The sequence below is a fragment of the Manacus candei genome, unplaced genomic scaffold (genome assembly GCF_025592945.1).
Source record: "Manacus candei isolate 608988 ecotype Guabito, Panama unplaced genomic scaffold, ASM2559294v1 h1tg000060l, whole genome shotgun sequence".
NCBI classification, from domain to species: domain Eukaryota; kingdom Metazoa; phylum Chordata; class Aves; order Passeriformes; family Pipridae; genus Manacus; species Manacus candei.
The window spans coordinates 1,026,128-1,135,618 of NW_026138108.1; the positions used below are offsets into that span (position 1 = coordinate 1,026,128).

General features: G+C 43.6%; 1 protein-coding gene and 1 long non-coding RNA gene across 4 annotated transcripts; both read right to left on the reverse strand.

The window, feature by feature from the left end:
• Nucleotides 1-10,320: 10,320 nt before the first annotated feature.
• Nucleotides 10,321-77,678, reverse strand: LOC127478459 (uncharacterized). 3 transcript variants are annotated; one of them, XR_007907228.1, is made up of 4 exons: nucleotides 77,355-77,678; nucleotides 72,510-72,632; nucleotides 19,865-19,967; nucleotides 10,321-10,984 (listed from the first exon to the last, which is right to left on the reverse strand). It is a non-coding gene; the product is annotated as an uncharacterized LOC127478459 (long non-coding RNA). The 3 variants fall into 3 exon arrangements; XR_007907230.1 differs by lacking the exon at nucleotides 77,355-77,678 and adding an exon at nucleotides 76,841-76,921; XR_007907229.1 differs by having other exon boundaries at nucleotides 10,322-10,984; nucleotides 77,429-77,678.
• Nucleotides 77,679-90,815: 13,137 nt separating this feature from the next.
• FJX1 (four-jointed box kinase 1) lies at nucleotides 90,816-94,994 on the reverse strand. Its single transcript, XM_051804138.1, has one exon. The coding sequence runs from the start codon at nucleotides 94,745-94,747 to the stop codon at nucleotides 93,452-93,454; it is 1,296 nt and encodes a 431-aa protein (XP_051660098.1). The 5' UTR covers nucleotides 94,748-94,994; the 3' UTR covers nucleotides 90,816-93,451.
• Between the last annotated feature and the right edge of the window lie 14,497 nt (nucleotides 94,995-109,491).

The window sequence follows — 109,491 nt, forward strand, 5'->3', positions numbered from 1 at the left end:
TTAGCCTATCTGTAGAGGAGGCAAAATTGCACTCAACATCTCTCCTTCATCCCAGAAAAAGCCTGGAGTAATATCCTGTGCCATCTGACTTGCCTTCATTAAGTTTTCTCTCCTGCTTCGCACTGCATAGTTTCTAAGGTAGGTTGACTGCGCAAGACTGAAACTAGTAATAAATATATCAGGTTGAGCAAATAGGACATATAAATTGGAAGGAGTAAGAAACCTCTGTGGCACTAGGACTGCCGAGGGACCTTTGCAAGGCTGTTCTTCACTGTGACAGCAAGAGCCTACAAACTACACAGGTAGTACAACGGTGGATATATAGCATCTAAAATGCTCTTGTTCTGAATTTCCTGAGAAATCTTAAATCCTTGAGCTCTCTCTCTCTCTCTCACACACACACATGGGGCAGTGCTGATTATCTGAATGAGAAAAGAAACATTATGCATAGAAAGCTAATATAATTTTCAGTGGGAAAAGTAGATATTATAGCAAGCTGCTGTTAGGCCAATAAGAATTTGAGTTTAACTGAGGATATATCGTATGAATGTTGTTGCTATTCTTAACTTTTTTTACTTTTTTTACAGCTTGACTTCTGCTGCTTCTCCTTTACCACCTAAGACAGCCCCCATAGTCCTGGCTGCAGCAGAGCAGCTAAGGGGTTGCAGCTAGGCCAAGGCAAAAGTCATGTCTGGTTATGGTCAGGACTTTCTCTAAGCTCTCGAGAAACGGAGACAGAGTTTCCCTTGTTTTCCTCTCCTGCTTCTCCAAACAACTCTGATCCTCCATCTCATGAAATAGGCTTATCTAATAAAGCTATCATATTGTATATAATAACAAGAATCAACTCCAACCATTCTTATTTTGCAACCTCTTCATATTTCCTCTGCTGGTTTTATGCCAAGTATATCTACCATCAACAGGTGATGTTTACTGGCTCAGAATGAACAAAGTTACCTTTCCTTCTCCAGTTACTTCCTAGAAAAAAACCAAAACAAGGATTTTAAAGAAGAGAAAGAGAAATAAAATATGTGTGGGCAAGTGACAAATGTAACTGAAGTAAGGAGGAGGAGTGCTCATTGTTTCATAAAACTCACCATATGTTGTGTGGCTTCATTACTCAAATCTTGTATGTGCTTGCTTGTTTGATGATTTGATCAGCTGTTGACTTCATTTCATATTGCTGCCAATTCATGACTTGGTTGATTTGATTTGAGTTGTATCCCTAATCGAGGATTGTATTTTGCTCATTTTCAGTTACTTTAGTTACTAAGAAAAAAAAAAAGGAGTTTGCTTTAGAGGTATTTCTTATGATTTGTGTATATGTGGTTATTTAGTTTGCAGTAAAGGCTAACAGGAAAACACATCCCAGAGCCTTATTGCCATGTCCCCAGAAGAGCAATCCACCCACTGGGTACAGGCATGGGCAACTATAACATTCTGCTTCTCCATCTTTCACAAGTTGCTGGGACATTTAATGGCTACAAGGCAAGTATTTTGAAGATTACTAGAAATATAAGGAAAGGACTTAATGGGCCGCCAAGGCCAGTTTCCTGCAAGTCTAGGTAAGCATATTTTGTAATCCTCCCTCATACACTTCCCATGTAAACTTACTAACATGTAGCTTTCAAAAGTGACAGCATTCTCTCGTGGGAGTTATGTGCTGTTACCTATAAGTGATGGGTAAGATGATTTCTTCCCTGTAAGTGTTTTAGAAAATTTACATGAATAGATGACAGCTCAAGCTGTTGTTCAAATCTAGGCATCTTTTTCTACAAGAGCCTTAATGTCAGACAAAAACTAACAGAGCTATGTAGCATCAGTTCCACTTCTGCCCTTGCTACCCATGACAGCCCATGCCTGGTGGACAGAGACATCCGTGGTCTGAGCAAAGCTCACCATGTGAGCTGGGGCAGGGCTACACTTGACAAAAGGAGTGAAAGAGGAGTGTTATTGTACAGACTGTGACACACGAGTCCATATGGTTTAGTGCAATATGTGGACATGATCCTGGAAGGTGGTGAAAATGATAATGCATCCTCTGTGAATCTGGGCCATTCCATATTTGTGTGGTTCAAAGCTGGACTCTGAAGAAGAAGTCTTGATGGCTTTTTTCTGTTTCCCAGAGAGTGAAGCAGGCTACAAAGGATATGAGTAAACTCCCTTTTTTCTTCTCCATATCAAAGTCATCGGCCACACTGCAGATGTTACCAATGTCAAAAAATATTAGTCTTTAATGAATAATAGTAGCTCCATCCCTAATGCAGTGCCCTTTTGCAAGGGCACAGAGCAGAGCAGTAGTGATATAAGATGGCAGCACAAAGTGACAGGGAAAACCTGGTGAAGAATAGCTGTGTCTGGACAAGCTGCAATATATACCAAGGGAGCATTTACTCTTGAGATTTTTGTTTTCTGTATTTCAGACCAAGATGCAGAAAATGCATTAAACACGACTGCCTTTCATGTGAATGTGTGTGTCTGTGAACACACAGTATGCCTGGAAGTAGAGAACATGCAAATAAGAAATCCTCCCATGATACACAGAAAAGCAGGCAAGAAACTGAGATACAGCCACAGCGCCCAGTGTGTGCTGCTGTGCTCTTTGCTCACCAGCTGCTTTTGAGCAAATGCAGGAGACTATAAGGGCTACATACCAAACAGACCACACACGGCTCAGGGAACAGCGCTCGAGGCATAGCCTTGGTTACTCATGGTTACTTAGCAGTGGAGAGAAAGAAGTCGGGAAGGTCCTCTGTCTGGGAGGTGTTGACAGGCAAAGGAAAGGTTGAAGAAGCCAAGCAATTTAGAAAGAGCTGTTGATTCCACACACACATATATGGAAAGAAAAAGATGAAAAAGAGAGAGAAAAAACAAAGATATGAATATGGATGTGAAATGTTGGGAAAATTTGCATGCAGGTTCACAAACTGAAAATAAATCTCATTTCAGTTGCCCTCTCCCCTCTCCTCATTTATTCACAGGACCGTGCTTTAGCAGCAGTAGTGACGTCGATCTAACACAATCACACAGCCAGCTTGCCTGAAATACCGCTTGCCACCATAGGGGAGCTGCAGCAGTGCAGAGCTTAATGAGGCCCACAACTCCTGCAAAATGAATTCCAAAAATGGATTATTTTTTTCCCTTAAGGCAGCAGGGATACAGTCTGCTCTAGATTTCTGATCATACCACACACCTGAAGGACAAAACAATCTGAGCAACAGAGCCTTAAACTGTATTAATGACAATTAATTTCCAGACCCCAGAAACAATACAAGGCAACTTTTTAATTAAAAAGTTTGAAGATGACACTGGTAGAGGGAGAGAGATTTATGACCTGGTTTCTGTCTTCCAGAGGAACCAAGCATCTGCAGTAGCTACTGAGATTCATGGGTGCCCAGCACCTGTGAAAACTAGGCCATATTTGTCTTGTCTGGTCCGCAGATGGGGAAGAAGCCACAGAAATACACATTTTATTTAAAAATCTATTTATTGGAGTTTTTTGTAGGACCTGTCAGCTGACTGATGTATTTTCTCCCTCTGCTGGTATTCCCACAAGATCCAGAACAGAGATGCATGGGAAGGGTTTACTCCACACTCTTTAGAGTTGCAAATTACCTTTCCTACCCTCTTTCTTATAAGCTGACAGCTGTCCATATAATGAGTGGTACCACACAGCCCTTCCTCCTCCAGGAGGCAGGGTTTAGCTTGGTAGGACCCTTCTTTCACCCCTGCTTCACAGGGGTGAAATATGACCCAGGAGGGACGTATTTTTTGCCCTAGTAGCTCCTTAGTATCCTTATAATTCCCCATTGCTCACCTTGATCTTGCAGAAACGCATAATCTCCTTAAGCTGTGAGCAGCTCCACGGCTTTTCCACCACGGCAGCAGACGTGCACAGACAGAACTTCCTCAGAAAGGCTGCAAAAACCATCGGAGCAGTACAAAGGCTAGATAGGAGCTGGGAGCAGGCTGGTGTCTCAGTGGATTAAACATGTTTGTGGAGAGGTTCACATGCAGATGTGGGTCTAACCCAAGGTGACACTTGTGGCAACAACAAAGTCATTGCCTGAGTCCACTTTGGAGATTCAGAAAGACTCACTGTCTCTTTGTCAGGACACAGCATAAAGCGACTGTAAGGCATTGGCCCCCACTCCCCAGGGCCTGAGTCGCATTAAAAAACACTGCCCAAGGAAACAACTGTCTGAATCCTCTCCTCAGACTTGTTCATTGCCTCCTGCAAATGCTACCTCAGGGTATGCATCTGAAGTCCTGTCAGGGGCATCACTCTACTCCAGCTCTGGGTACAGCCACGTAAAACCACTGCATTGCCAAAGCTTGTTACCAGTTTGATAAGCTTTGGTTTTTACAGGTCAAAGGCTGACAGAGTTTAGCTTCCAAAGGTCCTGGATACACCCTGCTCCCTAGACCCAAGGTTGTCCCCTCTGAAACTGCAGTGGTTGTAAAGAAGGGCTTACAATAACACAGCCCAGGAAAACCCCAGAATGTGTTTTTACACTGCAGGGGACAGCAGGTTTTCAGGTTGGCCCCACAGTGCCCTGGCCTGCACAGGAGATCAGAATGGGGACTTCCAGGTTGAACAGGGTCCTCTGGGTTTCTGCTGCTGCTCCAGCAGTGCCCTAGGTTCAACATCCAGAGTCCTCCAAATCTCAAGGAGGATGGTAAGTTCCTGCTGTCTGTCTGCAAACGCTGTTTATTTATGAAAAAAGCTTTTCCATGGAGCTCAAGTGCTTTGCTAGTGGCCATGACCTGTCTGTAGGCCTACAAAGACCCAGCTAGCAGTGAAGACACATGCTGAAAACCTGCTGGCATGGTGTCTCCCTAAATGAATATATTTTCTTGAACCCAACAGATACTGGGCAGGAGCTGCCTGCCAGCTTCCCTCTTGCCTGCGCACTCTGCTGCCCGCCAGCGGGATTTGTGGCTTTGGAATTTCATCCCCCTGACCCCATGACATACCTACAACAGAGTGGCATTGCAATTCCCATGGAAGAAGCATCTATGACATCTTTTCTCCTGCCTTGCCTCTTCTTAAAGTGGGAGAGAAATTAACAGGAGCACAGGAACACAAGAAATGGGCAGGCATGTGACCCTGATGCCTCTGATTGTCTCACTGTCCCCCCACATCGTGGCTCCTTATGTTTCAGAGTACTTGCAGGTTTAATGAATGCTGGTTGATGGCTTGCTACTCCTCATCCCTTCCCTTCTATTTGGGTTCACACTTCATTAACTGACAAATGCTTTTCCTTGGGGGATCATACTACTTCATTTCATCCCAGCTCTCGACTGATTTCCAGTCTACTTCATGCCTGGCCTGGGAAAAAACAAAGTTATTATAGCCTGGATAAGCAGCCAGGGCAGGAAATCGCTATCAGAGATGAGATACCATCAGGTTTGGTAACTAATGACTGCTACTTCAGAAATTAAAGAAGTCCTACAGTACCAGAGGGAGCAGCACCCATGTGAGCGTCAGTACAGCCACCCTCTCCTGACCCTGCCAGTTCTCATTCCCTGCTCTCCCAGTGTTTTTAGCAACTCTGCATGGCTGTACCTCAGTAGGAACAGCAATATCCATCACTTTGCTTCCCTGTTTTCAGCCAACTCTCCTTGCTACTTTTCCTGCCTCCCACTAAAGATCCATCAGGATGCCTTAGCACACCTCATGCATCAGTTGTTCCTTCAGCTCTGGAGGTGTCCATAGGACTGTTTGAGTCTTTTATTGGAGAGGGCAAGTGCTCAGCTACCTTTTCTGCCTTGTGCTTTTCTCAGGGTCTTGCCAGCAAGACTGATGAGGAGCCAACAAGATGGTGGGGAGCAATGTGGGGAAGAATGTCCACCGTGGCTCACACGTGGTGAGCTCTCAAAGCTCCAGTATCAGGTCTTCCTCATCTCCCTTGTCACCTCCCTGCACGCAGTGGGAATCCAGCCTTTCCACAGTCACCAGCAAAGAGGTTGCAGTGAACTCGAGGAGACCACCGAGGCTGGATGAAAGGGTCGAGGCCAGTGATATGAGGTTCAACAAGGCCTAGTGCCAGGTCCTGCACTTGGGTCAGAACAACCCCATGCAGCCCTACAGGCTTGGGGCAGAGTAGCTGGAAAGCCACCCAGTGGAAAAGGAACTAGGGGTGCTGGTAAACAGCCAGGGTGAATATCAGCTGGCAGTGTGTGCCCAGGTGGCCATGAAGGCCAGTGGCATCCTGGCTTGTATCAGCAATAGTGTGGCCAGCAGGACCAGGGCAGTGATTGTCCCCCTGTACTCAGCACTGGTGAGCCCATCTCAAATCCTCTGTTCTGTTTCGGGCCCCTCACTCCAAAAAAGTCATTGTGGTGCTGGAGCGTGTCCAGAGAAGGGCAATGGAGCTGGTGAAGGGTCTGGAGCACAAGTCTTATAAGGAGCGGCTGAGGGAGCTGGGGTTGTTTAACCTGGAGAAAAGGAGGTTCAGGGAAGACTTCATTGTTCTCTACAACTACCTGAAAGGAGGTTGTGGTAAGGTGGGAGTCAGTCTCTTCTCCCAGGTAACAAGTGATAGCACAAGAGGAAATGGCCTCAATTTGCACCAGGGGAGGTTTAGATCAGATATTAGGAAAAGTTTTTTCACTGAAAGGGTGATCAGGCATTGGAACAGGCTGCCCAGGGAAGCAGCTGAGTCACCATCCCTGAAAATGTTCAAAAGTGTGTGGATGTGGCACCCTGGGGACTTGTCTTGCTGGCAAACGTGGCAGTGATGAGTTAATGGCTGGACTTGATCTTAGAGGTCTTTTGCAACCTTAACTATTCTATGATTCTAAGACTCAAGTACAGGGTGATGCTGCTGCTTCCCCATAGCCTGCTTCTGCCCATGAATGCACTGTCTCCTTGCCAGCAGAAGCAGAGGATTTATTTCTCACATTTTTGCAGTGGCTGTTGCTTCATGCCTCAGTTTCCCCACTTAGAGATAAAGAGGATTTTTATGCCTCCTCTGGGATGTTTTGCCTCTTTGCTGCAGGGCTCTTGGGGACAGGAATCATCTGCTGGCATGTCTCTCCAGGGCCACACACAGTGGTGCCCCACAGGACCTGGCTGCTAATAGTAAACAGGGCTTTGGAGCCAGTTCAGACTATAAATTCACATTAGCACCAGGGCAAGACTGCACACAGCAGACAGAGCTGCGGTGGCCCCGGGTGTTCACCGTTACCCTCCTGGCCATGGCACTCCTTGGGTATGTGAGTGTGCAGCTCTGGCAGCTCCCCAGCCCTGCCTGAACCACATCAGCATCCCCTGCTTCACCCTCTGCCACAGAGAAGGATGGGCTGCTTACCCCTAATTAGGCTGCTTTGCTTAAACCCCCTTGCTTTTTGCTGAAACCCCTCTGCCACAAGGAATCGGACCTGCTCTTTAAGACTGTCTTTTCTAAAGCTGGAAGACAAAGCCCTTTTTTGGAATATACCTCAACAGGGAGGAATTAATAATTTTCAGTTTCTTTGGAGTTGCACATCAGGGAGCTTGTTTCTTTTTTTCCCCTCAAACACAACGTGGGTGGTTTTTCTGCAACGAGCTGGGGATGGGAGGAAGGCCCTTATTTATTTACTTCCCTATGGAAAGATCTCAGCTGGTATTAGTTAACAATCCAATTTTGTGGCAGGGAGATAATATTCTGAGGGAAGGCGCTCTCTCAATAGCCTGAGCTGGGGCATCTGCACACTGAGGGCATTTACCCTCCCCAGTGCTGCTGAACAGAGAAGCAGCAAGGAGATACCATGATTCCTTATGGTCTCATCATGTAATGCACAGAGATAAATATTTTTGCCTGTAGCTGTGCCATTTGGCTGTACAGAAAGGACAAAGCCACCCAGTGCATACAAGTCTGCTTAGTACTGCTGCTCTTTTAAGCCTGGGTTGTTTTTTTTTAAGTTCACTCAGACCACTGGAGCACCATAAGGGGCTTGAAGAACAACATTCGAATTTGGACTTTTCAAAAATATAAGGGAATTTAAAGCTTTAAAGTGGTAACATTTGCATTTAAACTCTGAAAAGGCTGGGATCTCTTTTGCTATGTTCTCTATAGCCTTCCAACACACTGCCAGGAGGTCCCCCAGTGCTGCAAAAGGAAAAGGTGACCATAGCCAGTGTTTTTCACCACTCATTGCAACGTGGTAATGATCAAATAACAGGGTGGGATACATCCTTATAAATCCATGCAGTCTAATCTCACATCCAGCCAGCCACATTCTTGTCTTTCTTTGAACTTGATTTTGTTTCTGTTGTGCCCTGACAGGAGTATTTCCCATTCAGAGGAGGTCAAACACAATCTTTTCAAGTCTCAGCCCACAGAGGATTAAATATTTGGCAACTCTAGGAACAGTAGGAGCTGGGCATGCATGTTCCCAGGCAGGATCCCAATCCTGTTCCCTCCCAGCTTTAGTGGGTGTTTCAGCCTGGTTTAGGCACTCAGTCCTCTGCTAAGACCCTGAATTCCTGTCCAGGAGCCAAAACACATGGCGTCATCTACTTGGGCTGCCTATCTGGAACCAGGGTTTCTTTCTCAGTGGGTCCATGGGAGATACCTATCCATGGGTAGGCAGCTTCGTAAGGAGAAAACAAAGAAAACCAACGCCAAAACTAGTTTTTAGACTACAACCACAAAGAATAAGGGTGGCAGCTCTGTACATAACATCTCGGTACCTCCAGAAATGCATGGTCTGATCCAAAACAGAGAGCACAAAGCTTCAGCAACTGCACTTAAATGCCCCATGGTGTGCTGCTTGCAGAATTTGTCTTACGGGCAGGCAGGCCAGACCCTCTGAAGCAGTGGAGGAAGCTCATCTCAATTCAGTCCTGCCCCAGGAAGGAGACAAACAGAAGAATTAGACAGAAAAGATAAGCAGCAGCACCAGCACATGCTCCTCTGTTTTGCAGTCAGCCCCATAGATATGATTGCACTGCAGGTCCTGCAGACCCACCCATGCACAACGGGGCTCACATAAGAGCTCAGTTCATGACAGCTCAGGACTTTACTAGTTTGGGTGTATCCATCTGCAAATACCTAGCTGCTTATAAAGCCTCCCAGCTGAAATGTAAAAGCCTGTGTTAGGCAGTCCAGGAGCATGGCAGCTGCTAAAGACCAAAGGTTTTCCTTCAGACAACTTGGCATCACCATGTCTTTTTGTTGCAGGCCCAAACCTCATTTCAATTTTCCAAGAGTAGGACCTTCTATTTAATATTGCCTCAACCTGCTCCCCTCTCAGGCCCTCCTCCTTCTTAGCTTTTAAGAAGTAATTATTAAACTTTTGTTTAGTCTTGGGAAAAGCTGAAACAGTGTGAATTTATTCACCAAGGAGACGTGCACACTGTGTACCCTGGCTTTTCCTCAATTGCAGTTGTGACACAGGCTACCATCTGCCTTTGGAAAACTTCCAGGGATGCCTGGCATCCTTTGGGTGCAATGAGAGTGTGCCCTAGAAAGTAGATACCAAACAAAAGCAGGAACCCGGTCAGGCTCCACCTCTTCTCTCCACCATTGATTGTAGCAAAGTATATTACAATTTAACCCCTTAACTATTAAAGTTACATTTAATAAAGAATTTGAGAGCAAAGCTCATTTAATTGTGGTCAGAAGCTGCTCTAACACAGGCACAATGCTACAGATACATGGGAATGTTATATTCAGAAATATAACATTCAAAAACACCTGCAGCACAAAAATGCTTATGATTTAGGTGACTGGGCACTGAAAGGACAGGTGAAGAGTTGCATCTCCTTCCCTTTGCTACAGATTCAGGCCAAAGAGCACAAGCTTGTGGCTTCAGGACTAATTAAGGTACTTGTGAACCAGCAATTAAAGGCAGATATTTATACTAGTTTTTTTGGTGTTGGCTTTTAGAAATATGTCTGCTAGGAGAAAGTGGTCAGCCTTTCCTATTACTATTTACTTCTTTCCCTGTTGGGGCAGTTGAGGGTACAGACAGCAAAAATTTCTTCTGAGAAGGGGTATTTGTTTATACTACTCTATACTTATCCTTCAGAGCAATGGATAATCCCCACTTTTATCTTTTTAAGTTTTGCAAGTTATAGAAATACACGATACACCAGTCCCTGGAAAACCCTGTCCAGGGCTTGGTTTACAGATGTCTCCAAGAGAAACAATCACATAATTGTAATGGGTATAGGCTGGGAAAACATGTTCTTGTTTCCTTCATCAGTTATTGCTCTGGCCTGCTTCTTGCTAATATCAGGATGAAGGCTTATTTTAAACTTAGAAGGCTCTAAGCAGAAATAAAAACTCTAGAATTTTTCTTTTAATTTTACTTTTAATACAACTTTGAAGAGAAATAAAGGACCTGAAAAATCCCAGCTTAAGAAAACCTTTACCTGGCTGGGTTCTCACTCTCTAAGAAAGCTTTGTTTAATGGCACTAGCATAGGGTGCATAAAGGTTGCTTTCAGGCCTTCCTCCCTGCCTGATGGAGAACACTGTATGAGGTGGGAGCGGTGTGAGAAGGGGCATGTCTATGAGATGTTTCGTGGGGGTTTTTGCCTTTGAAAACATAATTCTCTTGGCTCTGATCTTGTGTCAGCTTGCATTTAATTCCTCTCATGTGAAAGCAAACCACAGAACAACTGATGCAAAGTTGCCACACAGGGTTATCTTCATGTGCTTGTGTCCCAGCCCACCAGAGGCAGCGTGCAGTATTCACAGATGTTGTACTGGGATGGTTTTGTGGTCCTCTGTGGTTTCTTTTTCCTCCGGCTGCCTGAGGGGAAAGAGCATGTTTCTCATCCTCCTTGGCTGTAACAGAAGTGGAGGCAAGAGTGACTCCTGTGCCTGGTGTTGTTCTCCCCCTGTGATCGGCTCTCTGCCTGCCTCACAAACAGCAGATGTAAGGAGAGCTACTGCCAGGCTGCACGAGATGCACTGGAGGCACTAGAGACACAAGCAGAGTATCGATTGCTGTAGCAGATGATGTCTGTGACCTGGGAGAGCCACCACCTATGAGGGAGATAAAGCATGTAGGCAAGTTTTAAACAACAATCTGGCTTTGAGGTGATTCAGAACAGTATCTGCAGCTCTGTCAAGTTAAAACTACAAAGTTCATCAGCTCTCGGACTTCAGGACTTCAAGTCATCCACAAGCTGGAGGCAGGGAAAATGTCCCTTTGAGGAAGCTGCATCTTCCTTCAAAGCGGCCTGAGCTATGGGTCCTGCTGGCAGGATGGTACCCCACCTGACCCATTGGTCTGCTTGGAACAGAAGCTGGACTTTGCCGAGCTGTGAAGCAAAACCATCCTTTCCTCCTGATACACAGCATAGGCTGATGTCAGGGGAAGCTCCTGGCAAGTCTGTGATTTCCCAATACCACTCGGTGGCAGGCTGTGCGAAGATGTCTGGTAAGCCAGTGCCTGAGCCTCATCTCCTGTCTCCCTCTCCCACTCTGTCATGCCAAGTACAATCAGGGCTCAGTCATGCTGCTGCTTTTGGATTAAGACTTGTCTTGTTCGGTTTTGGCATCTTTTCACACCACTACATGTCTTTATCAGCCCATGTTCACCCCTCTCAGTGCAAAGTACTTCACAGCCTTAGAAACCCAGCTATCTTCATGTTCACTGCACATGGATACCGCAAAATAGCCTTTATCTGTGGCAGCTCCTGCCAGCTCGCTGTGCAGGAACCAGTGTGTGAAGCACCACCACACAGCAGGGCTTGCTGACTAGCAGTGGCAAATAGCACTCTGCATGTACATGCCTCTGCTCCAATTGCTTCCCTGCTGTTAGTCTTCTTATATCTATAAAGGGTAGAGAGGTATCAAATGATAAGTACAACCTTATATTTGTATACTTAAATCAACCAAATGCTTTCTAAGGAAAGAGGAAATAAGGAACGCTTTCCATCCTTAAATCTCTTTGTATTGCCGGAAGATTTCATTATTTAAGGCTTAATGAAAGAAGGGGGTGAAGGTTGTCAGCCAGCAGAGCCCTCTTGGCTAGCATTCAGCCTCCAGTGCCCTTAAAGAGATTTGATGTGGCCATTGGCAGAGTGTCAGTTCCTATTGTAGTTATACCCAAAGCCTGGCAAGGAGGGATAGAGAGCAGGGGAGTGCCTGGGAGCTCAAGGAGTGCATACAGGCTTAAGTGAGTCCTGCAGCACTGTAAGTTCAGGATCCAGAGCTTCACCCAAGGGCACTGAACTCACACTGAACTCCTCAAATGCTATCAACACCACTGGGGTTGCTCTTGTTGCACTGGGCTGCAAGCACGATCGCCTCTTCCATTGCTGTAGGAAAGACAATACAGAGTCAATGTACAATATGGTCTTTTTTTGCATTCCAATAAAATGGATGATTAAGAACCATAAGGTTGAGGTAAACCCCTTACTCAGGCCCACTCAGACTGCAAGAGCAAAAGCCAAGTGATACCATGACGGGGGCAGAAATGTTTAAACCACATTGCAAGCTTGTTACTGGGTCTATTTTAGCAGTATTTCTCCCTGTCTCAACTTCTGTCATCAAGGATATGTGCTGGCATACTTTATTCATTGTCTCCCTGAACAGATGAGTCTTCAACTTTGCACCAGTGTCAGAGAGAGTGTCTAGTGAGTTCAGAGAGCATAATAAGCTGAAAGCCAGCACCTCTGGACAACCAGCCTGTAGACACTAGAAGCACATGGGTTCTCAGTGCAGAGCCAGAAAACGCACCAAAAAAAAAAAAAGAGAGAGAGAGAAAGCCCCAAGATTTACAGGTTTTTTGAAGTAATTTCTATGAAAAAGCTTGTTTTACCCTCAAGAGTAAGTCCACTCAAAATAATCATGATGTTCCTAATACTTCAGTCTGATGGGCCCTTAACATCCTTCTGAAAACAGTCCAACTGAAGTGGCGCAGTATCGTTCATGCAAATCATCTTATGCTTTGTAAAATCTATATTATGAAGTAAAAGCTCGATGCAAACAAACAAAGTCAAAATAGTAGCTATCATCGGGGTTGAGGTGGTGGTGGTAGTGGTGTTCATTTGTTTTCAAAGAGAAAAAAGGTTATCTTTACCTTCCAAGCCAGAGGAATGGCAAGTGTCAAAAATGCATAGTTCTTCAGGATACCAAAAGCACCTAAATGCACACACAGGAATATCTGTACAGGCAGGCAGAATTACCTTACTGATATTGGTATTTAGTAACTCAGCCACAGACTAAAAAATAAAGAAATAGAAATAAAAAAGGAAAGAAGAATTACAGCCCCCTTTCAGAAAAGAAATTATATATCCTGGTCTCCATCTGCTGAAGATTGTTGGGAATCTTTCTAGTCTTTCTTTGGGAAATGCCGTATGATAACTTTAACTGAAAAAGGACTGAATAAAATGAGGCTGGACATCAGAATCTGGCCTTTCATCCTGCAATTTGATCTACTGTCTCTTGTCCCATGTGTCCCATCTTGGCACCAAGAGAGGTCTGCTTAAGGGCAGCCGTCTGTCTGCTCCAGCTAACTATAGCACAGGAACTGCAATTATCAACATTTGCATTCCCCAAATTCCTTTGCTGATCTCCACCGGGATAGTATTATAGTTATTCTTTGTTTGCAAATATACATACTTTATCAGACTAATTAGCTGGTAACTACATTTAAACTGAAGCCACATGACAAAATCTTGAGGTTTTTTTAAGCAGTCACATTATGATAAAATGACCTTTGCTCTGTAAGCCTTGGGCACAAATGACTTGTTCTCAACAGATGGACAGAGGGATAAAGGCTAAATGTGAAATCAACACAAAAGCTTACAGAGTAACGTGGGTTACTGTAAAACCACTTTTCTAAAAAGCTGCTTATGCTCTTCGTTCCATTGTACAAAGAGAGACACAGAGATCAATGCTGGAATTAACTCTAAGGCCAGTGTCATTCTAAAAAGTGGCAAAAATATTTTTAAACCTTCTACAAATAACATACTGTGTTCTTCATGTGTTAATTTTTTAGCAGCCCAGATGCTGCTTTGATGTGACTGCTTTTCTGTGCAACTTGTGTGATTAAGAACTGAGCAAGGATGAGTTTTATTGGGGTAACTTTTAAATTAAGCCCTTAAGTATGTGACTAATTTTGAATTCAGTGTGACTTAATCTCATGCTTTACCCTAAGTACCTGCTTAAGCATATGGCTGAAGTAGGGCTTAGCCAAGATTGGTTGATCTTTGCCATACCCAGAAAGGTAAAAACTGCACTGGGCATTCCCCTCTGGTCATGGCGAAATTAGAAATGTGCAGCAAAACACTGAAAGAAAAGCCTATTGCTAATAATTGACATTTGCCCAAAAGAGTATTTTCATCCCACACAAAGTTTGCCACATTGCATTGCTGTTTCTGAGACTGATAGGCTGCCTGTTGAAGAGGTGCTCATTCACTCAGGAACAATTAATTGGTGACACTGGCAATTATGTCTGTATTGATCACCTCAGCTTTCAGGTTCATTCAGGGGTAAGCAATACCATGCTCTCTAGTTATGACAGGACTTGATTTGTGGTCTTTACCAAAATGAATTTGAGTTCAAATCAACAGTCTGAGAAGCTAAATGAGCAGAGAGGCTCATAGGATCTGCAGAGAGGTGGTGAAAATCTTCATTGCAGTGCTCACATTCTGTGCATGTGTTGCGGTTTAACCTCAAATGGCAGATAAGACTCACACAGCTGCTCACTCACTCCCCCAGGTGGGATGGGGGATAGAATTGGAAGGGTAAAAGTGGAAAATTCATTCAGCACTTCCCATGGGCAAATGTTCATCCATCTCCAGGAAAGCAGGGCTCTGTCATGTGTAATGGTTACTTGGGAAGACAAACGACATCAAACATCACCTCCTTCCTTCTTCTTCTATGGTATGGAACATCCTTTTGGCTAGTTTGGATCCTCTGTCTTTGCTATGCTCCCTCACAGTTCTTGTGTACCTACTTATTGGCAGAGCGTGGGAAACTGAAAAGGCCTTGGCTCTGTGTAAGCACTGCTCAGCAATAAAGAAAACATCCCTGTGTTATCAACACTGTTTCCAGCACAAATCCAAACATAGCCCCAATGCTAGCTACTATGAAGAAAATTAACTCTATCCCAGCCAAAACCAGCACAGTGTGTTTGCAAGTTTAAGGTGTTTTTTTTTAGTGGCAATATTTAGAAGTGCTCTTTTTTAGCAGAGAGACAAAAATATATGTACCTACATGAAAGGCTGCAATGGTATAATGGAATGGTTAAGATCTGTGTGCCTAAACGAAGTTGTATGGTACCATCTGTGGGCCAGAACCACTGCACACTAACAGTGGCCAAGCTTACTATGGCCAAGTGTGAATTACAGGGTACAGATAGATTCATTTAAAAAGTGGCATCACTGTTTTTCTTTCAGATTCTCCTCCTTGGTATTGTCTACACTGTGAGCCTAACACAGCAGCAAAGAAATGTGGAGAGGAGCTTGGTGGCTGTTCTGCTGAGAGAACACTATTGCACTAAGCCCAGGCTGAGGACTACTGTGGGCAGTGGTCAGCTCTGTCCCGTGCTTGCACAGCTCCAGCACACTGCAGATGGGGTTAACAAACAGGTTTCCGTGGTCCTATGATAACAGCAGTAACCTGAATGATAAAACCTGATCATTGATCCTGAAAACAGGAGAGCAGCCACTTGAGGCTGTAACCTGCCTCCCTGGCTTATTCAGTATTTCAGCAAGCAGTGCAATGCAGGCCAGGTCAAATCAAATCATAATTCAGTCCAAATCTGAATAATGCACAAGCAGCACAGCCTAGGAACAAAATGGAAACAGTGTGATTTTCATGCTCAAGGTCTAAGACAGCACTGTGTAGCCTATGGGTACCTGCTGTGGCAATCAGGAAATATTATGGGATTGAAACCAATACAACGAGTAAACCAGAAACCCTGGCCTTGGTCTGTATAAGTCATTGCACTGTATTTAATGTACTCACTGTTTTCAGTTTATAATGTGATCTAGACAGTATTAAACAGTAAAAAAAATTAGGAACTTGCCCTGAGAATACTGCTGTACCTCTTTACTGATAACTGATTTTTACAGAGTGTTTCCAGATCATAGTCTTTAGTTTCCAGATCTTAAGCAAATTTTGATGTAGAAGAAGCTGAGTTGTTTGATCCTGGATTGAAAAACATTATTTTCAAAATCTACCACAATATCATAAAGCTAAACCTACTGAGGAAAAAAAAAAATCACAATCAGGCAGATGACAAAAAACAACCAAACCCACAAAATGCTACAGTATACCCAACAGGCTGTGATGCAATCTGACATTGCAAGGAGAGAGGGGAAGATTCCCCCCAGAAGATTCCCATATAACTTCAGGTTATCCTAGAAACTGAAATGAGAAACAGCAGTATAAAAAGTTGTTAAACTGTACATTATATGCAAACCAACTGACCATTCCTGTAGGATCACTCCTTGACTTCAAAAGATGCACACAGAGCTTGGCTCTGCCCATCAGCTGCTTTAAACAGTAAGTGAAGGGTATAAACAAGGTATATACTGACCCTTGCAAAGCAAATGGGAGAAAGCCTGAATAATCTCCATGTGTATAATCATCACTGCAAAGTTGGGGCAGTACTTATTACACAACATATGCATTCCAGCTGTAATATATGTCTGCAATGTAACTCACCCACCTAACACACAGACAGGAAATAAAGTCTTTTCAGTGTCTGAGTGTCTGAGTGCAACAAGATAAAGCTGCTCAGTTTAACCTTATCAACACCAGAGCAAAAAGAAGCCCAGACAACTGTTCACATGCTTAAGGCATCTTGCTCCATCAGGATTTGAACTGAACCTAGCTGACGGACGTTTTTATGTTTTGGCAAGGGAGCCAGCTTCTGATGGTGAGATATTCTGTAGTCAAACAGAATAAACCTGTCTACTAGCCACAGCTCAGCACTGCTTGGCCTCACACCTTAAACAGAGAGCATGATGATTTATCAGGTTTAGTCTTTTCATAAACTAGAGAAAAATTCTCATCAAACATATCCAGGATGCTTAAAGGGACACCCAAGAAACTGTCCTGACGAGTGGTTATGCTGGCTACATAGAACTAATCCTTTCAAATAGTTTCACTGAGCCAAGGAACATAAGCAAATGAAACTCACAGCTTCCACACTGGCAGTGTTCCTGTGCCAGTGGGACATGATAAGAACTAAGGGGTCCAATCAGAAGATGCTCTCTGGCACAGCACTTGAAAAGACAACAAGGCAATGATCCCCATGGGACTACATGCAGAAAGTCAGTTTACAAGGTTTGCAAGTAAGATTTGCAGGGCTGGACTCCAACGATACAAGCATCCCTTTAATTTCAAAGCTCATCTGATGCCCTAAAAGAGGGGAAGTTAGCCTGGAACCTCTTGAGACTCTCAGGAGATGGAGCAAGGAAAGTAAAAGTGATCATGACCACTGCACCTACCCAGAACTTTGCACCTAGGGAGTGCTCCCTCTATCAATCCTTGCTGTGGGAGACAGCAGGTGGGACCGCTCCCTGGCCTGTCACATTTCACCTATATATGGATGATTTCCTCCCCCACTCTCTGTACCAGCTTACCCTTGAGAAAGAGGATTGCCTTCTGGCCTGCCCTGGAGGGCTTGTGTCATTACCAGGAACTTTATCATGAGAGCTTGTGATGGGGCTTGTCTTTGGTCCTCCATCCAGCCTCCCCTCTGCTGCCACCAGTGTGGAAACAGATAGTGACACAAAGTGACTCCCTGCAGATATGGCTGGGAGACCAGGGCTTTTTGGCTTCTTCTCAGATGGGTCACTTCACTTTGCATAATCCTTTTACAAAACAGACTTGGAAATTGTAGGAGTATGCTGAGTTATTATACAGTAATTCCAGCAGCATCTTTCAGGATATACTAAAATAAATTGTTAACTATACCCCTGGTCTTGAAAGACCATTTCTACCTCATAACATTTATTAATCTCAGCTGCACTGAATTATTAAACTGAAATCCTCACTTACCTCCATCACTAAAAATACCAGCATGGCTTTTAGATCTATATTTCTACCTTTTACTGTAATGCATTCTTCATTTTAATTACTAGCACCATATTGGCAAAGGCCAGTGCCTTATCTTTGCAGGGTATTTGTCAATGTAAAAAAAAGGTTGACAAGTGCATAAATCATCAGGTGTGACAAGCAGTGAATTCCGAAGGAGAATTATGTGGAAAAAAGACTGTGTTATCTGGTGAACCAAAGACCTGTCAAAGTGAAGCAACAGGGGAAACATCATCTGCTTTTCCTGCCACAAGTGTGCATTGTGCAAGACACTATTCTGGTGTTCATTCTTTTCCATGAAAGAGATCTTTTGCAAGAGTGGGTTTGTGGACTAAAAGGATAACAAGAGCTCCCAGATAAAATTTGTAAATGAAGAAATCAAGATTGCATCAAATCAAAACCACAGAAGATATCCAAACAACAATCCCAACCCAAAGTAAGACTCAGCTGTCTAATGACCCCTAACAATGAACTACTGCAGTCCTCCTATTGCCATTACCTTTTCTGATTCAAAGAACAGATGCTTTGCCATGAAAATCTCATCTTCAGGGTCTGTCAGTAGTCTAGCTGGTGGAGGCCCACCATACAAACTCCTCTGCACCAGTACACAGAAGCTATACCTCACTCAGGAATGTTACAAGTGTCATCAGTGTGGCCCAATCCACTTCAGAGCTTCCCACTGACCTGCCAGCTGGTCAGGGCAACTAGAAATGTCTCCTTAAGAAAGAAAAGGGTTGGTTGTGACAAGGGGTTGCCAGCTCTGTTTGCTTTTCTCTAACCAGAAGAGACACTTTAAAAAAAGACAGCACACACTGTCAGGCGAAACACTGGTGTTTGTAAACTGATGTCCTAACCTTGGCTGTTAGCCCATACTGAAACCTCTCATGCTACATTTTCATTTTTGCTACCCTGGTCAGCTGCCTGTGCCAAAGTCATTCCTCTGCCTGGATGTGTGGACACACCTGCACACCAGCCGTGACACCTCACAGATTTAAGGTATGGGCACTGCCTTGCAGGAAAGCTGGCCTTAGGTTCCCATGTAATTCCTGTCAGCTGATGATCAAGAATAATTATTCCCAGCATTCAGGTTGGAGCACATGTGAGGAGACAGTAAAATGCCCAGCACTACATCCTCAGTATCCTAAAGTTAAACACAATAATGGGCTTTCTTCTTCAGGGAAGAGCAATGTATCCAGTCATCATCTTTTTAAATTCACCTCCACCTAGTAAAAAAGAGTAATTCTTTTTCTGTCTAGTTTCTTTCTTACATGTGTGCTTTCAGCTTCATTACTTGTAAAAAACCTGAGACCAACAATAACTGCAGCAAATAAAGTAGAAAATGCAGGGACATCTTTGGAAACCACACTGGATTTTTTCCTTACAAGACAAATAATGTATTACATCATATCTCTCATTCCTCTTCTAACCCTCTTAATAAGAAAAGACAAACACAAGCCAACATCTGATTGGGTCAAAACCTTTTAACTGACAGCATATGTGGTTGTGATATAAAGGTGATATGGAAAGTAGTTTTCTGGGACCTCTAACACCAGAAGGATGCTCTGGAGATGATTTATATAATGGTCCTGTTAGTTTTTCAAGCTAATCTAGTGCCAGCTGGATATATAGGAGTAATCACCCCTGAGGCTGAATCATTATTGCAATCTGCAGAGCAAGAATAGGACAGGATGGGAAAAACAACTTTCTCTTGTGCCACTCCCAACCAGCTTCAGTTTTGACCTAGGAGCTACATCCTTCAGGTATGAGAAGGAATCAAACATTCACCTCTCTGGAGTTACTGGATTTCCTCCATCATCTGTGCCCTTCAAGGGTAGATCTGGAAGATTCACTAACTCAGCTTACCTGTTGCCTTGTTATTTAGCATCAGATGGAGAGACTAAATTTTGATAAACAGATATAATCACATTTCCTCAAATTCTTAAACTCCATCTCTGGCTCTTCTCTTCTACAGGAAAAAAAAAACACAGGAGAAAAGAAATAGACCTTGTCCCACATACACAGACAGTCCTCTCCACCCACCAATACAATGAGCACTACACAGAAAGGGTGTCCTCCAGTGAACTGCTTTTAATTCACTGCATGAGGGTTAACATCAGAGTCACACTGAGGAACCAACTACCAGAGCTGCTCTGAACACTATCAGAAACGCCTTCTTCTGCTGGGTAGATGTGCCTCTTATATGCCTGGTACCCATGGTATGCTCATGAAAGCCCTGTGCTTTCTTGTCCAGTGTCTGCATTTCTATATTGTTCTGATGAAAGCTTCAGTTTGCTTCTCATTTTTAAAAGGCACAGGGAAAATCAAAACACAGTATGCATGAAGAACAATATCTGCAGACACAAAGTAGGGGTGAATTTTCAAGGACATTCAGTTGATGATTCAATACAGAAAGATCCCTCTTTGCAGTTTATAATGCTACTGAAGAAGGTGAATTTCATTTTTATTAATGAAAATGGCTCTTAGTGTTTATATATGCATTAACTATCTCACTCATTTTCAATAGTCACCATTGCACTACAGGAGCAGAGGGACTACCTCATCTTCCAGACCTTGCTTCTGGTACAACAAAACTAGCTGGGACCTTAACATAATGTAGTTGGTCAACTCCTTTCAGTTTATATCCCATCACCTCCTAAAGCCCTATCTTTCATTTTGTGCTGCTGGTGTTAGAGCCCACTGCAGTCCTCAGAAGTGGTTCTCGGCTATTCAGTGCAGTTGGCTTTTGAATGAAACATGAGGGTTTTTAGCACCTCAGGAGGCTGAGCATGCTTTAGCAGCCCAGCTCCAGCCTTACACACAAGGACTGCCCTTTAATTCCACTTAAATAAATTCAGTGTTGTTGGTTTTGCCCCTGCTCAAAAGGAGCTTAGTGGGAAAGTCAAAACAGATCTCAGCCAAAGGGAAAAAATAATAAAGCAAGCCCATAAATTAAGTCAAGCAAGTGTATCCTAGGAACAAGAGAGAGCTCATGCAGATGAGGCAAACCATGCCATGCATAGAAAGCAAATCCCCACTGCTGGTCCTCCCTCATGCCATTCCAAAGAAGCAAATCTCTGTGCGAAGTGTTTGAGAGCATTCTGGAAACAGAGGGGCCCTGGAAAAATAGTTAAGAAATAAATTCCACTGTTCGATGGCATTTGTTCCAAAGGAGACAAAGTGTCTTTTGTGAAGCATGCCCACCAGAAGCCTTGCAGAGTTTGAACTGCATCCACAGCCCGCACTGGTATTAGACCTAAAGCGAGATCTTATTGTTCAACCAAAACAGATTAAAAAATCTGACTAATCAACTAGGACTGAGCTGCATTTTTCCCAGGATATGAATCAAAATAATTATACATTTTAAAAATCTATTAGCATTATTATCACAAGAAGAGTATGACAGAAAGCAAGAAGGGGTAAGGTGCTTAAACACAGTGAGGAGATTATCCCTACACTCCAACAATAAGCCCCTGCTCATTCGTCATACGAAGTTTTATCAAGTCTGTAGTATTGTCTGCTAACTAGAATGTATTAGGTAAGGATGAGATTTTTAGGGGGAAGTAAGCCCCTTCCAAAAATCCCTTTCAGTTCTGAAGGGTTTGGAAACCTAGCTAATGTAACATCTTACAAAACCCTCAGCGAAACACCTTCACGTTTACTTTCTTTGCTCTGAAACTCTGAGAAGTCAACACAGACTGCAGATCACACTGCCTTATGTGTCATGTGAGATGTTGTGGGATTGCAGTGTAAAAGCCAAGTCCAGGCTGATTTACAGATATTGCCAGGGCAGGAAGAGCTTCATCAGCAGTGGTCCCAGAAAAAAGGCAGATCCCTGGAAGCATCTGATTCTCCTTTGGTAAGTGAAGCGCAAGATGCCTATAAAGTCTCCCTTGCAGCCAAAATCACTGTCTCAGCAGGGTCCATTAGCAGAGGGTGCATCGTCATCACTGTCTTGCCTTTCTCCTGGGAAAGAGAAATGGAAGGGAAAGGATGAGCTCTGTAAGCAAAACAAAGTAGAGAATGGGAAAGAGCTGAGAGACCAATTAAGCCCTGCACACATGTAGGCTCCCTGCATGGCAGCTGACCTACAAAGGATATTCAGTGTTGACAAAGGGCTGCACATTGAAATGATGAAGTAACCGGATGCAAAAGCAATGCAGCATTAAGATGTGTTGAGGGGGGTAGATTACCCTCACATTAACTCTGTTATAAAGAGATGACCAATACCACATAAATCAAAGCAGATATATTGGCATAAACACCCAGATTCAGCTCTGTTGCCTTGAGTATGCTTGGTAATAGTTTCCAACACTTTAAATGCAAAATAAGAAGGCAGTTTCCAGAAAATTTCTTTTATTGTATTTGCAATTATGCAGCTGGGTGAAGATGGAAGAAAACTTTCCCTGGAAAATCCAGTTCACCCACCACCCCATGGAAGGCAGAGCTTAAGTAGGCCATCACCACCTTGCAAGTGCTGGGGAATGAGTCTGTTTTGTTCCTTCTTCTCCTACAAACATTCTTGCTTTTCCCTGCTGGGAAGAAGGCAGTGAGTGACAGCTGGGAATGGAGTAAAAGAGGCAAATGTGGGCTTGAAAACTCACAGTTCTGTGTTTGGCTTGTTTGCAAGTGAGCACTGAAGCGTGTCCCTAGACAGACACATCATGGTGAGTGAAAGGAGCTCTTTTAAGCATAATAATCTTTTATAGTCTATCATATGAGAAGTAATCTGAGTTCAGATGAATGATTTTTCAACCTATTACACTGGCAGTAGCATACTTCCCAATCTTCCCCTTATTAAGAAACACTTCCACTCCTGCTTCCTCCTCTCAAGCCAGGGATATTGGAAGGATGAACCCTCCGAGACTGTTTACTTCCATGGAGATCTTTAATAAAAATGCAATGACTGGAAATTGTAAAGATAGAGCAGTCTGAGGAACAGGAAATTTAAAGAGACTAATATGCAAAACTCCTCGAGATGCTGCCAAGGCAACAATTTCAGAAGGAAAACAATGCTGAGTAACACAGTTTCCCCTAATAGCTGCAAGTCATTCAGCAACCCTGAATTAAGCTCACACCTCTGCTGCCTCTGCATGGCTTCACAAGAGAGGAATGAAATCCTTTATCAGCAGGACCACAAAATCCTCAAAAAGGGTAAATATTAGAAGGCCACAAAATCAGGGAGCTTGCAGCTGCCCTGCAATGATTAATAGGCTCACACATCTCCCTATACCCTGGCTCAGCCATGCTGAGCTAATGTTTGAGAATTTCATAATCTGAGCATCCCCTTTGCTTTCAAAGACATAGCCTCGGCTGTCCAGTGATTTGTCCAAGAGACAGTTAAAATGAGTTTGGTTTCTTCTTTCCTTCCTCTCTTTCTTGAAAACATCCTTAAGGCAGGGTTATTGCACAGGGCACTACCTAATCGCTGTATTCAGTAACACATTGTACCCTGAAATATAGAACAATTGGATCTTCACACTAAGGAGAAGATTAGATGGAGAAATCTGTTACAAACAAGCAGGACTAGCAACACAAGTGGGTGATGGGCTGATAATAAAGAATACTGCATTACTGCTAGGAACGACTCAGCAGCAAAAAACAAAACAAAACAAAAAACCCAACCAACCAACCAAACAAAAACCACCGGGGAGAAAAGTAGCACACACAGACACTGGACATCAGTAGGAGCCTCCCAGAGTGGCATCCTGGCTTCAGCAGCCTGCATGAACTCATGGACCAGCCTGGCTTCTGCTCAGCTGCAAACACACGTGCACAACTACATGTATCTACATGCTTAACTAAGACATGCAGGGGAAAGAAAATGGAAACTAACAGGAGTAAGAAAGGTGCCTGTAAGGACAGTGTCCCAGTTAACATCTGAAAAGTGGGCTGACCAATACCTTTTGTGCTACAAGTGTAGTTGCAATTTGTACCCTTGAAATCAATTTCTAATTTGTAATGACAAATTCATTTGTTTTTTTTGATGCCTGAATTTGGAGTCATTGAAACATGCAGTTGATGCAGCCCAGGAAGCTGGTGCCTCATTAAGCCTTAAAACAGGCACCATCTCTTCCCCCACAAGAAAGGGGAGTTGGGTCAGGTATCCAGGACCTTTCAGTTCTTAGTCTTTCCTGGGGCAGCTACCAAGAACTGATAAATGTCACACAGAGTGCTGGTACAATGGCTATGTGCCTAATAATCCACCAGGGACTTTGATGGTAAAAATCAAAAGTTCTGCAAAACAGATATTGTCCATCTTTCAGTCCCTTCCATTCATGCAAGCTATGGGTAAAACAAGCTGTCTCTGTGTGACAACAAAACCCTTCAAAGCAGTTTCCCTTAGAACACTGGTCTTACTGAGAAAGTCCTTTCAAATCACTACAAAAAACATAAGGTGAGATACTGAAGCATCCTACTATCCTGCCCTCCAAGTTTCCATAACCTGTCCTGTCCACTCTGTCCTCAGGGCATCTGGGGACATAAGGCATGGAAACCAGACAGCTCTGCCTTTGCAGTTTTGCTGGGCTATTTTGGCAGAAGATTTAGGAGCACATTAGCAAAGTCCCAACACAGCACTAGAGACAGGGCAAGCACCCTCATTTCCAGTTTGCAGCGAAAGGGACCAAAGTGACAGATCAAATGACCTTCTAAGGCCACAAACCATGTCAGCAGCACAGCTCAGGCTTTGCTGTCCTGGCAAGCAGCTCACTCCTCTTCAGTAAGCTGCAGAGCTCAGGAGAGATCAAGACCCAAGAGGTGTCTTAGTCCACTGTGGGTGATCGTGTGGGGCTACACCACAATACATTCTGGGTAAAGGACAGTCTTATGGTGCACAGAAAATATTGATTGCACACCTGTATATATGTTCAGATCAATACCTCTGTGCAGCATGCTTCTGCTGCAAAAAAATCCTCCTCAGTGTATTCAAAACTGTTCATATCTAGTAACTGTGTGCACAGAAAGGGTGCTAATTGCTGTTCCACTCACCAGTTACAGTCACTACTGCTGTAGAAAGTACATTCAACATGAAGTGAATTCATGTTTAGAGCACAGAGCTGCTTCCAGAAACCTGATGCATTTTAATTACCATCTGGATATATGTGGGATCCTCTGTTTTACAACAATGCTACCATTTCAGTTGCCTTTTCCACTCCTTTAATATGGAGATTTCTATTGTCAGCTATATCTTTTAAGGATGGTGGCAGCACTGCGAACAGGTGCTTTGCACACACAGTGGCTGCACTGCAGGCACGACTGCAACAATAATGAGTGCTGAGTCTAAAGAAGGGTCATGAGCAGTCGTGAGGGAAAGCTCAAGGCCTGTCCTCAGCAGTTGTGGTGAGTGGCAGCAGAGTGACTTACTGCTCCACCAGGGAATCTCAGCAAATCATGTCCCCTTTACAGCATGTGCCGAAATTTCCCTGGCATAATTATCTTCCTCAGTGTCTGTCTTGCAGCCCATCCATCATCTGAGAGGCAAGGGGGAGTGGAGAGCAGAAAAACAAACACAAACACTCAACTCACATTTTATGAGTTGGGACAAGGGCAGGGGGTGCAGTGACAGTACTGTGGGGAGCTTCTCCAGCAGACAGGGGTAGAAAGAAAATGGAAAAGGTAATAGGGCAGTGCTGAGTGAAGGAATGCAGTTGGGGAGACAGAAGGCCAGCTTGGTCATTTGTGAATGAAGCCTTTGTCCTATGAGCTTGGGAAGAGCATCTCAGGGGCCATCACCTCCAAGGCAGCTGGAGTGGAAATTCCCCCATTCGTTTAGTGGCAAGCCTTATTTCAATCAGCTTGTGTGCACTCTCAATTGACGGGCAACCCTGAAGTAGAAGGAATGGACACAGAACCAAAATCTCCCATGCCAGTCACACACTTCAGCGCTCATATGACAGTTCCACTTTGGAGACTATGCCTAATAAATCTACCAAACTGCTTTTTGCTAAATCTCAGCCAAGACTAATCTCTTCACTTCTGTCAGACAAGCTGACCTTTCTTACATGGATGTGTGTGTGGCAGCAAGGAAGAAGCTTGAGCAATTTCTTCCAACAATACAAACTTTTGCTTTCCACCTGGCAATTCAAGAAGAGATCAGCTCTGGTCTCCCTCTCATCTATTCAGATAAAAACTCTGACCACAGACATTAGGGTTAACAGAAATCCACCCGTGTGCTGGTTCAGCTATATACTTATGTAGCACTCCTGAACACACTTGATTTCCTAGCTTTGGCTTTGTTCAAATACCGCAATGTTTGGTATAGTATGACTACAGACCAAAAAAATCAACAAAAAGAAGAGGTGAAAAATTCAAAGAGGAGAATGTATTATTTATCTTTCAGAGAAGCCAAGCAGCACCAATGGCCCTGCAGGAAAGAGAGGAGCCTGAGGTTCAGCACCATTTCTACTACATAATATGGGACATTTTCAGTGTGATCCTGTTGGAGGCAGCAAAAACACAGATGTCTGAAAGCAATGAGCTGTTCAAGCAGCGTGTTAACACTTCAAGGAGCTCTCAAAGCTGTACTACACCTTGCACACAAATAGGAGAGTGGCTGGAATGATAACATGTGTGCCACTTGTCAGGTTGTCGCTGGGAGAGGTATCTTCAAGGACAAGTCAATAATGAAATCACTTCTTACACCCCCTGAATCGCTACTATTATCTGCCTTCTCATTTGTCAAGGGTTTCACATTTGCTTCGGAAAATTCAGATGCTGTCACCTTCCCTGATCACAGTATCAGGCATGATTTACCAAGGAAGCCAGATGAATTTCTTCTGAATTCCTTCTTATTTTAGTGTCTAATCAGTGTCAGGAAAAAAACCTCAAACCACACAAATAGCTGTGTTTATTCTTACCCTGTAGATGAAATGCAATCTTGGTTTCATGAATCACTTACACATATGAATCTTTGTGTAAATACATATGATGCACATATGAGATCGTTCCCTGGAAACAAACAGTCACTTTACATAGAAGTACAGAAAAGCTATTTTTCCACCCAGGAGCCTGCTGCAAGTATTTTTAAATAGGATAACTTGTTCATCAGTTGTGCTGAAGGGCCCTTATGGAGATCAGAGGTATTAAAACACCATACACAACAGTCCCTCTCCCAGAGACCTGACTCCTAGCAAACAGCCTCGAGAAGAAGCCTGAAAGGGGAATAAACAAAAAGGCCACTTCCGTTTCACAGCATTTGTAGCCAAAGGTAGAGCTGCCTTTGGATAAAATTTCTAATTTCAGCTGTCTGTATCTCACTGTCCAAGACTTTGACGCCAGTGGAGCAGGGATGGCTGAGGGGGATGTACACTCCTTGGCTGCTGCAGCTTATTTTCAGTTTGTGCAGTTTCCTTTTTATCTGTGTTGAAACAAAGGGCTGTGGACTAGAAATGTACCCCATTTAGTAGTTGTTTTAGCATGAAACTCTGGCAGGAGAAGGGCTAAGGCAGCAGCTTTTCAGTCTCCACAGTTAAAACACACTGCAATTGTTAACTGGGGTCTGGAGATGGGACTCTATGTCCAAAGCCCCCATCACTGAACATCCCTCCTTAGCTTTTTCTGTTGTTGATGGCTATTCAGCAGTGCAAATGATCATAGGCAACCTGACTTCCAGAGCTGCTTTTCATTTAGAGGGACAACCTCAAGTGGTAGACCGCCCTAACCGTGTTTTATTAACATTCACTTGCCTTCAGAGGTAAGAGCCTGTCTAGCACAAGCAGCAGAGATGGTGAATGCCCACCAAACATATCTGTATTAGTTTAAACTAGCAACTTATTAATTGCATTTTCCCTATTTTAATTCAGAAAGGAACTACAAAAAATATGCTTCAACATAAAAACAACAGCATACTGCAGCAAAAGAATAAGATAAAATAGGAAAAATATATTAAAGTCACTTGGAATAGCAGCTACAACATGACAGCCTCTTTTTACGGAAAGAGAAGTGACATGATACACACATTCTTTACATCACTGTGTGTGCTCAAGTAAGACCTTGAATTGCCTGATGAATGTATGCTGAGTCTTTGGTTTATAAATGTATCTCATTTCTTTTCTTCCCTGCTCTTCCACTCCAGGCCTATAAAAACTACGGGACCAAACACAATTTCCTCTCCCGGTTTTTATTCATTCTTGAGAATGCAGATTAGAAGCAGAAAGCCAAGGAGACCTTGGGATGATTTTAATTGCCTGCAGTTCCTTTTGGAAAAGAGGAGAATAGACATGCAAATCCTCGATGAAAGACAGATGGATGACTAAGGTCTACCTCATTATAAGCTGCCACAGCAGAAACATGACATGTGGCAGCACTCATTTAAGCACACACACAATCTTACCATCTCCTCATAAATACAGCCAGTGTTAGAGGTTCTCCATAGCTGGACAGCAAGTTCTTTGTATGAGACTATGATGTGCATGCAGATAGCAGGAAATTAATTAGAACTGGACAATGAGAAAAGAGGGGACGAAAAGGGCAAAGCTCCCAAATGATTAATTTCACAGGTTCAGCAACCATGCCTGCACTCCTGCAATAATGCACCTCCAGCTTGGCCAGGAGGAATTTTTCCTGTGACACAGAGCATCTTCACTTTTCCTCATGCTGTGTCTGCTACAACTACTTTCTTATTATTATCTAGATTTGCAGCTCACTGACAACCAGAAGGATGTTGCAGACTCCTTTCATAAAAAATCACAGGAAGAAGTCAGAGCTAACAGGCTGTCTCCCAGAGGCAACCATCATCTCTCATTTTAAGCTGACATTGTTTTATGCAACCACCCTCTTGTTCCTTGTCCTAAAGTTTACAAATATCTATAAAGCCCTATTTCTCTAGGGTCTGGGTAACCCCTTGCATTTTTTGCATTAGATTGGTTGTTTACTTGTATCTGCCTTTGTGGGTCTGTTCCTTCTGTCGTGTTCTGCTGAGGAGGAGGAACTGCTCGGTGCAGAAGGACAAAGAGGAAGCCAGAGTGGTTGAGACCTCAGTTTGACAGGTTGGCACACACACCAACCAAGAGTGGGAACTATTCTCTACCAAAACTGTCACTGCTGCTAATGCACAAAACATTTCCTTTGAGGGAAGTTTTAGGTAAAAAAGCAAAGTATAGAGACCAATATCTTTGTGATACCACGACTTCTGAAATTCAATTAGACCCTTGACTGAAGGGCTGGCAGTTCAGTAGACATGTGAGCAGCATGTATGCTTAGTGGTGCTTGTCTAAACCAAGGGCACTGCTTCTCCTTTGGATGCTGCTTCACCAAGTACATGAGGTCAATTGACTGAATCTTCTTTTGGATTGTCAAGGAAAAGTAATTACTCATTGTTTGATTTATAATTAAAAGCATTTTATAAATTCATGAAAGGGCAAATGGTTTAACTGTTGTAAGAATAAGCAGTCATACAGTGTCATGTTTAAGTTTTTAAAGAAAGAAGGATACCAAAGAAGACATTTGACAGCTCTAAAAAAGGAACAGAGAAAAAAAGTTATATATGGACACTAATGGATTTACAGGAGACATTTCAGCCTCACAAAGTCTCTGCAAGTTTTTAATGAGATTTCTGTTCTACTCCCAGTGGAATAAGCATTGAGAACATACCCAAGTGGTGCTTCATCATGGCAAGCAGCAGAAATAGGAGGCATATGGCAATAGAGAAAATGAGAGACAATATAATTTTTCTCAACAAAAAGAATAAAAATGCTACTAAGAAACTATATTCAAACTACTTAAAGGGGAAAAAAAGCAAAACCACAGACATCCACAGGAAGAAATTTGTATCCTATTTGACTGCTGTTAATGCAACTCAAACATAACAGCCAGTGTACTGAATCTACACTTTCCAAAACAGGACTTGGGCAGGAAAGCTGGGCCCTATAATTTGATTAATACACACGCAGAAAGCAGCAAATGGATGTTTGTTGTTATTAATCCCTAAAGTCAGCTCAAACTTCTGTAGTTTCAGTACACTCCTAGCACTGCTGCATCATTCAGTCACAACGAGCAATTTTTAAGATCCAGGCTTATGAACTCAGACCCTGGTCCACAGCAAAAGACCATGAATGTGTCACTGCCTAAGAGCTGGCTACAGGGACACTGAAAGAACTAGACCCTACCCCAGCACGTGAAGTGGCCAGCACAACTTTGCACTGTCCTGTGCACTGTGATCCAAGCTATGCAAACCAGTTCAATAGACAGTGCATCAATAGCATGGATCATTAATAACAGTTCACAATATGAAGAAGACACTGTCTCCTAAGCATTACAAACCCCTAAACTGAGGCTGGACCAGGAGAAGAGAAAGCAGTTGAGAGAAAGCAATTCATTTCCCCAGGGAACGCAGGACCAGGCTTATGAAAAACCTCTGGACATCACAGGGCCGGGAATCTTGACTTCCCAAGAGTGTCTACAGAGCATCATTATATGATCAAGTGTCCAAATACTGACAGTATGGATATGATGCCAGCTGCTCTGTGCACAGAAAGAAGCCTCAGGTGGGCTTGCTGAGAAGCTGATAGAAGTTTTTGGAAGATACATTAGAGAGTAACATGAAAGCATGCTGGAACTGGACTTGCACTGCTGGTGTTCATTGTTCAAGGGGACCAGAGGAGACAAAAGTAACCAAAAGCCCACATTTCTGTTTTTAATACTACTATTTTGATTATTTATTATTGTTTCGGAATGTTAAATAGATGTTCCAGGTAAAGCTTTGCAGACAATATGGATGTTAGATCCTTTTGTGTTGAGATTGGCTACCATCTTTTCAAAGCATTTAGAAAATACTACTGAACAGTCAGACCTCTTGACTCTTTCCTATTTGTGTTCTGTGAACCACCACATGGATTCCAAGGCAAACCGTACACTATACCTATACTACTCGATTCTTTTCATATTGTCACAGCATCTCACAACATGACTTCAGAGCCAGTGAAAGCCATCATTCCCCCCTGTGCAACCTGTGCAGGAGTGTTTTTAGTCATTTGCATTGAAGTTGCAATAGCACAAGGACCACTGCCACATTTAATGATCTGAAACATCTTTTGTGCCACTCATAAAAGCGGAATCTTCTTGTAAGGGCAGATTCCTTTAAAACAAGCCAGCATCCGGCACAAGCATGAAAGCCTTCAGTTTGTATCACAGATATATGTAAAAATCCAAAAGTAAAGAGGAGAGACTGGAACAGTCCACAAGGCCCTCAGCTGCCCCACTGCCCCATGTGTTCCTCCAGTGGCTCTTTCTGCTTCGCAGCACCATGTAACATTTCACCACATTGTCCATGTCAAGCTCGTTTGAATTCGTTCTTGCTGCCTGACAGATGTGACCTGCGAGAAGCAGCTGACAAGCAGTCGTTTCATTGCCTCATGAAAGACCTATTTTGTCCCATTCTAGCTTAATTTTTCATAAGAACAAGAATACGCTGTTCCAAACGTTGCACTCAGCATCTTGGAATTACGCCTTTTACCAGGGGCATCAGGGCCAGCAGAAAAATGAATTATTACACAAAGACAGTGACTTTGTCCATTTCTACGGTTTAAGGGAAAAACGCAAGCACTCAACTAACTGACTGATTGATACTGTTGTTCTTGTAATATCCAGGACCCTGCTATGTTTCTAGAACAGACACATGACCAAACTGTTCTTCTGAATCAAATGTCAGCCTACTTGATTTCTAAAAATGGTGGAAGTGACAGTGTATAAGATGATGCTGTGCTTGTAGTGCGTTAGAAGTCACTTTTTGGTAAACAAAGACATACTAAAGCAAGCTTGTGCTTTAAAATGGCAACAGAAGCATGACTTGAAAACGTTATTTCTTTGGGTTGTTAATTTTTATCTCAAAATTGTTTTTATTTTAAAGTGCTTTGCCTGGAAAAGAGGTTGTTCTTTGCTAAGACCTAAATATTTGCGTTTCTTCACAGGAACAATCCCCTGACTTCCTTAAAGCAAACAGTGAACACATTTATAAGTTCATTTTTCTGCAATCCTGATTCCAAATACACAGCAGCTGTAGTGGCCCTCTCTATCAGCTGGACAGATAGGATTGCATTTGCCCTTTCCCCAGCTGCATCACATTGGCATCTTACGCTATAAAATACAGTATAGCTTTTCAAAAAACATATTGCACAAATTAACTCAATCTTTTTCTGCAATAAAATAATTGAATTTTCAGACAAAACAAATGCTGCAAGTCTTATCTGGACCAAACCACAAGCATTAGTGCCTCACTCCTCTCTAAGTTATGAGCCCATTATCCAGCAAAGTGGATTATGTTTAATCCGTACGTGAATAACCTTGTACTTGGTACCATGCCATTTCACAACATTTCTACTGCATAATCATCAAGGTCATCCAATTCTTCTTGCCCAGTATCTTGATCTTTTATTGATGTGTCTCACAACTTTGTGTTGTGAGTAACAGAAAGCTATTTCATTAACTCTCTCTTTTCTGAGCTGAAGTCACTAATAAAAATATTAAGCAAGATTGGTCCCCAAATCATGATAAAATCTCAACCTTTCTCCAACCTTCCTTCCCTTTACATTATCACTTCCTGCCATATCCTTGTTACCCAGGTGCTTCTTCTACTTTCCAATTCCCCTCTTCTCCAGTTTATCTAACTCCCTGTGAATTGTGCCATTAAATAATTTCTGGTTATTGCACTTCTTTGCCCAGATGATCATTTCTTTCATTACTTAAAGGTACCATATAAATTTGGCACAATCCCTGAAAACCCTGTGTAGTGTTTTGGTCACTCACCAAGATGAACAGCTCTGGCATAGGGTGCATGTCCCGCAGCAGCACCCCCACTATTGAACAAGGGTGGGAAGGTATTGGCTTGATCAGGTCCAGCCCAATCACCTTTCCTGAACAGAACGGCAAAGTAGTTTCTTAGTTTTGGAGCTTCACTGACATTACATTTAATTGTAACCCATCCTTACTGCATAGTGCATCTCCCCCATCCCCTCATTCTTTCCTCGCTTTGTAATTATTTGATTGCTAGATCTTTTTTCTATTTGCTTTATTTCCCATTGCTTTGAGTCCAGCTCAAGCCAGTTTTTGACAGTTCTTACTTTCTCTCTAGGGAGCCATGTGAAATTTTCTTCTTAGTTCTAAAGTTTTGTGCTTATTTAAGCTACTTCATTAATTTAGACCTGGGGCCTAAAAATTCTATTTCTGCTTTTCAAAACTTTTTAATGTCAAAAGTGGGAATCACCCTCTGGGATAAGAGTAATGTTAAAGCTGAGACTGTCCAACAGCCATGTTCACTATAGTTTAAACATCCACCCTGAATAAGAATTTTCTAACTTAAATGCCCCAAAGACTGAGAAGAATAGGCAAAACTCCCAGAACAAATCCCGTTCATGTTGCTTCCTCATTAAGTATCACATTCTGATATTGTTTCAGTCTTTGAGGTTGAACATAATTTGTTCAAACAGTCTTTGATTGTCTCCATAATTAATTCTTCCACTTTCTCTCAGTGAGCAATGAGGAGCTCCATGATTATCTGATAAATAAGTAGTACGTTGTCTCACATTAAAGACAGGAATGCTTCCGAGGGATCCCACATAATGAACAACAATAACAAAAGATGACAAGCACCAGGAATACTTTTTACTACTAAATACACATTGGAATAGGAAAAGCAGAAGCCAGAAGGTTACAGTTATTGCTTGCTCTTTAGCTCTGCTCAAATGTTTGGGAGCTCACTCCCATTACCATGACTCATTCACCATTTCTCTTCCAGATACACTGGACAAAATGGACAAAGAGGTATTTATGTCAAAGTGAATTCCCTGTCCTCAGAGGGCTTCTGACACTGCATTGCACTGGAGTAATGAGGCCTCCATTTAGCCAGGGAGCTTGGGACAGACCCTATGGCTGCTTTCTGTGGGTTGCTTCCATGGCAGCTCTCCATCACTTCTAATGGGCAACAGCACCAAGGTCAGAGTTAAACTGTCTCATGCCTTGTGATGCCCCAGGCTCTCAGCCTGCTCTTCTTCAGGCTCCTCTGGAGCAGTGAATTCAGCGGACATTATTACGACTCTTCTAAAAACTCACATTCCAGAGTAAGCAGGGCAGAAAAACTGAGCAGTACTTTTTTCTGCTATTAAGTATCCAGTATTTAAGAAATTAAGAAGGTGGGTAGCATTTATATGTAAGTGAAGGATAGACTACCTTATTTCATAGGCTCTCAGAAGAGTAGGAAGAAAGTGCCACAGAGACATCTGGATGGTTTTCAGGACTTGAGTGCTTTCCACCTGGGACCATAAATAAAAAAAGTAGCACTGCAAAAATTTTCCATTTCTAGACCAGACAATAAAATCACCTACTCCCAGAACTATTAGATGCCAGAATGGAAAAAGGTACAACTTCATTTTTAATAATTATTGATCAAAACTGAGCTGCAGTTACATGTGATAGTAGCTAGGACAGAATTGGTAGTGCGTGCCTGCAGATCAGCCAAGTAGAACAACGCTCTACTACAACTACAAATGGCACATCCAACACAAAGTCCTGACACGTTTGCAGGCACAAAGCTGAGGTGCAGCAAGATAACCCAGGCCTCATCCTGTTGCCCATATATCCACCGAAGTCCTGCCCCTGCGTGTCCCACAAGACAGCTGGTTAACATGCCCACTTGCAGGAACCAGCTATGCTTCTCAAAACACATATGCACTCCCACATAGCTGGAAAAAGCAGATGACACTGAAACTCTGGCAAGAGCCTACTGTTACACTGGCAAAATCCTAACATTTGCTCAAAAAACCAAAGCAAACCACAATTCCCACTGTGGTCAAGTGGACTCTTGTATAAACACAGCTAACCAAGGTCTTTCAAACAGTGACTATTTTCCTCCTAGACCTCTGACTCATTTCTGGAAGCACTTCTATAATTAATACTAATAGATTAGAATTAATACTAGTACTAAGACTGATATTTTGGAAGCTGCCTGGGCAATACAGGTGCCCATACACTTCTGTTTTTAATGAGAACTCAACATCCAGGTGTCTTACAACCCTTCTCTGTTCCCACACAGCCCATAAACCCAATTCCTTGATAATATACCATAACTGCTTGGAACAGTCCTGGCATGGAGACCAGGATGGTGACCTTACTCTGTAGCAAAAAGGTTTCTCCAGGCCTGCTCCAGGCAGACAGGACTGGAGCAGGAGCTGCCACTCCCAAGAAGCTGGAGCAGAGCAGGATTCTTCAGCGCTGACTGGCACATGCTCTTGCCTCCCTAACACACACACTCACTCAAGCTGGAGAATATGCTCAACGAGCCACTGTGCCAGCTAATGCAAAGGTTTTATACCAGATAAAACAACAGGTAAACACAGCTTTAAAATGGAAAATATTTTCTCCTATACAAACATGTATGATTTCACTATAGAGGGTTATTTACATTTATTGCTTGCGGAGTAAGTACTACACATTTCTTGCAACATACACATTTCTTAAAAGGAGAGGATCATTTAGAAATTGTTTAGAAAAACACCTCCCTTGAAACTATGCAGGGTATTTCAGGGTAATCTCAGATTCATCATTTGTTTCTTCAGGGGAGACTGGCCACTCAAGGATTCCCACAGCCCATACTCAAATCATCCCCAGATCCAGTGATGGAAGTGTCAAGTCTCCAGGCCTCTTGTATTGCAGTTTCCTTACTTTAGTTGGACTTATCTGAATACAGTCAGAGCAAGAATTAAAATAAAAAACTTGCAAAATAACTAGAGCAGGTCTATGATCCAACGTAAGATTTCAGTTCTTGTTTTTCATTCCCTACACAATTTACTTTTGATTGGACAAAAAACATACTACAGTCCACCACCTCAGTGGGCTGGGGACAGAGTGGATTCATTACCATAAATGTTCTTATAAGCAGATTCTCAGTCTGGTGCCAGTAGGTCACTGAGGTAGTTTGCAAAACTTGAGCACCATTAAGTTCTGACTCTAGGGCAACATGTGGTTCCTGGCAGAAGCAGCACCAGTAGTTATGCTGCTGTCACTGCACTTAGGAAATTGTCCTTCACCCATGTAGCACTGGCCTTGTGTTAAGAGAGGATGCAATTTCCCATCTGTAATCTCCATAAGCATTTTCCAAGTGGCACTTTGATGCCATGTGTCTGAGTTCTGATGCCAAATAACAACTTAAATTAAGAGATAACAGGGCAAACACTGGCCTGTATATTGGATTTCTTTTTTTTGCCTTGCAAAGTAGCACTGCATGCAAAAGGAGTTCTGTACCACAAGTAAATCATCAGCAAAGAGCAGTGCAGTCACAGTCTTACAGTAATCTCTCAAGGTTCAGTGTGCCACTGCTGCCTGGAAGGTGGAAAATTCAAGTCTCCTTCCACAACAAATTGCTTCCCCATCTAACTTCACATATGTTTGCACAGTCTGCCACTGTTCCTAAATTTAATTTGGAGTTGATTCTTGGACTCTTCCAAAAAAAACCCCAACAAACAATAAAAACTATTAATGAAAAAATATCACCAAAGCTTATACAATTACTGAAGTAATTACTGAAACATTAGATAGGAAAGATGCTAGACCTTCAGTGCTAGAAATATCTGTCATTTTCCAGGAATGGTTAAATAATGAGCCAAGAACAAAAGCTATAGCAGCTTGTATGATCAATCTCCACAGCTCTGCCACTTTACCCAACAGTACTATAAGTTGGAGGGGGGGGGGGATCATGAAAAGATAACCAGAATAAATCTGTTTCCTTCACTTCTACTAAACCAAAGAGAAAAGGGTTCCAAAATTATAACCTTCAGATTCTGCTATGAAATAAGACGTATGGAAGTCTTGGCACCAGGGATTGATTTGACTTAATATGCTAAGACTAAACAAAGAAGTGGCCACTGGAGACGGGCAGCTTATTGCCCCCCCCTTCTCTTCCAGCATAGACATGAAGCAGTAGATGTTAAATTTCCACCTAACACAAGCAATAAAGGGCAGTAGCACCTATAAGAGCTTATCCATAAAGGAATATTTCAAAATCAACTACGAATCTATTTCTGAAGTACAACAATTATTTTGCTTTCACTCCCATCTGCACACTCCCCTTTCACATTAAGAACTGCTCTTTGCAGTTAAGCATCTGAAGCAATTATGCCTAAACCACAAGGCAGCCTTCTTGGTGCGGAAGAAGAGTGTTGATCGCGGCAGGGGCAGAATAGTGGTTTCAAAATCATGATTCCCAGCTAACTATCTGAACCAATAAACCTGAGCAGAAGCCCTTCTCCTGCATCAAAAATGTAAGCAGCAATGAACCTACTGGGTGTCCCCTAGAAACTGCTGTCACGTACATGCATATAAATACAGGGGTCAAATTATTTCTTTCAAGGTGATGCAGAGATTTCATTACTTTGAAAATGACAGAAACCAGTGGAGGTGAATCTTTATTAGATGGAGTGGTCAAGTGAGACACTGTTTTATTTGTGATGAGATCGTGACTGCATTATCAAAAATGCTTACGGGTTTCAACTCAGCATTTTGCCTAACTTTGCTGCTCTGGTTTAAACTCGGTCTCCCGTTCTTTTGTTTTCCATCCTTTCCCTCTTTCAGCTTCTGAAAATGAAGCTGGCCAGTTGGAGACCTGAATGCTCAATTTAATGACTCAGTGCTCAGGACATTGACCCGAACCATGGTGTGAAGTTCCATTTATTCTGGGGCCCGTCAGATCTGATATAGTAAAATGGCAGCAGACTTGGTTACCGAGACATCATGAAAGAACAGAGAAGACTGAAAATCTAGGACAGAAATCTGGGAATTGAGGCTTCCACATTCTGGTCCTTCCTGCAGCTTACTCCATTAATGACCCTCAGCTTCAATGCCGCTGTTTTCTCAGCTGACTCACAAGACTGTTAGGAAACTTGAGTAACTTATGTGCTCAGTGATTCACGAAATAGCTTTGGCGGATTTCCAGAGCCACCTGGAGCACTCAGGTCTTCAAAAGTCTTGGAAAGCATCAAGAAATGATGTGAGTGTGTGGTATGTAAAAACTTGCATGTTTTTCTTTTGCAGTGTGATGGCCCAGTAGAACTTGTGTTAAAGTAGGAGACTTGCAGAGTCATTTTAATGCCTCCCTTTGGCACTCTTCACTCTGCACAAGCCCTCTGGTCCCCCTGTGCTTCTCCCCTTCTGTACCCTTCACACACACACTGCAATTCACATCAGCACTTGGAAGTTCAGTGCTGTTTGAACTCCAGACATCTGCCTCCAAATTATTTCTCTCTCCTAGTTCACTGAGCAGACATTCTGTATCACTGAACTACAGAGTTTATCCACTGACAACAGGCTGATCATGGCAGGCGCCAACCTTTCATAGCTAAAATGCACTTATGTGAGAGGAAGAACCCTGAGCACTCTGCAAAAAAAGAAAGAGGATGGTTCTTCTGATAAATAGAGAGTTCCTTCCCTTCCACATCTCAAAAAGACCCTCAAAGCAGGTATCTGATACAGTAAGTAGTCCACTAAATTGAGCCAGCCACTAAATGACAGTGAAACGCCATTGGCACAAACAGATGTGCCTGTTGTGTATGAAACAAATTGATTAAGGTCCATGCTGTCACAAGGAACAGTCAATCCATCCAAAAGGGCTGCTTGCTAATTTCCAGCCAGGAGGAAGCTTCCCCACTGCGCAGGGGATTATGCAAACCTGAATATACAGGCATGCTTTTCCCCTGCTCCCTTAGCAGAGCCACGGGTGTACGGATACTGCTTCTAGGTGTCCCTTTACTGATTTAAATTAGGGAAAAAAATAATCTAAAGTGTTCATAACATCTACATGAATACAAAATGAATTCATCATGATTGGCACTATTACAATGAACAGCAAATCCCTTCATAATGGCAGGACATTTAAGAAGTAATGTGCTGCTGCCTCCCTTGTCTATAAAAGCGACGATAAGGAAATGGTTACGTCACATACTTAAGAGGAATTCAGCTACTGGCAAGCTGCTGCTTCAAAGGCTCAAAAGAGAAATACAAATGCTTGTGGGTTTTAGCACCTCAGCTGTGAAATTATTGTTGCTCTGTACTTAATGGATCTTTTTCTGTTTCTGAATCTAAGCCATGTGGACCACTTTCCAGTGCTGAAATGTTCCCTATCGGATACTTCTTACTGCCTTATCCAATCTCATTTTCAGACATCTGAAAAGAGAGGCTTTCAACCATTCCCTTGGAAAATTTTACACAGTCCCAGAAGGGCTGAGTTGAAACAGGCACCTGTAACTGAACCCAAATCTCTTTTATTAATTTGTTCATCTACAATCAGGCTTAGATCTGAAAGCCATCTAAGGCACGCAAGTTTCATTTCCACTGTTACATCAAACCATCCAGCAAAGAGCAAATTGATCTCACTGAAGGCAAAGCACTGGTTACTATCAAGCTCATATAAGTACAAAAAAAATGTGAAGGGAATGTACAAGCATGTACGTATAGACTAGTAAGGCCAGAAACATTTCCTGGGACAAATATCCAGATCCCTCCTGAAACTATGAGAGTCTTAGCTTCACACTCTGAAACCCTTGAACTCTGCTATTGAAAGCCCACCTTTACAGGTATCTCTCCAGGAAAGGTACACCAGCAGGGCAGGGAGCGTGTAGTGCTTGCACTGTCACATTTCAGCAGCACACAACTGCCTGTAGAACAAAAGGCAGGGAAGATGAACAATTTCTGCATCTTTCTGTCTCTTTCTCCTCTTCAGATGTGGCAGGAGAGCACGGCTCTTGTGGGCACTCAGAAAAACCCAGACACAGACTTTCTAGGATTTCTACCAAGGAACAAAAGAAAGCCTGGGAAGAACTGCCTTGTGCCTGCATTGCTTTTAGATGTGTGCCAGCAGTCTGGGGCTTATGCTGAGAGCAGTGAAGGGTGTGACAGCATTCAGGCATGAACGGAGCTGAGGTCAAGTACTCAGTGGCAAAGCTTTCAGCAACAGCTGTAACCAAATCACTCCACCAGCAGAAGTTGTGTCAGCCCTTGGCAATTCCCTTTTTCCATATTCCTATGATCGCAGATTAAAAGCATCTCAGGTAGCTAGCTATTCATCAGAACAACTCAGGGCAAAAAAACCCAACAGGAAGCAGAGCACATGGAAATTGTTGAAGTAAATGAATGCAGTGCTGCTGAAAAACAGGTGACTGTTTAGGTCAGTACCACCGGTGCTGATTTTGGCTCAGTGCCTCCAGCACATTATGGAAATCAGCAGCCCTGTGGCCTTCCCTATAGAGGACATGAAGTCAGCTCTCCTGTGAGACTCTTGGGTTTATTAAACACCCATGATCCACAATAAAACATCTCTTTTTCCTACTCCTCTTATGTTGTCCCTTACCTCCTCCCTATGACGTAAAACTCTTTTTTTAACACTGACAGGCCACAGCAGGGAGATGGAGTTCATTGTAAGATTGTCCTATAAACTGAAAAAGAGCTAGAAACTCTACTTTTTTTGTCCTTGAAAGGAGAAGAACCATTTGCTGATGCTGTCTTAAGATGATGCTCCTGAGAATGCTTTGACAGCAAAAGCATTTATAACCTTGGCAATTTTATAAAAAAAATTAAAAGCTCAGATGCTAGGAACAAATAGGTTTGAGATCTCATATAGAAAAGCAATTTCTGTTACAAGTGTCATTAAGCTTCTGTGAAAGCTAGTGGTGTTCATGCACAAGATGCTTTTGGAAAGAGGTAACTAGGGAGAAGTTGTTCCTATACATTTTTAAAATGTGACACAATTTACAACCAATTTCACAAGAATTCAGTACACTAGCTTGAAAACATTTCATATTTATTACAGAGTGCTAATACAAAAAAAGATTCATTCAGCGGTTCTGCTTTTGTGCTTTCACTTTGTTTCAAAATTAATTTTTTTGTAGAAAATTGTCCCACTCCACCCAAGCTGTGCACCAGGCCCAAAGAGACACTGTTGTATGTTTCTGAAAAGGGAACCAGAAAGCAGCCAAGAAATTCACTTGCAGGTTGTGGAATGGTTGCTATTGCTCAATAATATACAAAATTACTGCTAGAGTGAATTTGTGAGAAAGTATCCTGCTTCCACTGCAAGCCCTCCTCTGTTCACCTGAGAGCTCTTCTGCCCTATCATTGTGTTTATCTGTTTAGACTGTAAGATATTTAACTTAAATAAGACACCTTTCAAAAAGTATTTCTTTGGCATAGGGACGATCTTATGCTCTAAACTTTCATCAAGTCCACCAAGCAATGTTCTCAGGCATACCACCCTTCCCCTGGCTCAAACCATAAATTAGTAACATTTAACACACAATATCTTGCACAAATACCTTAGGACATGACCAGGAAGCAAAAGTAAAAGCATCACAACTCCGCAATTTATTGCAACACTTCTACCTATGGTTGCACAAGAATAATACACATAACATTACAACTTGGCACTATCTAGCTCATAAGCAAACTGCATCAAAATGTATTCCCTAACTGCAAGCTCGTTACCACTGTGCCAAGAAAACTTTCAAGCTACATAAATTTGAAGTAGCCTTTCCCTACTCCTATTTCTGCATATTATCTGACAGGTAAATGAGAGATCATGAGAAACCAAGAAGATAAGCAATGCTTTGTTTATTTTAATGCTAAAGCAGTTAAACACACAACTTTTAAGCAAGAGATGTTCTGGATTCCCTTGGTAAACTATCAATTGCAATATATCAGTGCCTTTAAGATAAAAATCAATAGTGACACTGAAGACTCTACCTTCTGGCATATCTCCCTCTTTGGGGTAGAGTTAACTTGTGGTTTTAGCTTCAAAAAATATTTGTAGATGGTGGTAGAGCTTGCTATGAAAGGTTAGCACAGGACAGTATGGACTGGACTCTGTTGTTGTTGCACATTTAGCCCAATGGCAGGGATCCCTGACCCATAACTGAGATGCCTCCACACACCAGCAGTGTGGATAATAAATACCAGCTGGTTTTCCTCTATGGCACTGTCAGCATATCCCACATTTTATGCAGCAGTAGGAGGCTGCACCTTACACCCTATGATAGAAGGGGGGAGCTCCCAAGTCTTCCATGCCCTGAAGAGTTCAAGAGGTTGTTTACAAGAAACATAACAGAGGCAAAATCAAAACAGATGGTAGACAGATGTGAGCAGACTCAGGAAGGGGAAAGCTGCCTGTAAATGTTTTTAGCAGTGTCACTTTCTGGCTTAGCCAAAAGCATCCCACAGGCACCAGCAGAGAGCAGAAGTCTTGCATAACCAGAAAAAGCATCTGCATCACCTACATGGTGTCCCAGAAAGGCCTGAATTTTCACACATTCATCAAACTACAACCAAACCGACAGCACCTCTTTCCATTCCTCTGTATTACCACTTCTCCCCCCCTTCAAAATACAACAGGCAGTACCTGTACTTTGTGACAAGGGGCACAGACCTTGCTCCATAGGAGCTGGAGCACCACACAAACAGCCATTAATCTTATTAATGGACACTTATTATTCATGTACGATAGATGGAGAAAGAGAAGCAGACAGCAGAGGGTCATGCTCACACTCATACAGGAGATAAGTGTCACTGATCTAAAGAGTGGTGCCAGGGGAGCTACCTGCCTGCCCATCCTCACCTACTCTGACCACTACTCCAGATTCCCCCCCGAATCTTGGGACTTTGCTGCTGATGTACAGCATCTGGACAAAGGAAGTTGGGCACAGGCTATCCACTAGCTATAGGAAAATAAGTATATGCCTTTTAAATGAAAACAAGTCCTATATGCCCTCACCAGACAGAAGATAATTTATTTCTTTAGGACAAAATCTTGAATATATCACCCTAGCAACCTCCTGCACTACGACCCCCATGCTAATCTTATTAAGAGAGAGGTTACTGGGCTCTTTGTTGGTGAACAGCACATTAATAAGATCTCCTTGAAATAATCCCATCTCTAATATGCAAGGAAAATTACATTTTCCAGCGTAATTACTATGTCAGTCAATAACCTCAACTCCATCATTAATTGCTTTTCTTCAGATTCCAACAATTTCTTCTTAAGCAGTAAAACTCCAGGAAGAGGAAGGGGCAAGAAACCCAGGCAGTTCATCTTATGAAGTAAAACCAACAGCAACTCTGGGAGGCTTTGTCTGGTTGGAGTCTGTTGCTTAAACAGTGGGAGCCACAGATATCCCTGCAGGTTGGTCAGAAGTAGGTCATTTTGTTAAGGCACATCCATCTGCCACATGTCCTCCCCATAACCTTTCCTGCCCAAACCATCTCGGAGGCAGTCCTAGGGGCACCACAGAGGCACAAAACAGAGCTCAGACCCAGCAGTGGCCCATGAAGCCAAACTATGCTCCCTGTGACCCCTCAAGTCTCACAGAGGTGACAGGATCCAGCCCAATTGCACCTCAAGAGCGATGGATGAGGAGAAACCGTCGCAACAAAGGGGAGCATGGTATGTGACACCCACGTCCCTCTGCTCAGCCCTAAGCCAAGGACCAGGGCAACAGCAGAGAGTTATAACCTGTTATCTTTTAGATAAGACACAGAGATCTGACCAAAAGAAGCTGCTTCCTAGAGAGTGTCTAACATCCCCTCAGGACAGGGGATAGGGAGGGTGAAGAGGGATGCTGCTGAGCAGAGTGGTGCATAGGCACCCTAAAACACCATCTTGTACCCACAAACCTTTGCAGCATAGCCAAAGAGAGGCCTCCAAATAACCACCCTACCTCATACTTACCTGTTCCATCACATCCCAGCAACCCACCCCTGAGTAAGGCTCACTGCCTGACTGGTGCCTTCCATGACAGGGAACAACCCCAAGAGCTGAACCCCTACATTAGCTTTCTTCTGCTCTCCCGAGGTCTGTGTGCACCTATCTCTAGGTGTTCTCCTGGGCCAGAGAAACCAGTAGTTCCCTATATAGGGCTATTCTACCTGAACACCACTGTGGAGCACAGTTGGCTCTTTCCAAAGATTTCAGGACCAGATTTCCATGTCTCGCAGGACTCCTCCATTACCTCACGCTGTGTGACTAAGGGCTGAGATACCCTGAAGTCTCAGATGTTGTTCTATAAAGATCATAGAACTAATGCTATGGCTGCCTCGAAAAAAAACACATTTTGTCTGTCCCCACTTGCATAAACTGTGGGCAAAGGAGAGGTCATTGTTATGCTGCTCAGAGAAAAGCACTTGCCTCAACAAACTGACATAGAGGGACTGGAGGAAGAGAAGTTTATCTTGTTCAGCCTGGCTTACTCTGAAAGGTGACACTGAAGCAGGTAATGTTGTCACTGGTAATATCGATAAGAGTACCTAGTGCTGCATGGAAATCCCTCAAGCAACAGCAGCACTCCTCTGTCAATGGCTTTTGGCTCTCTATGTTGCTCAGTTTTCCTTAAGGATACCCCCACCCCACCTCTTCATATGCCTGTAAGCCCAACATTGTGTCCATTCCTGGGGGGTGGACACTCTGGGACAAACCAGCCTCTCCTCAGTGCTGTTTTGGATATGTTCATGAGTCTGTTTTTTGCCATTAAGGGCTACATGGGAGCTCAGCACGAGGCTGGTCAGTACCCCAGGCAAAACAGTCAGTATTTGCTTGGCAATACCAAGGTGAAGATCAGAGTAGGAACAGCACAAAGCTCCACTCAGGTTTTAGCTATGGACCTGTTTAAAGGCCTACGTATACTGTGGGACTTCACCACTGACACCATTGCACAGGTTTTCCGTGAAGGTGAAACATGCACCATAACCAAACAGCCAAGCAGCTAAAGCTCCTCTGGTACACAGGACAGTGGCTGAAATACCAAGACAGGGAAGCCTGGCAGGTTGATTACATCATATCACACTACCTCAAACCCACCATGGCTCCCCAGAATGGAGCAAGGAGTTGGACTCAATGATCTGTATGGGTCTTTTCCAAGTTGAGATATTCTATGTTTCTACGGGCAGACACAGAAGGCCCGGTGCAGTTGCACCAGCAGTGTGTAGAGTAAGTCTACATACCATGCACGTTCTTGGTGAGGGGCATCCAGACCACATCAGAGGAATTGAGTACTCCTGAGGTCTGCTCATGGCATATTAACTAGGGTGCTCTCAGGATGTTAAAGAAGATGCTTCAAAGCCCAAATGATGTAGGCATGGCCTGAACATAGCAGACTGGAAGTTGCTATTGGTTTCCCAAACCTGAGTTGCTTTTAATAAACAATTAACATCAAAAAGGAAGATAGCCCACTCATGACAGAGGGACTTGAATTGAGGCATTTACTGAAACCCTCTGACGCAGCTGCACTTCTTGTGTGCTCTGCTGTTCTTCAAAAAGCACAGTAATGCACTGCCCCGGCTGCCTGTTGCTCTGAACAACCCTTCCAGCTCCTCACCACGAGAACACCAACAGAAACAGAATCGAGCCCTTCACTACGGAAAGAGACAACTGATCAGCTGTAGCTTCTGTAAACACCCTTCAATTACCTTTGTCCTCAGTGGACCAAAGTTTGAACTGGAGCTACTGTAAAATCTCTCCCCTTCAAAGGAGAACAACAACATAACCGAGAACATATTTGCTTGAGAAATTGGACAAGAAACTCTCAAATCTTACTTCGGCTTCTGCCACATGTACCTGTAGAAATTTAGCAAACCTTCCCAGTCTCAATTTCTACATATGTCAAGTGGATGAGATCTGTCTTCTGAAAAGTGCCTCAAATGTGTCAGTCCTACAGGAATGCCTCAACATCTCTCTGAATGATGAATGCTATATGCCCATATCCCATGCTTCCCTAGCTTTATGCCACATACCTGTGTTTCTTCACAAGTGCACTGAAATTAAGATAATGCAACAAATTAGCAATGGAATAGTACCTGAAAAATAGAAAGAAATGGCTGAAGTAACACTCTTGCTCTTTGGGCCACAAAGTGTTTGGAGAAGCACTTTGTGTGTCAATGCACAGCAGAGGGCAAAGAATTAATGAAACAAATGCTTCAAAGCAGAAGATGTTGCTTAGGTCACCAGCGTAGATGCTTTACTCAGTGCCAACTATCTCTAATAAAAATGCTAATGTTAAAGTGAAAATAGAAGCCTGAATTGCCTGTTATGTATCCCTAGGGAAACTGGGAACTATTTTGATTAATTTTTGAATTTCACTGGTTTTACCTCAGCATGAGAGGAACCAGGCCTCTGTTCCCAGTATGAGAAAACTGATCAGCTCTGCAACAGCAGAGTGGTGTTTCTAAAGCTAGGCTATCCCTCCATGAGGAGTCCTGGCATAGGAAACACTGAAGGTCTGTTTTATAGCAACTGCAAAGTGCAAAGATGTTATCACTCAAGTTTCCAATTATTTCATGCCCTTTTTTTGTACACAACCTACTAATAAAGCAAAGTATGGCTTATCCTAGGAACAGGAAAAGGGAGATGAGCATTATATGGAGCCTGCAATATTGCTTTTTGACATATAACATAGGGTAAATACTTTCCCATCAAATCAAACAAATCACTTGCTTTTTCATCACCAGGAAGATTTTTGTGCACCAGCTGGTAGAATTTTCCACAACATTTGCCACAATTTACCACTTTCCCTTCAGATTAAGCAGAAGGGTAAAGCCAAGCTGAACAGAAAGAAAAATCAGGAAGAGCAGAAATAGAAAAAAGTTTCTTCAAAACAGGAAGCTTCCTGTTTAAACAGCCACTCTTCAAAACTGTTCTTTACAAAAACTATTTTAAACTGACTAAGAATTAGTTAAATATCCAGTTCCAGCCACATCCGAAGCCATTTCTAATCAAGCTGAGACAGAAGACAGGCAGATGGGAAGACAACGGACAACTACTCCCCAGTGGAAAAGCTAAGCTATTAGCTCAGTATTGGTTTGTGTAAGGTGAGCAGATTATTCTGGTTCATAATTTATTCTTCTGCTGGGATCCTGTTAACATCTCATTACTGTGATGAAGACAGCTTTAGCTTGGCCTGGACTCCCGAAAGGCAGGGGTGCTAAAAGTCACTTTTGGGAGTTATTTTAAAAACAGAGATCATCCTTGATATATAAAATTGAAGTCTTTGTAAGTGGGGCTGCAAAAGCAACCCAAGGCCATAAAAAACAGAATTAGAAATCAGTATCAGCAAAATTTAGAGAACTCCATGTACACTGCGTGCTGCAGCCAGGTGTTCAAGGCTCATTTTGTCCTTGTCAGTTTTAGTCTGGTCTTTTCAGCTTTCTCAGGGGTGTAAGTGATGCTCAGAATAATTACTAACTGGACTCAGGAAAGTGAGAATGTGGTAAGAAAGCATAGTGTCTAGCATACCACAGTACATGAGCACTGACAACACAGAGATGGCTGAAGGAAAACCATGCTATAAGATGAGCTATTTGTTATGTTGCAGAGAGGATTGAAGATAAATGCCAAAAGCAAAGTCATTTCTGACTTAGCCATTAAGGCAGAAAAATTGCCTTTTGCATTTCCAGAGGAGCTTTTGTCATGCTAGAGAACAGCAATAAAACATAAAGCCACACAGAAGCCAACAACGTAAGATGCAGAGAAGATGACCATGAATATCAAGGAAAAGCCGATCTCATGAAGGACACACACTAACAGCCATACAATCTTCTGACTCCAAAAGCTTAAACTGTAAGATATGGACTTTCACACAGAATAGATCATGTAAACCAGAAGGATGGTACCTTCTAGTTGGTGCCTCCTCCTTCCAGAAGGAACCAAACACCCTAGTTCTCAGCCAGCACCAGACAGGCTTCAGCCAGCATAGACTGTGACTATGCTGAGGGTGAAGGAGGAGTTATGGTGGCAGGGGACGACTTTTCAGAATTTCCAGAGTTCTTTGGTAGGTTGGAAATAGCACAGGTCTCCCTGTCCAATGCTGTTTCAGTGTACCTATAGAGTCAGAGAGCTTTTTGCAATTACTCCTTTCTCTGCTGCAGCAGGGAGCCTCACTGACAAGCTGCCACAGCCCAAGTAAAAAGGGTCTCATATATTCAGTTGCAAATTATTTCTAAAACCTGTTGCAAGGTCCCCAGGTGTTGTTGCCTCTGATCCAAACTTTGCAGTAGTTTCAGCTATATTCTATTTGCAAGGCTTATATTTAACTTATAGAGTAGCTCCTGATTTTTTATTTTTTAAAGCAAGCTATAGAGAGAGAGACAGAGACTATATCTGTATATAGCATGCTTATATATAAATATATACACAGTATATATATATGATTTCTAAGCTTCTCATTCTAGCAATTGTATCTATTGTATCTTTTCACGTTACTACATAGAATAAAGAGGCAGAGATAGAAGGAATATACACTGACTATAATTGTCTGCAGTATCACATGGTCTGGGGCTGAAACAATTCAAACTGGTAGACAAACTACAGCTGCAATTCTTGCTGTTATTTTTAACTCATTCTCCCACTCAGGCTGTCTTGTCACCTCTCTCCATCTCTGAGAAACACACTTAGAGTGAAAACTGCAGTCTGATAGTGTTATCAGCACCTCTGTCAACAAAATAAATTCATCTCCCTGGGATGGTGAAATGTGTGTCACAAATGAATGAGATTTCTGGAGTTCAGCACCAATCTACAGGGAAGTGTTAATTAGAACAGATTGTGTCATAAGGAAGCTCAACAGACACAAACTAATTAGTACCAACAAGTGTAGCAGGGCTGCTCTGCGGAGGCAGCAATCCATCACCAGCTTCTAAGAAGTTAGCACTCTTTCCTATTCCCTGGCTTTAGTCTCAAAATGGCATCAAAACATATGGCATCAGAGCAAGAGTTCCACAAGGATATAGCGGGAAGATCTGCTTTTGCTCCGTCACCGTTACCTTCATCAACTCTTTCTCACCACAGCATTCAACTCAGTCTATCCACAAAGTCAAAGATCTCCAAGATTTCATCCAAGTAGGAGAGGGTGGGTCCTCAGAAAGGTATGCTTCCCTCATGAGTCTCAGCTGGACTGGCAGTCTATAAATGCTACCAGTTTCCTTGGGGAAACTAAGAACATTGGGTGTCAGTGCAGAATTAAAGCAGACTGGTTCAGTGCAGAACAGCAAGGGGTTCTAAAAGTCCAGCAGGAAACTGGGAAAAAAAGAACTAGAAAGAGCCATTCAGCAGTTCAGCTTATGAGCTTACAGCTTAAATATTGCTGAGTAGCTGACATCAGTCAAGAAAAAAAATGCTTCCTAAATAACACATCAGATGTTCTTCAGATGAGTCCCCACTTTTTCCCAGACCCAACCTAGCAGATGGACTTATGCACAAGTAATTCTGTAAACTGATAAATGAGGCTGGAGATGCTAAAAAAAAAGATAAAAAATAGGAAGTAGTATGAAGCGTCATATCCAATGCTTGTTTCTCACATTCCTGTGCTCAATAATTTCCTCATTTTTAAGGGAAAATATTTCAGACAGAATATAGGTTATATATAATTCTAGTAACCAATGGGTCAGAATCCAGCAGGGTTTCCCCAGGTTTGTAGTTATAAAAATGAAAGTAATACTGCAAGCAAAAGAGCCCATACCCACAAACACACAGCTTGTAGCCAGAGGTGTCAGGTGTGCAGTCCATCAGAAATGACATAGAGGGTGTAGAATACATGGTTTTGGTTATACCCACATAGTGATAAACTGCTCCCGGCCCCTGTAACTAGGACACTTTATTTGCTAAATCTTTTCTTTGTAACACTACATGTCTACCAGTTCATATTTCCCTCTGCCAGCTCCTTCTTGATTCAAGCACACAATTCCTTTAATAAACACAACATTAGAACTCTTTGGTATCTTGTTCTCTCACCTCTTTTGCTCAAGAACTTACGTCACCTGACTGTGAGAAACTTTTTTCTCCACTCCAGCCTAAGCATGCTTGACAGGCATAAAAGAATACAGTGTAAAAATTGGTTCCCAAATAATCAAAAGTCAAAGCACAGGGCCAGATAAAGCTAATGGGACCTGTCGATGTGTAACACATGCTAAGAACAAACCATTTCAGCATGCTTTTAGATGTGTTTGAGCATTTTAACAACAAACACCTTTTGGTACAAATTGGCTTAGAAGGTTTTACAACATTAATGCTGTGACCAGTCCCTACTGGCCCATACAAATTTCTAAAAGCATCTGCTCTCAAAACTGAATTTCGGATATCAAAGAAAGCAGGATTAGAACAGCGGGGGAAAAAAGTATTCTTACCAGCACTCCTCATTTTGGCTCTGCAGGCAGAAAAAAAAAAAAAAAGAAAGAAAAGAGTCAAGGATGTTAGATTGAGAGCTTTAGAAAACCATTCTGCCTGAACCAAACACTTAGCAACAGGATAGTCTATCTCTTGCTGTCATTAGGGGAGACAAGACCTTACGGTCTGATGGCTGAGGGCATCATCCTTACATATGACTGGGTGAAGAAGGAGCTAACAGGCAGGCCAAATGCTTTCATTACAGCATTTAGGCAGCACAGTAGTATATGATCACAGTAATTTATGAAGAATCAATATATATGTACACTCTCTTTAAGATCTGCTTCCTTTCCTTTTACACTAGTAGAGAACTGGGACCAATATTATCCATTCACAGGAACGCTATATTATTACCTGCTGCTACAGGAAGGAGCTGATCAGCTATCCATTGTGTACTGAAGCAGACGGTGTGTAAACACCAGAACCCTTATGATACTCAGTATTTCAGAGATCCCATTTCTTTTTCAGAGTAGAGTTTAAGTTAAACTGCAAATGCTGCAAAACACATAGGGACAGATTCTTTCTTCTTACAACCCATTGCAATAAGAACGAACTTCAGTAAAGTGAACAAAAACAGAGGTCTAAAGCAAGTATCAGAAGGGAATCAAAGTTCTTCAAAGCCATACATGTTACAGAAAGAATCAAGATTACTTATATAAGGAGATCGTAACTGCATTAATTACATGTGATTTGTTCAGACTGGAGGTTTTGCAATGGGCACACATAAAAAACACCATTTCCCTGCTCGCCACTATTTTCACTCAAGGAAAAGCACAGGGACAGAACTGTACTAAGCAGGCATTGATTGTTAAGTACTTGGAGAATCTGGGAGAATTATGTTACATAAACCAAAGCAGTCATGCAATTTAACATGCTTTGCATAACTAAGCAACTAAACATCTACAGCACACCTCAGCACAGCTCAAATCACTTCAAGCACTTGCTGTTGAGGCCAGCTGAAGCTTTGTGGACAGCAGTTTGAAAGACATTGCATTAAGACACCTCTGCTCACAGATAACTTTCTTATTGTTATTTAGGCATTTATATGAGCTATGACAATGTATATTACTTTCTCCTCTTTTTGCTAATTCATCACCATCCATCAGGGCAAGGACCAAAATCTGGTTGTATATGTTCACATACCCTACTATTTTTCACCCTTGTACTAGGGACAGGCTTGAAAGAGACCCGAGACAGAGAGTAAAACGCAAAGCCTTGTGGACAAGCAAAGAACCAGTTGGGCTCTTAAAAATGAAACCCCTTCTCTGAGACTATTCACCAGTCTGCTGCCTATGAGAGAAAGAATTCTAAAACCATGGCTTTCTTTTCATTATTATGCTGCGTCTTTCCTATTTCACTTTCTCACGCGAGAAATGGGTAAGGGAAACACTGTTACTTTTGTTTGTAGTTCATTTTAATTCTGAACTCAGAGGAGAGCACAAGTGAGATCCAGGCTTGAGATCCATTTCGTTGCTCTGCCTGTACTACGACAGAGACACAAGCTTCAGTTGCAAGCATCATTGAAAGACTCACATCAATGGACTTATTTGAATGAACAGGAAAAATATATAAAATATTTGTTTCTTCTACCCCTCCTCTAAGCACACAATCCATTCTAAAAATCATTTTCCTTTCCCCTTGAGCACTAAGAAGAGTAATCCTATGCATCATCAATTGCACACCCATGAGGGAATGCACCTGGTGCAAATTTGCTAATACCTGACAAAAGGCTGTGTGTAGCATCAGGGAATCCAAATTCCTCACACATCTGGGGCCAGTTAATGTGACACTGGTATAACTGCTCTGAAGTGTCTAGGTTTAAAGCATGCACTGATTTGCTCCTTTGGTTTTGGAAAGAGCAGGCCAGCTCTGCTATAATCCTACCAACTTGCTTTGTCAGAAAGCAGGTCATAGAAGGTCTGTCTGACTTGACCCAACATGCTCTCAGTTGCTGATTATGAAATGAAATATGATGATGAAGTACACTAATTATCAAACTCCTGGGTAAAAATGGTGGCTTTTTAGTAAAAAATTGCTTAAAGTATCTTTTGAACTTACTGTGTAACACTGCTGCTATGGTTCCCTGCAGCAAAATGGATAATTGGGAGATCTCTGATTTGCTCTTCTCATCACACACACTGGGAAGAAGAGCAGAATAAAGGACCAACTTCTTCTTATTGTTTCAGACAAACCAGGAAAGTCCCCTCAGAATATTTTATTTTAGTAATTTGTTTATGGTGTGGCAACTTAAAAGAGCCTCAGTGCAATGTATGTGATTATATTGGAAGAACTGAGCTCATGCCTCTGTACAAAAAATCAGATGCCCCACATGGTAAAGCCATTCATGACCCAAAAGCTATGACCCTATGGTTTCTATATAGTAAAGGCAGCAAACACCAGTTCTGTTTTTCTCAGTACTCCAGGCTGTGCACCATTCCAAAGTGTATAAAGTACTTCAGGATCCATGAAGTACTTACATTCCTTGTATTCTTTTCCATAATATATATATAAAATTATATATATATAACATAATATATTATATAGAGATATATAGTACCCTTCCATGATACCCCCTGACAGATGAGCAGGACAGTGCATGCAACTTCATCTGGTACTATTCACAAATTACAGCCTGCACATAAGAGAAAATCCATCTCAGCTCATATAGCTGAAATGCAAAGCTGCAACAAAATACTTATCAAGTTATTAATTATAATATGTAATTACTTATAATACAGAAGTATCCAAGGCCCTGAAGTCCCAGACAAGGCATATTTTCATATAAGTCCTATAAAGCCTGATTCAAAATCATAGGGACCTTCACACACAAAACCCAGTATATGCTTCCCTAACACCTGGAGACAATCACCTGCTGCTACAAATTCTACTGTAGAACTTGCACTTTAAATGCAAAGCCCTCTGGTGCTAGCAGTAATGATTTGGATTAGCACTGCAATTCTCCCACTGCTAGGGAAATAAAAATCTCTTACTACCACTATCAGAGATTTCTGTGGCAACTCAGTGAATAATGGTAAAAGCAGCTGCAAAATAGCAAGTGAACAAAGACTACAGAGATATAATGGTGACTCAACAACCTTCCAATTCAGCTATTAAAGTGTCTGCAGTTCCTTTTATGCTGCAGGTGAATAAAAAGTGATTGAGCAGAATTAACCTCTCCCTAGAGCATTAAGAAAAGTTAAAGTTTCAGTGCTGACTTGCTGGGCTCTTTCAAATCCGAGTTTCTTACAACTTTTACTGAATCAGTGAACTGAATGTCCAATGAACTGAATTTCAGCAGAGCTGAGTTTTGGAGGACTGAGTTAAAACCATTATGTGAATTAGAAGTGTGTATATATTGAGATTATAAGCTTCCAGTTGAAATATATAAGCCTTCAGGAAATATTGATACTGAACTGCAAACTCTGCTGGTCTCTCCCAAGAACCTATACAGTGCTAAGCACGAGAGGTACTGACCCTGCCTATGGAGCTTTGATTGACTGCATGAAAATTTGTTTAAAATCCACATGGAGACCACAGATATTCAAGCATGTGCACAGGCATTCTATGGGTTTAGAACTAATTTAAACATCAATTTAGGAACCCATGTTAAGAACAGGCTCCATAGCTCCGGCTTGGAAACCTGAAGCCCTGACTGACACATGTGTATACAGCACTTGGGTTGCTTTATGATCTAAACAGAGAAATTTTCTTCACCTTAAGACAAATACTGAAACTATTCATAGCAAGGGTTTCAAGAAGCTTTTGCTGAATGAAGGACAAAGGAAAACAAACTGATGAGTAAAATGATTAATGTGGAAAAGTCAAAGCTGTCTCGGGAAAAAACAGAAACCACATCACGGGTTTTTAAAGTTTACAAGGAAAATACCAACTGTACATTTCCAAAATATTTGGATAGGTTTCTCTTCTCCTTCTCACAACCACAGATTCTCCTTAACATCTTTGTGGCTTTGTTTCAGACCAGAACACCAGAGGTGTCATATGAGACTTATTTCAGGTGCATGAGCTCTGAAATTTGATTGTAAGTGAATTCTGGATGGCAGTTTATTGAACCCAAATCTTATCTACCCAACACTTACCAACAAACCAAGCAGGCAATAAAAAAAAGTATGAAAGCATAACATCTCCCCTTCAGGAAACAGAAAGAAAAACAAACACGTTCTAGAACACATGCAGAAACCTTACCATAACTGAGGATAACACTGGGACATGTGAGATTTTCATTTGTATATACTGCTAGCTCCAAGGACAAGTTTACTAATGGAAAGTGATTAGCAGATATGTCTATTTGTGGTATAACAGGAAACCCAGTTAGTTCAAGCCATTAATGTTGCTGCTCTCTGCAAAATTCTTTCACTCTGGGCAATCACCAACTCTATGAAGTTTAACATAGGCAAGTGATGAATTCTGCATCTGGGATGGAGCAACCCTGGATGTATGGACAGACTACAGAACAAGACAGTGGAGAGCAGCACTGAAAGGGACCTGGGAGTCCTGGTTGATGGCAAGTTGAATATGAGTCAGCAGTGCCCTGGCAGCCAGGAGGGCCAACCATGTCCTGGGAGGCATCAGACACAGCATCACCAGCCAGTCAAGGGAGGGGATTGTCCTGCTCTGCTCTGCACTGGTGCAGCCTCACCTCAAGTCCTGTGTGTAGTTTTGGGTGCCACAATATAAAAAAGATACAAAGCTATTAGAGACTGTCCAAAGGAAGGCACGAGGATGGTGAAGAGTCTGGAGGGGAAGCCATACGAGAAGCAGCTGAGGTCACTTGGTCTGTTCAGCCTGGAGGAGAGGAGACTGAGGGGAGACCTCACTGTGGTCTTCAACATTCTCATGAGGGGATGCGGTGGGACAGGCACTGATCTCTTCTTTGTGGTGACCAGTGATAGGACCCAAGGCAATGGCCTGAAGATGTGTCAGGGGAGGTTTAGGTTGGATGTCAGGGAAAGGTTCTTCACCAGAGGCTAGCTGGGCACTGGAACATGCTCCCCAGGGAAGTGGTTACAGGACCAAACCTGCCGGAGTTCAACGAGCATTTGGACAGTACTCTCAGGCACATGATGTGATTCTTGGAGTGGTCCTGTGCATAACCAGGAGTTGGACTTTGATGATCCTTGTGGCTCCCTTCCAACTCAGGATATTCTATGATTTGAGTGAAAATTCAATACATCTCTGCCAGTCCTCATATGTGATACAGAGTTAAAGAGAAAATTCAACTGTTCTTCATCCACCTCACTCTAGGATATCCCAGTATCAGTCAGTGCAGAAAATCTGGGAAGGCAGAGCTTTAAAATACAGACTTAGAGCTCCCAAAAGTCAAGAGCAGCTCCTTTCTCCATGCAATCAGAATTATCAGTCTTACTATGCCTTCTCATCTGCTGTTTTCTACAGGACCTATTTTATTTTTTGTCTTCCTTAGGTTTGTTGGAATTTCTCCATATGTGCATCTGTGCCAGAAGCCAAATTTCTAGACATGCAATTTCTCAAAATGAGTTCAAGCCTCCATGTGAAGAGCTATGATATGAAGGGAGTTCAAGATAAGGTTGCTTTGTCCACGTAAGAGTGTGGAATGCTCAAACCTTCATTGCTCTCTTTCACTTTTCTGCCAAAGCAGAATTTTGAATATAAAGATTTCAAATCATAACTGAGTGAATCCATATCCAAAGTCTGGCTTGTATCAGGCAAGAAGGAAAATCCTTCACAGATCTACCCCCATGCACAGCCATCCAGCATCCAGGCAACAAGGAGAAAGCTTCGAGACGCACAGGCTATTGGGGATCTAGATGAATTAAGAACAGTGTCTGTGACAGTCTATTTTCTAGAGACACACCTGTAATATTAAATCTACAACAATTTTTATTTTCAAAAAGCATTATTGCAGAGAAGTGATTGAACTATAAGGGAGTTCTGAATAACTGTATGTCCCTATCTCTCATCTGAGTTATAAAAATTATAAAGCACTCTTTCACTTTTTATGAAGCAACAGCAACACTCAAGAATTTTATGAACAATACACCAGAAATCATGTATTAAGTGGTTGAAGACATTTGGCTTTTTGCCCTTCATAACCACTGACAATATGTGGGCATCTAAATGTGATTGCACAACTTGTCCTGCATTATTACACATGTCATGGCTTATCAACCAGGATACTTAGTGGCATTTATGAACATATTTAATGTTGATACAAGCAAAACAAGGGTAAGCCATCTGTTCTCAGGTTTTACTTTAGGTTTGAGCCAGGCCAGTTCATTGAAGGCAGGTGTTGCATTGCCTTTAGGTTTCTGCTGATCAGATTTGCCACATGGACATGGAGTTCAGTCAGCACCGCCGTCAGAAAAGCAGCAGCCACTGCTTCCTGCAGGTTCTTGAGGTGGAGGGCATTCTGGTCCTCCTGCCAGACACTTTATCAAACTGCTGCTGAATATATATTTTTGCCTCTCCAGGTTACCTGAAGGTCTTAGGAGAGAAAAATCCCTTTTTATAAAGCCTACACTGTTCATCATCAAAGAACTGCCTGGCTGCAGATAAAGTGTAACTGAAACACATAACTGGACTTTGGCTCCTGGATGTGGCCTCAGAACTGAGTCCATACCAGACCATGTCTTGAAGGGGAGAGTTTCACCCTGGAACTCATTCTCCCCTTCCTTGAGTGATTCATCCTCTTGAATGAGGATGAGGATCCTCTTGATCATCCTCTAGAAATGCAGCACTCAGTTCCTGGGATACAGCACAGATCCACTACCACATCAGTCCAGGACCCATAATATATCTGTGTTTCAGAGTACTTCTGAGTCTCTGCTCCTACCGAGAACATCACCAAATGCAGAGTCTGACAGAAGACTCTGGAAAGGAAAAGAAGAAAAGATTCTGGAAAACAAAATCCCCTCTAAGAATTAATATATGACTTGAGACTGGTGGATAGAGAGGTGAGATAAGCTAAAGTGGGGGAGGCTTAAAAAAACTGACAAGGTCAATTACAAGGTCAAAAGTAGTTATAAACAGTTGCAGCAGCAGGGTGGAGGACTATTTTCCCAACAAAACTGCATCATTCCTTCATTGCTTCAAGGCTTCCTACCTTACCTACAAAAAATTTTTTGGTGAAAAATTGATTTTGTTAATTTTTTCCTGGAAAAAGTATGTGAGTGGGTAGAGGCAGACTCAGTACCTTAACCAGCAGAACTCAGCAATGTTCCTGTGGCCTGTAAGTACTAGGGTTTGTGATCAGATAGACTACCTCAGATAAGACCAAACTGTAGAGCTCAGAAAAGCAAAGAGGCTTTTGGGCACACAAGTTGTAATTAAGTGCTGACTGAGTCTTTGAAAGCATCTTTGACTTTTCCAGCTGTATTTGCTGGTTAAATGCAATACATTATCTCTACAAACCTTGGATTAACTACGTCCTTAGACTGTCACAACTTTGATAATACACCAAGCCAAAGTTACCAATGAGCAAAACAAGTCATGTTCAAAAACTGGATAGCAGTTGCAGGTTCAGTATCCTCCTAAATTTAAAACTTGTTAAATTGATTTTCTTCCTTGTCAGAGTATATTCTATACTGGGTCATAAAGTTCCAGGGACATGAAGTTTAATATCATGACTGATTTTCTGGTTTCATCAGAGGGACTGATATGAATAAACAGTTTTTTCTTATCAATTAATTATTGCCACCCTTCCCACATAAAGCAGAGCATGCAAGACTTGTAAATAATACATGATCTCTGGTGTATTGTACATAGGTCTCTGTCCTAATATTTGTGGAAATGAAAGCACAGGGTCAGTGCCAAACTAAAACCCTTTTGCACTAGACTGACAGAGGAGAATTTGTCCCTGAATTTGACAGAGGCAAATTAAGAGTAACGCTGCTTACAGGATCAAACCATTCCTGAATACAGTGAAATGACTGCCCATCTTTTCCAATCTAACCTGTGTTACAGACACAGATAACTGGCATCACATAAATAAATATGAAGTTTTTAAAAGGTGCATTGAGTTGACAGAATGAGTCTCAAAACAGAGAATAAAAGGAACAAATTCATTACGCTGGCAGCCAGTTCTGACACCTCTCATGCAGAAGATTCTACTAATCCCGATGAATATTCATTCTGAACAGGAGCCTGAAACACAACGCATAAATTCACACCTCTCAAATAGGACACCTTTTGGAAACCATCAAAATACAACATTCTCCACACATTTTTCCACTTTGGCTTGTCCTTTGCACTTCAATTAATTGTTACCTGCACATGACTATATGTACATAGCAAAGAAAATCACTGTGTTCTCAAAGTTCAGGTCTCAATACTAGGACCACAGACTGGTATATGAACAAGAAGTATTCTTCTCCCACTAACACACACTGTTCATGCAATAAAACACTTCCTTGCGATATTATAATTAAATGCATTTGATGGCACCACAAATACTCTAGGGGAAATACAAGCACAATAATTAGCATTTTTTTAATGAGTAGCCAGTACCAGCCCCAAAGGTTTAGGGGCGATGCAGGCTCCACATCCCGATGTAGCCCCAAAAATAAAGCAAAAGTTCCACGGGTCTTCCCTGTTATCAGGGAAGCCTGAAGAGACAGACATTCTCATGATCCAGAAGATCCTAGAGCTAAACTACAAATCATTCTTCTTCTCTGTGGAAAGGAGAATCTACTAGAGGAAGAAGATCACCAAATAACAATCACTGAAGGTGGGAACTGAAATTATGATCACCAGGAACAACTACAGAATAGTAACTGCCACAGATGACCTACAGGACTCCACTATAACACACAAAAGGGGAACCTTTCCACGAAGCAGTTACCTGAGAGACATACTTGTCCTGCAAAGCAGGTGACCTCTGTGGAGCTGGCCGGTTCTGAGCTCCAAGGAAAGTTTCACTGGCAACTGATGGACAATAATGCTATTATTTTCTCCTCACATCTAATCTCACTGTTTCTAATTTTATTGTGACTTCCTGGGACTAGATTCCATTAACAATTAGCACCATTTATTAAATGCCAACAGTTCACATGTGACAAGTGCCTTACAACACGCAAAGCAAACATTTCTGTTTTATCCATGGAGGAAATGGTGGAAGACTTGAAGCACAGTTCAGGTTTTAAAGCAAAACACCGCGATGACTTCGAGCAAGTGGCATAGCACTTATTTGTAACACTATTTCTACAGAGAAGTTCCTGTATAGACTCCAATGGACAGATTCCCAAATTGCTCAGCACAAAACACGATGAGCACTCTGAAACCTTTTTCAGGAGGAGAGCTTTCAGAAGAATCTGTAACAGGAAAGTCAGAAACCCTTTTAGCTTAGGAAGGCTTTATGCCTAAAAGGTAACTCTTTCTCAAAGGCAGTTTCAACACTTTCTCCCCCTCCACACAGCAAGAGAAGTTCTCAGTCTCTCCCTCTGATATGAGAGAGGAAAGAGGGAAAGTTTGCAGAAATGCTACAGGGCCACTGCGGTCTGGGGAGAGTCGAGGGGGGAGGCAGCGATGGTAAAGCCTGGGAACAAACAGGAGGTTTGCCTTTTTCTCTCTGGGGCCTGGCACATACCTGACAGCACTGTCAGGTGTTTGTAAGTTTCTCATGTTCTGGCCTTTTAAATAAACTTTTGAATTCTTTCTTCTGCCTTGGCATTTCTGGGGATACCTGCGTATCTTATTTTACACCCTTTATCCTAATCCCTGAAGGGGAGTTTCCACCCAGTGCCTGTATACCATGTTCACCTTTCCTCAGGCAGGCATTTCAACCTGTCCTAAGAATGCAGTCTCAGATGCTCCTCTGGAAGAAGAGGAGAAGCTTGAAGAGGCAACAGCATGTCTTCTGGACTCTGTGATCTCACTCTCTGTGAAAAGATTCTCATATAAGAGGTGAGACAAGATGTGACAACGAGCTGAAACTTGGAGAGGCTGCTATCCACATGTAAGTGGTTGGAACACGTTTGTCAGTATCTGTTCTATTTCACTGGTCAGAACCAGGCAACTTTCAGGGAAAAGTAATATGACTACAGCTAGTCCAGTGCAGTGGTGCCAAAATGGAGATCTTATTTTTCTTCATCATCGGAAGAAAAGTCATCTCAGAAAACAGGAATTCAGCCTCAGAAAGCTTTTTCTGTCAAGCCTGTTAACACCACCCTCTTATCTAAAACCCACTCAGCTAACTGCTGCTACCAGGCCCTGGTACAATATATTCCACATGGAACACCACTAAGGAAGCAGGTACCACCATTCTCCCTCGATGAAGTTTGAGTTACTTCCATGGGTCACCCCACAAAGAGTACAGTGAAGCAGTCTTAGAGAGTTTCGTGAGTTTTGCAAAGATACTTGAACTCAGGGGAAAGTTCACAGACAAAAGGAGAATGACCTTGCTTCAGAGTGGTTTTCAGTGCTCCTCTGGGCAGAGACTGTCTTTGTGTCTTGTACATACAGAGAACACAGACGTAGCAAAATAGAAAACTTTGATCTAATTTCCTCCTTTACCTACGTGCACTTGAGCTGTGCAGAGTACATGAGGTAAAATCTCATCTGTTCAGGATGAGATCCTCAGAAGGATAAAGGAGTAATAATACTGGGACTCGGTGTTCCAGAGAAAAGGACATCACCTCCCAACAGGGTCCCCTTCTCACTTTAAGACCTGAGCCACAAATGAAAGGAATATCTTTGTGTGAGCTTCTAAGAAGGTACTGAGAAGGTTAAGCAGTTTGCAAATGCAAAAAGAGGACTATGATGTTTAAATAATAGAATTGCTTCAATTAAGGTTAATGAGGAGATATTCTTCAAGCATTCAATAGTTGTGGGTTTTTTTCGCAAGGGAAAAGAAGAAAATCACTATACTGACCAGTGTAATTGCTTTAACCATATTGTTAGATCCTTTCTCCTTGCCTGCTCCATCCACTCCATACAGTATGGCCTCTATGACAGACAACACGGGATGCAGTAACCTTCATTCCTCTACAATCCCATTCAATCTCAGAGTAGACCTAATATGATCAAAACTACCTGCAGTCTCAACAATGATCTTTTCTACGTATGTTTGATATGTAAGTCAAAATCAAAATTAACTGCAAGAAGAAATTCTGGAAAAACCCAACTGAACAAAAGTACCATAAAATGGTCTCACATTGTCACTCTCAGAGATCAATGGCAACGTTTAACCTACTAACCTGCTCCACAGACCTCCTTTACCTGGGCAAGTACATCAGCTTACACCTGTAACAGTAGCTGGCCTTTGTATTGATCAGCAGGAGAAGGAATAAAGCAAACTGCTAGCAGGATTTAAACGCACTAGCTGCCAGCAAGTTCTGCAGGACATGTGCCTGCAGTAAAGTGCAGCCCTTCTCCTCCCATACTCCTGCTTCCTTTGAAATGCCATGAAGACTTGTCCTATCAAGGAAAGTTGGGTCAGGCAGCTAATGCAGGTGAAAACTTGGGTCATTTTCCCTGGATCCCACATGGCAAAAGAGAGAAGGGAGAGTCAGGCTGCCAGCTCTGGCAGCAGAGCAGGCCAAGATCCTGGCTGATAGTAATCATGGGTTCCTCTCTAGAGCGTGTAGGATACAGCACACTTTCTTGGGTACAGACTGTCCTGCCTTTCCTCCTACTTGCTTGACTCCTCCTGACTTGTCCCTTCTTCTTTCTCTAACTAATGTGTGGCATGTCCATTTTCACTTGCTTTGTTCCTCAGCAGGCTGGTCAGTAGTAAGTGATGGGACGGATTTAGCCTTTCAGTGAACAGAAAACCCTAATGTTAAGCACGAAAACTTTGAAATCACATACACAAGATACGGCTTAAAACTGGGCAACTTTGCAGAGAAGGGGAAATGGTCACTCATGACCCCAAAATCCCAAAACTGGCTTACAAGCTTTCAGGGCACTCCAGTTCATGGAGAAGGCAGGTGCCAGGATGTGTTCACTCATTTGCTTTAATGTAAAGCAATACTTTCCTCCTAGTCCTGTTGCTGGAAAAGGCTGGACTTGTTTTTGGATGACAACTTAAAAATAATAACATGGTGAGATAGATAAGTCAGACAGAAAACTTTAGCCAAAATGCTTATTATTTGGTAGCATTATAATCCATTGAGAACTGCTTAGGACGGAGTGTTGAGGTGGTCTTAATAGATGTACTACTAAAATTTCTTACTGCAATTTCAACAGAGACAGAAAAAAAAATCCTTTATAGGTCATGCTACGCAGTACCCACAGGCAGCATCTTTGAACTGGCACAGGTTAATTTATGGGAAAGGCTGGTACCAGCAGGTAACTTTCTACTCTATAGATTTGCTTTTAATTAACATGGTTAGATATTGGTGGATGCCTGTGTGGAAAGTTCTTTTCAAAACTGCTCACAGGGCATCTTCCAGTAAAAACTTACCAGGGTCAAGGGTAGGAAGCAGCACACACAGGTAACTGCACTGGCATGCTTGCTGTAAGTGCACTTGCCCTATTAACCTGCCAACCTGGCAGGTACAAAGGCTCTGTGCCTCACCTTATGAGGCATGGATTAAAATGGCAGAGGAACTGAAAGTGTAGATCTAACAGTAAAAATCAAGACAGGAGCATCTTCTCAGATACTCATCTGAACGGTTGCTGTTTTGAAAAGAAGGAAAGAGATAAGCAAAGGAAAAGAGCAAGGAGACATCCTCTTTCTGCCAGGGTCTGCCCTGCCCTGTCTGCATAGTAGCAATAAGTCACTGGAGCCCTGCCCCACCCAGATTTTAAAGTTTAGAAACTTGAAACAGGAATTTCTCCATTTGTTCTCAATAGATTTATCTGGCTGCTTTCTAAAGTCCTGGTCTGCTCCAGGGGTGATGCATTTTGTTATTCTTGTTTCGAGAAGTCTAATTAGGTGACTGGAATCGAGTGCCAAAAATACCCTCTCCACAGAGCTCTTCCCAAAATAAAACCTGATTACTATAAGTAAGGATCGTGCATTGAGAATTTGCAATACTCACACTATTTTCAGTCCAGCTTTTCTCTTCATTCATTCTGGACAATGAAAAAAAAAAAGTAGGGACCAGTCAGGTAGGTATTTCTCACTGGCATTTACTGGGTATTCACTCATCAGCTAATTGGTTTTGGAGCTTCAGATGCTCATGTAACACATACCTGGAAATATTCTTTACACAGAGGGATAGCTGAATGTTTACACGTTTGCAATCTGAATTTAAATTTAATGTCTCTCTTGCAGGAGACACTGTATGCAGCCAGACTTCTGCAAAGCAGCTTCCTGAGAATTCAGGGAAATGGCAGCAATGTGACAGTACCATGTCTTACACTTTAGAGCTACCTACGTTCAACACTACAGCAAAACTACTGTAACTTTCAACAACTTTTGACTGACACATTACTCACCAACTGCTGCATGGTTAAATTCAGCACTGCCTTGGAAATTAGAGAATGCTCCCACCTACAAGAAAATTCACAGAAAGAAGGCAGGCAGTCTTCCCACTTATGTTGTCTAAATGGGACTTTCCAGAATGAGAGATAAACCAAATCTTTGTTAGGAAAAGTCTGGCACTGATGCCTTTCTGGAAAGGATCCATCTTTCTCATGTCATGGAGAAAGCCCTCAAGCTATTGAAGCATCTTTTTCTACTTCTTGAAGTTCCATCCAAGTTTCATTGATTTATGAACAGCAGTAAAAAAATGCAACTTGCTTTCCCTTGCTTGTATTCCTCAAAAAACAATGGCAGCCTGTCAAGTAATAACTGAATGTAAAATAAAATTTAAAAAAATTGAAAGAGCTGTGTCTGTCCAGCTGAAGCAGTTCTGTTCCCCGCCACAGGAGCAGGTGCCAGTAGCAGGTGAGGAGATGCCCCTTCTTCACCAGATCCATACCTGGCCTCACTCATGACCCATTCTGTGAATCCCCCATTGGGAAAGTTGTCTGCTGTGAAGGAGCACTCCCCCTTGGAGCCAAGGGTCCCCTTCCTGCTCCCTGGATAACAACAACTCGCTGGTTGTAAGGATATATTTTCATCCACAGTCATACCAAATGCCACATTCACCCTGATCTACAGTCTTCATGTACCAAAAAAGACTGTGAAAAATGGTCTTAGCCCCTTAGTGGTCCAGGGAATTAATGAAGGGAAAAAGATCTCACCCTTTCTACAAAAGCCCTGAAAATACATTAAAGCCTTAATGAAAACAAGTAGCACCAGCAAGTGATCAGGACATCAAATTCTACTTTGCTCTCAAACCAGCCCTACCTTTTGTAGTACATTTGTTGGGTGCTCAAAGAGGAAAAGTGCGGATGGATAGTTGAGTCTCCTTGTTTTAGTGTTTTGTTTGTTTTCTTAAACATAGCCTTAACAGTTCTGTTCAGTTTTAAAAAAATCTGGCTGTGCAAAGGGAGGTTTATACTCAATTTCGTGCATCTTTAAGATGCAATCCTATAAGGTTTGAACCACTGTACTTTACAAAAGCGAAAGCTTTCACTCAAGAACAACAGGTCATGTAATACAAGGAGTGAGGCACAGAGCAGCTGCACTAAGCAACTGCAAGACCAGAGAGGACTCACCCACAGGCCTCCCCTCCAGCAGCGGTGCTGTGACACGATCAGTGCCGAGCAGCCGAGGGAGATGCAGGCACCTGGTATGAGTGACTTGCCCCGAGCCAGATCAAGTTTACAGCTGACAAGACACTTGAGTTCATGTCTCCTGACTCTCACACTTCGATCTGTTGATTTGTAGCTTGTGCAGTTCTTGAGAGAGGGCAAGGGCAGCCTGCCTGCTCTTTCAGGCAACTGACAGAATAGGACAAAACCAGACTTCTCTATTGCTGGTCCAGACACTCATGAATGCAAAAAAGCAGGCAATTAAAACCACATTTTCCCCTCTCAGCAGTTTCAGGAACAGTCCTTTACATATGTCTAAGTTCATCTGTTTAACATGAAGTTCAGTTCCCTCAGAGACATGTCTCTAACAACAGCTTAGCATCTCCTTAGCATGATGTGCACTTTACCTTTTGATAGCCACTTGCTTGGAGTGGCCAGGTAGATTGGCCAGTAAAAAGAAGGGTTAATGAACAGCAGTCCCTTTTCAACACAGCTGAAGAGTTCTTAATTTTCTATGTATTCAGCTAACATTTGTGTCTTACTAGAGCATATCTATTTATTGAAAATCTCAAAACACATTCTAATTTATCTGCTGTGAAATAATAAACCCATATAAGGAAATGATACAGAAACACATGGTCTAAGAGCAACTCTGCCCAGCAGGCTTGCAGTGTGATGTTGCCCAGCCACCATTAACACTCAAAACATTGACGTGCACATGCCAAACCCATCCAGTTTAACAGTCTGGAGTTCAGTGTGGGATTAGCAGTACCTAATCCCTGCTGCTCCCTGCTCTGCTGTACAGCAGCTGAAGCAAAAGCATGGGCTCCTGATCTGGCAGTAAGAATCTCTTCAGTATCTTTCCCACAGTCCCTACCATTCTGTGCTCTCAGCACCTCCCCACTACTACTTTCTTATCTCCTGCTTCCTTGGGTTTGCTTTCAATGTATTTATCCTTCTATGACACTTAATCTTTGTTCCCTAAATTCCAATCTATTTTCTTGTACATTTACCCTTAGGTCCACAAAAAAGTGAGATGCTTTCCTCCTTCAAGCTTCTCAAAGAGCCAGAACTCTGATGACTTCCCTTACCTCTGATGGTTGAGCTAAAGTCCATTTATGCCACCTGAGGTAAGGTAACCCTCCCAAAGCTTCCTCTTCCTGCAACTCATCAGCCCCTTCATCTCCTTCCCGCTGTCCCACTCAGGCAACAAAAAATCTTACAGCAGCCTGCACAATTACACCAAAAATTGGCAAAGGTCTCCTTTCTGCTTTTTCATTCCATAAATGGCATTATCATATAGTGCTTCTATGTGCCTGACATATTAATAGCACAGCTAATTATTCTACATTGCTTCAGCCAGATCTTGCCAACCCTCCCCCCATTTTACTTAATGAATTAATCTCAAATTCATGTTAGTGCATCTGGTATATTTTTGTAAGTGGGAACACTGAACAAGACACTTATTAATAAGGAATAAGTACTTGCAATAGTTATTCTTAATGAAAAATGGAAGTTGGTAGTGGTAGGAGTACTCAAGAGCTAATAATAGTGGGTTTAAATTACAGCAAGGAATATTTTAAAACAGACATTAGGAAATGTTTTCGAATGCTCAAGGTAGTAACAGACTTGCACTGACTTCCCAAAGAGGCTGTGAAGTATCACTGAAGGTTTGCGCTACAAGGTTAGACAAACATCTGTTGGAAACGGCAGATACAAATGATCCTGCCCTGAGGGAAGGGCAGATTTTGATGCTCCTGGAACATCTTTCTGCCTGCATTTTTTGAGGGTTTCTATGTTCTGCTCTGGCAGTGCCAACAGGATGGCTGTCGCAGTGACTGCAACCTTCTGCAGACAGCCCCCTGTGAGCCCCACTGCCTCAGCTCCTGCTATCACTAGAGCAGATCTCTCTCACGTAAAACCCTAAGCCAAGGTCCAGAGCTATTCCCCACAGCACTGCAAAGTATGCAACACAACAACTTCAGCAGAAAGGAGGTGGTGAGTCAAAATCAACTCCTGAGTGAGGTATGAGCAAGGCAAGGCAAGACCTGGCAGCCATCCCTTGGGCAAATCTATCCGCTGAGACATCAAAAGCCCTGGCTTGCACGCTAAGCAACCTTGACACAGAAAATATACAAAAAAGCCTCATAATGCATACTGTTTATGATGTGGACTGGGGATGGGGATCCTGACTAGTCTCCACTGGCTGTTCTCGATCGCAAGAATACGAGTATGCACTGGAGCTAAGTTTCATCAGTGAACTTTCAGCCTCTCTGTGTGAGCTCTTTCTTCCCTGTACTTTAATCACATCATAAACAACTACACACCTTTTCCATCACACATATCCTAAATTAGCCCCAGGACTCTCCAAGAATAACAGGGCAATTTTGGGGGTTTGGTTTTTTGGTTAGGTTTTTTTTTTTGAGTTTTGGGTGTTCGGTGGGGGTGGTTTTGAACAGCTATCTTATCAACTGCTTTAAAAGCTGGAGAGAAACAAGTGCACTCCACACAATTACAGAGGAAGTGGGTTATTGGAAGTGACACAAGGAGCTGGGGGCCTTCATGCACGCAGGCACTATTTTGAAAGCCAGATGTGGAATGTTTGTTCTGCTGAGAAAATCCATTCCCCCATACTGTGCTACGCCCACTCACTTTAAATTAAAAGACTTCCAACACCATCCATCTGCTCTTTCTAGTCTCTGCTGTAGGACTGGGTACATAACTTCTTCACGGGAAGCACATTAGATTCCAGAGACTCTGTAAAACATTTTTTAGCATCCTGTAAGAATTTACCTCCCAATTGCTTTCTACCAGCAGTAGCACAAGGACTATCTCCAACATACACTCATGAATACTATTTTAATCTCCACATTAAAAGCATGACTCACCATGGCTTTTTCTCACTGCTCAGCGAAGACAAGTGACAAAGCATTGGTGTTGATCCCAGTAGTAGGGCATTTTTAAATGGTGGAAGGTAAAAGGAGAAAAAAATTTAGCTCAGTTCTGATTGTCCCTGTATCTCCTGAGACAAGGACTGTTTCTGTGCCACCTTTTGTACGATCAAAAGAGTAAATCAGCCTGCCTTTGCCAGAACTCAGGGTACAGTCAGAAGGCAGGATAGCTAGCATGTGTGTTAGGCATGAAAAATAACACGTGTGTTTAAGATCCTGAGTCACTGACACCAGGAGGTTCAACTCCTGCTGCTGCAGAGAGCCTGTGGAAGTACACCAAGGAAGGGAGCTACATGGACAATGCACCACTGACTTGATACCACCTGGGCCCCAGCATTACCACCTGTAATGGTTTTGAGTCTAGGCCTTCATTCCTGGCAACCAGGAAGGAAGGAAGGAAGTATTCCATCCTATTCCTTTACATAATCAAACATATAAATGGACAGAGAGAGAAGCCTCTTCCTCTTTTCTCTTCCGGCAAGGTTTGGAGACTCCCACAGCTGGTCTCGCTCCTGTGGGAGGCTGAGGCCTGGCCGGGCTACGGGGCCTGTTGTTTCTGCCGATCCAGGGTCTGGTAGTGTGGTGGTGGTGTTTGGATGACTGTGCTACCTCAAGGAAAGTATTAAGGTTTTCTTTGGCTAGTTCTTTATTGAGTGTGCATACCCGGTTTGGGTTTTTTTTTTAGTCCCTTTTCCCTTTCCCTTTTCTGTTTTCGGGTGTTGGAGGTTTCTGTCTTATGTGTATATAGTTTCTGTAATTGTATATAAATGTAACATAAGTGTAAATATATTTATATATAGCTCTCTCTCTCTCTCTTATTTCGGTTCTCTCGGTATTTCTTCTTTTCCCTTGGTTTTGGAGGGGGAGCTCTTGCAGTGGGGTTTGGAGACTTGGCAGGGAGCCAGCTCCAAACCACCACACCACCTCAGCTCTTTCCAAGTTTGACTGCTTATGAAAGACAGACATATTGTCCCTGTCATTTGCTCCTCCATCGCACCCGTCCAGAACAGTGCAGCCCGTGCTCCCCAAAGGGGACAAGCTGCTATGGCATCACTGACCTCTCCTCCTGGGAGCTGCTGGCCTGACCTACTTTTGCCTGCAGGATAGACTAAAGCACCATCAACACTGATGCAGCTCAATGTGATTTCAGAAAAAATCCAGTTATCTCCTCAGTACAAACACAGCCTTGTGGATGCTATTAGTGCCTTTTTTTTTTTCTGTGGGAAATGCATTACTGGTCAATACAGTATGTGGACGAATTACAAACAGAAGGTCCTTCCATTCTGCTGACACTATCCCTCACCCATTCCTTCTCTTCTGCATAAATTCTGCCTTGCAACTTAGCACTGAGCCAGTGAAAGATCTCATAGCCAGAATAAGAATCATAGTTAGATCTTTATCTTCAAGTCAGGCCTCCTCAATTCATTAAAAAAAAAATTCAGGGTTAAGTCTCCTCCTCTGCTTAATTCAAGTCATATCCTTCAGCCCAAATTGAACACGGGTATGCACCAGGAGAGAGGAAGAAACGAGTGTCAAATCCAACACTCAGACACTTTATCACTATTATCATAGTAAAGCTTTATATGCAGGCACTGAGGGTCTTAAATTAAATGTCAAATATTATTTGGCACCAGGAACATGAAGTATAGCTGCCCACAGGGAAAAGGAGCCTGACAGCTTTGGTCTGCTTGTCAAAACAGCAGTTGTCTCATTCAGCTCTTCAGGCAAAAGAACCACTATTTGCCAAACCAGAAGTTATCAGAATCAACTCACTGATTCCTACCAAAAAAAGGTTTTGGTGATGGTAGGGAGTAAGGGCAAATTTTTAATCCTATTCAGATGTTGAAAAGATTAATTTCTTCACTGGCAACACTGAAACAAAAGAAGATATAGAGATGTCTCAAATTTTTAATTTTTTTTTCATTGAGGTGAAACAAGATCAATGAATCTTCTCCCCTTTCAGCTTGCCTGTGTCTTCCTCACCAGTTAAACAAAACAAATGCCCTGAGCTTACTTCCCTCTCAGCCTACCCAGCAACTGTTGCTGCCTATTTGAAAAGCCTCCAGAAAGCTTGCCAGCTGAAGCCTATGAAGTCTAGTTAATTGCTTCAGCATATTCATTTCATGTTTGTATGGGGAAACCTATAATAGGTATAATTGGAGACACCCCTAGTTGTTTAGCCCTCCAGTGGCTGGCAGTGCAGCACAGCCACACTGCAAACCCTGCTTGGCGGAGGAAAAGGTGGGATCCTCTAACACAGCAACTACAGCTGTGTTCAGAGCAACAAAGAATCCCAAAATTCCCAAAGCCTATAGCATTGCTGCAAAGGTACATTACTAGGTATTGCTGATAATCTTCAAGATTTTGGAAAATGCTGCACCAAATAGAGAAATTTTGCTTTCAGAAAAGCAAAATAATTTAGAAATCAATAACTTTTTCTGCTTCTTTATCAAGGAACATTCTGTGCCCCCGCAGACCAGGACTGCAGCCCTCCCTGTGTATGGGGAGCAGAACTAGAACTGCAAGCCGGAGAGGAAAATAGCGAAAACAGCACGTCCCAACTGGCACAAGTGGGCACACATGCATGCCTAAACATGTGCTGGAAAATATATGGCAATTACACCTGTCTCCCTGACACATCAAATTCATTTTAAGTGGGGGTCTAGTCAGACTGTAACACCATGGTCATGCTTGAATGTGCAGAGCCCAGGAAGAAGAATGATGCACAAGACACAAACAGAGAGAGACACAAATGCATTCTTGACATTTTTTACCTAAAAAAAAATCTTTGTCCACACCAACATAAGCACAAACTGGGAGCCTGCTGAAGTCAAGGACGGGTATGTTAGCTGCAGGAGGAAGTGGAAGAGTGGATGAAAACATTAAAGTAGAAAATAAAACAAGTTTCCACTATGAAAATTCTGTTTCAATGCTCACATGCTTAACAATCTTTCTTCTCCCAGCCCGCAACAGAAAGTGCTAAAAAGGCTCTTTCCAGGATGAAGATTTATGAGTTTTAATGTCTGCAAACAAGAGCTGAACATGTTGAACTCCAGAAGGGACTCGGGACCCACTCTGCCCCGTGGTCGTGAGGCAAAAATGCTGGTTTTCAGAGCTCTTCAATTACAGAAATAAAAGGCAATTTTGAGTATTTGGGGGGATGTTGGAATCCATCCAAGTTGTAGCAGAGAAAGGAGAAGCTGTGAGACTCGTAGGAGACAAAAGCATAAATTTTCATCTACCCTTTGCAGAGCTCTAACATTAATGCTAAAAATAACTACAGCCACCTGCGGGATTTCAGCGTTTGGATTAATCAAGTCTTAGGGAGTTGGGGGCGGGGGTAAAGCGCTAGAGGAACAAAGAGTGGAAGGATCTCAGGACCTGAGCGTACCGACAAGGACGTGGCACCCAGAGAACAAGCTGCCATTTGTTCCTGGCTAGGGCAGATGTTCCATAAGGATTACAGCAGGGGAAGGAAGGTGAAAAAAATGGGGCAGGCACAAAAGCACATTGAGAAATGGCCTAGACCAGAGCTGTCAGCCTTCCCTAACCATAGTATTAAAGTTTAATTAGTCTGAGATGTCTTATAAGCCAGGATGACCTATCTGGGAGCAGCATGTCTTCAGATACAACTTTCCTCCATGACCTTTCATATGCCTAGCTTTGGCTTGCCACTGCTACATAACTTCCACACTTGATGCAAACTTCACAAACACTAAAGTGTGCAACGCAGCAGCTCCAAAGGGCAGAAACCCCCACTGGGCTCCAAAGGAAAACAGACGGTGAGGGTTAGAGATGGGAAAGACCTGTTGGGGTAACTTCTAGTCACTCTAGTCTCCGGATTATGCTATTATTTTATCCTGTTCAATTCATATCAAAAGAAGGCAGCTAAGCTTCTGGTGTCTTCCTGAAGAGAAGAGTATTACTGACTTTGAGGTTTGGGACTTTTTTGTAATGTGTGATCCCTATTTGTTTTTCCTTACAATCATGAAAATCTTGTACCAAATACTGTAATCTCAAGCCTACCAATATGCTTTATTTTACAAATATGTTGCGGATTAGAAGCTATCTCTCTTCTTTTAGGGCTGTTTATAAAATGGTACTACTAGACGGTGGCTTTGCCCTGCAGCTTTCTCTCTCTTGATGCCTCAGTGGAAGGCCCAAAGCCACATCAGTTGATACTTCCACTTTTGGATTTTAGTTAATAAATTAGGATTTACACTAGCTGTAACCATTGGTGGCTCTTGCTCCAATGTCAGATAGAGGATCCAGTACTCCAGATGTTGTACCTTCTCTCCTATTTACAAAAAGACCTTACAGAATGATTTGTTGTATTCACCCCTCCCGATCACATTCTCTGACACTGCATGAAAAGCTAAGAACAGCTTTGAGTTCTCTATGATGCTCCAGTGTGACCTTAGCTACAGCCTGGTAAAGTCTGGACCTTTCATGTGATAATTGCCCAAAGCCATTCCATAACAAAATCTAGCCATTAAAGTAAACGCTGGGGTAAAAATTCATTAAGTATTTGTCTGCAGTTCAGAGAAAAACAAACAAATAAAACACGAAACAACAGCAAACCCTCAAATAACAGTTAAATGTTCATAGTCAGAAACTGAGGGTGAAAATACGACTTAATACTAAGCACATTAGAAGCCTGCTTTCTCTGGGTTTTTGATTGGCAGGCTTAATTAGAGTTTAATGCAATGTTCATACAGGCATTAACAATACACTGAACTTAGATCAAGGAGAATGAAAGGCAACAGCAAGCAAGCAAATGCTCAAACAAGCAATCACTTCTGTAACTTACTTTTGGGTCTGTGAACTTGAACTTTAGCCTTTCCACCATCTCCAGCCTGAACAGGTTCCACACAACAGGCTCTGTTCTGTAAGGATGGGGAGCAGAGGGCACGAGACAGCACTCATTTCAACTCTACAAAGCACAACAAAGATTCTCAGTAAACAATGGGAGGCGGCAATTTTTCAGCTTATTCTATCAGCCAAGTTGCAGCAAAACTATGAATACATTAGCCTGCCCTTGTGGGACTGCTTTTGTTCAGTCAAAAGGACCAAGAAAGAATGGGAAAAAAATGAAAGCAAGCATGAATTGGCAAAAGAAAAAAAAAAAAAGGAAGAAAGAATAGCTGCCAAGTGAACTGGGAAACCTTCTAGAAAGAAAATTAAATGTAATTGCACAGGCAATTCATTTTTCTCATGGCTTTTTTGCATCCTTGTTAATGAAGTCAGGCTGTGAGAAATGTTCCTGGATGCTGCACCGCCAAAGTCAGTGGCTCAGGAGCTTGTGGGGGGCACTCACTCTTTGCAGGCACAGGTGTTAAATTTGCTTTTCTAGCACACACATTGAGTGCCTGATGAATTAATACTCTGAATATCTATTTTGATTTATTTATAAATGGGAATAGAGATTTTAAAAGTACCAATTAAGGAAGCAATCAAGGATTCAATCTTCAGGAGAGAAAATGTGAAGTGTGAGGCACTTAACGAATACCTGAAATATTTGTTTAATTCGCTTCAGCAACTCCCTGCAAAAAACTGTTACTCTTACTTGAGAGGCAGCAGCTTGTTGACAAATGAAACAGTTGAGGCAAAGTCTAATCAAAGCTTATTCAGGAGCATTTTCTGATTTCATCTACAGTATTTAACAGAACAGAATTCGAAAAATGTCCTGACACTTTGCTAGAGGGAGGCTTAGATAACTAAACCTTGATTCAAATGCTGACTTCCAAAACGTCAATTCTCAACCTCCCACCTAATCCCAAAGACACTTCAGTGTCTACCAACAAAATGCTCTAGATACTCTTTTTCCCTTCTCTAGCAGGGAGGAGACTGCCTAAGTCTCAGAGACCAAAAGGCTTGGCAGCAGCCTTGCACATTGTTTCCCATCTAATTCATCCACCAAACCATTCTTTTGCCTTTGCCACAGGCAGACCACATGTAAAACAAAATGAAGTAATGCTTTCACAATCCCCTTGTTTTGCATAGCCAGCACCCTTCCAACAAAGGTCAGGTTCAGATGCTCTCTGCTTGACAGACCTGAAGCCAGGTCCTCTCAAGGGAAGTGATCCAGCTCTTGGTCTGCTGGCCCCTCTGGGGCAGGACTCAGTATCTCCTCGTCTATGCATAAATAATTAGACAGAATACAGAAAAAGGAGATTCATTGTTGTATATTCCAATATGAACCAGGTGTTCTCCTTGGCATGGAAGCCTTCTCAGTTATCTTCTCAGTAACTGTTCTCACATATAACAGGGGAAGCCTAGGCCCTAAATAGAAGAGTAGTTGATATTACAGTAGTTGCCTGATAACTTCAAAGCTAGGAGATATGAGACTAAGGCTCTTTGCCAAATCTAGCCCTTCACAGATATCACTCTTGACAAACTCCCTCTTGTTCACACAGTGAAAAGCAGGAAGAATGCTGGAGGTCCTCTTTGTGTTTCTGCCCAGTAATCCAGACCACTTATTAACAAGACTACTGGATTTTTACATCAAGTTGCTGCTATTTTTGCTTTATCCTGATACCACCTTCCACCATGGCTCACCAGGAACAAGAGGTTGCTACACCAAACAGGCATCATCTGCTATCAGGCACTTTGGGTTCTTACCTCCACTCACAATGGAAAAAAAGAAGTGGTGTAGATATCCTACCTAATCATGGTTTCAACCCTTCCAGGGACATGTCACAGCACTAATGAGGGTGGTCAATGCTAATGCAGAAGCCTTCCAATGTGAGTGTGGGGCAAAGACCAGGTTAAACTAACTGTACTACTGGAGACAATGAGAGGTGGGAAAGGAGATCACCTCCAAAGGGCACTAATCGCTTCCAACAACACAACCAACAATATGGGGATTTTTAGATGCACCTTGATTGACCCTAACAAAATTCCTTGCCATCCCACCAATTACCACTATTTCAAGATTCTTTGACTTCACAGTACTCATCCCACTGCTGAAGAGCCCTTCTAAATATCATTTACCAGACAGTCACAAAACAAAATGAAATCCTATTTCACATATATTTGGATTCTGGTGCACGGAAATGAATGAATTTCCTCTGCTCCTTACCCGTCTTTCTCGCTCTAAGTCTCATGATGCTTCTGGAGTGCCAATCACTAGACTTCCTAGGTACTGCATCCTCCACTTTGGACAGCACAATTATCACTTGAGCAATCAGCTTGTGACATAACAAGCATAAACAGCAGCAAGAGATAAAAATCAAAAGCCACAATGTTTTCACACAGGTGCCCCAAGTTGCCAAGCAAAAGAAACCATAACCTTATAACAGATACTACGCTGGCAGGATTGCTTCCAGAAAGCAAGCAGCATCAGTGTCAAGTGACCTGAGAGACTGGTAATACTCAAGATGGAAGGCAGAATGACTTAAACAAGTCAGGAAGCATCCCGATAGTCCATTAACATCCCCCTGAACTGACTGATACAGGTGGAAAACAAGAACATTTTTCCCTTTTTCAAGAGACACTGCAGACACTGAACATGAAATCCAGAGATATGTGTATAAGTTCCACCTGACTCCAGTTTCAGCCACAACCTGGTTCCACTTCGGCAGCTCCGCAGCTTTGACCACTGAGCAGCGTGGGGGCACCCACTGCACTTTTGTTTTCCCTTGCTATATGGCTCTTCTGCAAGATGAAATACTGTCCCAACTGGTTTGCATTACTGTTCTTTCTAAAGTAAGCAGTCATAAACGTAATAAATGAGCACAATGGCAACATGCAGGGGCACTTCTCTGCAGGGACAGGAGGCAAGTCCTTTAGGCTTAAACACACACTGTAGACAATGTGATCTATCCCAGAGCTAAAAAAATCTTAGCCATTAAAGCCCTTCCAGCCTGGACAAAGCCAACAATGTGAATTATGCACAAACACTAATCCATCTTATTTGGCCTTTACTTGACCCACCCTCTCTTCACACAGCAGGAAGCCTACCAACTCATAGATGTTGATGCTTTCCCACAGAGCATTTCTAACTCATAACAACTTTACCTGGCTGTCCTCAGCCATAGCCCACCTCACACAGATGGTACAGCAAGGAACCAAGTACCTGGGAGGTACGACAATGATGAACACACACTTGCTAACTTATTTCAAGAAAAATTGTTCTCCGCGGAAATAAAAGCTTTAGCTAGCATGTATTAATCTTTTCACTAATGGAGATGGGAGCATAATGATTATATGTGGGTATATATAAATCAGTAGCATTCAATTAATTTAACCTGTGTACATTATGATCTAAGTGAGAGTCAGCATGGACTAAAGGCAGGTTATGCACAACTTCCAGGGAGCTGGGGTGGAGGAGGGGGCACGCCATGACAGAGAGGACTGTCAGTAATCTCACTGCAACACCAAGCCCCTCAGAGATCACTTTGCTCCAAACTAGACTCCAGAAAAGACCTTGAGAAGGTGAGGTTGTCACAAGGGCTCAAGCATCAGTAAATTCTTTTAATAGCAGCTTGAACCAAAGCACAAAATATAACAAGGGACTCTTGCCTCCTCCAAAAAAACCCCAACTCAGCTAGCCATGTTTCTCCCTGATTTTCTGGAGTTCTTGGTTTGCTTAATGCTAAAGACAGACAAGGACAAAGAAGAACACAGTTATGTAGCAATCTTGCTTGTATGAATGGGTCTGTGGTGTGACACTTCCCTTAGAAAAAAGAAAAGCCTTGATCTTCAGGAGCAACTAAGCATTAAAGAAAAAACACAGCCTACTTCCTAGATGAAGACTTGAAGTTAGATTTCTTCTATACCCCCAGATAATAGGTCTTATTTCTCAGAACAACTTTAATATGCCCAATTTCAGCTGCAATCACAACAAACCCTGGGCACAAAACAGGAGCTGTTTTTATAAATCCTATGGAAATCCCTACTTTACATATAAAATATGCTAAATCATATGTTTTTCCCACCATCTAGCAGTTGGGAAAAAACCCTCATCATTAGCCTTTTTGCTAACACTGCCAGATGAGACAACACTTATGCTACATGCACTACCCATGGTAGTCGTCACATGGCACCAGCCTTTCTGTTATGGTTGGAAGCAACTTGAAGGCCAGAGGACTGATATTTTGCTGACAGACCCCCCTGAAGCACTCCACTCCCCTCTCTCACCAGCACCAAAGTAGGAGAGGAGCTTCCTAAAGCATCCAGCAGTGAAGGAACATGGGGGAACAGAGGGAGTGCCACCTTTTTTGCAAAGATAGTTTTGTCTGTTAATGAATAATGTAGCTGTCAACTGAGTAATAAACTTCCAATTCCTGATGCTTCTTCTGAGTATCCTTCCTGCCCCTGTCTAGTTTAATAGTTTAAAAGCCTCCCATTGCTTTGCCCTTTTATTGGACTTTCACTAATGCAGCCATCAAGCAACTTGTTGGGAAATATACGATGAAACCTACGAAATATACAATGAAACCTACCAGGGTTACGAGGGCATCTTGCACGGGCAGGTTCCTGGAACAGCCCTCAAGCTGCCACCTGACAGAGCAGGACTGCAGGCTCAGCCACCTCCTGGAGTGACATGGCAGGAGGCTGGAGCTGTTCAGGAGAGGCCGGCTGGGTGGCACAGACATCAAGGAAACCCACACTTCGGTGATTATCAAGAGCCACGTGCACAATTATAACTTACGCCAGGAGCTCCCAGCTGCTTCCCTCACGGAAAGCAACCATTGCCCTGGACTGGTGACATCTACCCCTACTCACACGGCAGTGTTTTGCCTTAGACCATCCCTGCCCTTGTCTTCCTGTCGTCCCCATCCGTTCTTCCCCCGCACGGCACCTGTGCCTGCCCACGGAGCGCGCGGCTCTGCGCGACCGCGGGTCACTTCCCGGCTAATTTGGGCAGCTGAGGAAATGCCTGATCAGCGTCCCCTCGCCACAGTCACCGCCCGCGATGCCCCACTGTCGCCACCGCCGAGGCTCCCCCGCCCCACGGTCCCCGCGCACCCCCGCCCGGCGCTCCCCGTCCCGCTCCGCCCCCGGGCCGGGCCCTCCGGAGCCTTAAACCGGCGATGCCGCGCGGGCGGCTCGGTGGGTCTGGGTTGTTGCTGGTCCTCGGCCTGGAGGAGTCAGACACCCTCTAAACGTGCGCTCCGCGGGCCCAAGCACTTGGCGTCCTGCGATGCCCGCACGAACACCCACTCGCGCCCACGCAGAGATCCCTCGGTGACAGCGATTCCGCTGTGCATCACCAGGGACTCGCTGTGGCTCCAGAACAAGCGATTATCGTTAATCTTGTTAATTATCACTGCAATTCGCGTGGTTTTTATCAACGATGTCTGGCCTGAACATCAGGCAGTGTAACAACGTGCACTGGAAGTCCTTTATTATTTATTTAGGGTAAGTTCCTGCTGCAGCACTGCTACCCAGTTTGCTTCAGTTTGCTTCTTGTCGCTGATCATTGTGTCCTCTAATTTTGCTCTTGCACAGCAGGGAATGAGGATGGTGCATTCTCCAATTGCAAAATCCATCAAGCAAGACTCTAGGGGAAAAATGGTCCTTGGCGGTGCCCTCTTTTACTGCACTAAACGAAGGCTACAGGGATGCTATTAGCTGTGCCACAGCTTTTCTCTGGAGTTGCTTGTTTCATGACAGCTGAGCTCAGGCATTTAAGTCAGTCAGGTCCAGCTGGCCCAGCGCTTAGGCTGCAAGCAGCTCACCTTTTGCCTGCAGATCATGAGCAAGCCGCTTGGGCAGAGCTGAAACGGCAGTGTTTGCCATGTGCTTCACCTCCTTGTCTTACACATGGCCGGATGAAGTATTGGATGCAGAGGCACATTCCAACCCATGTGAGGGGAGTGCTCAGGACAGGAGCTGTGCTATGGCTCTGGAAGGATAGATGGGTACAGGTGACTGCAAATGATGGTGATAAGTGTTTGAAGTGATCCATGGAGATGGAGGCGGCCCTAAGCTTTCACCAGTGCAAAGTACAATGGCTGTGTTTTCATGGGAGTGGGTCTTGGCATTTGAATCCAGAGCTGCAGTGATGCAAACCTTATGCCTGTAAGAATTTATCAGCTTGCTTTCATACAAAATTGCATTTGCAGTCAAAATGCCATCCAAACCCAAATTTTAACAGTGTCTCTCCCTGATGTAGCTATCCGATGGAGGGCTGGCTGTGGGACATTTAGGGACATGAGCGTTGTCTTCTGTTCCTCTCTATTTTATAATGTAATGGACTACCACATCTCCTTGGCACGGTCCTTAGGGGCTTTAGAAATGAGGCTTGTCAAGAAAGAAGTCAAAGGCCCTAGAGAGCTGTCTGATGAGGAACAAGCAAGTTTTTATGTGCTCTAAACCCTCCCACCCAATTTCTCTGCTGCTTGTAGGCAGTCCAGCCCTTTCAGCACACATTAGTGAACATCACAAGCCTATTGGAAAAAGTGCTGGAAATGAAAAATGAAATGTACTCTATTTAGTCTTCAATTAAGGAAGAAGAGTTTACTCCATCTCTCTAGGGCAACAAAAACTGGAGCAGAATGTTAGGTTCATTGAACATTAATGATCTTTTTTTATTATGCTAAATTATTGCTTCCTTAACCAGCGATCAAATACAATAGCTTTATTAAAGCCCGTTTCAGTTAGAAAAAAAAAAAGTGCCTTTCTGCTGCAGTAGCTCTTATGAATGACAAAGGAGCAAGGGCCCTTCAACGGAGAGATTGTTGGAAACAAGGGAAACAATGGTCCCCGCTGCTTCTGCAGATGCCCTCACCTTTCCCCTGCCCCAGTAACAGAGACATCGAGCTACCCAAAGGAGAAGCTAATTTCAGCTTTGTGCTTACCCAACTGCAGCTCCTCTGGCCCCCTGCACTGTGAGCCACGCCCTGCTGAGCAGGGCTCTGCCCACAGGTACGCAGAGCTCACCCCACAATGAAAAATATAAAATCTCCTAAAAAGGCATTTAACACATAACCCAGGTTGGAATAAAGTGTCTGGTTACAGCAATGAGGAACAAGCTCGAGCTGTAATAATGCAATCCTGTGGGGGAAAAAATAATCTGAAGCAAAATAAGTCAATTTTGGTGCAAGTCTATGGAGGCAATGCTACACTCTTTAGACAAAATTAAATAAAACAGTTTTGATGGAGTTCTGTGGAGGTCACAGTCCAACATAATTGCAATGGAAAATTGGTGTTCTGTTAAGTATGCTGCTGTTGAAAGGAAAGGGTATAAAGCCATGGGAAATACAATAGGTATAAAAAATAAGGTTGAAATTAACTTAGAGAAACATTGTAAACCACTTTTGAAATGGATTTATTTATACCACACCCCGACTGTGTCCCTCTCTGGCACTGTAGCACTCTTATGAGATGACTGCCTCTTGCAGCAGCTCAACACTACCCCATGTGCTGTTCACGAAAACCAGGTGCATGGTCTCATCTGCTGCAAGAGAAGAACACAGTGGCTGAGGTGTCATCTCCAGAAGTCCCTGAGCCATAACTGGCAGTGTGTTCCACTCTCCCTACCTGCCTGCCCTAGGTGGAGAGGTAGCTTGACCCAGCTGGGCTATTCCGCAGCACTCTCAGACATTCATCTTCACAGCACTCTAGCATGGCATTTAAAATACCATTGTTCCATAATCTGTGGCATACACAACAAATATCTTATCTGGGACACAGCTCAAATCTGAGTGGGTTTGGGTGGGAAATGGGAATGAACCATGTCATTTGCATGGTGGGAAGCACATGGAGGGGGGGAGGCAGTGCTGGCAGAGGAATGCTGCTGAGCACATGGAGAAAAAGTCCAGCAATTTCCCCAGGGGTCAAAAGAGTTGTTTTATTTCAACAAGACACTTTTGAGCCATGGGAACTTCAATTTTAAAGTAGTTTCTCCCTTCCCCAATCTGTCTCTGTCTTGGCATCCATGCCATACTACCCTCTGATGTTACATATTCTGCTTGAAATCTACCTGGAAAAGGGGAGGATCAATAGGCTCTCAGTTTTGCATCCATGGCAACACATACTTTACATATCATTTTATCCTGAACAAAGGAAAATTAAAGACTTGGGGTTTCAGGGAAAGAGGGGAGTGAAGGCAGTGGGCTTTGCCTCCAGGTGCACACTTGTCATATTGAATCCTTAATGCAGTGAACTTAAGAAAAGTGTTGATAGAGCAAAACTTGAGGCTCTGTGAGGAGAATATGAATGCCAGATTTATTTCCGCTGACAGTACTCACAGTCTAATCCAAACTAACAGAGCTATCACCAGCTCTTAACAGACAAACATATAAATAAGTTATTCTCAAAAAGTAATTATAGGAAAAAACCACCCAATACCTCACTCCAGAAAAACCCACAAACCTCCAAAAACAAAATGAAAAACCACAAACAAACAAATGAAAAAAATCATAACAAAACAACAACATAAGAAACCACCAAGCAATATCAAACATTTATATTTTGGACTAATCATATTCTAAACCTTATTCTGACTTCTACTGGCAGAAGGCTAGAAAATCAGTTTTCAAGCTGCAATGGTTTAAGTCAAAAAAATCCCTTCCAGTGTTCCTGAACCCTGGAAAGTGTTGCTAATACTAGGTGGCATTTGTGATAATATTAGATTTGATATCTGATCTACAGAAGCCTCACCTATGTCTAGTGATTTAAGTTCATTACTTCATCATAATAAAGTTGGTTTGGTTTTTGTTTTCCAAACCCCGTTATTCTGAATTTGGGTTGAACAGTGATTAAATTAGGTAGTCAACAGCATAAAATGGCCTGATTTCCTTCTACTGTGTCCCTAGGGTTTTATTTACACAATCACAGTATGAGTAAAATGCATAAAACCATACATTTTTTGTATGGTTTAATTTTGCAACTATTTAGATCCACACTTTCAAAAGTGCAACTTCCTACACCAAAAGCAAGGCAGTGGAAAAACCATTTCCTAGTTTTCTGTCTGTCCACATTCACATGAAATCCAAAATCTTTCCAAGTCATTACTCTGCTCTCTGTAACTGCACATGTAAGTGTTGCACTGACTCCTCCAATCAAAAATTTTCAAATTTCAAAGCTCTGCTTTTCCAGGGATGACTTGGAACCTGGTCTGCTATGAGGCTTCATGTGCTCCTGATAAGGCAAGGAGAATCCAAAAGCAGCATCAGGCCAGCTGGTGGGTGAGAGTGGGCACCACTTGCTAGAAGCAAGTCCAGAGACAATCCCAGAGGAATCAGTGCATCACATCAGACCAACCACTGTGCAAACTCCTACTTGCACATTGCAAGCCTGGCACTCCTGTGTCAACAGTATCTAAGGAGCAAGAGCTTGACTTGAAAGGCTTCATTCACCAGCATAGAGCTTATTCCTGGTCTCTTGTTAATGATGTATCTAAAGATGCTCTGTCTGATTGCTAGCAAAGGCAGGCACAGAGACCACAGTTTCCACAGAAAATACATGCAGTTAATACAGCACTGTTGGGTAAAACCTTATAGATTTTACAGCATACTTTAAGGCTGTGTATTAAGCCATGTCTCTGGGGTCAGTATCCCAGAAGACAACAGATGTAGGCATGTGAGCCATTGATGTCACATTTGTGCTCATTAAGAACAAAAAGATCCAGTCTAAATATGGGAAAAGAGAAATAATTCATCTGGATACTGAAGAGTGCCTGCAGTTGGGTTATTCCATTGAGTCCACATTACTGCCCTTCAAGGTATGTGTCACACAAGGAATCTGGGAAAAATATGAGACAGACAAAGATATCACAGCTTTCCTTTACTTACAGTTATGACCCTGAGGCTTTTATCTATAATCTCAGGACTGTGTTACCTTTTCTTTACTCTGCAGCCTGCCTGGCATTGTTGGGAAACAAGGTGAGCTCTGCAATATAGCTGTGCTGCTCCTGCAAGGGCAGCAATACGGTACTGGGCAGAGGTGTGGGGGAAGCCAAGCAGCAAGAACAACCTTTCTGACAGTTCCCAGCAGCAGCATGGGCAACCTAAGCTGCCAGCTGCCACCTTGGGGGAAGTGGGTCCCCTGAGGGGCCACAAACAAGGGCCCCTCCTGCCTATGGCAGATGGTGAAGCCTCCCGCCAGCCAGCAGTATCAAGAGCACCTCTGAAGTGAGAGAGTGCTGCTGCCAGCACAGCATGGCTAGGTAGAAAAAAACCTGGGCCCAAGTCTTGGCGGCTTCAGGGCAAGGTTTGCCTTAGCTTACGTCCCCCTTCAATGCCAGTGTCAGGCAATATGCTCTCGGTTCCTCTGTTCCTGTTTTTCTCTGTGTAACATGAGGGCAATAAGACACGGGCCACAAGAGCATTGTGATGCCTAACTCGTCTTTGTAAAATGCTTTGAATCTGTCATGAAATGCTCTGCCAAAGTTCATAGCACATCATCAATATTACCACAGTATTTATTGTCTCTGAATGGTCCATGTCATTACAATTAAGCATGAATATTATTCTTTATTATGCACCTATGTTATATCTTAGCTCCTTGGCAGTTGTTCAGAAATGCTGTAAATGCTTTTCTTGTATTTGCCCTTCCCCAACGATTTCAGGAAGATGTACGCACATCTAAAATGTTAGAAGTCAAAATTCTTTAATTTCTAATGCATAAAAGACTCCATCTGGCACACCTATATTTTTCAGCTATTATGCAAACTGAGAACTGAAATATTAACAAGCTTTTTGAGTAATTCATATCAGGCAGGATAATTTTAAAAGTTGTTCAGCGAGTATACTTTTCTTTCTGAGAAGAAATTCTCTTGATGACTGTGAACATACTGATACTTGCTGGAATTGAAAGAAATGGACAGGTATCATTAAAATGACAGCAGATTGAAAAATTACAACGAAGAAAACACTTATTTGCATTTCAACATAAAAGAACATGTCATGTGTTCCTTACCACCCTAGCTGCTGTTTCTGGGGCATTATGTGCAAGTATGGGTAGGTTCCTCCTAACACAGAATAGCGAGTGGAGGGAGCATGCCTCATGGGCAGGCAGACTTGTCTGTGTGTGGTATAAAATGTACCAGCATGTGTGATTATCAGTGACATCTGAAAACTTGAAGCAAAGTGTGGACAGGAGAAAAAATTATCTAGATGGTAAAGAAAATGGTCAAGAAAGTGAGTTGAGCATTTTGAACAAGGCATGCAGTCCATACACTGAAGTTCTCTTTCCAGATAATAAGGATTTAAGCATTTTAAATGTCGTCTGAACAGATGAGTTCACTGGAGCATGTTCTTTCCTACTGGTCAGACTCTGTGGAGTCTCTTGCAGAAGCAACTATCCCACCTCTGTGTTTTGGCAGTGCCCCTCTTCCAGCTTTTCCACTGGCAAGGATCATGAACCTCAGCTGAGCAGCTCACAGCTACAGCCTCAGCTTGTGGGACATGTCTCCCTTCTTCCTGTAGGATCCTTCTGCTTTTGCTTCCCAGCTCTGAGGTCAAAATCTGAGTTTCAAGAGCAGCCTTAGCTACCAAAGTGCTGAGGATGATCCTGGCAGGGAGAAGCAAGACGAAACCTTGCATTAATAAATATACAGAAACATCCATGTTTTTGCCACTCGGTACCTGCTAGAAATCATGTGCTGGGTTTCCCACTTGCGTTGGATGAGAGCTGTGCCTGTCCCTATTCCTGGCCCGAAGCACAGCTGGTGACATGGCCAGCCAGAGCAAAGAGCTGTGACGTGGTGCTCATGGCAGACAGGTTGACTGCTCCCAGTCTGGACGAGCCCAGCCCCATCCTCTGCACCAGCTGCCACTCTGCTGACACCGGATTACACTGGGGTTAGTACAGATCTTGCAGCTGCATGGGCCACCTGTTTTGATCCTGTCTGAATATGATTGGGTTGCTCTGTGGATTAAACATCTATTTTCAACTCAAGGGGGTGGAAGGCGAAGGAGGAGGAAGGGAGATGGCTGTACAGGCTGGCGCTGACCCTGACGGTTTTCTTCTCCCAGGGCAAAACAAAATCTCTCTAACACTTGTATTCATTAATGTCATGATTCATATAAATTTCTGACACTGCATATGCATCTGTGATCTACATACTAACCCAAACTGTCCATACATTTACAAGGCATCAGTACATCACCCACGAAGCAACCAAGGCTTAGATCCATACTTCAGTAAGTAACCTACCTGTCCTATGTCTCTTTGATCATAGACAGATTTCCCGATGTCACCAAAAGCGCTGTTAAGACAGATGGGATTGACATGCTGTTTAATAGGGAGTAGATGTCACATGAAGCAGTTGTCTACTCTCTCTTCAGCATAAAGGAGCTAAACCTGACAGTTTCAAAGAGAAAAAAAATTGTAACCTGGTTGTTAAAATTCACAAGGAAAAAAATCCTAAATATCCTCTTTTATAAAATATATGAATAATTTTATTATTTTTATGGAAATAGCTTCATATCAAGGAATAGTAATTGTAGAGTCTAGAGAACAGTTACTGCACTGTCCTGATTGTGTAGGAGAGGCCTAGAAAACGAAACTGCCTGGAGACTCATTACTGACAAAAAATGCCTTGTTTATGTGCCTTGACTAGGAGGAGCAACATGCAAGTAAAATAACTACCTGGACTATTCACTGATAAATCAATTACATTTCTAATTTAGTTTAAATCATCTGAAGCACTAGTAGGAACCTAAGGAGGGGAAATTAAGTTTTTTCTTAAAGAAGAAGAATATCTCCTTCTCTAGAGATATTCAGAAGCTGTCTGGCCACAATCCTGAGTAACATGCTCTAGGGGACCCTGCTTGGACAGGGAGGTTGGGCTACACAACCTCCAATCTTCCTCTCTTATCCATTCTGTGATTAAAGAAAAAGAGAAGACAACCCAGGAGCATCTGTTTAACTGTATCAGCTCCAATGACTCATCTTCAGAAGGTCAAATATTCATCAGCTCCATAATAAATGACAAACTGGTAAGAGAACTGACAGTCATCAATTGTGGTCCGTTATTCTACAGCTGACAGGCACCTGAGGAGCCTGATTAGGAGCTCCTCTGTGTTGGCTTGAACGGATGGATAAATGACTGCACTGGGCTCTGTCATCTGCGATTTCAGCAGCCTCAGACTGTCATTGGACAGCATCCCATGTAACGTGTTGTGCTGGTCCCCAGGCTATTTCTGTCGCCCTCTGCCCTGTGCCATGTTGTTAGGAAGGGAATAACTCAATGCTATCTACTAACCACTCTAATGAGCCCTCAAAGTAGTATAGGTGGACTCAGTGTAGCATTCCCAGTTTACTTTTTTTTCCCTTCTTTGCTGCTCTTTTGATAAATTTCTGCACAGGTAATTGTTTTCATGAGCCAGAAGATGACAGCCTCATTTCTGGCACAACCTGAAATATTTCTTGCTAGAGGAGCTCATAAAACCTCCTATCATCCTGACTCTCATAGCAGGCTCTGGTTAGCTGGGCTCCCAGCAGTCTGCTAGGTTAGTCGACAAAGAAAGGAACAAGAAGCACCACTGTCAGTCCCCCTGGTCATTTGTAAAAGAGGGATGAAGCATATCTTTAGTAATACTCATCGTGGATATACTCCTGACCAGTTTTTGCATCCTAACTGCAGGGAAATCCATGCTCTTACCCCTGCAGAGCAGTAAATCTGAAAATATTTTAGAGTGTTACTTGCATTTAACAAATCACAAACGGCCTGATTTTGATCTCTGGTGGCTACCAAACCAACTCCACTGGGCAGTTGCCTTGCTGGATAGCTGGTATGAAAGGAAATAATATAATTAATATCCTCCAGATCCTTGCATACAGGTTCATCCATAAACTGTGCCACCTTACTTTGCACTGCACTGTTAAAAAATAAAAAATAGCTCTTTTTCTGATGAGCAGTTCCTGTATGTTTTTAACAAAAAAAGGGAAACAATTACCCCTCCTTAACTTGAACAAACTAAAGGGCATTGAAAATTTTGGAGATGATGAAGGTGACCCAGTTAAACTAAAGCAAACTGACTAACTGCAGTCATTTAAACAAATAAATTCCTTGCTCATCTACAAGAAATCATGTATAGCTAAAAAATATTCACAACAGCAGCTTCAAACCATAGTTTATTAATGCCCTTTCCCCCACAGCAGGACACAGAAAGGAAACTGGCAAGATAGGCACATTAAAAAATGATGACTCCTCTGACTGAAACATAAGATACCAGAAATACACCTCCCTTCTTTTATGCTGGGGTTGGAGATACTGATAAAAAATATGTTTGTTCCTTACCTCATTACTGGGCTGCATTCCTGTGTTGGTATTACTTGAGGTAAATGCCTGTCTGTTTTCACAGCAAGGCATTTTTTAAAATTCCAGCCATGAGCGGAGGAGGCTTTTGGCAGAAGAGGGAGTTTAAGGGAGGGGTAGTTGGTGGGGAGCAGGACATGGTGGACACACTTAGAACAGCTGCCTTTTGCTTTCTGGGAAATACTATTGGGAACAAAGCCCTTCAACTACATTTTAGTTAAGGGAAAAATCAACTTCAATTCAGTCCATATGGACCAACAGTAATTTTAACTCCTGCACATGCTTTTGGGGAACATAAGGAGCAGTGAGTGGCAGAAGTGAGGGGTCCCTCCCAGCCTCGTGCCTCACCCAAAACCACACTGATCCCAAATGTCTATGAATCCTCACCATCACACAGCTTCAAGTATAAGCTCTGAGGATGCCTCAAGGTTGATGGCATGCCCTAGTCCAAATAATTTGGAAAAACCTGAACAGTTACATTCCTGGATATTAAGTTATATAATGATTTTTATGGCACCAAAAGGGAGCTTTTTAGTGAACTGCTCACAACTCAGAATGGGGAAAGTATTTAATGAGTTTAAATAATATTGAATAGGTTGAATTAAATATGGAGGGCAGTAAAAGTTATTGAGGATACATAATGTTACACAGGCTGAAATCCACCAGGTAACAAAACCATTTAGTGACAGGTTTTGAAAATGAGCCTGTTCTTTCAAGATCACTAATTGTCAATGGTCTACTCAGGGGAAGGGCAGGTCCCCTGTACTCAAATGCTGAAAACCTCCTGGTACACACATTTTTGTCCTTTGTTCTGTGACACAGACTGCCTAGAAAAGACCCATTTTGGAGGTTGTTGCAGGAAACTCTCACAGAAGATAGAGAAGAGGCTGTGGGGGACTTGCTATCTCTGCACCTGTGCAATGTCATGAAAGGATGTTTGCCACTGGCTCCAACATCTGGGATGGAATTTGCGTGCCTTAAAGTACTTCAATATCTTTTGGGGTTTATTTTGTTTGTTTTTGCTCGGTTGGTTGGTTTTTTGTTTTTCTTTTTTTTTTTGACTTTTCATGTCTCTGACTACTTATTAAAAAACACATTCTGCTGGATTGACACTGAAGACTGGCTTGACACTGTGTAATGCTTTAAAAAGCCCAGGTGACAGAGGGTAGACAAGCATGGTGGCATCCTGGCAGTAAAATTTAAATCTACCTGTATTATTTTATTAGCATGTGCTGTTATTTTTGCCCAGCTTGCATTCTGTTTGTATTCCACCTGAAATCCCCTTACTTGCATATCTGTCCTAGGGATAGGAACTGGAGGGGTCTGTGTCTTCAGGATGTCTGCTCAATTTTCCCTGGACCATCAATTGCTACATTTTGCAGTCAGTTTTCTCTTGTGTTTGCTTTCTTGTAGAAATGGCACAAGTGCCACACACACAAAGCCCCATAACCCAAACCCCACCAGAAGTGGTTGAATAGCAGAATGACACAAAACCCAATCCATTTGCAGTGTCAGACCCTCTTTGTTGTGCTGTTTTTGTTCATCCTCCAGTAATCCAGCCAGAGCTCTTTTCCTTGAGTACAGCACTGGCTTGCTTTCAGATGGGATCAGTCTCCTTCACCTGCACAGCTCCTTTCACACCTGCACATAGCAGCAGTCCCAATTCATGCAGGCTCGTGTGTGTCCTTCTCTCCTGTGAACTCATCCTGCACTGGAGCGGGCAATGGAAACTCACAGCACAAGAGGGTGTTAAGACATTACAGGTATAACACCTTGTTCCTGCCCCATACTCAAAGTACCCTCAGATTAAAGAGTCTCTGAGGGTGGGACTGATAATGCTTGTTAAAACACCAGTTGATTCACAATAAAATACTGTTTGCAGACACGAGTCATGCTGTTGGGAAATAACTGCTCAGATGAGTGTGCATTGCTTCAGAAGGGAGAGCTACATTAGCACCCAAGACAGCAAGGTCAAAGGTTTTCTAGGTCATGGAGAGTCACAGAAGCTGTGTGGGTGCCCGGCAGGCACTGCTTACTGTGCAGCCCAGCCTGTTCTCCTGGGAGCTTTGCCACATTTAACCCAGGGAGCACAGCTCTGAAGGAGCGATTAAATGTCATGCTGCGGTTGCAAAGTAGGAATAACATGCAAAATGGGATTAAGTCTTAATATAATCTCATATCTCATAGTCCTGGACCACCTAGTAATGTCAGTGAGAAAATTCTAAGTCTTATTAACATTAAAAAAATGCATCAAACTTCAAAGGGAAAGCAAACCACAAAAAACCATGCTGGTGATTTCAAGAGCATGCTGTATGACCAGTAAGTCAAAGTGTAACTAGCTATATTTTCACTGTCTCCCACTGGCCCCGAGTTATTTTCTCAATCTTCGAACGGGCTGACACAGCCTCAGCACGGCGGTGAAGCGTGGCACCAGAGGTCAACACAGCTCCATCCCCAGGGCAGCTGCTTTTGTGTGAGAGGTAAGGGGACTCTACACCTGGGATGAGCTTCCCAAGCTGGGAAGGAAATTCTCAAAGGAAAACCCACAATGAAAATAAATCCTGACTGGAAATTACTTCAGATGCAAGCAAACAGAAGCAAAAGGAGATTTGTGCTGCAAATACCAGTCTTGCTTTTTTCACCAAGTGGGAACTCCACTGAATGCACGGACTTCTCTGTCTGGTGCTCCACTGCAAGCACAGTTTTGATACCCCTTAGTTCTCAGAAACTATGAAATCTGTCCTCCCTTCACACTAGTAGGGTTGAGAGGTAATATCCCAGTGACTATGAACTCAAGCTGGGAGTAGCAACAACCACCTACCCTACAAGACTCCTCAGATTCCAGTGAAAGAAAAAATCTGGGGAGGCATTCTGAATTTAAGTGGGGAAACATGAATAGGAGAGTGAATGTAGAGCATTTAAATTAAAATATTCTCTCTACATTTTCCTGGGGTTTTTTTTCTATTTTTTTTTCCTGATTCTAGTGTTATCAGTTAAGCACCTAGGTCTTCTCTGAGCTGAAAACCAGACCATCTGTCTCGCATCTGGGACAGACAGCAGGCTGAGACTCCCACCCAGCCTCTCCAGATCTGTGCAACATTCCACATCTGGCCAAGGCACCAGCGCAGCCAGCCTTGCTAAGCACATCCTTCACTGAAAGCCTGTGAAAAGCTGTGGGAAGTGCATCCTTTAGTGTTCTGCTGAGTGAGGTCTAAAGCCCTACAGCCCCATTCTGATACAGGTTGCACAGATGATTCCTTGAGCCTCGGACAAAGGGCTGCTGAGCTGCTGGACACACACAGCCAGAACCGACCAATCCTACTATTGACAACCACCTTCTACTCACAACTTCCAGGTCCTGAAGTCTTCCTGTTCTCAAATAAGCAATGGTCTTCCTTGCCTGACCAATTAGTGTAACTCAAAGGAAACTACTGGAAGTAGGCAGTTACATGAGTGCCATTGAAGTTATACTATGTCAGGTTTACAGCTTCATCCCTTGGTTCTGCAGGAAGACAGTCAAACCTAAGACAACAAATACAGATAAAATGGCATGCAAAAAGTGTACCAAACCACTAATTTACAAAGCAGTGCTTGCTTTAAAGAAATCACACAGAATAAAGTAAGTTTGCCTTAATCTAATGATAATTCAAAGCTTCTTCTGGCCCAGGAGATGATTTGCACAAGAAGAATAAGAGAGCAATGAAGTAAAGTATCATTCTCCATCTATGCTAGTTTTCTCTGTCCTTTTTGAATGAACACATTTCCCAGGGCACTGCTTCTCTAGCACAGCATGTCTAGTTTCACACCAACCTAAAACTACACCATTTTTGAACACGTTACTTATATATAACTTGAGGAAGTTACCAGTCACCAAATAGGAAATCATGTTTCTTCTTGAAAGGGGTAATTATCTAGGCTCCGGCTCTAAAGGCATTGCAAATGAGATTTACTTCCCATTAGCCATCAAAGCCACAGTTGTGCCATAATTACAAAACTACTTTAACAGAAATGAAACCTTAGATGCTTGTGGCACAGCAGTTTGCTCTTCACGGTGGTTTAAAATGTATGCCAGCAGTTTATTATTTAAATGCATTTTCATGAGGTGAATGCGACATTACTGCTGTATTTCAGTTACAAAGCAATGCTAAAGAAGAATTAAGAATTACAGTTAAAATTGTGTATTATCATGTAAATGGCAAAGGAATGTCACATGGGATTCTGTGCATTGTTCGTACAGATAAATGCAGTGAACTATAAATACAAGTTCAATAGAGAGCCTTGACAGTGATGCAGCTGAATGAAAGCTAGTCTTGGAGGCTGCTGGGGCGTTTTGAAATAAATACGCATACATACAGATGCAATATCTAACGTATTTAATTAATCAACCATTAATTTTGGGGGTGTTTTTCTTGTCTTGTCTTGTCCTATTAAAAAAACAACCCACAAAAAAATCCCAAACCTGCTGTAATGGACAAAGACAATTGTCTTTGATGTGAAGTTTAATCTAAATAATGAATATTAATAGACTGAAGACCTCCTGTAGGTATGAATGCTCAGCCCTCCTTGAGTTCATAGGAGGGTTACTGCTCAACACTGAAGACAGTGCCTACTTGAACAGCAGCCACCAAGAACGCTGCTGCCTTCATCAAAAGAGGTGCCTATCCAGATGTAGAAGAGATTATGCTGCTGTTTGATTACAGCAGGAGATATACTGGCATTTAGGGTCTAAAAAGGATTAGTTTATCCTTTGTCCTTATTCTGGCTGTTATTTTGAGCTGAACAATGGCCTCTTCTGTGAATACTGGTACATGTAAAAAAGCAAACAAGAGGTACAAATATTTTATTTTGTATGCCCACTGCTACTGCTTCACCCTCCCCAGAACAGAACTTTTGTAGGGGAAAAAAACCTCCACCAACTATTTCAGCAAGACTGAAAAGGTTTCCTGTTCTTCAGTTCGGCCTCAACCCCCATGGCAAAGATAGCCAAAATGGGAAGAAAAAACTGAGAAGCAGTATAACACCCACTGAAAACAATCACCCTTTCTGGAGATGCTGCTGGTGCAGTAACAGTTGACATCACATGTTCTGAGAGGTTAGTATCCAGCCCCAGGACCCAAAAAGGCTGAGGGCAGCTAGCCCACATGAGCTCTATCAGTTTGCTGAAACTAACTGCTACAGTTATCTCAGGGCTAGGCAAGGCAGTTCATTTCAGGTTTTAAAAACCAGACAAATGTCTATTCAGCCAAAGTACTCACATTACTTTAGCCACTCAAAGAGCTTTTGCCCTTTCAATGACACAACAGCTAGGAATGAGAGAGAGAGGAGAGTAGTGTTTGAAAGCTTAACTCTACCCCCTCCTTGCCTCAGAGGGAACAAGTAAAAGTTCATTCAGTTCAGTGGAGTGAGAAGCTGGAAGGTGGTGGCCTCCACTGCCCATCAAAGAAGGCTGAGGAGACACAGGCTTCCCTGTCAAAGCTCAGGCAAACATTCAGTCCAAAGGCAAAACATTAACACACTTTACTGAAATATCAGTTTCTTTAGTAAGTTACAGAAAAACTTATGAACATATATAATGTACATAAAAAGCAGACTTTGTAAAATAAAAAGGTCTTCTTCTATAAAAAAAATATTAAAAAGTCAAAGTAAAGTGCATGTAACAGTTTTTCGTCCACTTTAACTATTGTGTCAAAGTCTTAGCACATAGTATTTTTTAAAAATGGGAGACCTTCTTGTGCCACCCATTAGTCAGTTACTTTACTGGTCAGATGGAAGGATGATGGTGATGATTACAAACAAATGATTAAGAATCGAAACAGTTTAACCCGATGCAACCACAACAAAAACTAAGAGCTAAGGGAATATCAGCTTCCTATACACTTCTCACCGACAAGATTTAACAATCAGTGGAAAGGTTCACTTTCGTTAATCGGTAGGAAACAAGTTTCATAAATAGGGCAGTTTTGCTAGTTAGGGGCTCCCCTATTGTGCAATCAGTTCTTGGTCTATCAATATGAACATTTATACTTAAATATGCCATTGTAAAAGAAAGAATATATAAAAAATGTTTCCACCTGCGTCCTTTGGAAGAGGTACTCGACCCCAATCCAGACAAAGACAACAGTTTTCCTATGGGGTTTCTTACGAGGGCAAGTGCATCCAGAAAGTTAAGGAAAGCACTAAAGATGCTGAACCCTCTCATGTTTTTCAAACTCTGGGGTCAGAGTCCTGGAATGAAACTCGGCCATAATTATACCGATTGCGCTCCGCATCTTCAGAGATCTTGACAAACGCGAGTTAATCGCTCCTCTCGACAGCCCCGGCAGGCAAGCTGCCCGTGATTCCCGCCGCTCCCGGCGGCCGTTCCCATCCTCCGCACCCCCCCATCCCCGGCAGTCGCAGCGATTGCGGGGCACCGAGCACCGGGGTGGCACGCTGGGTCAGCTCCTGCCTTCGGCAGCTGCCGGGGCAAGTCCCGCTGCCTTGAAGGAGAGGAAAGCCGGAGCTGTCGCCGCCAGCCTCCGCCCGGCCCGGGGCCATCAGAGCACGGCGGCCTGTGCGCGGCAGTGGGCGATGTGGCGGTGCACGAAGTCGACGCGGGCCTGCAGCAGCTCTGCCTGGCGCTCCGAGAGGAAGCCGAGGCGCGCCCAGAGCGGCTCCCGCGCCCGGTACCGGCGGCGCAGCTCGGCGGCGGCGCTGCGGCGGCGGTGCAGCTCCGCGACGCGGCGGGCCGTGCCCTCGCGGAACACGCACACGGAGCGGAGCAGCGGCTCGTTGTAGGGGTCCCACATGGCGAGGAGGCGGTAGCCGTGCACCAGACCCGCCTCGTTGTCCATGAAAACGAGCCCGCCGTCGGGGGCACGGAGCAGGTTGCTAGTGGCACGGCGCATCACCCGGGGATCCCACTGCAGGCTGAAGAGGTTGCTGACCAGGCGGTCGAAGTTGGCCGTCAGGTAGTCGAAGAGGATCAGATCGCTCCACTGCACCAACTCCACCAGCTGCGACGGCGGCAGCCCGCCCAGCTCTCCCGCCGACAGCGGCTGCAGCCGCCGACCGGCGCCCGCCTCGGCGCTCCAGGGCGCGGGTGCCACCACCGCGGTGAGATTGTCCACCCAGCGGGTCAGGCTGACCACGGCGCCCTCGGCCCAATGCGAGCCGCGCAGCTCCTCCCGCACCGGCTCCCACTGCCGCCCACGGGCCTCCACCAGGGCGAGGGCCATGGGCGGCAGCCGCTCCTGCATGCCCAGCACCCCGGCCAGGTGGTACGAGAGCGCCTCGCCCTGGATCTGCTCCGGGTTGATGCCGTAGCGGACGCAGGCGCGGCTCCCGTCCGACAGCCGCGCCAGCCGGTTGGAGCTGCGCCCGCAGCCGCCCCGCTCCAGCGAGGACACGCGGGCGGCGCGGGCGGCCGAAAGCCACGCCGCCGCCTCCTCCGCCGCGAAGCCCGGCGGCACCTGTTCTTCCAGCTCACGGCTCCAGAAGATGCCCCGCTCCACCGGGGAGGCGGTATCGGCCGGCGGCAGCGAGCCGGTGACGGCGAGCCGCTCTTCGCCGCCCCGCTCCTCCTGGCCCGTCGCCGCCTCCGGCATCGCCAGTAGAGTCCGGAAAGTTTTCTGGCCGCCGCCGCCGCCGGACTCGCCCCGCGCCGCCGGGGAGCCTCCCCAGCCCCACCGCCCCGCGGGGGGCTCCGAGGGCGGGAGCGGCTCCGGCTCTGGCTGCGCCGCCGCTTCCCGCCGCAGCAGCACCGTCCAAAGCCCCGGCAGGGCGCCCAGGAGCAGCAGCCCCAGAAGGGGCAGGGGGCCCGGCGCGGCCCGCCTCGCCCGCCTCATCCTCATGCCGCCTCACGCCGCTGCCGCGGGACACGGCGGCGGTGCAGCCCCGCCGTTCGGCCGCTCAGGGCAGCGCTGGCGCATGGCCGCGGGCCGGAGCTGCCACCCGGGGAACGGCGGCGGGAGAGGGGTATCCCGGCAGCAGCCCCGCGCCGTGTGCGCCCCGCTCCGCCGGCGGCCGGGGACACGGGCACCGCACCACGTGGGGGAGCCGAGAGGGCGCGCCCGGCCCGCCCCGTCTCCCGGCGTGGAGCTCCGCTTAAAGCGGCGATGGCGGGGCTGCGGTCCCACCCGCGGCGGGGCGCCCCCTCCAGGGGGCACAAGGGTCGGGGGTGCCGCGGGGGCCGCTCCGGCCGCCCGCCCGCGGGCAGGGAGCGCGCTGCGGCGGGGGCGCTCGGCCCGCCGCGTCCTCCTCCCCGCTGCAGGCAGCACAAAGGAGCCTGCACGGCGAGGGAGGACAGTGGGGAGGGGGAAGGGAGAGGCGGTGCGCAGCCAGCGGGGCCGCCCCCCGCCGCCGGTGCACGAGATTCCGCGGAGCCTCCGGGCGCGGCCGCGCCGCCTCCCGCCCACGGCCGCACCGAGAGGTCGCGCCGCGATCAGCGGCACATCGGCACCCCCTCCGCTCCACCGCTCCTTCGGCCCCCAGCGCGGCGCTGGGGGCCGGGAGCGGGGCTGGGAGCCGGCAGGGGGTTGTACAAAGGGATCGCTCACGTACCAGGCTGTGCACACACGTACGAGTGCACACCTGGACACGCACCTGTCCGCCCGGCAGCGTAACGCCCGGGGCCAACGCGGGACACCGCGCCGTGGTCCGGGGCTCCCTGCCGGGCAGGGCCGCCGCTGGCCGCGGGCGAGGCGCGGTGGTGAGAACCCACAGAGCATCACCTCTTCCTGCGCCTCCTCCCGCTTCGGCGGCGGCAGGTGGCAGCCGCCGCGGGGCCCCTCTGCACGGAGGGCAGCGCCCTTCGCGTCCTTACACACTGGAATGTGCGGCGCGATCACGCACCAGGTGTGTCATGGAGCGTGAGGACCAGCTTTTCCTGGCATTTGAACTTTCTCCAGAGAAAATTTCAAGGCTGCGGAGCCGGCGGCAGGATGCTGTCCCACCCCACGGATTATCCTTCCCGAGGAAACAACAGCCAGCCCTTCTTTTCAAGTTTTGTCCCTTCGAGGTCTTTGGAAGAGTAGCTATTTTTTTATCCCCCCATTTCCATTTTTCTGCCTTCCCAAGGCAAAGAAGCTTAGCTCTGCCCTTCCTGTATTTTTCTGGGGACCTCTCTTGGGAAGAACACATTTGTGAGCCGCGTTAGATTAAACACCCCTCCCTTCTGCTCTCAGTGCCGTGGCTATCCTCCAAAGTAGTTATTGGAGTTGGATCAGTGTAGCAAAACCACCACACGCAGAATCTTAAATACTGCAAAAGAAAAAAAAATCCCTTTCTCATCTCCCCAACTCTTTCTGCTCTCTTGAGATATCACAGCAACTCGTATTTTTTCAGCCACACCACTCTCTTCCAGGTTAGATGGAAAATAATTTGTTTTCTTTTAATATAAGAAATAGGGAATTCTTTCTTTTGCAGGATTTTGTTAAAAACATTCAAACTCTCCTAATCCACCTTAACAACTTACATACACACAGGCATACCCCCCCCAAAAAAAAAAAAAAAAAAAGAGAGAGAGAAAAAAAAGACTCAAAAAGCAGAAGCCGAATTCCCTATCTTTTGCCTCAAATTCCCGGGCAGCGAGCAGCGGGAGCCTCCCCCGCCGCTCCGGGCGACCGTGTCGCACCGGCGCCTCCTGCCGCTCACGGCGCCGCCCTGCAGCCACCGGCGGCACCGGCGATAATGATAATAAGAAATATTATCATATATTATCATCCTGGCTTCCCTCAAATGCAATACCAGCTGTAAAACATTTCTCTTGTTGACCAGGAATTCGAGTCTCATGCTATTCCGACCCTGAAGCCTCATTGCCAGATGATGCTTTACACTTTCACCCTTTGAAAAGTGTGAGGTGAACACCAGGTGTGATTTCTGCACTTCACAATGGTGAACAGTACCATTACTATAAGCAGGAGGCTTTTATCCATCAGTACGCTGATATTTTTACCAAAGAAATGACACAGAATTGCTTCTGTTTACTGTCACTTTACAGCTTGAAATAGCTTTAAGAAAACTCCTAGTTTGTTGAAAAAAGATTGAAAGCAGAATACTAATTTTATTCTGTATGTAGGTTGGACGTGTATTTTGATTTAGGTGAATTATTTATGTTTCTTTCAGGGTGAGTTATGCTTCTATTGAGCATCCAATTGCCAGTGTCTGTACTGGGAATCCCCCCTGGAGAAGTACCATCGCCATGGATAAGGACACTACATTTCCTGTTATTGAAGTACATATAAGCTCCAAGTGATGCATGGCATTAATTTCAATTACAGCTTGTCTCTTGTAAGCTAAGCAGTTAATCAACAGGCTATACTGTGGCTACACCCTTAAATCAATAGCTGGGAAAACATTACCTCCCCCAAATACTCCACCTCCTAACTACACTATTTGGAAGGAGTACAAGCCAGAGTTTAGCTGAGCCATCCCACTGGCTAATAGTCCTGCTTACAAGCTGCAATATTTTTAAAACCAGACAATTAATAAAGGGTTAAACATCAGCCAAGCTGTTCAATTTACAGCATGTTAAGCATTCCTGAAACTGTGATCACTGATATATTTGGGTCAATCAGATGTCTTGTTACTGCTTTGCAGACATTGCAATGAGCAGCTCAGAGATAAAGGAGAACAGTTTCCAGGCTTCACAGCCCTGTACTGGGGAAGGGAGAGCTGGCTGCTGTCCAGACCCAGAATTCTAGCAAGTAAAAAGATAATAAAATAATTTCTGGCTTCCCTATGTTGTTTCTTATATGAACTTGATTTTAGCTGCCTGGCAAAGCTAGGCTCATAGAATACCTAGTTGCTGGTGTTTCACACTGATTTTAGCCTAGTGAAGCCTTTGTTCTCCTCATTCCCCTCCTGACCCGCCAGTACCCAGTTTCTCAGTGATGTGGGGCAGCTGTCATTACAGGCAGCGATTCCTCCCATTGATGGCAGAAGAAACAAGAGCTGAACAGACTTGAAGATTTCTCCCCCTCCCTTTGCATTCAAGACAAATGTCAAACTCTAATGGGCTTTGATAGGATTAGGATCATGGGGAAACAGATGGGGACTTTACTTTTCTGGACACTCTACCTATGCTGGCAAGAAAGGCTGGCAAGCCAGGCACAAAGCGAGTCTCTATTACACCAGAGCCTAAAATGATTAACAACTCCAAAGCACTGAGAGATCTACCAGTGCTTTCCAGGGCAGGAGAGAGCCTCCTCCCATGGCTGGAGCTGCAGCTGGCAGAGCTTGGGAGGACTGTCCCAGCCATGAGGAGGCACCCTCTGGCTCAGGCAAGTTCTGGCCTGTGGCAGCATTGCATATCTTCGTCTGATACTCTCCCACAGCCCAAGGCTTCAGTACAATGCCTCCACCCCCACCTTTCAGAGGCATTGCTATGAAAGTTATTTCCCAGCATAGATCTTTTCGGACTACCAAAATTAGCCCCCCCCCCCCAATCTTTCCCAGGCTCATGAAGTTTATGAACATTTCCCTCCCTTCACTGAGTACTGACAGACACTTTCCATACAGCACTGGTTTTAGTGCAAACCCAAAGCCACATCTAACACACCTCAATGCTAAGTTACTGAGTCTGGTGACTGCCACATTAAGCTCAGCAGGGCTGTGAGCTCCTTTCCTGGAGACTGCAGGAGGTGAGCCTGAGGGCTATTGCTTCATGGTGATGACTAGCACAACACAGGAAGTTCCTCATTTACTCTGAACTGGGATTCAAGAGCCCAGGGTGAGGTGGGAATAGGGTCCTTTTACTCCAGTCCAGCATGTTTTTTCTACATTTCGTTCGCATAAGACTTTTTATACAGCTTGTTCCTACTTTGAGTACTTCTCTAGCTCTATCTGTACTCTTTCTTCCTTGTCAGGTTACCAAATACCTCTGTTTCTATCCAGGATTTCTTTAACTGTCCGTGAGCAGCTTGTTCCCACCCCTGTGGAACCTTTGGTTCCTGGCAGTGAGCTGGTGCCAGTGAGCTCCCACACTGGTGATAGTCATTTTTAAAGTGACCATCTGAGATTGCTGTCAGGAGAGGAGCATTGAGTACATGGTACAATGTGCCTGCACCCATGGAACTGGGGTCTGCCCTGGCAATGTGAAAACACTGCTGCAGACAGGCTGTAGCAAAAGTATGCCCCTGCTTCCTCAGTGCTGCACATTTGGGTCCCTCCACATTTCCTCTCTTGGTGTTTTGAGTCACTGGATCAGGGAAAATGTTAGTATCAAGAGCCTTCCATCAGGGCAGTATCAGTTCTCCACATGCCAGTGATCTACACTGGATGATTTACAAGGCTCCTTTTCTGCTGATGACAGGTTCCTCCCAATGCAGCCTCCCTGGTGCCTCCTTACTTTGGTGGTGAGAGCATCTTATGCTGCCTTTCTGTGCTGCCTGAGCTTGTGGCCTCCTGAAGAAAGGGTAGCTTGGGCCCAGAGCCCCTTGTCCATATGGCCTGTGTGTTTCAATTCTTCCCTTTGCAAGAAAGTTACTGAGGCTAGCTGGCTTGGGGGGGAAGAGTTGTGCCTGCAAAGCTACCTAGTACAGATGCATCAAGACAGTGCTACTGCTAAGACAGCATTTTTCTCTTGTAGAAGGGTGGGGATTTTGGAATAAACTATACTGGCAACAAGTTAGTGTGCAAAAATGTAATGTGCGTAGTGTGACTAAGTTATTTCCACACTAGGAGTGCTTGGTACAAATTTATCAGCAGCATAGCCCATGTATATGCCTGACTGGCTCTGTCAAGGTAGATTTGTGTTTCTCAACCTAAAACCCATATCCCTTATGACGAGAGATTCCAACAACTGAAGGGCATGATTTATTGCTGGTTGTGACTGGGGGAGGGCTGAAGAAGATAAGGTGCTCTGCATTTCATAGCAGGGAGGTGAACATTAGCGATCTTACCCTGCAGGCATGTTGGCAATTTCTGGAAGTATTTACAAACTTGTCTCAGCCTGGAGTAGAGAAATATGGAAGCTTTTCTATTGCTTTGACTCCATAGTTAATTTCACAGAAGAGCTCTCAGACATATGTGACTCTATAAGGAATGGGGGGTTTGTTTTGGTTTTATTTGTTTGTTTGATTGCTTGGTTTGGTTTTTGGTTTTGTTTTTGTTTTTTTACAATCTGAAGCACCATGCAGAATATGAAACTAGACAATTCAATTTCTGTACACAGAATGGATCCTATCTGCCCTGTATTCTGTGACTCTCTGCTTTTAATATCAAAGCAATTAATGAGTAAGTGCTTGAGTTCTTGTGCCTGGTTCTTGAAAATGTTCATAAGACATGTCAGGTGCCTGATGATGCTGTCTTTTAGGTGATTTGTTCTCATCCCCATTAAATGTGAACAGAAAAGATGGAAAGACCTTTGTATTATGCTCAGACTGATGTTCTCAGGTCCTCCGACAAGCAGACTCTGCAGAACTGTCATGAAAGAAATATATTGAAATGATAGGTTAGCAGCATCCATTATACAAATACAACCCAGCCTCTCCAGACAGCCCATGATTAGGCTGCGAGAATTTTTCATATGAGCAACATCAGGCATGATGCTTTTCATGGCTTAGGGGGGATATCCTTGGCTGATCTGAACTGGCAAAGCTGCATAGTGGTGAGCTGCTCACTGAAACTTGCAGCACGCACATTAGAACAGTTCTGGGAGGTCTCTGCTCCCTGCTCCCTGAAATACAGTCCATTCTGGAGGGAAACACAGTAGCCATTTGTGTCCATTACAAAATATATATATAAAATTTTTTAGATCAGGAAGTAAAGAGGTTCAAGACTTCTTCAAATGAAACTGCTGAAGTGATTTAGGGAGAGAAAAGGTAATTACCACATGAGAGAGAAATAATACGTTAGGTATGAGCCTCTGCTTTCAAGTAGGGTCTCCTGAAAGATCACACTTCATGGCCTATAGTATTTATATCATATATATCAATAACTTTTCTTCTCTCCTTCTTCTGCCTGCTAAAATATGTGAGTGAAGAATATTGTTCAATACAGTTCACAGTAATTCTAGGCACCTGCCCTGATGTAGCAGAACAGGAGAGAGAACTCCAAATTTGATGTCTTTCCAGAAGAGAAAATGTCAAACCACCTTGATAACAGCCCATAGACCTTCTTTCTTTCTAACCCCTGCTGCAAACCCATGAAATTTTACTAGAAAAAGTAGGTATGATTTGGAAAGATACTGCCTTTAGGCAGAGAACCTCCATCACCTTCCAGTAAGCTGTGCCAGGGGTTAAATACTCTTACTATTAAAAATATCATCCCTGTAATGTGTTCTCCAGGCACTTAGACAGTCCTATGATGGGCCCAGTTAAAAACTGAGATGGACCAGATTTCACTAAAAAACTAAGGCCAAGCTAGAGGCAGAGTTACTATTGTCACAGGAAGGGGGAAAAAAGGTCATAAAATTTAACTTCTATTGCAAAAATACACGCAGGACACATCTTAAACTTTTCAGCAAGTCCTAAAAAGCTGCAGCTTTCGCACTGCCAGTGAAACTGTTATAATTAGTCTTAAGGTAAAAGCCCCAGCTGTGCCAGTGGAAAGCCAGCTGTTCAGTTCTCTCTAAGCAAAGTAGAGAAAAGGACCAACTTAAATAGCAAACCTAGTTTCCAGGCCCCTAATATCTTCTCTCTGATGTGTTGCCTGGAGAGGCTGCTGGATTGTTTCCAAGGACAGAGGAGCCCCTTTGGCTGCCGAATGTGCTGAAGGGGGAAGACACAGAAGAAATAAATGTATAAATTCCCTGGACATTTGCTTTTCGTCCCCCAGCCTCTTCCCTTCTTGGAGGTGTTCTCTGCCCCTGCATGAAGCTGTCAGGTGAGGCAACAAGAAATGGGGAGCAGTGTCCCAGTCCCTCTCCTTTGGCCCATCCGTCCTGTCAGAGGAGGTCCTCTCTACACTGTGCCTGCATGGCACAGTTTCTCAGGTCTGTCTCTTACCCACACCAGGTATTCCAGGGAGCCCGTAGCTTGTCCATAGGGGCATCCCTGGCCTGACACTCAGGCACTTAGGACTGTACAATGCCATGCAGTGTACACATCAACATGTGCAGCATCCTGTGGGCTACAAGATGTGACCTCCAGCCACATATGGGGAGAGAATTCACCACTGAGGACAAGTATGATTCCGTCTCAGGTGACAATATAGTCTTTTGCATCAGGCCACACTGAGGCTCTCTCCTCACTTGTGAGGGCTCTTCCTTCTCCACATTCTCTAGAGTTTTGTTTTATCCAATTTTAAATGACTCAGATGATGAGATTTCCACTCTGCTCTATCCAGCATATGTCTCTGCTGGGAGAATTGACTGTGGCTGCATTACCTACTGTAATAGTTTTTCTGCACATCCCAGCTGTTGGGATCAAGTTATTGACTGACACTCTCAGACTTCAAATGAGAATAGGGTCTTCCTATTACTGCTCTTCCGTGTGGTGGGGTGATGAAGTCATAACATGTAATTCAAGGGTGATCAAAGGAGGCTTCAGGGCTCTGGGACAGTTGATAAAGGAACATGGAACACAAGTTATTTTCTCATGAGGTTCATCAAGGCCACGTGCAAGGTGCTGCACCTGGGTCAGGACAACACCCATATCAATATAGGATGAGGGATAAAGGGATTGAGAGCAGCACTGCTGAGAAGGACTTGGGGGTGCTGGTGGATGAGAGGCTGGACATGAGCCGGCATTTAAGCCCAGATAGCCACTTGTATACTGGGCTGCATCAAAAGCTGTGTGGCCAGCAGGTTGAGGGAGGGGATTCTCCCCCTCTACTCTGCTCTTGTGAGACCTCACCTGGAGTGCTGTGTCCAGGTCTGGGGTTCTCAGCACAGGAAAGACATGGACCTGTTGGAGTGAGTCCAGAGGTGGGACATGAAGATGATTAGTTTTCCTCCTATGAAGGCAGGCTGAGAGAATTGGGATTGTTCAGCCTGGAGAAGAGAAGGCTCTGGGGTGACCTTATTGTGACCCTTCAGTAGCTGAAGGGGCCTATAAGAAAGCTGGAGAGGGACTTTTTACAAGGGCATGTAGTGACAGGGCAAGGGGGAATGGCTTTAAACTGAAAGGTTTAGGTTGGATATAAAGAAGAAATTCTTTACTGTGAAAATGGTGAGGCACTAGAACAGGCTTCCCAGACAAGTGGTGGATGCCTGATCCCTGGAATTGTTCAAGGCCAGGTTGGATGGGGCTTTGAGTAACCTGCTCCAGTGGAAAGTGTCCCTGCCTATGGTAGGGGATTGAAATGAAATGGCCTTTAAGCTCCCTTCCAACCCAAGCCGTTCTGTGATTCTATGTTTTTTATCTCAATGCACATAGGGACAGCCAAATTGTCTGAAAGTAAGCCAGCTGACCTTGGATGTGGTCTAGCTGCATTAGCCATGCTTTGGGTCTGAGTTCAGAAGCTCAGGTTCAGGTTTTTAGCACACTTGCATGATTAGCCTAAATTAAGACTCAAATGGACTTATGAGTTTGTGTCTCTGCAGCTTCAGTGATCCATACACCACTGTCCATTGTGCAGGGAGATGTTCCCTCTCAGAACTCTTGCCTCTGATAGGGTGCAAAGCAGGAATCAAAAGACACACACACACACACATACATATGCACACATACACACACACATACACAGCTGGGTCATGAAGGTGTCCCAGTTTTGAGGGTCCCAGATCATGATTTTTCTGTGATTCGGTTGATGAGCCAATCAGGGAAAATTGAGAATTTTCCCTGTTGTACCCTCGACATCTTAATGTGACCCATTTAAAAATCTAAGCTTTATTAAATGCAACATTAACATTCAATAAATGTCTTATTGATTACATATTTACTTAACTGGTATTTAAGTAACCTTCTCTTAGGGAATGAATAAAGAGTCAGAAGCGAGCGATAGTTATTACATGTGCTTTAAAAGGAACTGGAAAAGTACCCTTCTAATTTCAAAGACTACAGTTAGGAACTGAATTTGCCTTCTATACAAGTGCCATGAATATTTTTATATTCAATAAACTCTATTAAAAATATCATAATGTTTTTGTTGAATCAAAATATATTTTAACACTAAATGAAATCCACTTTATCTACAAACAGGAAAGCATTCCAGTTTCTGCATAGCTGAACTGGCCCAAAGCAATACTTGGTTCCTCAGCTTGCAAAGCCTATGGCTGCCACTAAACAGTGCAGCAGTAGGAGTAACACTGGTGAGTGGCTGGAGCTTTGGACTGTAAAACTGCAAAATAAAGACAATTTATAGTTCTACTGTAGTTATATGGTACATCTTCCATGTGCTTCAGCTGTCAGGAGGGCCAACCGTGTCCTGGGAGAAATCAGGCACAGCATCACCAGCCAGTCAAGGGAGGGGATTGTCCTGCTCTGCTCTGCACTGAGGCACCCTCACCTTGAATATTGTGTGCAGTTTTGGGTGCCACAGTGTAAGAGAGTGTCCAAAGGAGTGTCCACTCTTAGAGAGTGTCCAACGGAGGGCAAGGAAAATGGTGAAGAGTCTTGAGGGAAAGCCATATGAGGAGCAGCTGAGGTCACTTGGTCTGTTCAGCCTGGAGTTATTTGATAATATCAAATACAGGTCTTTTAGTTCTCCTTGAGAGCTAGAAAGAACTAGTAGACACTCAAGAAAGTCTACACAGTAGAATTTCGTGTAACTTCTCTTTTCTGTAGGTCTGTGTCCTTCTCACTGATGTCAAACTGAAGACTGGAAAAAACCAAAACTTTTGAGGGGCAAGTGAGCTTCCGTGTCTTCCAGACCAACTACAATTCATTCAGTTTTCATCCCTTCTCAGTTTCCCATTTTATCACATTTGAACTTCTCCAGTATGTGGGTGGAGAGGAAGAGCAGCACAGACATTACAGAGAAAAAATTTTTTCCTCTGGGAAGCTGACCAACATTTTTGTTATAATTTAGCCCAGTTTTCTTCCAAATGACTTTCTGCCTTACTGTTGAACTTTCAGTAAACAGTTTAGCGAGAGTCATAAAACAAATCCCTCAAAGATGAGAAAAATAAACATAGTCATGAGTTACTGAAGCAAGCTCTCTCTTCCTCCTGCTCTTTGTTAGGCATCACAGGAGCTGATTTTCCACTGAGTCACAAGAAAATTGTGCAAGGAAATAACAGGAGGTAGCACAAACAAACAAAAGCATCATGAGGAAAGTATATATATATATGTATATGAATATATGTGTATATATATATATATATATATATCTCAAGCTTTCAGATGGATTTCAAGAAACATCTAAACTTCCTCAAATATGGAGTGGCAGTAGAAATGTGGCTTAATGTAATCTGCCCCACAGGAAATGGCAAGTTGGTGGCAGGGAGGAGATGAGCTGGTGCTGGGTGTCACTGGACTGGAAAAGCAACTGCATGGGCATGTGTGCTGTGTCAGCCCCCCTGTTCAGATCGTCAGGATCCTCCTGTACCCCTCTCTGGCTTCCTGTCCCTACCTTAAAGATTGTCTTTAAGTACTGCCTTAGGATTTTGAAATCACCAATGCAGGCATTACAGGTCCCTTCACAAACTCTATACCTGATGCTCTATTATTCTGGAATGGAACTAAGTATAAGAAATACATTGCATTTCTCTACTTGCCCTTTTACCCAGTTTCTCAAATTAGGCATCAACGAGGAGCAGTTCAGCTTTGTAGGGGCTGCATCACCATGAACCTCCTCAGCACTCTGTTCTTCAGTGTTATGCCCCTGTATGGAAGGCAACCTCAAGCCATTATCTAAAATGACTTTTGGTGCTTTCTCCTCTGCCTGCTAAGGAAAAAGGACGAGGACAAAGCCTGTATGAAGACCTTGGACCTTCCTTCTGTATATCCTCTCACCAGGAGCTGCAGCACTCAGCAGCCCACACAAGGACTTTGAGAACTTTCTGTCTTCTGCTGCCAAACCCAAAGAAAGCACAATATTTACTAGGTTAAATATGCAATGTGAAGATGATGCTCAGGCTCTGATTTAGACTACAGCTGTAACATGCTCAGATGGGGTCATGTTATGAATTCTAATCAGGAAACAAAATAATATTTAATGTGCAACACCTATCTTAATTCCTTTATTATCTTCAAACATCAGGGTTGAATCTGTTCATGGTCAAATGCTCTGAAATGTCCAAAGTTGTTTAGATGCTGACTATCACTAAGAATCTCTACGGTAATACAAGTTATTCCAGGATTTATTGGTTTTAGTAGGGCTCAATAGTCAGAATACCAACATAAAAGTAAACAGCTCAGCTCTCTCAAAATTTGTCTATATGAGACTTTTCCCCCATCCTGGATGCCATGAGGTTGAGAATGCAAAAGGCACATGAAAACAAAGCATTTTGAACTAAAAGGAGTCACAGAAATAAGGGAGGTCAAATTCTTTTGTGACTAAGCAGAAAAAGAACCTGGATCGTACTTCCACCATGTGCAGCTTGCACAGGATTTAGATTCATAGAATCATAGAATATCCTGAGTTGAAAGGGACCCACAAGGATCACTGAAGTCCATCTCCTGGCCCTGCACAGAACCAGCCCAAGAATCACACCAGGTGCCTGAGAATATTGTCCAAACATGCTGTTCCAGTCCCAGCTACCCACTGAGTGAAGGACCTTTTACTGATATCCAACCTAAACCTCCCCTAACACAGCTTCAGGCCATTGCCTTGGTCCTATCACTGGTCACCACAGAGAAGAGATCAGTGCTTGCCCCTCCTCTTCCCCTCACCAGAAAGTTGTAGACTGCAGTGACGTTTCACCTCAGTCTCCTCTTCGCCTGACTGAACAGACCAAGTGACCTCAGCTGCTTCTTGTATGGCTTCCCCTCAAGACTCTTTACCATCTTTGTAGTCCTCCTTTGGACACTCTCTAAGAGCTTAATATCTCTCCTATATTGTGGCGCCCAAAACTGCACACAATATTCAAGGTGAGGCAGCACCAGTGCAGAGCAGAGCAGGACAATCCCCTCCCTTGACTGGCTGGTGATGCTGTGCCTGATGCCCCCCAGGACATGGTTGGCCCTCCTGGCTGCCAGGGCAATGCTGACTCATATTCAACTTGCCATCAACCAGGACCCCCAGGTCCCTTTCCACAGTGCTGCTTTCCAGTGTCTTGTTCTGCAGTCTGTCCATACATCCAGGGTTGCCCTGTCCCAGGTATAGAATTCAGCACTTGCCTTTGTGAAACTTCATGTGCTGCCCAGCCCTCTGATTTGTCAAGGTCTCTCTACAGGGCCTCTCTGCCTTGAAGGGAACAAACAACTCATCCCAATTTTAAGTTGTCAGCAAATTTACTTAGTATACATTCAAGTCTTGTGTCCAAGTTGTTTATCAAGATGTTGAAGAGCACTGGCCCTAGAATGGAGCCCTGCAGAACCCCACTGGTGGCTGATTATAACCCCATTTGCTATAACTCTTTATGCCCAACCCATAGACCAGTTGCTCACCCATCATATGATGTAATTATCTATCTATGTGCTGGTCATGTGTGTTTGTGGCTGTCACTGTGGGTGGGAAAGTTAAAACCACAAAACCAAGACCAATCCTCATGATGAAAGCTCTAGAAATTGGGATGTCAGATTTGACATGAAATAGCGAATGCCTTCTGTGCACAAGTGCACAGCATCCAGAAGCCAAAGAGAGTCAGACACCAGCTGAGACATTTCTTGGATCTCAGAACCTTTGACACTCTGTATTCTTGGATGCAGTTGACTGTGCTGTCAGGAGTGTATTTGGCAAAAAGATGATATCATCTGGGATCTGGATCTTTAAAATAAAACAGCAGAAGATGGAATCAATCTTTGCTCCAGGAAAGCTGGTATGAGTTCCCTTCAGGCAGCCTCAGTAGAACAGTTGTGCTATTAAATTTCTAAGATATTTCTATTGGTGGAAATTCAAACACAGAATTTAGCTTGTGTATTAACTTGGCTGGTGAGGGGACAATTAGCTGGGCAATTAGGTCGGGCTAGTGAGGAGGTAGGAACAAAAAATCATCTCTAGTCTGTCTTGTACAGAAGGGAGCTCAGGGTACAGAAGATGTATCCAGGGCTGCCTCTGCAACTGATTTACACAAGGGGTAAATCAGGAGCTCTGCACTAACAAGAAACTTGAGCCGAGGATTTCCAGTGTGCAGTTTCCATGCATGGTTATATGTCTCTAATCTTTGTGAAAGTATGTCTGTCATGGATCTTTATTTAGGATACTCTTTAGGATCCTCTGTAGGATCCTTTAAAGTTCTCTTTAGGATTTTAGGTGCAGCTTGAGTTTTCCCCCTCTCAAGACATGGTTTGATTTTCATAGGAAAATTGCTTGAGTTTGGCATCACACTTCTCATTTTAGTCTCATGAAAGGTTCCAGGATTGATCTTGGATTTTCTTATCCTTGAAATCCATGAGGGCAAAGAATAGAATTTGCATGAAAAAAGTGTTCAGAATTAAAAAGGCACTGTATAAATGTTGTATTTGCATAACATTTTTACTCAAATTTAATTTAATTTTGCCATTTTTAAAATTATCTGCATATTTAATGTAATTTCTTGATACATGGCTAGCATGCACTGCTGCTTCTGATATATTACAATATGACATAATACAGTAGCTGAAATATTTTATTATTTTGATGTAATTTAGTGAAATGTATAATGTTAATAATTAGCGGTAGCTGTTACTTAGAGCTAGTTAAAGCTTCATGCTATATTCCCCAGAGTATTTTATCTTATTCTTTCAATCTGTAGTACACTGTAACAGATTGACGCTTTGTGCAGCATAAATAATTTAAGTGCCAGGGTGAGTCAACAGCAATGATTTGCAGAAAGCAGCGTTAACACTGCGGTAAGAAGTAGTTTAATATTAGTGGTACTTCGTGCTTGGCTTGTGTTTTCCACCCCTATACCAGCAGAGACTTTACTAAGACAATTAAACATCCATTCATTACTTCTGTTTTCCAAATAGGAAACCAGAAGCTCAGACCACTGCAGTGATTTCAGGGCAGTTAATATCTGGGATCTGTGTTCTGTGATTCCTGCCATATCTTTTTTCACCTTGATGTTTTCTAGGGTTTTGCGGATGCTTCGGGAGTCCAGGACAAGATGCAACACTGAACTTGTACTATACCCAGCCAAAATTTCCCTCTGGACTCCCTGGTTTTCAGGAGAAGACAGTTCATGTCAGGTGGCTCAGCTTATCTCTCCTCTTACACCGGCCACTTCTGGTGTCTTGAAGGACCCTTAATCTTGCTTATCCCTGAGTACCCAGGGCAGATTTGATTCCAGTTCTTTGCAGGATGCAAAGGTGGGATGTAGTAAATGAGGGGCCTCTAGTGGCACACTTTGCTCTGTGTCCACTGCATGCCAGCAAAGACCTTAGTGACAACAAGGGACCAGCACCACTTAAAGGATTAGCTGAGTTTCTACAGTCTTGGCTGCAACTGAGCAATTTATTTTGCCTTTGAGTTATTGTATTGTTGAGTGAGTGACACCATCTCTCAGGTACGGCTCAGACCAGGCCCTTATGTAAAGGTCAGCACTCCAGGTGGGGCATGCTGGACTTAGACTCAGAGAAATGAGATGAGATGCACAGAGGTCTGTTTGCTTCTTCCTCTCCTCTCTTAT

What these genes read in the sequence shown, in the direction of transcription:
- FJX1 (XM_051804138.1), bottom strand. Translation starts at nt 94,747, where the DNA reads ATGAGGATGAGGCGGGCGAGGCGGGCCGCGCCGGGCCCCCTGCCCCTT.